This window comes from Dipodomys merriami, unplaced genomic scaffold, assembly GCF_024711535.1.
Source record: "Dipodomys merriami isolate MVZ:Mamm:240054 unplaced genomic scaffold, mDipMer1.0.p SCAF_4, whole genome shotgun sequence".
NCBI classification, from domain to species: Eukaryota; Metazoa; Chordata; class Mammalia; order Rodentia; family Heteromyidae; genus Dipodomys; species Dipodomys merriami.
The window spans coordinates 27,522,440-27,666,618 of NW_027205603.1; the positions used below are offsets into that span (position 1 = coordinate 27,522,440).

Here is a 144,179-nt window from a genome sequence, read left to right on the forward strand (position 1 = left end):
AGTGAGGACTTTATGACAAGGGCACGATCACTGAGGGCACTGTGACATGTGAAGGCATTATGACATGACATTGGCATTATGATAAAAGTGAGGCCACTATGAGTAGAGGGCATTAATAGATGCATGCGGTCATTACGAAATAGACAAGGATACTACAAAATTAGTGAATGTATTGTACATGAGTGAGGATACTCCAATATTAGAGTACTATGACAAGGGGTAGGACACTACAATATGAGTGAGGCCATTATATCTGTATGGAAACCATGGTTAGTGAGGACATTATGACATGGGGGAGGAACTGTGAATGAGGGGAATATGACATCAGTAAAGGTACTATGAAATGAGTGAGGTTAGTAGGACATTAATGAGAGAATTATGATGTTAATGAGGAAACAATGACATTATATTAGGGAGGGTACTATGTTATATTTTAGGACATTATGACATCATCGAGGGAATTATGCGAGGAATAAGGGCATTCTGACATTATTGAGGGAACTATGGCATGACTCAGAGTCCTGTAGCTTGAGTAAGGGGGTTATGGTATCTGCGGGGGTGCTGTTATGACTTTGGGCACTAGGACATAGGTGTGGGTACTATGACATAATTCAGGGCACTATGACATATAGGAAAGGACATATGACATCAGTGACTGAGTACAGGCATTAATAAATACAGTAAGGGCACTCTGACATTAGTGAGGAGCAAGAACGTTTTGACATGGATGAGGGCACTATAATTTGAGTAAGAACTTTATGACATCAATGAGGACATTACAGAACTGATGTCACTGTAACTTGAGTATTACAAGAGGTTATTATTACATGAATGAGGGTATTAAGATGTACAGTTGGGCAATATGACATTAGTGAAAGAATTATGTCTGGGGTGAGGGAACCATGACATGAGGTCACTAATACATGAATGTGGTCACTGTGACACAGATGAAGCTATTATCACATCAGTAAAAACACTATGACATGAGTGTGAGCACTATCAGAGTGAGGGTATCATGATATGAATAGTAGTATTATAGTACCTCTGAGGCCATTATGATATTGTGAGAGCATTATGACATGAAACACTATGACGTAAGTGGCAGCTCTCAGATCAGTGTATGATCATATTAGTTAGGACACTAGGATATGAGTAAGGGAGCTCTGATATCAGTGCAGTAACTAAGACATGTGTCAGGGCTCAATGACATGAGTTAGGGTATATAATCTGTGACATGTATTACGTGACAGGTACTATGAAACAGTGATATGAGTGTAGACACTATGACATGAATAAGGATACTATAACACCAGCAAAGCTATTATGACATCAGTGAGGGCACTGTGACATCAGTGCAGGCACTATGACATCAGTGAGGACAGTATGACCTAAGTAGGAATATTGTGGACTTCACTGGAAGCATTATGATGTGAGTTAGAGAAGGCAGTATGACATGAATGATAACACTAGGAAATGAGTGAGAGCATGATGACATCTGTGAAGGCATTACAAGATGGGCAAAGACATTCCCACACTGATGTGGGGATTATGACATAACTGTGGGGATTATGACATGAATGAGGAAACATCACCTGGGTGAGGGCAGCATGACATCAGGGAAAACAGAGATGTTAGTGAGAGCATTATGATATCAGTGAGGACTCTGGGACCTGAGTGTGGGTGCAATGACATGACATTTTATTGTGGACATTATGAAATGAGTGAGGACAGGATGACAACTGTGAATGCATTAAGGACACGAGTCAAGAAACTATGTCATGAGAAGTCACTGTGATATCAGAAGGGCACTATTATACCATAATATCATAATGAAGGCATTATGAAAAGTCATAAGGGCATTATAACATGAGCAAAAGCATTATAAGCTCAGTGAGGGCATTGCGATATGACTAAAAGAATTATGTTATCATTGAAAGCATAATGAAATCAGTATGGCCACGGATATGTGTGATGACTTCATGACTTTACTGCAGACTTTATAACATGATTGAAAGCGATATAATATGAATAAGGCATTAGTACTTGAGGACATTAGGACCTCAGTGAGGTCATCATGATGTGTCTAAGCGAATTTTGACATCTATGAGAGCATTATGACATCAGTTAGGGCACTCAGCCATGTGTAAGAGCATTGTGACAATAGTGACAACACTATGACATCAATGAAAGCTGATATCAGTGAGGACAATAGGACATGAGTAAGGACAAGAGGACTTCGGAGTGAGTACTCTAACATGAGAGACAACATGATGACAAGGGACCACACTATGATATCAACGGTAGCAGAATGGCATCAGATAAGGCACTATGATATCAGAGAGGGCACAAAGTCATGCCTGAGAGCAGTAGATATATGCGTGAGGGCTTTATGACAGTGCAGGTGTTCTGAAATTAAGTAAGGCACTATGACCTCAGTTATGGTGCTCTGATATTAATTGGGGCATTATGACAATTGGGGCATCTGACATGAGGGTGTTATGATGTGATTTAGAGAATCATGATATCAGGGAGGGCCTTAGGTCATTATTGAAGGCATGATGACATGAGTGTGGGCATTTTGACATTAGTGAGGGCCCTATGAACATGTGTCAGGGCACTGTGGCTTGAGTGACAACCACATTGAAAATTGTAAAAAGCTTTCAGTGGGAACATTGACATCAATGAGGCACAATGACATGAGTGAAAGGTAATTAGAATGGTGCATCCTGACCTCAGTTAGGGCACCACTATATTGTTTGCTCCATGACATGAGTGAGGACATTATGGCATAACTGAACATAGTATGATATCAATGAAGACAGTGTGACAGGGGTGGGAGAGCCCGAAAGGCTTAGAGTTTGGACTGCCTTCTCCCAACATACTCTCAGAACACAGTGTTTCCTGGAAAGGTCAGTCAGTCCTGGCTTAATGGGAATTCAGATTTCTATCCTGGGTGTGGGCTAACTCTACTTTAAGCCATGTGAGAGCCTGAGGGTAGACTTAGATTTAATCAAATTGTAGGCTATTTACTATTTAGCTGTCCTTCCCAGAATAAGAAAGTCACCTACCATTTGTATACAAAATATTGTCACGTGTGGAAGTTTGTACCTTACTTCCTTGCACAAAACTAATAAAAACTTCAGTTAATGGAATCTTGGGATCTGTTGCTGGCAGAAGGCTATAGGTCCCATGGTACCCCAAACCTCAGTTCCACAGTCTGGTCTCTATTACTGCCTTGCTCCCAGTCATGGCGGGTTAAGGGATACCTGATAATCATAATATATTCACAGAAATGAATATATTATGACCTGAGATGACTCCATGACATCATTGAAGCAGAAAGACATCAGTGACAACACTACAATATCACTCAGGGAATTATGACATGAGGGAGGTCATCATATGAGGAGGAAGGGATTATGACATCAGTAGGGCACAATGACATCAGTTAAGGCATTGTGATATTAGTGAAGCCATTATGACTTCAGTAAAGGCAATATGGCATGGCTAATGGCATTATGACATCAATGAAGGTAGTATGCATGTATGAAAGCAATATGATATGGGTGATAGGAGCAATATTATGACATAAGTGAGGGCAGTATGAATTCAGTGAGGTTATTATGGAAACACGACATATGAAATCACTGTGGGTGCTATGATATGGGTGATGGTTTCTTGACATCACTGCAGTAACATGAGTGACAGCATTATGACTTTCAGTGGGACACTATGACATGTGAAGGTACTATCACATGAATGATAACCCTATGACAACAATGAAGTCAGAATGACCTCAGTGACAACAGGTGACATCAATGAAGACAAGATGATGACTTTAGTGTGAGTACTAGGAAATGAGGACATTATGACGTGCAACCACACAATCATATCAGTAATAAAAAAATGATTTTGATGAAGATACTATGACATCAGTGAGGGTATTATGATCTCCATGACAGCAGTATGACAACTCACCAATTAACTCAAATCCAATATACTTAATAGCTATCTGATATTTTACAAGTGAGCCAAAAATGTATGTTGGGAGAAAGACTGCCTCATCAATAAATAGTGAATATTCAATATGCAGAAGACTGAAAGTGGATGGCTGTCACCTTGTACTAATATCAACTCAAAATGGATCAAAGACCTCAACACCAGACTTAAAAATTTATTTTTTGCCAGTCCTGGGGCTTGAACTCAGGTCCTGGGCACTGTCCATTGGCTTCTTTTGCTCAAGGCAAGCACTCTTCCACGAAGCCACATTCCCAGTCCCAGACTTGAAACTTTTAAATACAGGAGTAGTAGAACTTATTGGCACAGGCAGGAAATTTCTAGTAGAGTCTTAGGGGTTCAGCAAGTTAAAGGGAATCATCAAATGGGATTACATTAAACTAATAACTTCTTGCACATCTAAAGGACATAAGTTGCTAAGCTAAAAAGACTGCCTAAAGAGTGGAAGAAAATCTTAACAGCTATACATCTGACAAGGGCCTAATATCCAGAATATATAAGGAACTCAAGAAATTAAATTCTCCCCAAATCAGTAACCCAACTAATAGATGGGCAAATGAGCAAGAGACTTCTCAGAAGAATTGCCAATTAATATGTGATGAAAATTCTCAGCATTCCTGGCTAAAAAGGAAATGCAGATCAAAGCAACTCTGAGGTTCCATCCCACCCCAATAAGTTTGGCCATCATCGAGAATACAAACAATAACAAATGCTGGCAGTGATGTGGAGAAAAGGGAACCCTATCTCACTGTTGCTGGGAATATAAACTAGGGCAATCACTTTGGAATGCAATTTCAAGATTCCTCGTGAAACTAAACATGGAGCCTCCCTATGATGCATTGATAGCACACTTGGACACCTACCCAGATTCCTACAGGTCAGGATACAATAAAGATACTTGCACATCCAGGTTCATTGCTATAGTATTCATGATAGCCAGGTTACAGAAACAGCCCATATGTGCTACAACAGATGAGTGGATTAAGAAAATGTGGAGCCAGGTGCCAGTGGCTCACACCTGTAATCCTAGCTACTCAGGAGGCTGAGATCTGAGGATCGAAGTTCAAAGCCAGCCTGGGCAGGAAAGTCCATGAAACTCCAATAAACCGGAAGTGGCACTGTAGCTCAAGTAGTAGAGTGCTAGAAAAGAAAAAGAAAATGTGGTACATATATACAAGGGGATTTTATTTATTAGAAAGAATATTGTGCCATTTTCAGAAAAATGGATAGACATAGAAAAATTATGTTAAGTAATTCCGGCTCAGAGAAACAAATGGTACACATTTTTTCTCATATGTGGAAGTTAGATCTAAAATACAAACAGGGCTGGGAATGTAGTTTTGTAGTAGAGCGCTTGCCTAACATGCATGAAGCCCTGAGTTCGATTTCTCAGTACCACATAAACAGAAAAAGCTGAAAATGGCATTGTGGTTCAAGTGGTAGAGTGCTAGTCTTGAGCACAGAGTGCCCAGGCCCTGAGTTCAAGCCCCAGGACTGACAAAAGAATACAAACATACATGATGATAGGTTTTATGCATATAGACACAAACTGAGTAAAGTATGGTATACTTAGGAGTCCAAAGGCATAACTCCTCTAAACAACTAATAAACTGTTTATCAAAGTAAATGCCAGGAAGGGGACATGTTTGGGCTGCCATGAAGAGGTACATCTAATGGAGGAAGGAATGATGAAAAATGTAGTTGTTGGAGTTGGGAAGGTGGCTCAGTGGTAGAGTGCTTGCCTTGCATGCCTGAGGCCCTGGGTTCGATTCCTCAGCACCACAGCAAAAAGAAAAAAGCTGGAAGTGGTGCTGTGGCTCAAGTGGTAGAGCTGAAGAGCTGAGGGACAGCGCCCAGGCCCAGAGTTCAGGCCCCATGACTGGACCCCCCCCCAAAAAAAAAGAAAAAAAAAGAAAAATGTAGTTGTTATATTTAATGTACATTATGTAAAAATGAAATAAGTAATGAGGGTAGAGATGGGGGAATGGGGAAAAACGTTGCTATGATCAACATGCATCATACTCATAATGTGACTTATGCAATTGTAACCTCTTTGTACAGCTACTTAAAAAATTTAAAAAGTTTTGTTATTATGTGCATTATGATGTTCATGAAGAAGTTGTGAAGCGGGTGAAGGCGTTATGACAGTGAGGAAAGTGTTATGATGTGAATGAAGATGTTATTAAGTGATCATATTAGGACACGAGTGAGAGAGAGCATGATATGTAGTTGAAGTCTATGACATTAGTAAGGGTGTTATGATGTGAGGGTATGATAATATAAATAATGGCCTGGACATGTGAGTTGTTAGGATGTGAGGGCCTTGTGATATGAGGCTATTTTTTCTTATATTTTCATTAGCATCAATTAATTGTACAAAGAGGTCTCATTCTGATATATCCACATATACCCAAAGTGTACCTTGATCAGACTGGATCACTCTCTCTCTCATCCTCTCCTCTGTATTTTCATACTCACATTCATTCTAACACTATTCATGATAGCCACGCTATGGGAATACCTGAAATTCCCAAAACTGATCTATGGATCAAGAAAATATGGTTCATATACACAGTGAATTACTATTCAACCATAAGGAAGAATGCACTTACGTTTGTTCATTCGTCTGTTAGTTTGCAGTAAAATGTACGGATCTGGAGATCATCACACTAGGTTAAGTAACCCATATTCAGAAAAACAAAGTAAGGCCATTAATTTTAAGAGCATTATGAGGTGAGACGTGAGGGCATTAGAATATGAGTGAGGGTGTTATGATATGCATGAGGCTATTATGATCTAAGTGAAAGCATTGCATTGTCAGTGCTTTATGATGTGAGGGCATTACAAAATGACGGCATTAGCCTTTAGTGATGGCATTATGATGTGTGCAAGGGTGTTATGATGTCAAGGCACAAGACATGAATGTGGGTGTTGTGATGTGAGTACCTTAGGAAGTGAGGACATTATGACATGAAGGTTTTATTATGAGAATGATATTGATGAGTGGGAGAAATTATCCAAGTGAAGTTTTTTATGTGTTTTGATGTGAGTAAATATTATGATTAGAGGAGTTATCATGTGACTTATGATGGTAGGATGTGAGGGTGTTATGTGTGAGGCTGACACATTGTGGAGGGAGGGCATTAGGATGTGAGGACATGATATAAGTCCATGTGCGATGAGTAAACACATGATCTTATCATTTGAGTTGAGGGCACTGTGACTGATATTAGTATATGAGTGGGGCATTATGACTTGGAGTTATGATGTGAGGGTTAATTTGTATATGAAGATATGATTCTAGAGTGTTATGATGTGGAGGCATCATGATTTTTTTTTTTTTTTTGTCAGTTGTGGGGCTTGAACTCTGGGCTTGGGCGCTGTCCTTGCGCTCTTCAGCTCAAGGCGAGCTCTCTACCGTTTGAGCTACAGCGCCACTTCGGGTTTTCTAGTTGTTTATTGGAGATAAGAGTCTCACGGACTTTCCTGCCCAAGCTGGCTTTGAACCTCGATCCTCAGATCTCAGCCTCCTGAATAGCTAGGATTACAGGTGTGAGCCACTGGCACCCGGCTAGGCATAATGATTTGAGTAAGGGTATTAGAATGGGAATAAGGACCTTACAATGGGAATGAAGACATTATGATGTAAGTAAAGGTTTTATAATGTGAGGGCCTTAAGGCCTGATGTGGGCATGAGAATTGTGATGTTAAGGCAGTGTGGTATGGTTTAGGGGTCTGTGTGAGGGAGAGAATTATAATGTGAGGATGTAAGTTAGGGTTTTATAATGTGACACCAAGCACTGGTGTTAAGATGTGAGTCCAAGCTGGACCCTGGTGGCTGATGCTTGTAATCCTAGCTACTCAGAAGGCTGAGATCTGAGGATCATGATTCAAAGTCAGCCTGGGAAGGAAAGTCCATGAGACTTATCTCCAACTAGCTACCACAGCCCAAAGTGAAGGTTGGCTTAAGTGGTAGGCACTAGCCATGAGCACAAAAGCTCAGAGACAGCACTCAGGCCCTGAGTTCAAACCCTAGAACTGGCACCCCCCACAAAAAAGGTGAAGATATTAGTATTTGTGACAGGTTATGGCCTGAGTAAGGGTGTTAGGATTTGAATGACATAAGTAACAGTGCTAAGACAAGTGTTACAAAGGATGGCACTATGACTTGAGGATTTGATGTGAACTTTATGAGTGTTATGATTTGTGTGAAGGAGTTACAAAAACACTAGGATGCAAAGAAGAATGTTATGTTAAAGCACCAATACAAATGAGGTTATGTAAGCCACTATCACATGTCATGGTGTGAGTGCAGGTGATATGATATAGCAATGACTTAAGTGGAAGTCTTGATATGAGTTTGGGCATCATGATGTAAAGACATGTCAATGAGGCATCATGATATGAGTGAAAATATGATTTGATTATAAGTGTTATTATGTGAGGGCAATAGGACATTAGTGAAGTCTTTGAGAGCATTATAATGTGAGAAGTTATGATATAAAAGAAGGCTTTATGATGTAAGGGCACTATGACCCAAGTAATGACTTTATGTGAATGTAGTTTTTAAGCTATATGATTACAATGTGGTGAAGTGTTACAATGTGAAGGTACTATGTTGTAAGTGAAGATGTTTTGATGTGAGGGTGTTATGCAATTGAGGGTGTAATTAAGGCATTGTGTTTGAAGATTTTATGTGTGTATGCCTTTACTGAGGCTTGAACTCAGGACCTCTCATCGTTGTCTGAAGGCTGGCACTCTACCACCTGAGCCATACCTCCACTTCTGGCTTTTTGCTGGTTAACTGGAGATCTCATGGATTTTTTTTGCCCTAACCTGGTTTTGAACCATGATTTTCAGATCTCAGTTTGCTGAGTAACTAGGATTACAGGTGTCAGCCAATAGCAACAAACAAATTTTTGTGTACTGGTCTTGGCACTTAAATTCAAGGCCTTGTGCTCTCAGTTGGCTTTTTACAGTTAATTAGCTGGATATCTTCTACTTAAGCCACACTTCTGGTTCTTAAAGGGTATTGTCTTATGAAGGTGTTATCTTAACTGAGGATATTTTGATGTGAGAGCATTATGATTTGAGAGAAGATGCTAGGTAAAGGTGTCCTGATGTGCAGGAATTATGATGCAAAAATGTTGATGTGAGAACATTTTGAGCTTAATAAACAGATGAGAGTCAAATGATCCAATGAATAGTTTTAGGTCATTTAATGTTAAAATGTTATACTATATGCACCTGACAGAAAAGGTGTTATGCTCCAGTGAGATTCTGTTGTAACAAATACCCAGAACACACGACACTACCTGCTGAAGGTTGGAATATTGAGTTAACTCAGTACAAGTTGAGAAATTCAAGAAAATTCTATTGGAAGCTAGAAAGATGGAGACCTACATCTCATAGTAGCAAAAACAGTTAGGTAAACTAACCATCTTATGATTCTGGCTCAGGAAAATGCCAGGCTGTTCTAACCTGTCAGACTGTGAGAATGAGTAGACAAAGATAAAGAAAAGGGAAGTCCAGGAGCTGTTGAGTTGGATCCAGTTTTTCAAACTTCACATTTTCACAGTAACAAAGTTTCAGGTTATGATCAAATCAAGGCAATGGCTGACTTTTGTTAAGACTTCACTCTTAAAATAAAAATAAATAAAAACAAATAAAAATAAAAGCTCAAAAAAAAAGACCACTCAAGTCAGCACAGAGTAGACTCTGCTCAGCTAGTCACTTCTAAATATCTTTACCATGTTTTCCCAGAGCACTCTAGCATTCTAGAGATGTCTGTTAATTATGATTTAATGGTGACAAAAATCTTTTGATCATAAACAAGGATGTCCTCTTTCAGCACATCTACTGGACATGTAAAGAAATTGTAGTCAGAGAAACTTAAAAAAACATTAAAATTGGAAAGTAAGTAGTAGAACCCTATATTATCTACCTTTCTCCTCAGTGTGTTAAGAAAATAATTCTATTTCTCATCAGAAAGAACAACATAACTTTTAAGAACTTGATCAAGGTACAAAAATATGCATGCTGAAAACCATAAAAAATCTTGAAAAATTAAGACATAGATGGAAAAATGTACTTGTACTACATTAGAATATTAAGATAGCAATAGTCCCAAGTGCGCCAGATTCAATATAATCATTATCAAAATCCCAATGGCCTTTTTTTTCTAAAATGGAAAAAACAACCTTAAAATTTATATGGTACCTGACAGGACACTTAAAAACAATCATGGAAAAGATGGAAGATAGAAGACTAACATTTATAGATTTTAAAGTTTAGTAGCTGAGTGTCAGTGTAAATCCTACTCAGGAGACTGAAGCCTGGAATGGGGTATCACAATTCAAAGGCAGTCTGGACAGAAAATGCTGAGACTCTTCTCTAAAATAATCAATAATAGGTAGATCTGGAGGCATAGCTCAAGTGGAACAGTGCTAGCAGAGCAACAGGCAGACCAACTATAAGACTCTTGAGTTCAAATCTCAGTTTAACCAAAAAAGTAGGTTCAGTAGAGGACTAGCCCAGATGATTTCTAAGATTCCATTGTCTCAAAATGACAGTTCTACAATCAATATTTATTTATAAGTTAAAAGCACAATTAAAATAGTTATAAAGTTTAAAAGTTAGAATATATAAAGTCAAAATATAGTTCACAGAGTATTACTTTTGATATGAGAGAACAAAAAAGGGTTATATTTGACATTTAAGGAACACTTGATACATGAATAAAAAGGCCTTGAGAAATAATAAAGGAAATAAGACCTTTGAGAACAATGTGACTTCAGAGATCTGAAAAAAATTATTAAATTATAAGAAGTGTGAGCTAAATCAGCACTCTTGGAAATTAAAACTCTAACTGCCAACATGAAAAATTCAGTAAGGTGTTTAAAAAGGAGCAGTGAGGACACACTACCCTAAAGTAGCAATGAGAGCAAAACTAGAAGTTAGTATAAAGACAATATAAAAGCCTTAACATCCAAGATGAACTGGGATAAAGAAAACAAGAAATTTTACAAACTTCCTTAATGCTTTAGAATATGTACTACCACATTGAGGGGACAATGAATGCTTACAAAGAGGAGGAACGTTATCATGCCATTTTTTCATCTCAGGACTAAAAAGAAGTTCCTAGAAATTTCTAGTATCAGCCCAGTGTCAGTGGCTCATACCTGTAATCCTAGCTACTCAGGAGGCTGAGATCTGAGGATTGCAGTTCAAAGCCAGCCCGGGCATGAAAGTCCATGAGACTCTTACCTCCAATTAACCACCAGAAAACAACAGAAGTGGTGTTGTGCTCAAGTGGTAGAGCACTCTCCTTGAGCTGAAGAGCTCAGGGACAGCTATCAGGCCCAGAGTTCAAGCCCCACAACCGACAAAAAAAAAAAAAAAAAGAAATTTCTAGTATCTAGAGTAGGGTAGAAAGCATAGTCTACAAGAACACAACTGAAGTGTTCTCAGATTTTGAAAGATCTAATGGAGCAATGGCTGCATCTACTTCATCTACTTAAACTATGAATCAATCTGAAGCACATTCTGACAATTCCTTTTACTGACTCTTTCCTAGTCAAAAGCTCTAGAAAGAGGTGAAAGCCCACAAAGTGACTTTCTAACAAAAATACAGAGAAAAGGGTCCTAGAATATGAACTAGTCTTGAAGAGTAATTAGATGTTTGTAGCAGAGCTCATGATTATAAAATGAAATTCTGTGAAATGTGTCTTTATAGAATAAAATATGAAGCATTGGAAGAGTATAACTCTAATAATTAATTGCAAAATAATAGCACAAAACAGAAAAAGAAAAAACATTTTCAATATAAATTTACAGTTGTTTTAAGAAAGAAAATGTACTGGGTGCTAGTGGCTCATGCCTGTAATCCTAGCTAGTCAGGAGGCTGAGATCTGAAGATCACAGTTCAAAGCCAGCTGAGGCAGGAAAGGCTGTGAAACTCTTACCTCCAATAAACCAGCAGAAAACCAGAAGTGGTGTGGTGGCCCAAAGAGTGCTAGCTTTGAGCTGAAGAGTTGAGAGACAGTGCTCAGGCCTAGAGTTCAAGTACCATAACTGACCAAAAAAAGAAAATGCCATGTTAGTTGGTTAGCAGAGAAAAGTTATCATATGTAAATACTAGTGAACTGGAAAATAATGTTATACACAAAAGATGAGAATGAAGATAATGGAAGAACTCTATTTTCATTTAAGAAAATAGGCAAAAAATGTATATTAAATTGACTTGTCAAGACATACTGGTAATCATAGATACTTGGAGGCTGACAAAGAGGAGGATCTTGGTTCCAGGGCAGCCCAGGCAAAAAAGATAGCTTCAGAAAAGATTCCTTCTTGGGCTGGGAAGGTGGCTCAGTGGTAGAGTGCTTGCCTTGCATGCATGAGGCCCTGGGTTCTATTCCTCAGCACCACATAAGCAAAAAGAAAAAAAGCTGGAAGTGGCGCTGTGGCTCAAGTGGTAGAGTGCTAGCTTTGAGCTGAAGAGCTGAGGGACAGCACCCAGGCCCAGAGTTCAGGCCCCACGACCGGACCCCCCCCAAAAAAAGAAAAGATTCCTTCTCAACCTATAAGTAGGCATGGTGATGCATAACTAACATGGGCAGAAAAGTTTGAGATCCTGTATCAATCAGAGCAGATGGCCATGATAGTGCATGTCTGTTATTTAGCTATGAAGAGAAGACAAAATTCGACAGATCTTAGTCCAGGTTCATGCATGGAACCAGGACCAGTACCAAATAACCAGTGTTTAAAAAAAAAAAAAAAAAAAAAAAAGAATGAGTCCGGAGGAAGACTGCAGAGGAGAAGCTGGCTAAACAAGCTCTCACATAGAAAGCAGTTTCAGTGTTCCAGTGAACAGTCCTAGGGTAGAAAATCACACCAAGTGTTCCATCACAGTACAGAGTTTGGCCAGAGAGGAAAAATCTAGGCAGCTTGGTCAAGGAGACAAATGTGAGCACTTGCCAGTGTCTGCCATGCTGGCGGCAGCAGCAGCGACTGCTGCTGCAGCTGCCATATCAACACAGAGAAAGCTGGGACAAAGGCACCAGAGCATTGTGCGAGTGGATTCTACTCACCACAAGCAAGAACTGACAAGGAGCAGAAATCTTCATCCTGCTGATCACAGATCATGGACAGCCCAGAAACCAAGAGGCTAGTGTGAGGACCCCCAAGACATCCTCACTCCTTCTCAAGGAGCAGTGGTGGGAAGGTAGCCCCTCCCCCACCATCGGAGAACTCCATCTTTGATACTGACAAAGGCCTGGCTGGAGCAGCTAGCTCCAACTCAGGCCTTGGAAGAAAACAAAAGAAGCCATTCAACAGGTTACAGGAATCTGACTGACCTGCTGGGCTCAGCTCTACCCAGAGGAAAGTAGCCCTCCCCAGGCAGGGGCATCTCCTCCCCCAGAGGAGTGATTTTCTCCACTGGATAAACAGGGCCAGAGACTGCCCCTTCCCACTGCAGCCTAGACAGCATCCCCAGCAGCAGAAGGGGTAAAAGACAAAAGTTGAAACTCAGTAAACATAAATCCTGAGAATGGCTCCAGGCTGGGATCTGTGAGTGTCTCAGGAACTAGTCCCTCAAGGAAAAGCTAGTGATTGCTGATAGGCCTCAACCCTACCCAGACTCTAGCCTCATCATAGCAACTCCAAGCTAGAGGAAACAGCCATCTCCCTCTTTTGTGATACTCAAAGCGGATCTCCCTCCCACTGAAGTAGCCTGAGAGGAGGATCACAGGTCCTGGGTAAGGCAGAGGTTTTTTCTGGCTGCTTAAACAAACTGACTTAAGAAACCAATCAAGCCACAGGAAAGCCAAACACCACAAGGAAACCAGAGACTCCACCAAGAGACTGGTTACAGACACAGGAGAGATACCAGATGTCCCTCCCCACCTCCAAAAATAATCAAAGAACTCTTTTTCCTAATCTTTTTAATTAAAATTTTCTATTATTTTTTTCATAATTTTTATTTTAGGTGCGTGTGTGTGTGTTAATCTCTGCTCATCCCCAGATATATACCCGTTGTCAACTATTAGAACTTATCCTTCATTGTGGACATACTTAATTCAGAAATCAATTACTCAATTAACAATCTCTTAGGCTTAACTTCTTTAATAGTAGTATTATTTCTTTATACCAATGTAATTTTAAGTATTCCATTAATTTTTTTCACTTTTCCCTTTTATCTCTCTGCTCCTCTCATTCTATCCTTTCCTTCTATCAGTATTCATTATACTTACATAATTTTTAAGTTTTATTTTATAAATTTTTTTCATTTTTTTAAATTATTTATTTATTTTGGTTGGTTGTGAGGCTTGAACTCTGGGCTTTGGTGCTGTCCTTGCACTCTTTAGCTCAACGCCAATGCTCTACTGCTTGAGCCACAGCTCTACTTCCGGTTTTCTAGTGGTTTATGGGAGATAGGAGTCTCACGGACTTTCCTGCTGGGGCTGGCTTTGAACTTCGATCCTCAGATCTCAGCGTCCTGAGTAGCTAGGATTACAGGTGTGAGCCACTGGGTCTATCCATTTCCTTTCTGAGATTAGGACTCGGTTAAATTCTCTTTCCTTTTACCTCTGCACATCGCTCTAATCCTATTTTTCCCCACAATTCTCCCTAAACCTATTAATTTCTGGTTTGCTGAATCCCTCTTTGATGTTCTTAGCCCACATAATCCATAGTTGTTTGAGGTGGAATAGATTCTATCTGTTTAATTAGATTGTATCTGCAGCAATTTTGACTGTGCAACTTATAGGACTCTGGCTGATGCTTGCCTTAAAACAGTGTTCTAACACAAAATTAGTGTTACTTTCATACCAAATGGGCAGAAGAAAAAATGGCAAGTCCAGGTATCTCAACTCCCACTCATGATAATCAGGTGACAGAACAGTTAATGAATAATCCAGAGGAGAGTTCTCAAAAAGCTCTACAAACACTACTGGTAAACAGGGTGAATGAAAAGATTGAAAGCCTGCAAAAGACTCCGTGTAAGTGTGATAGGGAGCAAGGTTAGGATAAACAAAGATTAATACAGGAACTTCCCGAGCATGGAGAGGCTAACCAAAAATTAATACAGGAATCTCATGAGTGTGAGGAAGCTTATAAAAGATTAATACAGGAATTGCGTGAGCAGGCTGAGAACAGTCAAAGAGTAATACAGGAATTGCATGAGTGTGAGGAAGCTAATCAAAGAGTAATACAGGAATTGTGTGAGTGGGATGAGAAAAGACAAAGATTAATAGAGGCATTCATGGAATCCATGAACAGACAGCTGAAGGAATGCAGGGAGACTACAAAGGAATTGCTGAATGGAGCCCATCAGAAGGAAAGGGAGTCCAATGAAATCATAACCAATCAGCTAAGGGATTTGAGAATAAACACTGAACACCAAATTAAGGAATTAAAGAAGTCCATACAAGATCTAAAACAAAGCTCCAACAAAGAATTCAAAGCCATCAAAACTGACCAATTAGAAGGAAAGGAATAAAAAACAAAGTAGAAAGTCTAGACAGTAGGTTAGACCATGCAGAAGATCGAATCTCTGGGATTGAAGACAGCCTAGATATTATAGAGAAAGAACATAGAACTATCCAAGACAAATCCAAGAAATATGATAGATCTATTCAACATTTGGAAGACACCATCAGAAGGCCTAATCTTAGGATAATGGGTGGAGAGGAGCTCTTAGAGACAGAAGTTAATGGTCTAGGAAATTGATTTAACAGGATCCTAGCAGAGAATTTCCCAAACATGCAAAAAGATAGGCCTATTCAGATACAAGAATCTTTTAAAACCCCAAATAGACCAAACTAGAACAGGACATCCACTATCACATTATAATACACACAGGATCAATTCAGACTAAGAAAAGGATCCTTAAAACTGTCCAGCAGAAAAGATCAATCACCTATAAAGGGAAACCAATCAGAATAACCTCAGATTTCTCAGCAGGGAAAATTAAAGCCAGAAGAGCCTGGAATGATGTATGCCATGTGCTAAAGACTAACAACTATCAACCAAGAATACTGTACCCACCTAAACTCTCCTTCATAATGGAAGGTCAAATAAAAACCTTCCATAGCAAAGAAAAGCTGAAACAATATATCTCAACCAAACCAGCCCTACAAAAGATACTTAAAGATGTCCTACACATAGAAAACCAACAAGAAAACAATAAAGGCCAAGAAACCACTCTGAAACAGAGAACTCTTTCTATGAAGCCATCATAACCCTCATCCCCAAACTAGGCAGGGACCCATCAAAGAAAGAACTATAGTCCCATTTCTTTGATGAACATTGATGCAAAACTTCTCAACAAAATTTTGGCCAATCGACTTCAACAATTCATCAAAAAAAATCATACACCACAAACAGGATTCATTTCAGAGCTGCAAAGCTAGTTCAACATATGCAAATCAATTACTATAGTTCATGACATCAACTGGGTGATGGTGGCTGACCCCTGTAATCCTAGCTACTCAGAAGGCTGAGATCTGAGGATCACAGTTCAAAGCCAGCCCGGGCAGGAAAGTCCGTGAGACTTATCTCCAATAAACCACTCAGAAAACCAGAATGGCACAGTGGCTCAAGTGATAGAGCCTAGCGTTGAGCTACAGAGCTGAGAGGCAGTGTTCAGGCCCAGAGTTGAAGCCCTATGACCAAAAAAAAAAAAAAAAAAAAATCATCACATCAACAAGAGCAATGATAAGAACCACATGGTTATCTCAATAGATGCAGAAAAAGCATTTGACAAGATCCAACACCCCTTTATGATGAAGTCCCTGGAAAAACTAGGAATCCATGAAACATTCCTCAATACAATAAAGGCTGTATATGACAAACCTACAGCCAGCACTATACCTAACGATGAAAAACTAAAACCATTTCCTCTAAACTCAGGAATGAAACACGGATGTCTACTCTCTCCACTTCTTTTTGATCTAGTATTAGAACGCCTAACTACAGCAATAAGATACAAACATAAAGGGGATACAGACAGGGAATGATGAAGTAAAACTCCCTCTTTGCAGATGACATGATCTTGTATTTAAAGAATCCCACGGACTCCACTCCCAAATTACTAGAGCCGATTTGAAACTTTGGCAAAGTAGCAGGGTATAAAATGAACCCTCAAAAATCAATGGCTTTTCTGTATGCCAACAATGAGAAGAGTTGCTGCTGAAATCAGGAAAGCAACTCAACTCCTTTTGTAATAGCCCCACAAAAAAATAAAATACCTAGGAATTAACGAAAGAAGGACCTCTATGATGAAAACTTTAAAAACCTGAAAAAGGAAATCAAAGCAGAACTTAGTTAGTGGAAAAACCTCCCATGCTCCTGGATTGGAAGGATCAACATCGTGAAAATGGCAATACTTCCCAAGGCTATCTACAAATTCAATGCGATGCCTATCAATATTCCAACCTCATTCTTCAATGAAATAGAAGCGATCCAAAAATTCATATGGAACAATAAAAGACCCCGAATAGTAAAAACAATCCTTAACAGAACAGTGCTGGAGGAATATCAATACCAAATTTCAAACTCTACTACAAAGCCATAGTAATTAAAACAGCTTGCTACTGGCACAAAAACAGACCTGAGGCCCAATGGAACAGAATTGAAAACTCAGAAATGAACCCACAGACCTATAGCCACCCAATCTTTGATAAGGGAGCTAAAAAAAAATAGCATGGAAGAAAGATAGCCTCTTCAGTAAATGGTGCTGGCAAAATTGGTTAATCACCTGTAGAAAACTAAAGCTAGATCCTAATATATCACCCTGCACCAGAATCCACTCTGAATGGATCAAAGACCTCAGAGTCAAAGCAGATACTCTGAAAACATTACAGGATGGAATAGGAGAAACCCTAAGGTTCCTTGGCACAGGCTGAACTTTTCTTAATAAAGACCCAGAAACACAACAAATCAAAGAAAGGTTGGACAAATGGGATTGCATGAAGCCACAGAGCTTCTGGATGGCAAAGGACATAACTAGCAAGATCAATAGAAAGCCCATGGATTGGGAGATCTTCACTAGCCATACAACAGATAAGGATCTCATATCTAAAATATACCTGGAACTCAAAAAATTAAATCCCCCAACAACAAATCCTCAAACAACTGCCCAATAAATAAGTGGGCTAAAGACTTAAAAGAGAAACTTCTCTGAAAAGGAAAGAAGGCTGGCCAATAGACACGTGAAGAAATGCTCAATCTCCCTAGCCATAAAAAAAAGCAAATCAAAACAACATTGAAATACCACCTCAACCCCAGTTAGAATGGCTAAAATCAAGAACTCTAATAACAACACTTGCTGGAGGGGAGATGGACAGAAAGGAACCCTACTGTATTGTTGGTGGGAGTGTAAAATTGTTAAACCACTTTGGAAAGTAGTATGGAGTTTCCTCAAAAGTCTCCACATAGAGCTCCCCTATTACCCAGCAATCCCACTTTTGGGCATTTACCCGAATGATCACAAACAAGACCATACGAAAGCTACCAGCACAACTATGTTTATTGCAGCATTATTTACTATAGCTAAGATATGGAACCAACTTAGATGCCCCTCAGTAGATGAATGGATCGAGAAAATGTGGCATATATACACACAATGGGATTCTATGCCTCCATCAGAAAGAATGACATCGCCTCATTTGTTAAGAAATGGAAAGACTTGGAAAACATTGTATTAAGCAAGCCAGGCCCAAAGAAACATAGGTTCCCTGGTTTCCCTTATTTGCAGTAACTAGTGTATATCTGAGACAAGTAGTAAAGGTTAAAAGCTATGTACATATGACCAGATAAGACAATGATACGTGAAATGAAGCCCATAGGGACACAAGTGTTTTTCTTTCTTGCTATTGTTTCTAAGTATTTATAATGTACCATTGTCATGTTTTTGTTGCTTTGTATGTTCCTCACCCAGGGTATAACCCCTGTTTTCATTGTATTTAATGTTGGTGACCTGTATCTTGTATATACAATTCTCTAATTTGGGGAGGGGAAGTGAAAAAAGAAAATGTGTAAATAGGGATAAAGGTTAACCCATTGTAAAGAGATGTACAAGACATTATGTTGAAAACAAACTTTACAATTTAGGCTGGGGTGGGGATGGAAGGTGGGAGGGAATGTAGTTGTGGAAGTGGGAGGGAAGGGATGGTAGAGGAAAAACAAAGGAGGAGGCAACAATGCTTGATAGGAAACATACTCATTACCTTGCTCATGTCACTGTAACTCCCCCATACAGTATTTTTACAATAAAAAAAGTATTTTAAAATGAGCTGGAGATGTAGCTCAACAGCACAGTATCTGCCTAGCAAGCTATAGGACCTAAATTCAGAATCCCAATACTGAAAAAATAAAGAGTATTTATACCTATAGCTATATAATTTAGCTTACTACATAAAAATGGCTAAAACAATTACTTTTTGATGGTAAACTATGAAATAGGACATGGATTCTGTAAGTTACTTTTGAAAGACTTACACCTGATATTTTTAATAAAAATGTTTATGATTTTTGCATTAACTTTAGTGTATGAAATCTTTGCCTATGAAACCAATGTGTGCTTGCTTTAGCAACACATATACTAAAATTGGAATGAAAGAGAAGGTTAGCATGGCCTCTGCACAAGGATGACAAATTTGTGAAATGTTCTATACACTTTTTTGGTATCCTGTGTTTTGTATATATGATTATCTGGCTTAGAGAAGAATGAAATAAAAGACAATGGGTAAACCAATGCATCAACAATATAAGGCACTATGTTGGAAATGACCTTTACAATATGGGGGGAGAGGGGAGTGGGAGAAAATGGAGGGGGTATCAATGTTCCACAAGAAATGTACTCATTACCTTACTTATGTAACTGTGACCACTCTGTACATCACTCTTACAATAAAATTTAAAAAAAATCAATTGTATAAACCATGTCTGCTTAAAGCTCACTTGGAATGAAATGTAATTTAAATTTCCTATTAAACAGCTAACTTTGGCCAGTGGGCTCATGCCTGTAATCCTTGCTATTCAGGAAGGAGGCTGAGACCTGTTCGAAGCCAGCCTGGGCAGGAAAGTCCATGAGACTATCTCTAATAAACTACCCCCTTAAGAGCCACTGTGGCTCAAAGTGGTAGAGCACTAGGATTGAGCACAAAGAGATTCAGGAACAGTGCCTGGGTCCAAGGCCCATGACAGGCAAGCAAACAAACAAAAAAGAAACAAAACTACCTCTTTCCTCACCTCTTTTTTGAGACAAGTAGACAAGGTCTCCCAGGCTCACTTTAACTTCTCTAGTTGGCCCATTTCAGCCTTTTGTGTGCTGGGATAACAGATGTGTACAATGGTGCTTAGCTTCCTATAAAGCTACATTTCTGGAACCTCTTCTAGCTGACATGCTGAATGCTTATTTGTACATGCCAGACATTATTTCAAACCACTTAAAATTTGAGATCTCAGGGGCTGGGAAGGTGGCTCAGTGGTAGAGTGCCTTGCATGCTGAGGCCCTGGGTTCGATTCCTCAGCACCACATAAGCAGGGGGAAAAAAAGCTGGAAGTGGCATTGTGGCTCAAGTGGTAGAGCACTAGCCTTGAGCTGAAGAGCTGAGGGGCAGCGCCCAGGCCCAGCGGTTCAGGCCCCACGACCAGACCCAAAAAAAATTTTTTTTGAGATCTCAAACAACAACAAAAACAAAAAACAACCCAAGAACCCAAAAACCTGTAATCTTGGCTGGGAATGTGGCTTAGTGGTAGAATGCTTGCCTAGCATGAAAAAAACCCTGCGTTCAATTTCTCAGTACCACATAAACAGAAAAACCCGAAAGTGGCCTGTGTATCAAAAGCAGCAAAAGCAGCTCAGTTTCGCCGGGCGTGGCTCACGCCTGTAATCCTAGCTACTCAGGAGGCTGAGATCTGAGGATTGCGGTTCAAAGCCAGCCCCGGCAGGAAAGACCGTGAGACTCCTATCTCCAATAAACCACCAGAAAACCAGAAGTGGTGCTGTAGCTCAAGTGGTAGAGGGCTCGCCTTGAGCTGAAGAGCTGAGGGACAGCGCCCAGGCCCAGAGTTCAAGCCCCACGACCGACAAAAAAAAAAAAAAAAAAGCAGCTCAGTTTCAGTTACCAGGCCTTAGTTCAAGCCCCAGGACTGGCCAAAAAAACAAAAAACAAAACAAAAAAACAACAAAAAATTGTAATTCTCAGATTGTGTAAAAATAACCCCACTGAGGATGTCCTACCTACAATATTATGTTGTGTTACGAGACAATATAAAATTCATCTAAAGTTAGGACATTAACTATAAGCCAGGCATTTTGGTACCAAAACTTACAGTGAATTTCTTTACTGAAAGTTACAAACCCAAGTGATAGGAATTTAGATTTCCATATGACATTTCCTATTCTTTCAGACTAATAAAAATCACTTCAGCTATTTTGTTTGCTTATGAAAAATACAGGTGACCATTGGCATGATAAGATAAATATAAAGCAACGATGTCCATTATTAAAGATCATTAAGTTGTTAATGAGATGGTGGACTTGATAACACATACTATCACACTCAATGATTCCACAAACACAATGATCACATATAATGTGAACCCACCAATTAAGACAGTCTGCTTAACAGAGCCATTTAAACCCAGGCAAATCTACTTAACAAAACCACAATATTCAAAATCATTCATTTTCTATACTGGTATTCTTTGCATAAAGATGTCATGGAAGGATTCATTAGAAACATATGAAATCATTTATTCCTTTATTCATTAATCAAACTCAGTAATCTATACACTATGGTGTTTATTCCATTTTTATAGTATTAGATATACATATTTAAAAAAATATTCAACTTATTTATGAAGAAATTAAATATTTTTTGAAAAATCATTGTTACTGTTCTCCAGCAACAAATCTGAAACAACTCTTATATGACCTCACTTAAATACCCTTGCTCAATGACAAATTCTCTAAAGGCCTATTTTACATAACGCTATTCTACATAACACTGTTTTACTCCATTACATAGAATATAAACAACATTTTTGTAATAAACATGGTTCTCTGATATGATACAGAACAATTTTTTCACACTTCGCAGCAATCACTCAAATATATTAAAAATGTATCCTTTAAAAGGCACACACATTTACAGGTTCAAATCTTTATTGTTTTTAAAATTGTACAGGTCTTTTACAATACAATATTTTGTTATTTAAATGGTTAATGTACAGTGAGTATCTTTTTCTGAAACTCAACCATGAATTGAGATTTCACCAGTATGATTATTCTAAATAGAGTCATAAAGATGTGGAAAAGGTTTGAGTCTTGCATGTGAAAACATCAGTGCACAGACTCTTCCCTATAGAACCCAGGTGGCCTATTTGTTCAAAGTGCTTTTGAAGATTGCTGATCATTTATGGCTGATCTTAAATTCAGTCAGTCAAAAAATTATAGGTGTTTTTTCCCTTCATAACATCAAAAGGGCATTTAAAGAAATGAAAGAATTTGCTTTAGCAATCTATTGAGGCAAACTTAAATTATGATTATCGGCATGCAGTAACACTCCTTTAACTATTTTTGAAGAATTTATACATTTAATAAAGAACGTATTGAAGAGTGCAAGTATTCTGATACTGATTTTCACAAAAGGACAAATGCTGGTAATAGGTAACATTTACATCTAAACTTCAAGCTAATGAATATTTAACAGGCAATGAATATGGCTAACCATGAGCCACAATGCACAGGGTCTGCCCTTTGAGAAAATGAAATAATTTGGTCCGCATTTCTAGAGTTATCTGGGTAAAAGTAAAACAAAACAAACCAAAAAAAAAACCAAAGCCATTTTAATTCAGCCAAGGGTTTTGATGAATTTATTGTTCCTAATAATAGCCAGTTAAAAAGTAAGTGTTGTACACCAATGAAGTATACTATGTTGATTTCATATAAAAAGATGGACTGTTTTTGAAGTGATTCATGAGCACTGGAGGACAAATCAGAAAATGAAATAAAATGTAGTAACTTCTTCCAGATGCTATACTTTCTTATTCCATGACACAGCTTTCACTCTGTAAAATTTTGTCCCTAAAGGAACTTTAAATCTGTTTTGTGCCTAAGAGGGAGAGAAAAAAGGGAAAGAGTTGAAAGATCAAACCAAAGTAAGTTCTCATCTACCACAAACTACTAAAGAATTGGGGGATGGGAGGGAAAAAGTGAGTCTACATAAGACATACTTCTATTTTTTTGGGGGGTGGGGGGTCCAGTCGTAGGGCCTGAACCACTGGGCCTGGGCGCTCTACCACTTGAGCCACAGTGCCACTTCCGGCTTTTTTCTTTTTGCTTATGTGGTGCTGAGGAATCGAACCCAGGGCCTCAGGCATGCAAGGCAAGTGCTCTACCACTGAGCCATCTTCCCAGCCCCAAGACATACTTCTAATTAAATAAGATTATACTGAGTTATTAACACTGGTAGAAGTCAGTTTGTATCTACTTGTAAAGAGTATACTAAAGTGAGCCATCTATCACTGAATTAAGAAACTGAAAAGCATTCAGTTTAAGTTCTATTAGTGTTTTATAACCTTGAGGCCCAAAATTAGTCAGGAAGGAAAAAGTTTCACCAATTTTATAGCGTGGATAATGCTAACATTATAATCTGATCCATTTTTTTTTTTTTTGGGTCCAGTCGTGGGGCCTGAACTCTGGGCTTGGGCACTGTCCCTCAGCTCTTCAGCTCAAGGCTAGCTCTACCACTTGAGCGACAGCGCCACTTCAGGCTTTTTTTTCTTTTTGCTTATGTGGTGCTAAGAATCGAACCCAGGGCCTCATGCATGCAAGGCAAGTGTTCTACCACTGAGCCGCCTTCCCAGCCCAATCTGATCCACTTTTAAGCCACCAAATACCATGCACCATTTTATTTCATTTTATTTCAATAAACGTGAAATATAAAAATAAGTGAATATCGGGGCTGGGAAGGTGGCTCAGTGGTAGACCGCTTGCCTTGCATGCTCAAGGCCCTGGGTTCGATTCCTCAGCACCACATAAGCAAAAAGAAAAAAGCCGGAAGTGGCGCTGTGGCTCAAGTGGTAGAGCGCTAGCCTTGAGCTGAAGAGCTGAGGGACAGTGCCCAGGCCCAGAGTTCAGGCCCCATGACCGGACCCAAAAAAAAAGTAAATATCAATCCTATGTTTAAATATAATTCACTGCTGCTTCTAGTTATGGAGGGATGTTTTCTGCACACTAGTAACATTAGTAATTAGTAATAGCCATGAAAGAAAAATATTACAGTAACTTTTTTTTTTTTTTGCCAGTCCTGGGGCTCAAACTCAGGGTCTGGGCACTGTCCCTGAGCTTCTTTTTGCTCAAGGCTAGCACTCTACCACTTGAGCCATAGCTCCACTTCTGGATTTTTCTGTGTATGTGGTACTGAGGAATCCAACCCAGGGCTTCATGCATGCTAGGAAGCACTCTACCACTAAGCTATATTCACAGCTCTCTTTGAATTCCTTTTGATGAGACTCCCTTGAGAATGTTCTTTTTCCTCTTGCCCTTCCTCATCACTACTGAGGATCCCACTTTTGATTTTAGATATATATGGCCCCAGCTTCTGCTTATGTGGTGCTGAGGAATTGAACCCAGGGCCTCATGCATGTGAGGCAAGCACTCTACCACTGAGCCACCTTCCCAGCCCTACGGTAACTTTTTTTATAGGTTGACAGACTGCTGCTTATGTACCTTTACAATCTAAAGGCAAATAATATGAACGTATATAAAACTGGTGGTTTAAACTTTTTTACTTCAAAGTCAAACTCAAGTGGGCTAAAGTGACCTGACAATTTCTATAATTTGTAGGCTTAAATTACAGGGTATAATTTTTACCTTTTTAGCTTGACAATATTCCTTTTCCATTACTTTTCCAAGTACCCAAGGTCTTCTAGATGTACCTGAAGCTATGAAATCAAATTGTTAGTTTCCTTTGTAATTACTCAGGAAAACAGAACTGTCAGATTTAAAACATTCAAAGGTTCGATAAAAGCTTATTAATTTATGTAAGAAAACTGAATTCAGGTTGTTTTTGAACAAATATGTACATATGATTTTTTACTCATTTACTAAGTATGCATATATCAGGAAATTCTAGGTTAACTCAACAATGCCACCTACTGGAAGAACTTTCACATTTCTAAAAGTAGCAAAGCACTTCAGGATAGGCAGCTCATACCTGCAAGCCACAGTGCCTGTCATGGACGTGTGAACAGTTAAGTAATAAATAAACAAGTAATAATTGTTAAAAATCAAATTTAGTGTAGAAGGAGAGTTCTTGTATAAGGAAGATTAAAATGAGTTATCAGCTTAAGAAAACTAAACTAAGAGATAAATATGTACTGTCTTTAGTTTCTTTCAAACAGCTATGTGAATTTATCTGTAAAATGTGACATATCTAGAGAATGCAAATAGGGAAAACGTTAATAAGTAAAATCGTGGTTAACTATTAATTTTAACTTGGTATATTTCTTTCCACAACCATTTGCAAATAAAAAGTTTGAAGAACTGGGCAGTAGAGTAGTGCTATACAGTAAGTAGAGCATTTGTATGCATTGCCTAGCTAGTATGTGCCAGTGGTCCTGAATTCCATCCCAACACCACACACTGAGATACACAAATTTAAATAAGCCAGGTGGGTAGAAACGAGTGGAAAAGGGGGAGAAATCAAGTTCCTTGACCTAATTTATTTTTTTAGGAAATTAAGTTATAAATGTATATTCTCATTTTTCCTAGTTACCTAAGACTATTGTACCACAAACACGATTAACAATTCACTACCAAAGGCCTTAATAGAGCACTCATGACACAAGTCCAATCCAAGACAGAAACACTGGATAATGAGACAGAAAAAACAGCTTTGGGGGGCTGGGAAGATGGCTCAGTGGTAGAGCACTTGCCTTGCATGCATGAGGCCCCGGTTCAGTTCCCCATTCCCCAGCACCACATAAGAAAAAAAGCTGGAAGTGGCGCTATAGCTCAAGTGGTAGAGCGCTAACTTTGAGCTGAAGAGCTGAGGGACAGTGCCCAGGCCCAGAGTTCAGGCCTCACGACCGGACCCCCCCCCCCAAAAAAAAGACAGCTTTGGGGTGGGGGTGGGGTGTAATTTCTTCATAAACAAATGAATATAAGCTTAAATAAGATGAGCATTCTGGCAATATAACTTTAATTATTAATACATGGGATGTTTGGCTGCTATAATAGTCCGGCCAAGTGATCCATTACATATATCAACACAGTTAATTTTGAATTGTCAATAAAATTCAAGAAAACCTGCATGGGGATTTTATTTTTTTTGGGGGGGGGGGACCAGTCGTGGGACCTGAACTCTGGGCCTGGGTGCTGTCCCTCACCTCTTCAGCTCAAGGCTAGCGCTCTTCCACTTGAGCCACAGCGCCACTTCCAGCTTTTTTCTGTTTGCTTATGTGGTGCTGAGGAATTGAACCCAGGGCCTTGAGCATGCAAGGCAAGCGCTCTACCACTGAGCCACCTTCGCAGCCCCTGCACGTGGATTTTATTTTTAAAAAATAGTTTAAGAAGAGCTCCCATCTAATGGCTTGATTTTTATGTAATGGTGAAGGAGAATATAGTTCCTCCAATTATGTTAATATTTTAGTCCTGGATTTGACACTTACCTCCCTCACCTGGTTTGAGATCGAGAGCGGGCAGAGACTCTGAATGCAGAAAATACAAAGTAGGGCTAACAGTAAACAAAACATAATTGTCGTGGCGCTCGTCTAGGATAATGAGCACCAAATCTCCCACCTGAAAACTAAGAAAAGGAAAGCAATGTTACTGACGTACAGTTACTATCATCACCCTGTCCGGAAACACATACACCCAACTAGCCCTCTGTTTCTTTGGACTTTGTGTCCACTGGATTCAACTGAACATGGATCAATACCATGTGTACTGAGTATGTGTGGACTTTTCTTATCCTTATCCTATAAATAGTTTGACAAAATTACAACATATTTATATTTTATATTATAGGCAATCTACAGATAATTGAATTGTATTCAGGAGGATGTGAGTATGTGATATACAAACAATATGTGACATTAAGGGATGAGTATATATGGATTTTGCTATTTGCATGCAGTACTGGAACCAATTTCCAAGGATACCCCAAGGGATAACTGTACTCCAAAAAGCTTTACAATATTATGGTAATATTTGACCTGACATATACATATTGGTCTTTTTATCTTCTGCCCAACTCCAATTCATCATATGCATGTCTTCAAAACATAAAGACAGGTTTCACTGTATACTGTAGGCCGGCCTGAAACTATCAATGTATAATTAATTAATTAATTTAGTACCAGTTCTGAGGCTCAAATTCAAGGCCTGGGTATTGTCCCTGAGCTTTTTTTACTCAAGGCTAGTGCTCTACCACTTGAATCACAACTCCACATCTAGTTTTTTATGGGAGGGGTGGGAGGAGGTGCTTATTTGGAGGTAAGAGTCTCACAAACTTTCCTACCCAGGCTGGCTTCCTGCAGATCTCAGTCTCTGGAGTACCTAGGTTCAAAAGCATGAGCCACTAGTGCCTGGCTTGCTTAGATGAGTGTAGAAAAAGAACAAATAAACAAAAAAAAACCCACGCACTCATTATATTTCAACCTTTCTCAGAAAGATTTTTTTCTTTTTGCCAGATTCTCAGCCTCCTGAGTAGCTAGTATTGTATAAGTGTGAGCCATCAGCCTGGCTCCACATTTCTTATCCTTAAGGATGATCATTTAATTCATCCCCTCGGATAAATCGTCAGCTAGTGGTCTTTTATTCATTAATTGATTATTCTACAAATACTTGTTGCCACAACCATGCTGCAAGTACTGTTTTGGCTAAACACCTATAGCTAAACCACAAAGGTGGGAATGAGGCTCTTTGAGGCAATGATTTTATGGCTCATTTCTCTGTAATCTTCAGAAGATCATAAATGAATTACCCAATGATTTGACATGTGGTTGGAAAAGACAAGATACAATACTGTTCTTTCAAATCACCCAGAGAAGATAAAACTTTAAAACAAAGAGATCTTAAAAACATTTGTAAAAATGATAAAGCTAAAACAAGGATTTGGAAGGTAAGCTGAACCGTTCCATGATAGCAATTTAGAATAACCGTGGTTTCCAATATATTTTTTATTACCACTAAGTACAAAGTACTCAGCTGCCTGAACAATTTCTGAGACTAAAAACACATTTTCTGGAACTATTCAAGTATCCAAGGAATAAAAGAGATACTTACTCTCTAATAGCTATCTTTTCAGAATGCCTTGAAGATACTGAAGACATGCTCTGAGACATCTAGGACAAAAAAAGAACACTGTGTGAACCTTATACATAAACAACATTATGTGCACTTTGTACAATCACTTCTTCAATGTCACACATCCAAGTCTCTGTTCCAAACTAACAAAAGTCCACACTACTGTATTATATATGTTCACTAGCATAATTATTTTAACAACTAGTTAGGGTAAAGAAATTTATGTACCTTTTTTGTAGAATTTCTTTGGATTAAAACCTGATGTTATAATCACATTTACGTTATCCAAAAAAAAAAAAAAAAAAAAAAGATAAATAGCCAGGCAACAGTGGCTCACTGGGTAACATCTGTAATCCAAGCTACTCAAGAGGCTAGAGCTGAGAACTGTGGTTTAAAACCAGCAGGGCAGTGAAGTCTGTGAGACTCTTTTCTCCAATAAACTACTCAGAAAAAGCCAAAAGTGGCACTGTGGCTCAAGTGGTAAAGGTAGCCTTGAGTACAAAGATGCTCAGGGAGACAGATAGCCTTTTCAGTAAATGGTGCTGGCAAAATGGTGCTGTAGAAAACTAACACTAGATCCTAATATATCACCCTGCACCAGAATCCACTCCAAATGGATCAAAGACCTTGTTTTCAGACACCCTGAAAACATTACAGGATGGAATAGGAGAAACCCTAGGGCTCCTTGGCACAGTCCCAAATTTTCTTAATAGAGACTCAGAAACACAACAGATCAAAGAAAGGTTGGACAAGCTTCTGCATGGCAAAGGACATAGCTAGCAAAATCTATAGAAAGCCCACGGATTGGGAGGTCTTCACTAGCAATATAACAGATAAGGGTCTCATATCTAAAATATACTTGGGATTCAAAAAATTAAATTCCCCAACAACAAATCCTCAAACAAACAACTGCCCGATAAGTAAGTGGGCTAAAGACTTACAGAAAAACTTTTCTGAAGAGGAAATAAGAATGGCTAATAGACACATGAAGAAATGTTCAACTTCTCTAGCCATAAAAAAAAATGCAAATCAAACCAACATTGAGATTCTACCTCACCCCAGTTAGAATGGCTATAATCAAGAACTCTAATAATAACAGATGCTGGAGGGGATGTGGACAGAAGGGAACCCTACTGCATTGTTGGTGGGAGTGTAAACTTGTTCAACCACTTTGGAAAGTAGTATGGAGATTCCTCAAAAGACTTTATAGAGCTCCCCTATGACCCAGCAATCACACTTTTGGGCATTTACCCAAATGATCACAAATAAGACCACACTAAAGCTACCAGCACACCTATGTTTACTGCAGCATTATTTACTATAGCTAAGGTATAGAACCAACCCAGATGCCCCTCAGTAGATGAATGGATCAAGAAAATGTGCTATACATATACAATGAAATTCTATGCCTCCATCAGGAAGAATAACACTGCTCTATTCGTTAAAAACAGAAGGACGAAAAAAATATTAAGTAAGCCAGGCCCAAGGAAACAAGTTCCACGGCTTTCCTTATTTGCTGTAACTAGTATATGTCTGGGACAAGTAGAAAAGCTCAAAAGCTATGTACACATGACCACATAAGATGATGTTAAGTGAAATGAAGCCCAAGGTAGGGACACAAGTGTTTTTTTTTTCTTGCTTGCTATTGTTTCTTTTTTTTCTTTTCATTTTATTTTATTTATTTTATTTGTGAACATACTGTACAGAGGGGTTACAATTACATGAGCAGTATAATGCATACATTTCTTATCAAGCATTGCAGCCTCCTCCTTTGTTTACTCTTCACATCCCTTCCCAGCCTCCCCACACCAAGGTTGTAAAGCTCGTTTTTCGACCTGACAACTTGTACTTCTCATTGTTGCAACAGGTCCACCTGTATCCTTAAGTGACTTGTTTTTCCCCATCTCCTCCACAAGTTATACTGAAATCAAATATAGTGAAAGCAGGGGTTATACTGTGGGGGAGGGTCTTGCTATTGTTTCTAACATATCTAAAATGTTCCATGTGATTTTTTGTTGCTTTGTATGTTCCTCCCCCAGGGTAAAACCCCTATTTTCACTGTATTTGATGTCAGTATAATTTAGGGAGGGGAAGTGAAAAAACAAAATGTTTAAATAGGGATACAGGTTGACCCATTGTAAGAATGAGATGTACAAGACACTATGTTGAAAAACGAACTTTACAATTTAGGTGGGGGGGGGGGGCAAAAAAGGGGGGAGGGAGTGTAGTTGTGGAGGTGGGAGGTAAGGGATGGTAGGGGAAAAATAAAGGAGGGGACAACAATGCTTGATAGGAAATGTACTCATTACCTTGCTCATGTAACTGTAACCCTTCTGTACAGAGTTTTCACAACAAAAAACATTAAAAAAGAAAAGATGATGGGGCTGGGAAGGTGGCTCAGTGGTAGAGCGCTTGCCTTGCATGCATGAGGCCCTGGGTTCGATTCCTAGCACCACGTAAGCAAAAAGAAAAAAGCCGGAAGTGGTGCTGTGGCTCAAGTGGTAGAGCGCTAGCCTTGAGCTGAAGAGCTGAGGGACAGCGCCCAGGCCCAGAGTTCAGGCCCCACGACCGGACCCAAAAAAAAAAGAAAAGATGCTCAGGGATAATGCCCAGGCCATGAGCTCAAGTTCCAGGACTGGCAGAAAAAAAAAAAAAAAGACAAAAAAATGGTTTCTTTTAGGAACACTAAAAATCAAATATCTTAATATACTTAAAAATATCTTCATGGACCTTAAGCCAGGCATGGTAACACACATCAGAAATCCTACCTACTTGTGAGGCAGACATTGGAATGATGACTGTGAGGTTGCTCAAAGGCAAAAACTTAGCAAGACTCTATCTCATCAAATAAGCAAGGCATGACCTTGAGAGTCTGTAATTCCAGTTGTGTAGGAGGCATAAATAGGAAGAAAATGGTCTCAGGCAAAAAGTAATAGTCTGTTTTAAAAAATGATCTAAGTCAAAAAGGAGATTGAGAATGACTTCTCTCATCTTAAAGGAACTTTCTTTGATGCCTCAGTTTATTAAAACATCAACATAAGCATTCGTTGTGTTGTCAGTCCTAGAGCTTGAACTCAGGGCCTGGGAATTATTGCTGAGCTTTCTTTTGCTCAAGGCTAGCACTCTACACTTGAGCCACAGCACCATTTCTGCTTTTTCTGTGTATGTGGTACTGAGTAATGGAACCCAGGGCTTCATGCATGCTACACAAGCACTCTACCACTAAGCCACATTCCCAGCCCTAACCATTCTTTCTTGATGACCAACAGAATAGTATTAAGGTTTTCAATCTACCTGTTACATCTTTCTCTGACACCTCGAGTGAGTTCATTCATAGGGCCATAATAGGTAGCAAGAATAACCACCTTACCTAAGCAAAGTTGACCTAACACAGACCTGCACAAACTAAGGACTTCTCTGTGTTTATACATCTGATTTTGTTCCTTTTCTCTTTTTTATGGGGAGGAAGAGGTTTGAGACATGTCTATGTAGTCCAAGCAGGCCTTGAATTCATGGTTATCTTACCTCGCCTGAGGGACAGTATTATAGCCATGCTGTTATAAATATGCTTTCCAAAGACCATTGGAGTCACAATGATAGACATAAAAATAATAAAAAATTGTCTCAGCGATGCAAAATTTACTTCTGCAGATATGGGTACCATCAGCCAAAAAATCTGGCAAACACAGAACAGGAAGGCTGCTCCCCAATTTAACCTTAATGCAGCAGACCTTATCCCTCTGTTCAGATTTATAAGCTCAGGTTCTCATTCTGCTCATGATTGGCTTGTTTGAATAAAATATTGACATAAAGTGACTGAAATAAAATTAACAGTACGCCACAAATCTCAAAATAAACTGAACTATTTTAGCTTTTTCTGGAATAATAGGTATGTCTTTATTCCATCTTGAAAAGAAACCAATTTAAGACAAAACCTTACATTTAAAATTTCCTTCCTGGTGGTTGGGAATGTGGCTCAGAGATAAGAGTGCTTGCCTTGCATGCATGAAGCCTGGGTTCGATTCCTCAGCACCACATAAGCACAAAAAGCTGGAAGTGGTGTTGTGGCTCAGGTTGTAGAGTTGTAGAGCACTAGCCTTGAGCTGAAGAGCTGAGAAACAGTGCCCAGGCCGAGATCAGGCCCCATGACGGACCAAAAAAAAAAAAAAAAAAGAGTATATTCAAGGCTGCTAGGAATGAGGCTTAGTGTTAGAGTACTTGCTTAGCATACATGAAGTCCTGGATTCAATTCCTCAGTACCACATACACAGTAAAAGCCAGAAGTGGTGCTGTGGCTCAAGTGGCAGAGTGCCAGCCTTGAGCAAAAGCAGCTGCTCAGGGACATTGTCCAGGCCCTGAATTCAAGCCCCAGGACTCACAAAAAATAAAAAGTATATTCAATCCAAATCAGAAGACCACAAAGGGTCTTTTTCTTTCAGACATCACTTAAGGAGAAGACCAGACTTATAAGATTTATGAGAGGATATGATATATTGAATATGTACACCTTTAAGTGAACATGTGTCTTCAAACAGCTTATGAAGGGTAACTCTAATTTGAACTTAGTTTGATTTTGATTTAAATTCAACACTAAGATTGCAAACCCTAATTATGGACTCCCAAGGCAGTTTTCTTAAGAATCAAACATTATATAAGCATGAATCTAAAGTCACACGTGACAACTCTGACATAACTTCACTTTTGAGAATCAATACCAGTAAGTGAACAATATGGCTTAACAAGCAACACTAGAATTACATAGCACACATCCTTCAGATGGTAGATTTCTGTAATGAAATAAAATGTAAATAATTATAAAATGTTAACTACTGCCCAAAAAAACAACTTACCAGTCTTTGGTTTAACCGCTTATTTTCTTCTTCTTTCAACTGTAATGTCTATAGGTAGAAAAAAAAAAAAAAAGAGACCTGTAGTTTATCCTTGTACCTACACAAATAAATCTAAACAGAATAACTGTTCATCAACATAATGTACAGTTCTGAAATGAAATGTTAATGAGATTATTTTTTACTTGCTTCCAAGTGCTTTAGCTATTACTTTCATGAAAATGAGAACAATTTTAGATATATTTATCTAAGTTAATGGTTGTTACATTTTACTATGCACTGCCTGTTAAATTTGTAAATAAGCATTAAATATGTGAGATCTATCCCAATTGACTTACCTAGTAGATCTCATGTAAAAGAAGGAATGTACATTTACAAAACATGTCACAGGTGATTCTGAGGGAATAATCACTTAACTTTTTAATAACCAAAGAACAGTTGCCATACTTGTAGAATTTTGACTTTGGAATTTTTTTTCAAGGCATGTGTACCGTCCCTGAGTTTTTGTGCTCAAGGGTAGTGTGCTTAATCACTTGAGCCACAGCACCCTGTACAGCATTTTTGGTGATTAATTGGAGACAAGAGTCTCACAGGCTTCCTGTGTAAGCAAGCTTTGAAATAGGATCTCCAGCTCTCAACCTCCTGAGTAGCTAGGATTGATTATAAGTGTGAGCTACTGGAACCTAACTTGACTTTGGATTTTTAAATCATAAGCTTTTAAAGCACAAAGATGCTGCTGAAATCTCAGTAGGCTAAGAGATGAAACTGGTTATTGAGGAGCTAGCGAATTCAATGGCTTTAGCCATGCTAGGCAAGTGCTCTACCACTGAACTTTATGACTAGCCCTTGAAACTGGATACTAAATAAAGATTTGCCAAATGTATACAACTTTGTACCAACTGGAAGGAGGCTCATTACTACAAAATTTTTCTCCACTCATTTCAATATTCTTTTTTAAAAATTTTATTTTTATTGTAAAGATGATGTACAGAGGGGTTATAGTCAAACGAGGTAATGAAAACATTTGTTTTTGAACAGTATTACCCCTCCCTCCTTTTCTCCCATTATCCCTCCCCTACAAGTTGTAAAGCTCATTTACAACATACTGTCTAGTAAGTATTGCTGTTGATTGGTTCACCCTTTATCCCCACTGTTCCTGTGATTTCCCTTCCCTAAATCAGATAAAACTAATATACTTATATACAAGACCAAGGGTACCAAAATCAGAAAGTGACTATGGGGAATAAACCAAGAGGAGAAAAAATTAAAAACAAAGGAAATAACTGTAAGCAGTACACTTTAAAAAAAAAAAGAGAAACGGAGCTGGGAAGGTGGCTCAGTGGTAGAGTGCTTGCCTTGCATGCATGAGGCCCTGGGTTCGATTCCTCAGCACTTATCACATAAGAAGAAAAAGAAAAAAGCCAGAAGTGGCACTGTGGCTCAAGTGGTAGCCAGTGCTAGCCTTGAGCTGAAGAGCTGAGGGACAGCACCCAGGCCCAGAGTTCAGGCCCCACGACTGGACCCCCCCCCCAAAAAAAAGAGAAAGTTTCTATATCGTGGTAATTATTTCCACTAGCATAATTTTAAATGGTCATATGTATATAGCTATTGAATATTGTGAACCTCTGCTAGGACTATTCTAGGCATACACTAATGAGAAATGAGGAAAACATGGTGCCTATGTTTCTTTGGATATGGCTTACTTCACTAAATATGATGTTTTCCAGGTCTTTGAATTTCCTTATGAATGGGGCAATGCCATTCTTTCTGAAGGAAGCATAGATTTCCTGTGTGTGTGTGTGTATACATATATGTGTGTGTGTGTGTGTGTGTGTGTGTGTGTGTGTGTATATATATATATATATGTATATACACACACATATAGAGAGAGAGAGAGTAAGAGCGAGAGCGACCGAGTGTACTTTCTTGATCCATTCATCTACTGAGGGGCATCTGGGTCAATTCCATATCTTAGCTATAGTAAATAATGCTGCAATGAACATAGTTGTGCTGGTAGCTATTGTGTGGACTTATCTGTGATCATTTGGGTAAATATGCATAGATTTCTGGGACATAGGGGAGCTCTATGTTTAGTCTTTTGAGGAATCTCCATACTGCTTTTCATAGTGGTTGAACAACTTTACATTCCCACAGTGTTCTATTACTCTTTATCACAATCATATCTCGTTTCTTTTTCAGCTTGTCTTATATTTTTGCTCACTTCTAACATATAATTTGTTTTTAAAATAAACATGCAGGGGCTGGGAATGTGGCTCAGTGGTAGAGTGCTTGCCTTGCATGCCTGAGGCCCTGGGTTCGATTCCTCAGCACCACATAAACAAAAAAGCCAGAAGCGACTATGGCTCAAGTGGTAGAGCGCTAGCCTTGAGCTGAAGAGCTGAGGGACAGCGCCCAGGCCCAGACTTAGGTCCCACTACCGGACCCCCCCCCAAAAAAAATTTTTTTTAAATTAAAAGGAACAAAACCTCTACGAAAATGTGTAAAAATTATTAATTTTTCTGAACTGTCATTAAATAAAACCATTATTTCATAAAAATTTATTCATTTTCTACTTTATGAGTGTACATCAGGGGCTTTTAACACAGGGCCTCACTCTATCTTAATTTTTTCACTCAAGCCTGACATTTTAACAGTTGAGCCACACTCTCCACTTCCTTATCCATTATGCACTGGTTAATTGAATAGTAGAGTCTTGAAATTTTCTGGGTCCCTTTGAACCTTGATCTGTCTCACCCTCCAGAATAGATAAGATTACAGGTGTTAGCTACCAAAGTCTAACAAACAAAACGTTTTCTCTTATTTAGATGCCAATCATTGGAAAGTTATGAGAAGCCTAATACTACTGCCAGCTGTTAAAGTCATAAGAACTAAACTCAAAACATTATAAAAATAAATTTACCAAAAAAAAAGATGTAACTCGGGCTGGAAGGTGGCTCAGTGGTAGAGCGCTTACCTTTAGGCCCTGGGTTCGATTCCTCAGCACCACATAAGCAAAAAAAGAAAAAAGCCGGAAGTGGTACTGTGGCTCAAGTGGTAGAGCGCTAGCCTTGAGCTGAAGAGCTGAGGGACAGCGCCCAGGCCCAGAGTTCAGGCCCCATGACCGGACCCCAAAAAAACAAAAGATGTAACTCACAATGCAAAAAGTCTATTATATATTACCAGAATAAGGCTCATTTAAATACTTTCCCAAAGTGAAAATATTAAGAAGAGAATGTACTTACCCGTTCTAAGAGCATTATTCTCTGCTTTTCTTCAGATAGCATATGGAGATTTTCTCTAAAAGAAAATTATTTTTATTAAAGTTTCAGTCTTTTTAAATTCTAAAATATATGCAAATTATATATAGATACATATCTATATCCTTTTTGAGGGTGGGAGTCAGTTGTGAGCTTTATAAAACCTTTTGGTTTTTAATTGCTTTTCTCCTTTATAGTATTTTGCTCTAACTGCCTCTTTTATATGTAGAATATAGTAGGATGTCCCTTTCTTCCCAAGGTTCTGTTTTGATTGAATGATACACTATATATAAGCTCTCGATAATCAGTCATGTAAGGAGCATCTCCTTTCTTGAGAATTCTTTAACTTGTAGAACTGTTCTGGTGGTCTAAACATAGATACTTACTGCACAGACATCATGCTTGTCTCCATTGCTGAATCCACTCTTCCTTCCTCTGCTGTTTCCATGGCTTGTCTTTCTGTTTCACCTGGGAGTTCAGGTGCACAAGCTCCATAAAGCTCTGGGGCAGTAGTTATATGTGGAAGAGGGATAAAACTGCTACTACGTAACTTACTGACTTCTTCTTCAAGCTTCTTCTTTTCCTCAAGCAACCGAGCTCTATCTTCAGAAAGAGACTCTATCAAATCTAAAGGACACCACATTGAAATAGACATTATTACTGAAAAGTGTTTTTACATTCATAAAAGGGATTAAAAACCTTATCAAAATAGTACTGACCTTTATCTCTCTCTTGTTGCTGCATTGTACTTTTCAATTTATCACTAAGATCATTGATTATATTTTCTTTCCTCATTTTCTCCCTTGTTAAAACAGTGTTGAAATTGGTCTGAAACAAAGAATAACTAAATTATCTGAATACAACTAACAGCTAATTCTAAGAATAAACTTACACTTCTGTGGTACATTTCTGCATGGAGAAACAGTGTGATTCAAAATATTATACACTCAAAAAAGGTTGTATTTTCTTGATTTTGATTTACTATCTTAAAAACAAATACTACTTCCAGATTATCAACCATATATTATCAAAGAAAAAACATTAGCAAATGATTTTGAAATTTCCGGGAAACTACAGCAATAAACAATCCAAACACAATTGTTACACACTTGTTCTTTTCCTGCCTCTAAAAACTTTTGTCCTTAAGCCTGGATTACTACAATAACAGGAATTAACTCTGTTCTATTTCTAGACACTATATTTCTATTAGTTACAGGTTTACTCTCCGACTTACATACTTTCTTCCTATAAAGCTCATATATCTAATTCCCAGCAGAGATATCATTAGATTCAGAGATATCAATCAGAAATTTTAACTACACAAAGCTGCTTTCATAGAGACTGAATTATTAAAAATGTCACTGAATCTTCTTGAAGCATAATAATCAACGAATGGTGAAATGATCAAAATGGTCACTTGAACATGATTTCTTTCTATCTGCCTAGCGTTTCTTTTCTTTTTGGATACTGTTATTATGGCTTGAACTTAAGATCTGGGCACTGTCCCTTAGCTTTTTCACTCTAGGCTGGTGGTCTACAACAGTTCTACTTCTGGGTTCTTGGTGGTTAATTGGAGATGTTTCATGGCTTTCTTGAAGGCTGGCATCAAATCTCCATCCTCAGTCTCCTGAGTAGTTAGGATCACAGGTGTAAGCCACTTGTGCCAGGCTTCTGGCTGTTTGAATCCCAAGAGTTCACTGATTCTTGTACCAATTAATAACAGAAATAATGCTAGCAGCAACAGGATAGTTTAAGAATAAAATAATTGCTTTTACATAAAAGTTTTAATTCATTAAATGTTAAGTATACTTTAGCTAATAGGCATACAGAAAGAACCTTCAAAAGAGAGCTATAATTTATAACCTGCTTTGTACTAAATTGTTTCTGTATTATTTATACAGAAAAAATTAAAGTATTTGTCAAGGCACTCTTTTTTTTTTGCCAGTCCTGGAATTGAAATAAGGGTCTGGACACTGCTCCTGAGCTTCTTTTGTTCAAGGCTAGCATTCTACCAGGTGAGCCACAGTGCCACTTTCAGCTACTTCTGTTTATGTGGTACTGAGGAATTGAACACAAGGCTTCATGCATGCTAGGCAAGCATTCTACCACTGAGCAACATTTCTAGCCCCATCAAGGCACATTTTTAATCATTTGGTTCTTTTCATGATGTTTGCTGTTTATATAATGAGATGAATTTTTTGACATGCTTATCACAATTGATAAGTATATTAGAAAGACTAGGTTGTTTCTAGTAATTTCATTATATAACTATTAACAGAGGTTTTAAAACTACAAAGACCTTAATTAGATAGCTATCAGTTTAAAACTCGGTGTTAGTCTGGCTCATTTTGGAAATTAAAAACTATTATTTGTGCTTACAAAAGAGCACACACAGAGAAAGCAAGAAAAAGAGATTAATTAATGTAGAATAAATCATGTAATGAATTGTCATTTCTTCATTAACTGACAAATCTTGCTCAAGAGTTACTGTACTTGGTTAACACTTTTGTGGCTGTCATTTTTTAATACATAACTATTATGAATACATATTAACAGAATCAGGGAAATCAAGAAATCTTCAGCAGATTTCATTTGTATTAACCTTTCTCAAGCAAGGATAGGGTCATACCTGTTGCTCAGCAATCAAAGATGTTCGAACATTTTGCATTTCTTCATTCTTCCTTTTTTCTTGCTCTTCAAGTTGTTCTAGAAACTTAGCTTTTTCTTCCTGAAGTTTTTCTTGAAGCTCGGCAACTAAACTTGAAGAATCTTCTCTGGTGGATTCAATGGTAGGACTTAAAACCAGAATATCATATTAAATTTAATAATTACAGAAGCAATTACAAATGCACCAAGTATTACATTTAGGCTATTTGTCTTTCATTAACCTAATATAGTGAGAAAGCTGTTTGTACTTGAACCCTTTTGCCTTTTATCACTTAAGGAAAAGTTTAGTAACAATGATATACTGGTTGACTGTATCAGGTAAACTTACCACAAGATGCTACTTTTACTGATATGTATAACAATCAGTACACCTCTCCATCAGCTTTAAATTTCAGTTTTGCTATCCCTATAAGCAGTTTACATGACTGGTAAAAAAACAAAAATATCCAAAGATTTCTTATGCTAAAAGGTCTTAATTTTCATAAAATAGATTTCGGCTAATTTTGCCAGGTAATAAATATGAAGCTAAAAAGGAACTTAACACTTCAAATTATAAAAATTTACATATTTCTAAACTAGTATTCCTTGTCAAAAACTTGTCTCATTTCTTTTTTTTTTTCTTTTTTTCTTTTTTTTTCTAGTCGAGGAGCTTGAACTCTGGGCCTGGGCACTGTACTGAGCTCTTCAGCTCAAGGCTAGCACTCTACCACTTGAGCCATAGCACCACTTCCAGCTTTTTCTGTGTATGTGGTGCTGAGGAATTGAACCCAGGGCCTCATGCATGCAAGGCAAGCACTCTACCACTGAGCCACCTTCCCAGCCCATGACTCATTTCTTAAAGATTGCTCACCTGCATTAAATATGAGAAGACAAGAGAAGAACAAATAAAAATGAAGAAACACCAAGCAATGCTTATTTTTACTTTTTGTACACACTAATTATTAATCTTATTTACTTTCAATCTTTAGCTAATTCTAAAAATAAATCTATGCATGAAAAGTTTGAAAAGTGAATAAATCCCTTTAAAAGTATTAAAACACACTGCCAAAAGAGGCTGTAGTGTGGCTAAATTTTTTCAGTCTACCTTCATTACCAAGTAGCTTATATTTTTAATATGCATTTACTTGATTTTTAAATACTTTGTTTTTAGAATCAGTATGCACTTCAATGTTAAGTTAAAATGTTTGCCCTTCTCCTATGTAATTGCCTAATTACATGACAAGGATGTATAATACTAACAAGTGATAATCATTCATTAGTCAAATTTCTAAAATTACAGACAAAAATCTACTAAGTTCACCAGGTGCCAGTGGCTCACTACTGTAATCCTAGCTACTTGGGAAGCTGAGATCTGAGGATCACAGTTCCAAGTCAGCCTGGACAAGAAAGCACAGGAAACACTTATTTCCAATTAACCATCAAAAAGTCCAAAACAGAGCTGTGGCTCAAGCCCTAGAGTACTTGTTTTGAGCAATAAAGCTTATGGACAGCAAATGGGCCCTGAGTGTAAGCCCCAGGACTCGTACAAAAACAAAAAAGCAACAATAAACAAAACAAACTCCTAATTAAAGCATGATGATGAGACAAATCTTCCTTGAAGGAGATAAACAGCTTTTAAGAGCCAAGTCTGAGATTTTTTCTTAATTACAGGATGGGTGGGAGTCAGACTCCCTCTTCTGTAACAAAATTAATCTAAAAGTTAAGGCAAATTGTTTTCCAAATTTCCTGTGTAGTGTTGGGAGAGAGGGAATGTATAAGTGAAACACAACAGTAGGTATAAAAATCTGACAGAGTGGGCTGGGAATGTGGCTTAGTGGTAGAGTGATTGTCTAGCAGGCATGAAGCCCTGGGTTTGATTCCTCAGTACCACATACACAGAAAAAGCTGGAAGTGGCACTGTGACTTAAGTGGTAGAGTGCTAGCCTTGAGCACAGAGAGGCTCAAGGACAAAGCCCAAGACCTGAATTCAAGCCCCAGGACCAGCCAAAATAATAAATAAATAAATAAATAAATAAATAAATAAATAAATAAATAAATAAATAAATAAATAAATCTTACAGGCTGCAGAAATGAAAGTGTTAACAAAAAAGAGACTTAACAAAGGGCATACTATTATCATTGAAACTTGCAGGGTAAAACTAGATAGTCAAGGATTAAACAATCAATTAACAAAAAAAAAATCAATTACAGCTATGAATGATGTCTATAATTCAAAGTAAATGACCTACCATGAACAAAATTCAATGCCAGATTCAGTTAAACAAAGAATTATTGGAATTACATAGGAAATGCAGGGCAAGACAGATCTTGAATAACAGTAATAGCAAGCTTATCTATAAACACAATGTAAAGTCAATGAAATTTAATCTAGACAGTGACAAAGTACAAATTTCGGCTTGTTTTAAAAAGCCTATCGTGAAAAGGAATTCCATTAGGAAATCAGAACATAGTAAACAAGGCTGAAGTTTATATTAATGAGAACAGAACAGTAATTTAAGGAGTAAACAGTAATTTAAGTAGTAAATGAATATAAGGATGGAATGTAGGGGGTGGAAGTACCTATAATTTCTAAGTATCTTGCCTCTTCAGATTGCCTGGTAGACAATATTGCAGGATTAATGTGCTGAAAAGACAGCTGAGAGATGGTTCCAGGAGCATAAATGCATACAGACACCATTGTCACTTTGAAGACTTAAGATAGTACTACCATTATGGCAGTATCATTAAGAAAATAAAAGAAGCCAGGCACCGATGGCTCAGGCCTATAAGCCTTGCTACTGAGAAGGCCGAGATCTGAGGATCACAGTTCAAATCCAGCCTAGGCAGGAAAGTCTGTGACACTTTTATCTCCAATAAACTACCAGAAAACCGGAAGTGGTGCTGTGGCACAAATGGTAGAGCTCTTGTCTTGAGCTGAAGAGCTGAGGGACAGTGCCCAGGCCCAGAGTTTAAGCCCCACATGGACAGAGGAGAGGAGAGAGGAAAGGGGAGGAGAGAGGGGAGAGGGGAAAGGGGACAGGGGCGAGGGGAGAGAAGAGAGAGGAGAGAGGAGAGGGGAGAGGAGGAGAGGGGAGGGGAAGGGAGGGGAGAGGACAGGAGAGGTGAGGAGAGGAGAGGTGAGGAGAAGAGAGGAGAAGAGAGGGGAGGAGAGGGGAGAGGGGAGAGAGGATGGACAAAAGGAGGAAAATGAATAAGAACTCAAGGTAAGACAATAATTACCCTTGGGCAACAGGAATTTCTTATTTGGTTATATCAATATGGCCAAGAGTATATTTTATGACACACTGAAGCTCTCATTAGAAAATGGAGTGGGGCATCACACGTGGCTCACACGTGTAATCCTAGCTACTCAGTCGGCTGAGGTCTGAGGACCACCTGGGCAGGAATGTTCATGAGACCCTTATCTCCAATAAACCACTAGGGAAAAATAAAAGAAGAAGAAGAAGTAGCACTGTGATTCAAGGGGGAGAGAGCTCACCCCGAGCTGAAGAGCTCTGGGACAGCACCAAGGCCCAGAGTTCAAGCCCCATGAGAGACTGGGGAAAAAAAAAAAAAGAAGAGAAAAAAAGGAAAAGGAGTTTAGGAGTTCTAAATAGATGCCAAGTATATAATCTGTTCTATTTTAAATAACCATAGACTTGAAATGACCCTATCATGAGGATTAACCTTAGTGATGAGGCCATAACAGTTGAAATAGGTTTTATTTTTCTAATACCACTGCTTGGCTCTGTAAAAATGCAAGGAGCTGTATATATTTTGTGGGTAAGGAAGGATAGGCAGAAAAGATTACACAGTATATTATACAATCCAATTAAAATTTTAACCCAACAAAACCACCACAAAAATCTAAGAAAAAAATTATCTATGAAAATTGTGCTGTTCTTATAGTCAACCAAAACTCATATAAAACTATCTTTGCACACATGAACAGCACAGACTTTGAAATCAGAGTTCAAGTAAGCAGATAAATTTACTAAGTTAGAATCTGTAATATCACAATCTAAAACTTGACAGTGAGTAGGATACTCCCTCATCTCACTAAGAAAGTAGTTCCACCAAAAATTTCTCACACTGGGCACTGGTGGCTCATGCCTATAATTCTAGCTACTTAAGAGGCTGAGATCTGAGAATCAAGGTTCAAAGCCAGCCTAGGCAGGAAAGTGAGACTCATCTCCAATTAACCACCGGAAAACCAAAAGTGGCTCTGTAGCTCAGTGGCAGAACTCTCTCTTGAGCTGAAGAGGTCAGGGAGAGCACCCAGGATCAGAGTTCAATCCTCATGACCAACAACAACAACAACCAATCTTTCATTTAATGTATTTCTATAAACAGAAAATTTGCACTCAATTATAAACCAAATTGTCTGGATACACAGTAACTCTTCCCTAATATTTACAATATTAAATTTAGGCTTAATAATTAATTACACCAGAACCAAGAAACAATCCACAGAAAAAAGAAAGAAAGAAAGAAAGAAAGAAAGAAAGAAAGAAAGAAAGAAAGAAAGAAAGAAAGAAAGAAAGAAGAAAAAGAAAACACCTTTCACTGGAAGTTCAAGAGATGATAAAACACTAAAAAAAAAAACTGAACAGCAAAAGAATAATCTAATTAATGGCAAGAAAATTGAAGAGACTGTTCTCAGAAAAAAAAAAAAAACCCACAAAGGGCTGATACATAAGATGCTCAACAACCTTACCCATAAAAGAAATACATATCAAACCATAGTAAGATCTCATCTCAGTCAGCATAGTAATCATAAAACAAATGCCAGGATTCGCAGGTGGGTGAAGGAACCCTCACAACATTACTGCTCAGAATGTAAACTAGTCCAAGTACAATGGAAATCAGTATGGAAATTCCTCAAAAAAATCTAAAAATGGACATGCTTTATGACATTAGTGTATATATTTCTAAAAAAATGTAACTTACTATGCAAAAAAGGTATAATATGCAATAAAGAAAAGATGCAATGATTTTTGCAGTTTATTCAGGAGGACCAAATAATCAGCAGAGGTGCCTTAGCAACCAATAAGTGGATAAACTATGGCATGAGTGTACCAAGAATATTACTCAAGAAAAAGAGAAATCACATTATTTATAGGAAAATGGACAGAACTAGAGATCATCACATTAAGCAAGATAAGCCAAACACAAAAAGCGAATACTTTTGTTTCACTCATGTATGGAAGCTAGACCTAAAAGACATAAATGATTATGTATATTATATATAATATATATGGTATGTAATGTACATCATATACTGTACATAAATATATATATATATATATATATATAAAATGTTGGTGGAAAAAGAAGCAATAGTGAGGGTATTTCTTAAAATATAACGTATGAGCATTTGAATTACATGATGAAAAACAATGGTGCAAAAAAAGAAAAAAGAAAGGAATGCCAGGAAAGTAAGAGAGCGTCTGTTGAGGAGCACCGAGGCACTAGAAGGAGTGGGAGGGCTGTGGGAGACAGAGCCTGTAGAGGTGGTTTTGGGAGAAAGACTGTGGGGTTGATCAGGATATACGAATAAGCATGTATGGAAATGTCACAATGAAACCCTGCTTGTACAACTAGTGTATGCTAATTTTAAAACTCTGAGATTAAAAGGAGATTGAAATTTTAAAAATATCCTCACCCATAGTCATCAAAAGACACAACATTACTTGCTAAAAGCAAGGCAATGAACTATATAGTAGGCAGACTTCACTGAACCTGAGTATACCAACTTCATGCACATTTACACTCATTTGTCTGCACACAGGTATGTAAGATATCACTTCACCCTACATTCTCAAAAACAATGTAAACTATGTAAAAATATAAACTACTATATCAACAATTGATTTAGCAGTTCTTTATTTTTTTTTAACCTTTCCTTAATCCCAAACAGAATGATTAGCCATCTTCAATTTCTTTTTTCAAACCCTCTTCCCATTTTCCTGTGTGCATTTCCTTTCTGACTGACGGTTTTTGACACTACAGATAAGAGTTAATAGTCTTTTATTTACATCTTGCAAATGTACCTCCATGTTTGTTGTGCACTCAATGTTAATTCTGGTGTAAGAGTAATCAATCAAGTTTCGAAAGATTGACAAAAGTAGACTGTCCTTAAATCACACAATTTCATTTCAAAGATGGTTTCTTTTGCATGGCAGAGAATCTGAGCTTATCCAAAATCCCCTTTTCAGGAATGTTGTGGTTCAAATTATCCAGTGAGAAATACACATACATAATATGGAATGGTCTAGTATTATCCACAGATGGTTGTTGCTAGATGTGTGAGCAATGTGACATTCATGGCATTTCCAAATAAGCTACCTGCTTGAGGAGAAAACTGGCATATGAAATTAAAGAGCCACTGTGCACCAGTGGCTCACCCCTGGAATCCTAACTACTCAGAAGGCTTAGTAAGATCTGATGACAGTTCAAAGGCAGCCAGAAGCCAGGGCAGGAAAGTCTTTGAGACTCTTGTCTCCAAATAAGCTGCAAAAAAAGCTGAAAGGGGAGGTATAGCTTGTTAAAATAAATCCATTAACTCTAGTATCTATTTCAGATTAAATCTAAATCCAAAAGGAAATATTAAGTCAAAAGAATCATATTCTGTACCCAGATCCAAGATCTGAACCAGTAATCAACCACATTGTCAAAGAATCTATGGCCTCCAGAAGTCTGAAAGACTATGATGCATTGCTTCATCTTGAACACTTGGTGGCCTACTAGGGTAGCATTTTTATTATTTGAATATTAAGAATCCACTGAGTCTCTCCATTAAGACCTGTTAGAAAGGTCCAAAATCAGTACTGGAACAGCTTATACTACAAGGTAAGTTCTCTTACTCATGGAATGACAACTGTTAGGGCAGAAAAGGAAAGGTGAAATTTCCCATCTCATTACACAGCAGATTTTTAATATATGCTTAATCTACAAATATGTCCTATATAGAATACAGAGATTAGCAATCAATTATCATAAAATCAGGGGCTATCTAACAACCACTGGTGATGGATCAAATCAGTAAGGCCTTCACTATTTGACATGTAGTTATTAGCCTGGTGACATTCCTTCCCCACCCAAATTCCTATTAGTTGAAAGCAGGAGTTGAAAATTTCTGTTGCAAATGAGTAGCAATATGTATCTAATGATCTCCATTGAAACTAGTCAACTCTTGACAAAGAGGGTTACAGGCAACATATAAATGAATGGGGATGGCAGTGTTGTATTAAAGTTGTAACACAGCTTGCCTTGTCTGTAGGATATGAATTTCAAATTCCTCCAAGAAATACCTGAAATTAGCACAAACCTTTAATATACTATGTATTTTCCTATACATAGTTTCAAAATCTTTATAACTAATTAAAATTAGGCATAGTAAAATGACAATAAAACAGAACATTTAAAATATACTCAAGTTATATGTGATCTCTGAAAATATCCTAATTTACTATACTCACCCTTCTTGTGATGATGAGAGATGATAATGTCTACATGTTGAGATGAAGAGAGGTAAATGTGGTAGCCTCTTTTACATAGCAACAGGCTACCACTGACCTACATCAAAAGGATGATCAAAGCATAATGGTGCTGGCTGACTACAGGTAAATGAAACCATAGATAAGGGCTAGTTAAAGGGGGACATGGGAGAGTAATGATACTCCATTGTATTCATAAAATTTAAGTGATAGATCTCACAAACTCAGTTTGTTAATCTTTGATTCAGATTACAGGCAAGTTTGCTTGTATCTACATTGATAGCAGTGCATTTTTACTGTCAGAATTAATTGAGATATTAACTCTCCAGTCCTAATAAAAACTGGTTGGTTGGATTTTGTTTTAAAAGAAAACCTGGCTCAAGTGGCACTGTGGCTCAAAGTAGTAGAGCCTTGAGCAAATGAGCTCAGGGATAGTGCCCAGACTTGGAGTTCAAGCTCCATAACTGAGGAAGGAAGGAAGGAAGGAAGGAAGGAAGGAAGGAAGGAAGGAAGGAAGGAAGGAAGGAAGGGAGGGAGGGAGGGAGGGAGGGAGGGAGGGAGGGAGGGAGGGAGGGAGGGAGGGAGGGAGGGAGGGAGGGAGGGAGGGAGGGAGGGAGGGAGGGAGGGGGAGGGAGGGGGAGGGAGGGAAGGAGAGAGAAAGAAAAAGAGACAGAAAGAGGGAGATAAAGAGAGGAGACAGAGAGGAGAGGGAGGGAGGCAAGGAGGCAGGCAGGCAGGCAGGCAGGCAGGCAGGCAGGCAGGCAGGCAGGCAAGAAAGGATTAAGTTAGAAATGCAACCCCAATGACCAATAAATAAGTATTTATTTTGGAGCCAACGCCACCTCATTTGGACATACCTTCCTGAGCCAAAAAGTTGGAAGTCTGTGTAGGGCTGAGTAAAACTGTTCTCTGATAGATCTATACTGATACACATGCTGTTTTTACCAATTGGGTCATATTTTCTAGTAGATGCTTAGTGTCTGTAGCAGAAATGGACGGTGCATGGAACCTGTGACAGGTTCTAATTTAGGGTAATCACAATTAAGACCCTTAGGAATATGGGGTAGAAAACTATTAGCCTTTTGCAAACTAGCTTTGGCTCAGTACCTGGTCCCTATATAGAGAGTGAAATATTGATAATGCCCCCCTAAGATACTGAGAAAAGTGGCTTCCTGTTATAAAACTAAATCCTGTATAACCTATTAAATCACAGTGAAATGTGTGCATACAATACTTTCATCAAGTGGCATATATAGCATTGAGCTCAAACACTAAAGGTACAAGGAAGGTACAGCAGCTTCAGTTTCCTGCTGCACTGTCTCTTTCCTGCAGAACTGGCATGCACACTGTGTAGAAAAAAACCTGGCAAGGCTGGAACCTAGTGATTCTACACAATATGCTAACATTCTTCAAAAGCATAGGTGAAGCATCAGAGCCACACTAATGGAACCTAGAAGAATGTTAGTGAAATCTTCACATTGGCAATATATCACACAGTGCACTTCAAAAGAAATAATGGTGGCCAGGTCCCAGTGGCTCACACCTATAATATTACTCACAAGGCTTAGATATAATGATTGTAGTTCAAAGCCATCTTGGGAAGTAAAGTCCTGTGACACTCTTATCTCCAATTTAACCACCAAAAAGCCAGAAGTGGAACTGTGATTCAAATGGCACTAGCTTTGAGTAGAAAAGCAAAGAGACAAAGCACAGAGACAGCACTTATGCCCTAACTTCAAGCCCTAGGACTGGCACAAAGAGAGAGAGAAAGAGAGAGAGAGACAGAGAGACAGAGAGACAGAGACAGAGAGAGACAGAGAGAGAGAAATGGCAAAGGGTAAACAGCTACAATGACCCATGTTATGACTTATGGAGACTGCATAAACAGTGTTGCCCACCTGGTGAAGGAGTTGAAAGTTTGTGATAAATGTGTGTAATTTTAAGTTATAGATCTTAAAATAGGAATGGAATGAGGACCCTGAGAATATTAAAGTCCTATGTCTACCTGTAAGGAACCTGATTTCAAGTAACAAGTTCAATTCTTCAATGGATATCAATAATTTTTCTGTGTTCCAGTTTCAAGTTTCCCTGGCAGCAGAAGTAAGGTCATAAGTGGGCTTAGTAACATGGACATCTACACAACAAGCCTGAGCACCTCCCTTCACCCCTGGTGCTTCAGTGTTCCCGAAGGAGTCCAGCAGGCATCTGATGGCAGGCTGATGACACTAGATCACAACCATCATGAAAGGAATACCAATCTGTCTTCACAAGATTAGATGTTCTCCATATAGTCAAGCCTTCCATGCTCACAATATTTCTGCCAAAACCATTATTTCTTTTAAAAACACTGTAGTCACTAAAATCACTTCTAAACAAGGATACTTAGTGAACACTGTGTAGCCATGACCTCAGGTTCATGTAAGTCACTGGTCTTGCTATATGAAACAGTTCTGATAAAAAGATTGACCAATCAATGTAATATTTTATATGGCCAAGGTAATATCTAAATGTAATATGGGCTCTGAACCAGAAAGCACACATTATGTGATAATTCTCCAATAGTCAGGATACACTGGGAAAAAATAGAACTGATAACTGAAATATTACTCCAAGAAGTATAAGTAAAAATTCACAAGTTGGGATAGTACTGACTTAGAGAAGTAATTTTATTCCATAAAAATCAATTCTACAATAAAAAAAACCATACCCAATGTCTCCCTAACTTAAAGGAACCTTTATTCTGCCACTGGGACAATAAGGGCTCCTTGATAATATTAAACCAAGAATCTATCATTGAAGCTGCTATGTATAGATGTTCCACTGAGAAATAGGTTGCTTCTATACAATAAGTATAGACAGGAATGTCAATGAAATCCAGGGGTTTTTGGGGGGCAACGCTTTATAATTATATTACTATGTCTGATGATGAAAAATATAATGAAAAACTACAGCAACTGTATTAAAGTAAGTATCACGAGTGGTGCTCTCTTTAGAAACACATTTGAGAGGCTGGGAAGGTGGCTCAGTGGTAGAGTGCTTGCCTTGCATACATGAGGCTCTGGGTTTGATTCTTCAGCACCACATAAACAGAAAAAGCAGGAAGTGGCTCTGTGGCTCAAGTAGTAGAGTGCTAGCCTTGAGCTGAAGAGCTGAGGGACAGTGCCCAGGCTCAGAGTTCAGGCCCCATGACCGAACAAAAACAAACAAACAAACAACAAAAAAAAACCCACCACATTTGATCAGGAAAAGAACTAAAATCAGTTGAAACACTTGCTATGCCAGTGGTATAAGGCTGGCTACACAAATTAACATTAGTACTTAAGCCTACATGTATCAATTTTTTTTAGCCTTTCTCCAAGTACCTAAGTTATAAAATACGGTATAGTAATGGTAGTTACCCCTTATTTCAGCTATTAACCTCCCAAAGAAATTATGATAGCAGAAAGGAAAATGAAAATCAACTATTTACCTTTGAAGAGCTAGAGTGACCTGAGTTTGGGAGAACATAAGTTGCATCACATCAAACAAATAGGATATTGAAGTGTCTTTATTAAAATTTCAATATGGGAAAAAAGACTGCTGAGTTTAAAATATAGTTTACAGTGTTGGACAGTCTGCTTTCACCTCAGCATTGCCCTTACGCTTTCACACTTCAATGCAAATATGCTACATTGCCCAGAATCCTTTGTTCATTTTCAAGTTTAACAATGAAAAGTACACCTGCAAGGTTTGGAAGGTAGAAGAGAAGCACAGGCTGATCCTCCCAAGCTGCTTGGAGCCAAATGCAGTTTCACAGGAGCTTCTTGGAAAGCCAACTGAGAGCTACCTATTTTATGCTGCAGGTTAAATCAGAACATTGCTGCTTTGAAGAGATTCTTGAATGTTGCAGCAGCGTGCCCATGAGACAGAAAACATTCGGCTTCCATAAGTGCTTCAGTGTGTCTGTCTTCCTGATAGATCACTTTTAGATGAACAGACTCTCTGGCTAAATATTAGTTGGATTTTCTAGGTGCTCTAGGCTCCAATGTTGGCATCTGTTCTTGTTGGATCTGTATTACCCAGTTGTAGCAAGAAGCTCTGTAAGTCAATCTGGAGAGAACTGACTCTGGCCCTCAATATCTGATCAAATGCACTCTCTCTTCTCTTGGGTATCACACTTCAGCATACTTTCAGCAAGAATCTATAAATGGGGCAATGTGGCTACAATTCCCTTTATCTTAGTATTCATTCACTAACCTCCTCCCTTTTTCCTGAAGTAAACTTCTAATAGTCCATGTTATGAACAGATTTGAGACCAGTTCTATACAGTTGTCTCTTTTTTTCCTATTGCAATAGTTCTCACCCTTTTAACTACCATTCAGTTATGGTTCTTTGATATGCTTTTCTTAGCAATGACTTTAGGGACCATTGTTTGCTCAGGTTTGTAAACATGCATTCAAGTACATTCTCCTACTAAATTGTGCCCTTTAGAATACAGATTAGGAGGGGAGAGTATAGTAAATAAATGTTCACTTTTACAAATAATGATACAATTAATTGATACCAATTATATGCTGTAAACTATTTATTGGGTCACAAAATCTCATGACAAATTTTAAAAAGCATAAGCACTAAAAACTATCCTCTGTGACCAAATAACATGACACATATTTTTTTAAACAACAAAAACCCCACAAACTACTACCACAAGAGCACACCTGGATTTTAAAAATTCTTTCTAACCACACAAAAAATTAATGAAATTATACTATCAGGAAATAACAAAAACACCCTGTATGGTCCCCATTTATGATTTAGCGGTTCCTAAACAATGTTCAGGTTTTAATACATACATACATACTAATAATAAAACCAAATACTTTAGTAAAAACTGAAAAAAATGGATTGAAGAGCTTAAAAAGATCCTCAAAACATTTCAAAATTTCAAAACAGCATTTTCTAAATTATCTAAAAATATTCATTTTTAAAGCCCCTAAATGATTTACAGTCTATTACTTTTAAGAAATAATGACAAGTGGCCGAGTGCCAGCTAAGCAAATGCGAGTTCAAATCCCAGTACCACCAAAAAAAGAAAAAATTGAAAATATTACTAAAAAGTAAAACTTTTTATTTATAAAAAATATTCCAATTAGCAGTTCCCCTAAAGAATAGAGGTACTGTGATTATTCACACATTTGAATCATCAGTATTTAATTTTGCATCACAGACTAAATTCTTACCTTTTTGCTATTTGATTCTCAAGATGTTTAATTTTTTCTAATAATTCTTTCTCCACAACTTCTCTCTCCAATTTAAATTCTTTCAGTGCAGTCTGAATAGCTTCATCTTTTTCACAATTAAGCTTTTGGATTAACTGTTCTTTGTCTTGTTCATGGCTTGTGAGCAATGTCTCTTTGTCTTTCTCAAGGCTCTGGATAACAGCTTTGTATTTCTCTTCTTGTTGGGTGAATTTTTCATCTTTTTGTTTCTCAAGAATGCTCAATTCTGAGTTCAATTTAATCTGTAATTCAACTATTTGTTCTTTTAAGTTTTTTTCTATTTCAAATGCTTGGTTATGCAAAGATGTTACTTTGTCTAATTCAGTTTTAAGTAGATTAGATTCTTCTTCATGTCTACTAATTAACTCTGAAATGCACTGATCTTTTTCAATAGTCATTAAAGCTCTTAGCTCTGCTAGACCCACCTGATAATTTTCATTATTATCTTGAATTTTTTTGTTTAGTTTATTTATTTCTATTCTCAAAGCCTCTGTTTCTTGTTCAAGAAGTGATTTTAAAGTCTCTTTCTGCTGTGTTTTGCTTTCTTCCAACAAAATTTTTATTTCATCAGTTTCTGCTTCCTTCAATGCAAGTTCAACCTCTAACTTGCATCTCAAGTCTGACAAATTAGAAACCTTGAGTTTCAACTCCTGTAGCTGTTGCTCTTTTTCATGCACAGTTGTGGCATGAAACTCTTGTATTTGATCAATTCTTTCTTGATTTTCCTGTTTCAATTTTTCCAAGGAAACTTGGTGGTCTGTCATAACTTTCTCAAACTCTTTTGTGTGCCTGACATGCAGTGTGTCTTCCAATTCCTTTAGGTGGCTTTGCTCTAAGCACTGAAGTTCTGCCCTCAATAATTCTATTTTCTCATCATTTTCAGCATGGAGCTTTTTCAAGTCTTCTAACACTATCTCTTTTGACTGTTTCAGTTCTTTAATTTCACAATCTTGAGTGTGCATAATATTTTCCATCTCCAACAGTTTCTGATCCTTCTCATTCTGCATACAAATGACAGCTTCTTTTTCATGCTTAATCAGAGCAAATTCATTATCTTTATTTTGTAATACCTCCTCAAGGCATATTAAGTCTCCTTTCAGTTTTTTAATTTTCTTTTCATTTTCTTCGCTCTCCTTTACTAGTGCTTCAAGTTTCCCTTCATATTCACTTTTTAGAGTCTGTAGTTCTTTTTGATGCTTTTCTTTTAGTGTTATTTCCAAGGAGCATTTTACTTTGTCAATAATGTTTTTTATTTCAATTGCTGTACATTTTAAAGAATTTGAGAAGTCACACTGCTCTTTTTGTACAAATGTTCTGAAGTGGCAAAGATCTTCCTTGATAGTCTGTATAGTGAAGTGAGATTCTTGGGCAACAACTCTACATTTTTCCAATTGTACATTCAGAGAAGAATGATCTCCAAAGTCCTCTGTACCACATGTATTTGTATCCTGCATTCGTCTACTATCTATTGCATTGATGACTGATGAATAAAGTGATTCCACCATCATTTCTGGACTCTGTGGATCACTTATAGGATTAGGAGATGATAAGTTTTCTTCTATCACAAACTCATTCACAGCAGACATAAAATCTGACTCAGGACTCTCTGCTAATGAATCCAAGTCTAAAGAAGCCTGGTGAATAGTTTGTTCTATGTTTGGATGGGGGATAGTTTCAAAATCAAATGTATGTGCATCAATGCTATCTGGAGATAATTCTTCTAAGGGGCATACTGCAGGACATAAGGGATCCTGAACAGTGAGTGGAGGAGGAGTTCTTGGTGAGGTAGTAGTTGTAATTCCTGTTGCACTTTCTATCCTTGGGGAAGAAGCCGATTGTGGGGATGACTGACTGACAGACACCTAGAAGACAGAGGAAAAAGGCTTAAAGAGCTGTACCAATAAAACACCATACACTAATGAAGTAAATTGTCTGAAAAAAAACTTTGTTTGCCTTTTGTTCATTCAGCAGATCTGTAATGGTCTGTGACATTTCATCTAAACTTTGTGCTGCTTTTACCAAATTGTGTAGGGCAAGTACATGCTGGTGAAGAGGTTCAAAGTCACAAAGTAAAGGAATCCTGGAGGAAAAAAAAAAAAACACAAAAGTAAATTAATTTCTGGTTTCGTAAGCAGAAGATAGACAACTACAAATTATTCATTACATCGAAAATAATCATAGCATAAGCAGTCCTTTCTAATCATTATTAGGAAAACTTGAAGAAGTCCCAGTCATAATCAGTAAGGTGTTAAGAAAGATGTTTTCCATCAGTATGCCACATCACAGTAACTGTTAGTAAAGAGTATATTGTTCAGGGTGCTGATGGCTCAAGCCTGTAATCCTAGCTACTCAGAAGGCTGAGATCTGAGGGTCAAGGCTCAAAGCCAGCCTGGGCAGTAAACTCTGTAAGATTCTTATTTCCAATAAACCACTAGAAAACCGGAAGTGGCCTTGTGGCTCAAGCACTAGCCTTGAGCTGAAGAGCACAGGGACAGTGCCCAAGCCCAGACTTCAAGCCCCATAATGGGGGGCGGGGGGGGGGGCGCACGACCATGGGCAGGAAAGTCTGTGAGACTCTTATCTCCAATTAACCACCAGAAAACAGGAAGTGGTGGTGTGGGTCAAGTGGTAGAACTCTGGCCTTAAGCTGCAGAGCTCACAGAAAGGGCCAGGACCAGAGTTTAAGCCCAAGATCACCAAAAATAAAGAATAAATAGCATTATCATTTTCTGAATGTCAACATTACCCCAAAACTTCCCAAACCAGTCACATCACAAGAGCCAGGTCATTGTAAAATATTTGTCAATTCTCATACCTCTTAATACTAGTGCTACTTTCTATACAATGAAAAAATTAAAATTTTATAAATGAAGTTAAAAATACTAAGGGCATTTACCTGAGGAATGGCTGAACTTCTGAAGGACAAAATGATTGCAGAAACTGTAAATCTTTTAACGAAATATCCGGAAGTTCACAATCAAACTTTCTAGGCTTCTGAGTCTGTATAGACCAAAAAATATATAAAAGACTTATTTATTATATATAGTTAAATACAAAGAACTGGGAAAATGTGTTAAATTATCTAATCATGATTACAAGAGAAAATAACTAGAAAATAAAATTATTTTAAAAAGACATTTAACAGACTGGAATGAGTTTTTGGTGGCCAATTAACATGCGTGGTCCTCCCTGTTTTATAGTAAAGAAAGTGATCAAAATATTTCCTCTCAATTAATTTTAAAAAACAATGGAATCAGATAAAGCTAGTTTATAAATACATTAAACTCATTTTCCACTATTTAATTCCAATGAAGACTTATTGAAGAGTCATCCCATTCTGATTTGCCAAGCCAGTAAGGTACAGGAGACAAAATGGTATAGAAGAGGTAAAGCTTGGGAAGAAAGAATGAGGAAAGAGAAAATGGAAAGTAGGTAGGCAAAAAAGGTCAACTAATCCTACCAATCTTAATAGTACATACAATAGGAGCTATTAATATAAAACTGTGATTGAAAAAAATTAGAAATACATCTTAAAACTCATTCCTGCTAACTTCTGAAGTCAAAAAACATCTCTCCACTGATTTAATAAAGTTGCAAGTAATTCTGTTTCTGATATGTGCCTCTACTTTTTTTTTTGGCCAATCCTGGGACTTGAACTCAGGGCATGAGCACTGTCCCTGAGCTTCTTTTGCTCAAGGCTAGCACTCTACCACTTGAGCCATAGCACCACTTCACGCTTTTCCTTTTTATATGGTACAGAGGAATCATACCGAGGGCTTCATGCATGCTAGGCAAGCCCTCTACCACTAAGCCACATTCCCCACCTATGCCTCTACTTCTAAAAAAAAAAAAATTATACAAATTTAGCCACAGATAGAATATACATACACAAAAGGAAGGGGGCCAGGAGTCCAGTCCCCTAAACAGACGGTTTCTTAAAAAAGACTTCCCTGTGTAAAGAAATTAACAACAGTTATTTTAGAACTTGAAAATAAAAAATTTTCTCAGGTTTGACAAACTACTACAAAACACGACACATTCCATAATTAAAACTGAACATCTCTACAGGTTTTAAAACAAATGTTTCTCTAAATTTCAATGCTAGTTACTATCGCATACATATAGTACAATTCTGTAAGTAATTCACATTTATGCAATAAAAATTGTTTCATTAAAAATTGTAAACAAAGTCTGGTGTTGGTGGCTCTCACATGTAATCCTATTCAGAAGGATTAGATGTTAAGGATCATGGTTCAAAGTCAATCCAGGCAGGTATACAAAGCTCTTATTTCAATTAACCACTTAAAAAGTAGACTGTACCTCAAAGTGGTAGAGTTCTAGCCATGAGTAAAAAAGCCCAGGGGCAGCACCCATACCTCAAGTTCAAGCCCCACAACAAATAAATAAATAGATAAATAATGAATAGATATTACTGGAAAAAACTTACTAAATAATTTCCCAAAGGATTCTCTTTTGGACTTTTCGGCTTCATACAACTGCTTTCCATCTTTAACTAAAGCACCAGCCCACTAAGAGCAGAAAACTTTATATTAATAGCAATACAAATCATTAATGTACATAGTGAGTTAAAACAATTCATACTGCATACCTCTCTGTAGTGTTTAATGAACATTTTTCTCCTTACAACTTCAACAACAGCTAGGCAATACATTTGAGGAACTGTACTAAGAGCTTCAACAATTTTGACTCTTTCTAACAGTTCTATTACAAGGCGGAGCAATGCTTGCAATTTCTCTCCATCCTGATCAGCATGAAGCATCACAAAGCAACACCACCTACAGAACAAAATTCATTATTTTCAGCAGACTCAAAAGTTTGTGAAAAATAATTTAAGCTATGGAAAGTAAGATGTAAAAGTTCTATGGCTTTTTACCCCCAGGTAATCAAAATTTCAATACTGCAGTAGGGAAAAAATAATACTACTGAAAAATAAGCAGTAACTATAAAGATCCTAAATTATATGACAGGATCACTTACTTTAGTCTGACATGCAGATTATTTGCTAGTTCTTGTTTGGCAGTAGTACACTTCTGTTTAATGTCCAACAATTTTCTATGATTCTGCAACATAATCATCAACTGATTTGCATGACTCAGGCACAAATCAGGTAATACAGATGCATCCTTCAAATTTTCAGCTCTCATCTGATTAGCTAAAAATCCCTTCAGAAAAAAATTTTAACATGTAATTGTCTTTTATGAATGACATGGACATACAGTTATGAGAAAATTATTGGTTAAACGAATTATTATACTTTCAAATAAGATTTTTAAATTCCCCTTATAACTAAACATGTAGTTCAGTGGTAGAACACTTATCTATCATGATTCCTAACAATGCCAAACAAACAAAAAAATTCCTTGAACCCACAATAGTGAAGTTATGAAAACAACACAGTAGACCTACAATAGATTAGGGGGTACATAAAAATGTGGAACCTATACACAATGGAATTTTACACAGCCAGTAAAAAGAATATTATGTCAATCAATTGCAGGGAAATGATAGACCTAGAAGAACTAAGTGAGGTAAGCCTAGCTCAGAGACAAATGGCATGTGTTTTCTCTCATATTCAGAAGCTAAAATACACAGGGACAAGATAAATTATACTGAACTATAAGCATTCAAAGAACCAAAACAGGATACTTTAGAGGGGGGGAATACAAATGTGAAATGCCGCCTCTGTCCCTCTGTCCCTCTAACCATATAAAATTAACATTTATCAAAATGAATTTCAGAAGCCTGGCACTGGTGGCTCATGAGTGTAATCCTATCTACTCAGGAGACTGAGATCTTAGAATCACGGTTCAAAGCTAGCCTGGGCAGGAAAGTCCCTGAGACTCTCTCTCTCTCTCTCTCTCTCTCTCTCTCTCTCTCTCTCTCTTTTTTTTTTTTTGGTCAGTCGTGGGGCTTGAACTCTGGGCTTGGGTGCTATCCCTCAGCTCTTCAGTTCAAGGTGAGTGCGCTACCGCTTGAGCCACTGCGCCACTTCTGCTTCTCTAGTGGTTTATTGGAGATAAGAGTCTCATAGACTTTCCTGCCCGGGCTGGCTTTGAACTGTGATGCTCAGATCTCAGCTTCCTGAGTAGCTAGGACTACAGGTGTGAGCCACCAGCACCCGGATCTGAGACCCTTATCTCCAATTAAGCACCAGAAAATTAGAAGTTGCACTTTGCCTCAAGTGGTAGAGCGCTAGCCTTAAGCTGAAGAGCTGAGGGACAGTGCCAAGACCCAGAGTTCAAACACTACAACCAATTAAAAAAAAAAATTGAACAACAAAAAAATCAGGTGTATGACAAGCCAGGGAAAGTATATTACAATAAAGAGAAAATTGTTCTTCTCACTATTTACTAGTGTTCCTAATGAAATACTGGTCTACATATGTAAACAAAGATGCATCAACCCAAATAACGACCAAAAGAAATATAGTTATTTACATAAACATGTTTAATTCACTCCATTTAAGGTTAGGAGGATTCCCAGTAAACACATTCATGATTTATATTTCAACGTTTATCTAAAATATTCTTAGCTAACTATATACCTCATCAAATTCAACCAGGAAGAACAAGTATTTTGGGGCTGGGAAGTTGGCTCAGGGCAGAGTGCTTGCCTCGCATGCATGAGGCCCAAGGCTTGATTCCTCAGTACCACATAAACAGAAAAAAGCCAGAAGTGGTACTGTAGCTTAAGTGGTAGGGCACTAGCCTTGAGCTGAAGGGCTGAGGGACAGACAGCATCCAAGCCCAGAGTTCAGCCCCCACAACTAACTCCCACCCCCCCCAAAAAAAGAGAGAGAGAAAAGAACAAGTATTTATTCATTACAACATGGAATGTAACAAATGGCCATAGTAAATTCAGTACTTATAAAGGCAAACACAAGTTTTTATATTTTTATTCAAAGAGGTCAGAAATAGGTACCTGAGCAAGCTCTTTCTGTTCATTCACCAGCCGGCCACAGCTAGCAATCATCTGGTCCAAGGCATACAGTCTATCTTCAAGCCCTTTAATAGCTTTCATACTCTGATTATCAAGTTTGACAATAGTTTGACGGCATTCCTTTATAAAAGGTTGAATAATCTTTGGATCAAGCTAAATGACAAGCAAATACATATAAACAAAAATTTCAGGAAAGAGTTTAAGTTATATTTCATATTATTTTGATATGAAGAATCAGATACAGAAGTGATAAAGACCTAAAAGAAAAATACATGAAATATCTAAGTTATACTTTAAAGGAAAAATCAAGAGTATGGTAAATATGCTAATAAAGAAAACACTAGAGAATTGTACAAAATTTAAGAATATACATTGGGTGCTCACAGTTCAAAACCAGCTCATCGCCAGACGCTGGTGGCTCACACCTGTAATCCTAGCTACTCAGAAGGCTAAGGTCTGAGGATCCTGGTTCAAAGCCAACCCTGGCAGGAAAGTCCTTGAGACTCTTTTTTTGTTTTGTTTTTGTGTTTTGGTTGGCCATGGGGTTTGAACTCTAGGCCTGGGAACTGTCCCTCAGCTCTTCAGCTCAAGGCTAGTGCTCTACTGCTTGAGCCACAGTGCCACTTCTGGATTCCTGGTGGTTTATTGGAGATAAGAGTCTCTTGGACTTTCCTGCCTGGGCTGGCTTTGAACTGTGATCCTCAGATCTCAGCCTCTTGAGTAGCTAGGATTACAGGTGTGAGCCACCAGCATCTGGCGATGAGCTGGTTTTGAACTGTGAGCCATCTCAAATTAGATATAAAACTCATGTCCAGTTCCATTTTTGAAAAGTCACTATTAATACCAAGAAAAAAATACTTAGTTGAAATAGTTTAGCTAACTTTTGTTTTCAATAGGTATAATTGGTTTTAAATATGCATCATGAAACCAATAGAGGATTATTTTTTTTTCCCATCCCCCTGTCATACAAAAGCAAAGAAGTAAGGGCTGGGAAGGTGGCTCAGTGGTAGAGCGCTTGCCTTGCATGCATGAGGCCCTGGGTTTGATTCCTCAGTACCACATAAGCAGAAAAAAAAGCCGGAAGTGGTGCTAGCCTTGAGCTGAAGAGCTAAGGGACAGTGCCCAGGCCCAGAGTTCAGGCCCCACAACCGGAACACCCCTCCCCCCCCCCCAAAAAAAAATAAGCAAAGTAAAACCAATGATTTTGCTAGATTTTCACTTTAAATATGAAAACTCAAAGCCAACTTCATGTTTGGAGTGAAGGAGGTGTCTGAACTCAGGGCCACTTCCTTGCTTGGTAGCAGGAACTCTTCCTACCACTTGAGCCATACCACAGTTATGCTGGTCTCACTGATACAGTTGATTATCCAGAACCAGAAATGGAATATTTAGTTTATTCAAGTGGTAATATTAGCCTACCTTTCACCAATTTGACAATAATATTTCTCTAATAAATTCCATGTAATACAATGAAATACCTTCCCTTTTTTGGATGTCATCAGGAAGTAGATACTAAAAAGAAACTTTTATCTTGCCCATGTAAGTGTAACCCCTCTGTATAGTATTTTCACAATTAAAAAAATAAATAAAAAGAAACATTTTTAAAGATTTTACATCTATGTCTTATAAACTTAATCAAGTATGTGCTTTTTCCAGCTATTCTAGACAATGAGTTTGCTTTCTCTAAATAATGATTAAGAATAAAGAATTAAAGATAAACCTCTTATCTATCACTCAATAAAAGTAAAAATATTTTAGCCATTATATTCTGACAAGAGAAATCTTCAAGATATTAATATTACATAGCACTAAAACATGTACCGTCATCAATTTCCTTTCTGACTTCATTTTGGACCTACTTATGGAGCGGATTTAATTATAAAATTGAATAAGATCAAAGTGCCTTACCTTTTAAATAATATGGAATATTTAAAAGTACTTCACTGCAATTTACTAAGTAAATCCTCATTGCAATAAAAATTAGGCTTATATCTCAAATAATCTTCAGTAATTTTAGTTACTTCATGATTTGGGTTAATAGTTACATAAATCTAATTCAACCTATGAAGTTCCAATGCAAAGAACAGTTTTCATAAAATAAATGCTAGCATTAATATATTAGTATTACTTACCCTGCTCATGGAATCAAAGCATTTCCTAACCAAAGATTCTACATCATTAGGTCTATCTTGAACATTTATCCAATCTAACAAAGAAACATTAAAAAAGGGCAAATCACTGTCTTTAGCAGCTACTGAAGGTTCATCTTGCTGGATCGTACTTTGACAAGATTCCTTAATTTCTCTATCACTTTCAGCATCTGTGGCATCTGAAGCTACATGTTCCAATGACTTGTGAAATGAGGTTAACAAGGATGTGTTAGTTGTTCTAGGCATATCAGGAGAGAGCACCAATTCAGCAGATCTTTTCATCTCAGCCTTTTCTGAGCCTTCATGTTCATTTAAAGAATCCAGTCTTCCCAAACATTCCCTGTAACTATGTCTGGTTAGACACTCCAACAGTGGAATCTTGGCCATTACTGAAACCGCAGTTCCTAAACTTAAAATATAAAAGATCTGTCAGTAAAATAGTAAGACCTCTCTGGTCATCTTTGAATGAACTCTCATTACACACACAAACCTTAGCACATTTATTATCATACTTAAACCAATTCATGAGCTAGCTGCTAAGTGGACAGGTTATCACTACCAAATTGAAACACTCATTAATAATAAACTAGCTATTTTATGCCAGACTAGGATAATATGCATTAATCAAACATTTACAGGATGGAATTGTGGGCTTAATGGTAAAGGACTTGCCAATCATGCATGAAGCCCTAGGATTCCTCAGTACCATATTAACAGAAAAGGCTGAAGTGGTGCTATGGCTCAATTGGTAGAGTGATAAACTTGAGTAAAATCAGTTCAAAGGACAGTGCCAAAGCTAGGCCCTACATTCAAGCCCCAAGACTAGCAAAAACCAAACAAGCCAGCAACAACAACAACAACAAAAAAAAAACACTGCAGAAAAAACCCTTTAGTGGGGGCTGGGTTCAATTCCTCAGCACCACATAAGCAAAAAGAAAAAAAAGCTGGAAAGTGGTGCTGTGGGTCGTGTGTGTGTGTGTGTGTGTGTGTGTGTGTGTGTGTGTGTGTGTGTGTGTGTGTGTGTGTGTGTGTGTGTGTGTGTGTGTGTGTGTGTGTGTGTGTGTGTGTGTGTGTGTGTGTGTGTGTGTGTGTGTGTGTGTGTGTGTGTGTGTGTGTGTGTGTGTGTGTGTGTGTGTGTGTGTGTGTGTGTGTGTGTGTGTGTAGAGAGAGTGTGTCCTAGTGCTTAAACCCTCGGTAATGTACCTGAGCTTTTGTGCTTAAGGATAACGTGCTCTATCACTTGAGCTACAGCTCTACTTCCAGCTTTTTTGGTAGTTATTAACAGTCTCATATTTACAATTAAAAAAAAAAGTCTCATAGACCTTTCTGAACACACTGGCTTCAAACCACAATACGCAGTGCTTAGCCTCTAAGGAGACAGAATTATAGGTATAAGCCCCTAGCACCCAGCTTATAAAATATCTTATCAAAATAAATTCAAGCTGGGTACCAGGGGCTCATGGCTGCAATCCTAGGTACTCAGAAGGCTAATACCTCAGGATTCTGGTTTGAAACCAGACTGGGCAGGAAGGTCTATAAGACTTTCATATCAAATTAACCACTAAAGAACCAGAAGTGGAGGTGTGGTTTAAGTGTCAGGGTTAGACTTGAGCAAGAAAGTTCAGGGACAGCACTTAGTCCCTAAATTTTGTGCCTCAGAATGAGCACAAAAATACAGAAAAATTCAAATTTAGCCAAGCACTAATGGCTCATGCCTGTAATCCGAGCTACTCAGGAGGCTCAGATGTGAGAATCAAGGTTCAAAGCCAGCCCTGGCAGGAAAGTCCATGAGATTCTTATCTCTAATAAACCACTCAGAAATCCAGAAGTGGTGCTGTGGCTCAAGTGGTAGAGCGCTAGCCTTGAGCTGAAGAGCTAAGGGACAGTGTCCAGGCCCAGAGTTCAAGCCCCACGAACGAAGGGCGGGGGGGGGGGGGGGGGGGGAAGTAAGAAAAAAAGAAAAATTCACATTTATAAACATTTACCATAGTAGTCACTCAGATAAGATTTTTTTTCAAAGTTTAAGCTATACCAATTATTGTTTAGGATTTCATGCTTGGTACCATTTAAACTACAACAGATCCCCAAAATTAGTGATTATTATGTTAAGGTAATTCTTAGATTCATTACATCTCAAACATAGTTTTAAAAAAAGACATAGGACTATTATGAAATCATACATAAAACAGTACAAATTAGCATAATTAGTAACTACAAAAAACCACTACTTGAAAAGGTTATTATAATAAACTTAAAAAGATCCTTCTAGTCTTAATTATTCATTATCTTTTCTCTCAATTATCTTTTCTCTCTTAAGGCCAAAATCTATCTAAATAGTTACGTGACAAAGGAGAGATAATTCAAAGGGAGGGAAGAACAAAATGAAGAGAAGGAGAGGGAGAGGGAAGTGGAGAGAGAGGTACTGAGAGAAGGAGTATAGTTCAGAGGTTCAGTGCTTGCCTAGTAGCATGCATGAAATCCCAGGTTTGACCTTTAGCAGTACAAATAATAACAATACCAAAAATGGAAAAATTTTAATAAAACCTAGGGAAGGATATTATTGCTGTATTTTTACATTACAAGCCTTTTCTCTACAAATATGACATTACATTTACTACTATATAATAAATTCTGAGCTTGAAAAACAGCTCTGCTATAGTGTCTGCCTAGCAATCCATAAGGCTTTCTCTTCAAACCTTAATACCACAAAAACAAACAAACAAACAAAAACAAAAACAGAAAGCTACCATAAGGGAAGGCTAAAGTCATTCCATTTTCTTTACTAGATTGACAATATTTTAAAAATCACTTTCTTTTGGGAAGTGGGGAAGAAGGAAAGAGAGAAAGATATATAGGGTAAGACTGATTGGAATATACTGTAAACCTATATGCGAATGTAAAAATGAAGTGCCATTCTGTGTAACTAATGTAAGCTAATAAAAAAATTACATCTTTGTTTTGCTTGCTGTCTAATAATTTTGCCACTCTGATTAGATGTCTTATTTTTATGTTTACCTTTTCTATATTAAGTGAGAAACAAAAAATTTTATAAATGAGTTCAGGGCTAGGTAGATAGCTCAGTGATCCAGTATTTTGCCTAGCAATGTACTAAGTTTGATTCTCTAAAAATACGATGAATATTGTTCATAAAATAACTCAAATATAGGAATGTAGACATAATATATGTTAAAATAAAGCTAAATATAATCATGCATAAATTATAAATTTACAAACATGTATTTTTTTTTTTGTCATTCCTGGGGCTTGAACTCAGGCCCTGGGCACTGTCCCTGAGCTTCTTTTTCTCAAGGCTAGCACTCTACCACTTGAGCCACAATGGTATTTCTGACTTTCTGTGTACATGATACTGAAGAATTGAACCCAGGGTTTCAAGCATGCTAGGCAAGCACCCTACCACTAAGCCACATTTCTAGCCCAACAATCATGTACTTTTAATAACTACAACCAATAAAGAATGATGCTAACACTCATAAAAGGTGACTTAAACAAATATATAATCTCTAAGAAACTTAACATATAAGGACCAAAACTATTTCAAAGAAAGATTATCAATTTAATGAGAAACATACTGAGTAAGTTTTAACTTGATGTCTTCTATGGATTGCAAATAATCTGAATAAATACTCTCAAACTTGAAAAGTAGCTTCTGGTATGAATTTGAGCAGTCTTCCAGATTGGCCATGATTGCTGCCCAGCCTTGATGTTGAAGATGTTCATCATGGACAAGACCTTCACAAAAAGAACAAAGTTTCTTGGCAACTTCATACATTTCCTATATTGAAAAAAGAAAAACAAAAGCAATGGCTTTTATGCACATGTGCATAAGTATACATAAAATCTATTGTCAGCATGAATTCTAAGCACATTTTAAATAAAGTGTTGCTTTTGGTATTTTTGCAGTACTGGAGAGCAATGCATGCTAATCAAGCAAGCACTCTACTCCTAAGTTATAGCTCAGTAAGTGTTTCATTTTTATTGTTAAAAAAAGCCTACAGATAGCCAGTGTCAGTGGCTCACACATAAATCCTAATTACTCATGAGGCTGAGATCTGAGGATCACAATTGGAAGCCATCCCAGGCAAGAAAGCCTATGAGACTATAATCTCCAATTAAGCACAAAATAAAATGTCAAAGTAGAGTTGTTGCTCTTGTGCTAGAGTGCTAGCCTTGAGCACTAAAACGCCAGGATAGCACCCAAGCCCTTAGTTCAAGTCCCATGACCAACTTTAAAAAAAAAGAAAAGCCTAAAATATAAATGTAACAGATTTAAACACTGATAAGTCCGGAACAGTTATCTTATGGAAAGATCAATAGAAGGATACTAGCTGTTACTTGTTGAAAACAGTAGATGATGTCAATAATTTGAATAATAACTATTATATGCTGTACTAAAGGCTACCATCCTTTACAGAAATACCTTAAGGTAGACATAGTTATTAAAAACAATCTTACACGCACGCGCGCGCACGCACACACACTCTCTCTCTCTCTCTCTCTCTCTCTCTCTCTCTCTCTCTCTCTCTCTCTCGAGATGGGCTTCAGTGAATCACACCTGTAATGCCAGCACAAAGAAGGCGAAGACAAGAGGATTCTGAGTCAGAAGATAGCCTAAGACCCTGTCTCACAAAAAACAATGAACACCAAGAGCAACAAAAACGTATTTTAACAAGAGGTGACCCCCATGTAATTGTAACCTCCCTGGTACAGTATTTTTACAATAAAAATTAAAATTAAAAAAATAAAAAATAAAAAACAAGAGGTGAAAACTAAGAACTTAAAACATATTATCAATTATTAAAACATATTATCCTAGAAACTATGAATTCCTAGAAACTATCAAATTCTTGAAAATATTTTATGTAAACTGCAATATCTTCAGAACAGATGTCTGAAATTCACTCCAAAGAATAAAGTATTTATGAAGCATAAACTATTAGAAAGCAATGTAGACACTATTTGAAAACACATACATGAAAAAAGAAACACAATAGATAAGGCTGATGAGGTACATTATATGCTTGTATGGAAATATCTTAAAATCCCCTAATATAATTAATGTATGCTAATTTTTAAAAAATTAAATATTCAAATGACAGGAAATTTAAATGGTAATATTATTAACTAACTTGAGATTTTTAACTCCATTCTATGAAAAATAAGAATTAAACCACTGACAAATTTGCTTATTAAAGGGAAGTTACTAAGATTGTTACAGAGTTTCTAACATTACAATAATCCTTCTTTAAACCGGGGCAGGGAGAGAGAAGATCTAGCCTGTTTTGGCCACAAACTCAAGAATCTCCTTGAGTGCTAAGATTGCAGACCTGTGCCACCAAATGCAGTCTAACTTCAATATTACAGCATCTCCCTCCGCTAAAAGCACAACAGGCCCCAAACAATCAAGAGGTTTCAAAAGAAAAACTCTAGCCTAAATAAGAATACTAGGTGAGCAGGACAAGATGGTAGTAGACATATTCTTATAAGTCTTCCATGCAAAAACCCACATAAAATTTCCCTTGACTATTTAGCCCATTTTACATCATTTGTCCCCTAAAACAAGCCCAATTCTTCTTTCCAGAGCAGCAACGCTGAACCTGAAATTTTCATGCTACCAAAACTTTACCAAAAAATAATTATAGATAATGCAAAGGTTCAGAACATGCACTTTTCATTTAAAAAAGCAAAAATTAGGCCAGGTGAACAGTGGCCTGTAACCATAGCTATTTATGATGCTGAGATCTGAGGGTCACAATTGGAAGCCAGCCCAGGCAGCAAAGTCCAGGAGACTATTTTCCAATAAACCACAAAAAAGCCACAGTGGAGGTGTGACTCAAGTGACAGAATGATAATAGCCTTGAGCTTTTAAAGCCACTCAGCCCTGAATTTGAGGCCCAGGTCTGGTTAAAATAAAAAAGAATGAGTATATATATGTATAAATGTACAAGTCAACAGCCTTCCTATATATAAAGTTAAAAACACAAGAATGGGCTGGGAATGTAGCTTAGTGGTAGAGTGCTTGCATGAAGTCCTGGGTTCAATACCTCAGTACCACATAAACAGAAAAGGCTGAAAATGGTCCTGTGGCTCAAGTGCTAGAGTGCTAGGCAGCTCACACATGTAATCCTTCTTATTCAAGAAGCTGAGATCTGAGGATTCAAACCTGTGGTTCAAAGCTAGTCTGGGAAACAAAGTCTCTGACTACTCTTTATCTCCCAGAAGCCAATAAAAAGCTGGAAGTGGAGGTGTGGCTCAAATGGGAAAAGCCAGCCTGAAGCAGAAAAGGCCTAGCAAGAGCTGGAGGCCCTGAGTTCAAGTCCCTGTACCAATACATTAAACAAACAAACAAAAATAACAGCTTCAATTTAAAAAAGTAATTTCAGATGGAGGAGAATGATAGAAGATGTAACACTGATCAAACTGCATTAACCTGACTTCTAGAATTGAAACCCCTTTGTTATTAACAAAATTTGGTTAATGACAAAATTTTGAAAACTTAAAAAAATGAAGTGTCATACTTTTAAATGGAAAAATAAATGTAGAGAACCTAAAATGTCAAAATACCATAAAATGAAGAAAAATTGTTTTAACAGCACCACAAACACTGAAGTGGCAATATAGTGTGCTACTGAAGACACAAATATGATACTATTTACATACTGAAATTTACTACAGGATATGTTAGTATTTTGGGTAGAGAAAAGATACATTATTTAATAAGTGGTTATCAATTAAGTGGTAAATATAAGATTATGGCAAGCTGAATAAAAATAGAGGTATCAAAATTTAAGTTATATAAAAACTATAACAACAGTGCATAAATGAAGGGGGACATTTTTGATTTTTAAGAAGTCTAAGTTTGAGATAAAACATAAGGAGGGAAAAAATGGGTTAATGAGCTGCAGGGGTGGGGGTGGGGGGCCTGGTGGCTTACACCTGTAATCCCAGCTACACAGGAGACTGAGATCTGAGAATTGATTAGAAAACAGGTCAGGCAGAAGCCTGTGAGACTCATCTCCAAGAAAACACCAAAAAGCTGCAAGTAGAGGTGTGCCTCAAGTGGTAAAGAGCTAGCTTTGAGTAAAAAAGCTAAGAGACAGTGACTAGGAGATGAATGCAACCCCTAGAACTACCACAAAAAAGAGGCAGGGGAGGAGGGAGCTGCATATACTAGAATATTTGAATCATTTTAAGAGGTCCTTAGTTCAATCTTTGGCACCACAAGAAAAGAAGTTTGAGAAATAGAAAATAAAAAATATATTCCCACATGAACAAAACACAACACAAATGGAAATGGTCAAGGAAATTGATGAATACAGGGTCTTAGCTTTCTCCTGAATATGAAATTTCTACAAATCAGACAGGGAAAATGCAGAACACTTTTAATAAAAGAGGACTAAGAGTAGGAAAAGACATACTGACAACAACTAGAAATATAATGTGAATAAGCCTCTGAGAAGATATTCAAGCAAAAATAAATTACAATAAACTATCACTGAGTTTGTTAGTATCCTCTGTGGGAGAGTAGGAAGACAAATATTTATTCATTGCATGTGGGAAGTATATGATGGTAGAACTATTTGTAGAGGGCAACTCAGAATTAACTACCTTTATCATCATTTGGTATAATGATTCCTCTTTTAGGAATTTATCGTAAGTATGCTTAAAACAAATAAAACATACTAGAAATGAAGCAGTGGTACTCAAGAAAATGAACTACACAACTTGAGGGTAGGGATGTGAGAAAGACTGGGAGAGCCCAAGGGATGGGGCAATACTGTCTAAAGGGAATGTGCCTAGCCAGGTGGCTGGTGGCTCATCCCTGTAATCCTAGCTACTCAGGAGGCTGAGGTCTCAGGATCGTGGTTCAAAGCGAGGCACTGCAGAAAATTCCCTGAGATTCTTATCTACAATTAAAAACCACAAAACCAGAAGCTGCACTGTGTCAAGTGGTTTGCCTTGAGCTGAAATGCTCAGGGACAGACAGTAACCGGGGCCAGAGTTCAACAACAACAACAAAAAAGAAATGTACCTAACTTATCTGAATTATGTAAACGCAACCCTTTTGTACATCACTTTTATAATAACAATAAATATAAATACATTTTTAAATAGCAAAAAAAAAAAAAAAAACCACTAGAAGGTTCTTGTATAAAACAAAGTAGAGGGCTGGGAAGGTGGCTCAGTGGTAAAGCACTTGCCTTGCATGCCTGAGGCCCTGGGTTCGATTCCTCAGCACCACATAAGCAGAAAAAAAAAAAAAAGCCGGAAGTGGCGCTGTGGCTCAAGTGGTAGAGCATTAGCCTTGAGCTGAAGAGCTGAGGGACAACACCCAGGCCCAGAGTTAAGGCCTGAGACTGGACCCAAAAAACAAAAACAAAAACAAAGTAGAAATAACCAAGGATTATTTAAGTGTATATAAAAGTTAGAAAATGATTAATCCAAATGATAAGTTGAGACACCTGACAATAAGCTCACAAAAAGGATATCCAAAGGATTCATATATTAAAAAAAATTCTCATGCTCAGTAACCTAGAAATGAACTAGTGGCTCAGTGGTAGAGTGGTAGAAGTGGGGTTGAGGTTCAAGTGGTAGAGCACTAGCCTTCAGCTGAAGAGCTAAGGGACAGTGCCCAGGCCTAGAGTTCAGGCCCCGGGACCAACACACAAACACAAAAAGAAATGAACTAGACTAAAATAATAGATCACTCCCTACATATCCAGCACAATAGCTAAAATTAAAAGTATCAAATAAACCAATTATCAGTGAGTCTGCTGAGCAAGTAGAAAACACATTGTTGCTGGAAGTAGAATTAAATACAACCACATTAAAACTACAACAAAAACAGAAGCAGAAGGCAAAGTTAAAACAGAGGCACAAGCCTGGCTTTTTCCCTTGTCACCTTGCACCACCAGATGTCAGGATATTTCTTTATTATTTCTTAGAATTTGCAATGCCACTTCTTACAAAGTATCATGTTATCCACATTATAGTATATAGTGTATCCGTGGAGCATGAATTTATTAGACAATTGATATTTTCATCATTTTGGGGTACAAGAAATTTTGCAGGCAGACAGATGGCTCTTTTAAAATTTTGTCATCTCAAAACTTTAGGGCTAGATGCAGTTGCTCAAACCTCTAATGCTAGCTAGCTGGGCAGCAGAGACTCCAGAACCGTGGTTTCAGGACTGACGGGGAAGAAAAGTTCAAGAGACTCCATCTCAACCAACCATGGGCACAACAGTGTATAACTGTTAAGCCAGCTATTTATGGGGAAGCACACAGATGAGCTCATTTGAAAAAGCAAAAGTAGAAAAAATACAGCCGAGGACTGCCTGGGCATAAATCAAGACCCTACCTTGAAAATAATGTAAATGGGGCCCTAAATTCAATCCCTAGGACTTCAAAAAAAATACCAAAACTACCAACAAAAAGGCACTTTAAGATTGTTTTTAAGGTTTATTAAATGCATTTTTAGGAAGTTATTTACCTTCCATGTTGTTTGATTAACAGGACTTTCACAAATAACTCTCATAAACTCAAGCACTGAGTATCAGTTTTTAGTCCTCATCCTAAGGCCCAGACTAAATGATGAGAAAAGATTTAAGATGATAATGTCAGCAACAGGAGGAACTCAACAGTTTTTGGCTAGAGCCTTAAAATAAGTTCGTTATCTAGGATTATGATATCAGCAACAGGATCAATTTATGGGTTAAGTCACTACCTTCTATTTGACCAACAAGGCCAAAATACTTAACACATAGGAAAGAAAACATCTTCTGAAAGTATGCCCATGATTGGTAGACAATTACCAAACTTTGGCCCATCACAAGAAAGTCAAACAAAAGCCTACTGCTTCCTCAGTTAAGCTAAGGTGCCTGATCACCTCTTGCATCCATGTTAATACCCTCTTCTGCTCACAACAAAGAACATCTTTTTCATCCTGTTCCAATTAAGTAATGTGATCTCATTTCCATTATTTGAATGCATAGATCCATCATATACATAAAACAAAGTCCTAAGGATTTTACTAATCAAAACCAGTGTTTATTAAGTTACGTTTTTATTTAATATAAATACTATTAATTCACTGGTTTCTAGGACATTTTTTACATAGATATGCAAATGAAGGCTTACTACTATTAAAAGACTTAGAATTAATAATATTAAAGGTAAATGGCAATTCAAGAATCTGGGTGTGGTGACCCCCAACAGGTAATCCATCTCTACAGAGGGGAACAAAGGAATACAGCAAATTTGAAGCCAGCCTACTCTGTTAAGACCCTGTCTCAAAAAAGTTTCCTATTGGGCTAGGAATGTGGCTTAGTGGTAAAGTAATTGCCTAGCATTCATGAAGCCCTAGGTTCAATTCCTCAGTACTGCATAAACAGAAAAAAGTGGTAGAGTTTTAGCCTTGAGCAAAAGAAGCCCAAGGACCTTGATTTCAAGCCCCAGGACTGGCCAAAAAAATTCAAGTTTGATATGGAGGTCAGTCTGGAATGTATATGAGAAACCTTATCAAAAACAGTAAGAAGCGGGGGCTGGAAAGGCTCAGTGGTAGAGTGCTTGCCTTGCATGCCTGAGGCCCTGGGTTCGATTCCTCAGCACCACATAAGCAAAAAGAAAAAATCTGGAAGTGGTGCTGTAGCTCAAGTGGTAGAGCACTAGCCTTCAGCTGAAGAGCTGAGGGACAGTGCCCAGGCCCAGAGTTCAGGCCCCATGACCGGACCCCCCAAAAAAACAACAAAACAAAACAAAACAGTAAGAAGCAAACAACAAAAAAAGACCAAATAAACTGAACAGCAGATAATCTGTGGAGACAAGTGTCAGTGTATAATATATATAGTAGGAAAAATATTCATTCCTTCTCTGGAAACTAAACACAGATAAGGGGAGAAGATTATGTCTACAGTAATGTGAGAACTATATCAACCAAAACCTTTTTAGGGCTGGGCACCAGTGGCTCACATCTGTAATCCTAGCTATTCGGGAGACTGAGATTTGGGGAATGCTGATTCTTCAATACCACATAAATAGAAAAGGCCACAAGTGGCACTGTGGCTCAACTGGTAGAGTGCTAGCCTTGAGCAAAAAAGCTCAGGGATAGCACCCAGACTCTTGAGTTCAAACCTTATAAGAGGCTTTAAAAAAATAAAAGAGGGCTAGGAATATGGCTGCGTGGTAGAGTATTTGCCTAGCATGCATGAAGCCCTGAGTTTGATTCCTCAATACCACATAAACAGAAAAGGCCAGCTCTGTGGCTCAAGTGGTAGATTGCTAGCCTTGAGTAAGCAAGCAAGCAAGCAAGACTATGTAATTATTTGTATTATTATCCTTTCCCAAAATGCAGTAATGGTTATAAGTATGGGCCTGAAATTTAAAAGATATATATTTAAAAAAATAATATTTTTCTCATTTGAACCCTATTGGTACAACTACATAGAGATATTTTTAAAAACAAAAATATTTTTTTCCCGTGAAGTTTAACTGGGGGGAGGGGATGGATGGATGGAGAGAGACAGAAGGGACAAGTTTGATGAAACTGTTTTGTATATACCTTTGGAAATGTCACAATAACCCCCATCCTGTACAAAAAATGTTTTTAAAAATAGGTTTAGGCCATGCACTGGTGGCTCATGCCTGTAATCCTAGCTACTCAGGAACATAAGATCTGAGAATCATGGCTCAAAGGCACAGGAAGGCTCAAGACTCAGGCCTTGAGTTCAAGGCCCGCCCCTCCCCCGGGGGTGGGGGGGGGTGGGAGGGAGGAAGAGGAGGAGGCCTAGTCTTTAAAAACAAATGACCATAAAAGAAATGCAAATCAAAACATTGAGATTCCACCTCACCCCAGTTAGAATGGCTAGAATCAAGAAATCTAGTAATGACAGATGCTATAGGAGATGTGGTCAAAAAAGAAATCCTACTGCACTGTTGGTGGGAGTATAAACTTGTTCAACCACTGTGGAAAGCAGTATGGAGCTTCCTCAAAAGACTTCACATAGAGCTCCCCTATGACCCCACAATCCTACTTCTGGGCATTTACCCAAATGACCACAAACAAGGCCATACTAAAGGACAAGCACAACTATCTTATCACAGCACTATTCACTATAGCTAAGATATAGAACCAACTCACATGGCCCCTCAGTAGATGAATGGATCAAGAAAATGTGGTAAATACATACAATGGAATTCTATGCTTCCATCAGAAAGAATGACAGTGCCCATTTTGAAATGGAATAACTTCGAAAAAATCATATTAAGTGAAGCAATCAGACCCAAAGAAATACAAGTCTCATGGTTTCCCTCATTCGCAACAATCAGTATATGTCTAGGATAATTTTATCAGATGAGAAAAGCCCAAAAGGTATGTACATAGACCACATAAGATGATGTTAAGTGAAATGAACCCCAAGATATGGACATGAGGTCTTTCTTTGTTGTGTTGTTTTTAAATCTACTATGTAATTTTATTTTGTTTTCTTTGTATGATCTTCCCTCTATGGTATATCCCCTGTTGTGCCTGTACTTGTTTTTGGTACCCTGCATCTTGTATATACATTTGTCTGATTTGGATAGGCAGAATTAATATACTGAAAATGGCCATACTGCCAAAAATGATATACAAATTCAATACAATTCCCATCAAAATCCCAAAGACATACTTTACTAAAACAGAGAAAACAATACAAAAATGAGTATGGAACAACAAAAGATCTAGAACAGCCAAAGTAACTCTAGGCAAAAGAAAGAACACAGGAGGGATCACGAATCCAGATTTCAAGCTCTACTATAGAGCCATAATAACAAAGACAGCTTGGTATTGGCACAAAAACAGAAACAAAGACCAATGGAAAAGATTAGAAGATCCAGAAATAAAATCCCATACCTATAGTCAGCTAATATTTGACAAAGGAGCCAAAGACATACAGTTGAAGAAGTATAAAGCCTCTTCAACTGTTGGTATTAGGAAAACTGGGTGGCCACATGCAGAAAACTAAAAGTGGACCCCAACCTGTCACCATGCACTAACACCAACTCAAAATCAATTAAAGACCTTAACATCAAACCTGAAACTCTGAAACTACTGAAGGACAGAGTAAGAGAGACACTTGAACTTATAGGCACAGGCAGGAACTTCCTGAACACAATTCCAGGGTCACAAAAAATTGGAGAGAGAGTCCACAAATGAGACTACCTTAAAATAAAAAGTTTCTGCACAGCTAAAGAAATAGCCGCCCAATTAGAAAGACAGCCAACTAGTTGGGAAAACATATTTACTGCAATATATCAGACAAAGGCCTAATATCCATTATATACAGGAAACTCAAAAAACTAATCCCTCCCAAATCTAACAACCCAATCATTAAATGGACAAGGGAACTAAAGAGAGACTTCTCAGAACAGATAAAAATGGCAAAGAAACACATGAGGAAATGTTCATCATCCCTGGCCATAAAGGAAATGCAAATAAAAATAACCCTGAGATCTTACCTTATCCCATTCAGAATGACCCACATCCTAAATTCAGCCAATGACAAATGCGCATTTGGTGTGGATGTGGCAGGAATGTATATTCCTGCTGGCAGGAATGTACACTAATACAACCACTTTGGAAAACAGTCTGGAGATGCCTCAGAAAGTTAAATACAGACCTCCCCTATGACCCATCCATACCACTCCTGGGCATCTACCCTGAGCAACAGGAATCAGGATACAATGACACATGCACCTCCAAGTTCATTGCAGCACTGTTCACAATAGCCAAGATATGGAAACAACCCAGATGCCCCACTGCACATGAATGGATCCAAAAATTGTGGTACCTATATACAATACAATATTATACAGCCATTAGAAAGGACAAAATAATGGCATTCACAAGGAAATGGATGGAGGTGGAACATTCTGAGTGAGGTAAGCCAAGAGCAGAGATAAACAGCACATGGTCTCCCTGATATGTGGATGTTAAATCCAAAATGCAAGGAGATATGACAAAGTAAACAGGATATGAGAAACAAAGTATCTCCACTCAATTTGTATTATTTCTAAATGACTCCATGTTCTTGACCAGATATATGGTATATACATGTGCTCATCTGAGGGAAGCTTGGAGGAGGGTACACAATCAGAGGGAAATGGGAAAATATACATCAGAAGGGCCCATCAGCTGCACTGGACATTGATGAAAATGAACTAAGCAACTCAAGGGCAGTGATGGAAGGAGGGAATGAGAGGGATAAAGGGAACCGCTAACACTAAGCAAAAGGAAAGAAATGTACATATCTCCTAATGTGGAAGTAATAATTGTATTTTCAAAGTTCATAGAATTCACAAACTTTACAGACCATGATAATGACAATTTGCCTGTTAAGATTAAAATGTGTTTGTGACCTTTAACTTTCACTATCTCATAGTACTGTGTAATTTGTGAAATTTATGTAATCACTTAATCTCAATTTTTTTTTAAAAAAAAGGTTTAACTTGAATGAACATAATTGTGCTTTGTAGAAAATCTTATTCTCACTGGGCACCAGTGGCTCATACCTGTAATCCTAACTACTCAGGAGGCTCAGATCTGAAGATTTTTTACATGTTTCCTATGTAATTTTTAGATTATTGTGTTATTTAGACTTGAATCCTTTCCAGAAGAGTTAATTAGTAAATTAAGGAAAGTTTCTATCTTACCACTGCAAGTTGTGTTCTTGAAGCAACAGTGTGAAAAACTGCAGGCATCATAAGAGACTCTTCAACTTTTATTTCCATGTCATTTTCTGTTGAAAACGTAGTTTTAGGAATAGCAGGTGCACGTTCACATAAGATCATTTCTTTGTTAAAAAGAAAAATTGGATTTGTGTCCTATATAAAAAAATGCAGAATATAAATAGAAATGTTACAAAATACTGAACATGCACATTTCCCTCAATATATGAAGTAGATTAAGGTAACTTTTGAATATGTACATTGCCCTCAATACATGAAACAAATAAAAATAACTTTTTAATATTTACTCCCAGCTCCCTCTTTGAGGTAAAGTGGAAAATAGGGTTAAAAAAAAAAAGTATGCCCATTGGGCACCAGTGGCTCATGCCTATAATCCTAGCTACTCAGGAGGCTGAGAGCTGAGGATCATGGTTCAAAGCCAACCCAGCCAGGAACATCCATGAGACTCCTATCTCCAATAAACCACCAGAAAACCAGAAGTGGCCCTGTGGCTCAAGTGGTAGAGTACTTGCCTTGAGCTGAAGAGCTCAGGGACAGCACCCAGGCCCAGAGTTCAAGGACTACAACTGCCAAAAAAAAAAAAAAGTAGGCCTTTGATACTTACTGTCCCAGCGCTGTAGGTACATACTCTTCGATCTGCAGCCATGCACTCTCCTCCATTGACCACCAGCACCTGGTGCTGAATAGCAATCTTGTATTTGCTTTGAATAGCATACTTAAGGTCTGCCACACTTTTCATGAATTAAAAAAAAAAGGTTGTTTACAATTGCCACTGATTAGAAAGAGGTACTTTGTATATTCATGCATTCATTCATTTTTGCCTTCCTCTAAAAGTTAAAAACTAAGTATAGGAAGGCATTAGTTAAATATTTGAAATCCCTGAAAAGTTAGAATATGGTTAGACATATGAAACTCACTAATCATTTTCCCATTAACAGGCTGAAGACTTTAATCAAATAAGCAAATAAAAACAAATGACCAAAAAGCAGAATGGATATGTATGTTGAGATAAAAGATTTAAAATTTGCCATATTATAGAAATGTTTTTTCAAATTTCTTTAATTCTTCCCATATACACAGATCTAAAAAGTGAAAGTAAATGGAATACAACTCACGTCTGCACTGTAAGTTCAGTATCAAATGTCAGAGTTGTTCCAGTGTTGACCAAAAACACATATAACTTCATGATGGTTTCTCTGGATTCTGTGAGTTTATACCTCACCCTCTGCTCAGATACAGCTCTTAAATGAAACATGAGAAGTAGTCAATATTACAAACAATTTCAAAAAGGGTCATTAAGGCATAGCAGGCTGGGCATCAATGGCTCATGCCTGTAATCCTAGCATATCAGGAGGCTGAGAACTGAGGATTGTGGTTCAAAGCCAGCCTAGGCAGGAAAGACAATGAGACTCTTTTCTCCAATAAACCACCAGAAAACCCAGTGGCGCTGTGGCTCAAGTGGTAGAACTCTACCCTTGAGCTGAAGAGCTGAGGAACAGGGCCCAGGGCCCAGAGTTCAAGCTTCATGACTTGCAAAAAAAAAAAAAAAAAAAAAAAAAAAAAACCACAACAAAAAAAAAAACAGGTAAATAACAACAGGTTCCAATGTTTAAGATAATTAGCCAGGAAATTTTGTAAACTTTATGCTAAAAAAGTAAATAGTAATGAGATAAGTAAAAGGGGAAAAACTTGAAAAAATTGTTTGTTTTCAGGCAGGTGTTTGCCTAGCATAAGTGAGGCTGGATTCCATATTTAGCATCCATCAATTAAATAAATAAGTATTTTCTTATTCCTAAAAGCACCCCCCCAAAAAAAAACCACATTTTCCCTAACAACTAAAAACAGATTTGTGTTTCAGTTAAACTAAACAGCAAATAAGTCATCACTTTCAAATTGTGTGAAATAATTAATGGCAATTCTTTCCATTCAGGGTCCTGGTTTAACCTGTGTTTCTACCTCCACATGGAGCTAGAATCCTTTCCAAGAATCGCTGAAACTTGGGGCTGGGAAGGTTGCTCAGTGGTAGAGCGCTTGCCTTGCATGCCTGAGGCCCTGGGTTCCATTCCTCAGCACCACATAAGCAAAAAGAAAAAAGCCGGAAGTGGCGCTGTGGCTCAAGTGGTAGAGTGCTAGCCTTGAGCTGAAGAGCTAAGGGACAGCGTCCAGGCCCAGAGTACAGGCCCCACGACAGGACCCAAAAAAAAAAAAAAAAGAAGAATCGCTGAAACTTGTGCCTTCTAAAAGCAACCTCTAGTCCTAATAGAAATATTACTTTATTTAAATAGATAAAAGTGGACAAGTCTAGAGCTGAAAACATTTTAAATACTTTAATTTAAACTCTCGTTTATAAAATTACACTTCAGCTATAAAAGACATGGGAACATTTAAAAGGAATGAATTTAAATGTTTAGAATTTTTAACCAATACGTAAAAATGCCAGAGACAAATGAAAATTATAACACCAATCTGAGAAACTGCTACTTATGTTTCCTTATGTTCTTTCCATATGACTATTAGAGAATAAGTTAACAGAAGGAAAGGACAAAAGAGGAAGGTTGAACTGTGACTTACCGTCAGGCACTATGAAAAGCACTACCACTTTTCTTAAAAGATTAAAACTGGCTTATGTTTGCTGTGCTTGATATTGGCAACTGGATGGCATTATTGGTTAAAATCAGAGAACTAGAAAAGAAAAATTTCTGAATTATTATACAAAGAAATAATAACATGCAGTAATAGTAGTCATTTTCATTATCTTTCCCCATTTTTGGTCACTGGTACCAGGATTTGGGCTTAGTGCCTTGCTCTTGCTCAGATGATACTATCCCTGGTACTTAAGCCATCTTCCAGCACAGATTTTTGCTATTTTAAAGATGGAGTCTTGGAGACTTTTCTGTCTGAGCTGGCTTCAAGCCTCAATCATCCAAATCTTAGCTTTTTCAGTAGCTAGGATTAAAGGCATGAGAAACTGCCTCTGGGTGCCAAGCCATTTTCTCTTTTTCCCTCTAAAATTATCATCTTTAAATGATGACTATGAATGTGAAGATTGAAAGGTGTTTGTGACCTTAAAAATTAAAATTATCGCCGGGTGCTGGTGGCTCACGCCTGTAATCCTAGCTACTCAGGAGGCTGAGATCTGAGGATCGCGGTTCAAAGCCAACCCGGGCAGGAGAGACCGTGAGACTCCGATCTCCAATAAACCACCAGAAAACCGGAAGTGGCTCTGTAGCTCAAGTGGTAGAGCGCTCTCCTTGAGCTGAAGAGCTGAGGGACAGCGCCCAGGCCCAGAGTTCAAGCCCCACGGCCGACAAAAAAAAAAAAAAAAAAATTAAAATTATCATCTCTTAAGAATAGTTTTTCCTTTTCCTACCTGTACATACACTCACAGCACTCAGGCCTACTCTACTAAAAGACCAAAAGGGCTGTTTCTAAGTCCTTAAAATGTAACTTTTGGTGATACAACAATCTGTAATCCCAACAGTTAGGAGGCTGAGGCAGAAGGATAGCAAGTTCTAGGCCAACCTGAACTATAGCCCAGGGTATAATAGTCAGACCATCTGGGGGGTGGCCTGGCCTCATTAACTATATAATCTTTGACAAGTTATTCATTGATTTTAGTTTACTCTCCTAATAAACAGGAATAAAAACTGTACCTTATATGTGATACCAGATATCTGTACTATCTCTACTTTAAATGTGAAATGTGCTTACCACTTCTACCCACAGTATACTTAAGGCTGGAAATGTATCTAATCAATAAAATACAGCAAAAGTGATGGGATGTTATATGATTGTTATTCAGTATTATATAACTTCCATTTTGACAGCTGATTCTGTCCTTGCCTATATTTGACAAGTAAGTAGCCATCTCAAGTTATACTTAATAAGAAATTTAAGATGGTCCCTAACCAAATCCAGTAAGATAAAAAAAAAAACTCATTACTGATGAAGTATTATTATCTCACATCTTGTGGCAACTCCTAAACAATTACATGCTCGCTATCTACCCCAAGATTTTCCAACATCATCTCCATGATGGTATGGCTCTAGCTCACCCAACTCCAACCCACTCACCTCAACCATTTACAGGGGATGCAACAGAGCCTCTATAGTATAGCCCAAAATAAACAGCTCTCTATTCACCTAACAAAAACTAAAATATTTCCTGTTATGTTACAGTACCAAGTCTATAAATAGATGACAGAATAGATTAAAGTGATAAACAAGCAGGAAAAAAACTACACAGTTAATTTTTTACTAAGAAGTAAAAAAACTTTTCATACAATGGGAAAAAAGCCTCTTCAACCAAAGTGCTGAGAAACTGGCCATCTCTCAGACAAAGACTGAAAGAACTTTAACTCAGGCTGGGAAGGTGGCTCAGTGGTAGAGTGCTTGCCTTACATGCATGAGGCCTTAGGTTTGATTCCTCAGCACCACATAAGGAGAAAAAGCCAGAAGTGGCGCTGTGGTTCAAGTGGTAGAGCACTAGCCTTGAGCTGAAGAACTGGGGGACATCGCCCAGGCCAAGAGTTCAGGCACCACCACTGACAACAAACAAACAAAACTATTCCATTTGGATCAAAATCTCAAAGATCCGAAAGTTTAAATGTACTATAGCACAACATACAAAAACTTTTAAGATATACACACAGGTATTATTTTTCTGAATAATTCTCCAAATGCTCAGAGGGTAGAAGCAAGAATTGACAAATGAGACTACATCAAATAAAAAAGGAGAACAGACATCAAGAACATGCCAGACACATTTCTTTTGGTGGTAACCTCATTGCCTTTTCTTCTCTGAGGCCACTTAGTGGAGAATAACCAGGAAAATCAGTCCAATCTTTTCCTTCCTGATATTGATGCAGTGACACATTCTTAGACTATGTATTAGTTCATCTTATTCAGTCCATTTGCATAATGTCAGTGTTTTAATATTCAGTGTTCATCAAAGTGTGTTTTAGATATTATACTATTTCTCAGGGGAAGTAGGGATATTTTTTATTTTAACCATATAAAATAAAAAGGTGTACTTTGTCTTGGGAAAAAAAGGCTTTCTGCATCTTGTATATACACTTCTACTAATTCGGGGAAGGGAAGGGAAAAAAAACAAAATGCTTAAATAAGGATACAGGTTGACCCATTGTAACACTGAGATGTACAAAACACTATTGAAAATGAACTTTACAACCTTGGGGGGGGTGGTAGGGATGGTAGGGGGGAAACAAAGGAGGAGGCAACAAAGCTCAATAGGAAATGTACTCATTAACTTGCTCATGTAACTGTAACTCCTCTGAACATTTTCACAATAAAAAACATACAAAAAATAAGGTTATACACAGCAAAAACAAAAAACAAAAGAACCAAGAGACAACTCAAAGAATGGGAGAAAATCTCTGTAAGCATTCAACAGATAAAGAACTAATATACAGAATATGGAAAGAACTTGCTCCAGGAAAAAGTAAGTAACAATCCAATTAATAAATAGGTAAGTGAACCAGACATGTTCTCACAAGAAATACAAATGGCTGATATATGTTCAACATTCTTAGTCATAAAGGAAATGAAAATAAAAACTACACTAAGGTTTCATTTCACCCTGGTCAGACTAGCAATGTCAGACATCAAGAATACAACAACAGGGCTGGGAAGGGGGCTCACTGTGCTTGCCTTGCATGTATGAGGCCCTAGGTTCGATTACTCGGCACTACATAAGTAGACACACAGACACAGACACACAGACACAGACACAGACACAGACACAGACACACACACACACACACACACACACACACACACACACACAGAAAACACAAATGCTTAAAGGGGAGGGGAACATCATACAATATTGGTGAGAATGTAAACTAGCATAACCATTGCAGAAACCAGTATGGAGATTCCTCAAAGACTAAAACTAGACATTCCTTGTAACTCTCCACACCACTATTAGGCATATATCTGAGGAGAGTAAAGCAATATACCAGAAAGATACCTGCAAAACTGTGTTTATTGCTTCACTGTTCACAATAGCCAAAGGATGGAAATGACCGGAGGTATTCAACACCAAATGAGCAGATAAAGAAAATGTGGGGATAGGAATGTGGCTTAATGGTAGAGTGACGGCCTAGCATGTATGATTCAATTCCTCAGTACCACATAAACAGAAAAGGCCAGATGTGCTGCTGGGGCTCAAGTGGTAGAATGCTAGTCTGGAGCAAAAGAAACTCAGAGGCAGTGCCCATGCCCTTAGTTCAAGCCCCAGGACTGACAAAAAAAAGAGGGGGTGTGTGGGGGAGATGGGAAGGGGAAACAAAGGAGGAAGCAACAATGCTTGATAAGAAATGTACTCATTACCTTGCCCATGTAATTGTAACCCCTCTGTACGGTATTTTCACAATAAAAAGAAAAAAAAAGGGGGGGGGGCTGGGAAGTTAGCTCAAGTGCTTGCATAGCATGTATGAAGCCCCGGGCTCAATTCCTCAGCACCACATAAACAGAAAAATTCAGAGGTGGCACTGTGGCTCAAGTGGTAGAATGCTAGCCTTGTGCATAAGAAGCTCAGGGACAGTGACAAGGCCAAAAAAAAAAAAAGAAAAGGTATATACGATAATGGCTTGACCTATTATATTTTCCTATATCTTAAATGTTATCATTTCTGTAATTTAAAAATATTCCATTTAGAAAAATGAATGTATGTAAAAAACTGTATGTATACAGTTAAACATACACTGTGGCATATTACACAGCAATAAAGAAAAAAATGAAATCACATCATTTACAGGTAAATGAATGTAATTTTAGACCATTACACTAAGCAAGACAAGCTAAACTAAAAAAATGAAATATGTCTTCAACTATATAAGGAAGCTACACCTAAAAGGTATAAATATCCAGATATACACACATATACATTCATATGCCTAACTACATATATGGATAAACACAGAAAATGAAACTATAGACTACTTAGGAGATGGGAAGGGTGAATGGAAAAACAATTAATAGTGAATAATTTTAAATTACATTTTGAAAGAAAATAAATATAATCAAGATAAAATACAACTATGCAAACAGGAAATGTTGAAATACTTTTGGGAGGGACAGTGAGACTGACTGGACATTTTATAAACATATATGGAAATATAACAAGAAAATCACCTCTATGTAATTAATGTAAACTACATTTTTAATAAATGATAAACAGCTAACAGAACTGTGAATTAGAAAAATGTGTTCCTAAGTTAACAATAAGCAAGGTCCTCTAATAACTCCTATAAGCCAGGCCATCACATGAAAGAGAAGACATTAAAAGGTTAAAATATGGGGGAGTTTATACCATAGTACTATTAAGTCTACTATATAATTACTTTCCCTACACTACAAATTTTCATATCACGTGTCATAATCACTGTTAGTGGATAAAAAAGCATCCCAACTTGTGAATTTAATGTAATTTGTTTGCTTATTAACTCCCAGGCTTTAATCTCACAAGTATACATTTATTTAATGTGTTTGGGAGTTTTTATCTTTCTTTTGTGGTACTGAGGTCTGAACTTGGCTTGTGCCTACTAGGCAAGTGCTCTACCATTAAAGCCACACCCCAATGCTTTTTTGCTTCAGTTATATCCCAGAAAAAGTCTTACATTTTTTTTTTTTTGAAGCATCAACTTTGGACCACAATCCTCATACCTATACCTCCCAAATAACTGGATCCCACAAGCACGTGTTACCATGTCTGGCTTTTGATTGAGAGAGGGTCTGTCTTTTAGGCTGAGCTCACTTCAAACCACAATTCTCTCAATCCCATTGATTATAGAAATGCATAGTCACTCTTGGCTTGAACCTGGATTGTTTTTCCTAAGAGATTCTCCGAAGTACAAACTGCTAGGCCAATATTCCTATTTTGGGGGTCTTTCCATGCAGTCATGCAAGCATGCTGGCTTTGAATTCCAGATCCTCCTGCTTCACTACCTTAGTATGGGAGGGTGCAATCATGCAACATCATACCTCCCTCAAAACATTCAAACATTTTAAAATAAGTATACTACAAAATTGTTTCTTTGTAAGTCCTTAGGCAATATACCATGTCAGCAAGAACACCATACTCATGTAAGTGTAATGTTTTTACTTGCCAGTAGTATTTCACTATTTTGTATTTACATGTCATCTTTACTTACTAATGAGTTTGATTTTCATTCATAGATTGCCTATTAATGCCTCAGGCACTATGCTACAAATTGTAACCATGAATAAAATAAATAGCCCAATCACTATATTCAAAAAAGAAAGAAAAGAGCTGGGTGCTGGTGGCTCACACCTGTAATCCTAGCTACTAGAGCTGTTGAGATCAGAGATCAACATTCAAAGACAGCTGGGGCAGGAAAGGCCATGAGACTCTTATCTCCAATAAACCACCAGAAAACCAGAAGTGACACTGTGGCTTAAGTGGTAGAGCACTTGCCTTAAGGTGAAGAGCTGTAGGACAGTGCCCAGGTCCAGAGTTCAAGCCCCATGACCAACAAAAAACAACAGGGGGGAGGAGGGGAAACAAGCTTACTTTGCATAATTAGCTTTAAGATTAGGCAGGTAAAGGTGTGTGTACACTCACACACAATGCCTAGGAAAAAAGACTTGCAGCTTTAGTCAGGAGCTCCCTTCTGAATCTTCATTCTCTACATCCTCATTAATTGCTAGCTACCACTTAAAATTTACCCAAGAATATCATAAAGAAAAATCAGACTACACAGTACAATCAGGCATCATACCCTGTGGGTCTATGAACATTGGTAATCTGTAACTAAATGTCAGGTACATGGCTTTTATGGTCACAAATTTATTTATACTTCATATATCCAAACCTACCACACATAAAATTTATAATCATTGCTAACATATATTAAGTGATTCATTATAGAGCTAAACAGCTTTATGTATTACTTCATTTATCACATGTAACACAACATTACTGCTGCTTGCATTCAGAAGTTATATAACCTGACTAAAGGAAGATACTTTATAAAATAAAAAAATTAGGGATTTTCAGTTTGCAACATTGGGGGGGGGGGGAAGCACCTGGGGGCTGGGCATCATGGTGTATCTCCGTAATCCTAGCACTTACAAGGCTATGTATCCCACTGTGGGATACATAAGGTCCAAGCTCAACCTAGACTACAAAGCAAGACTTGGTCTCAAAAAGAGTAGAATTTAGGAACCTAGCATGCAGTAGGCATGTTCTTAGATTTATTAATAAAGCAGAAAGAAAAGCTGCCTGCTCTTGTGAAGTCTGTCTGAGTATATTGAAAGGTTCGTATATATTTACATAAATGATACCTACTCAAGAAAAGGTTATTTAGAAGTATTTAGCCAGATATATGGTACACAAGACTGTAATCGTGTGTAATCATAGCACACAGGATTCAGAGGCAAGAAGACAGATATTTTAGGTGATGTAGCACAATGATAGTTATACAGCAAAAACCTGTCTCAAAAAAAAAAAAAAAAAAGCAAATATTCAATCTGAAATAATCTCACTCACCCCCCCCCAAAAATAAAAAACCCAAAGCTTTTATTTTTTTTTTTTGTCAGTCGTGGGGCTTGAACTCTGGGCCTGGGTGCTGTCCCTCAGCTCTTCAGCTCAAAGCGAGCACTCTACCATTTGAGCTACAGTGCCACTTCCGGTTTTCTAGTGGTTTATTGGAGATAGAGTCTCACAGACTTTCTTGCCCGGGCTGGCTTTGAACCGCAATCCTCAGATCTCAGCCTCCTGAGTAGCTAGGATTACAGGCATGAGCCACCAGCGCCCGGCAAAACCCAAAGCTTTACATTAAAAAAATCAGATTCAGCCAGTTGCTGATGGCTCACTCATAAATAACTATCTATCATCATTTGGTACAGTGATTCCTCTTTTAGGAATTTATCCTAAGTATGCTTAAACAAATAAAACACACTAAAAATGAAGCAGTGGTACTCACCAGACACTACGTTGAAAAAAATGTATATATATATATTGGGCTGGGAAAGTGGCTCAGTGGTAGAGCGCTTGCCTTGCATGCCTGAGGCCCTGGGTTCGATTCCTCAGCACCACATAAGCAGAAAAAAAAAGGCCAGAAGTGGCGCTGTGGCTCAAGTGGCAGAGCACTAGCCTTCAGCTGAATAGCTGAGAGACAGTGCTCAGGCCCAGAGTTCAGGCCCCACGACCGGACCCAAAAAATAAATTAAAAAAAAAAAAAAACTAGAAAGAGGGAAAATATTAATCACCTGCCTTTCTTATAAAAAATGTACTTCAAGACATGCAAATAGTTGGTGAGGCACAGTGCATTCTATTGAAAAACTTTTGCTAAGAAAACTGATGAAATACAAATTGGTCTGAACTGAAATAATGAAACTAAACACAAACTAAGTTAAGAAAACCAAAACCTTGATCACTGTCACTCCCTCTAAGCAGGCAATAGTAAGTATCTCCTTCTGTGATTCAACTAGACACAGTCCAATTGTAATGCTTTCTTGCCAGTGTTCCAAAATTAATCAAGATGCATGCAACTTGCAGTTTAAAGGAAAATTGGAGTACAGAGGAAAAACTAATAATTGTAAGAAAAAAAAAAAAAAACACTGCTAAATACAGAATGGCCCACTCCACAGAACTACACCTACTTTCTTTAACAAATAATGACTTCGAAAAGAAAAGGGAATATTATTACCAAAGAAATATAAAAGAGGGGCTGGGAAGGTGGCTCAGTGGTAGAGCGCTTGCCTTGCATGCATGAGGCCCTGGGTTCGATTCCCCAGCACCACATAAGCAAAAAAGAAAAAAAAGCCGGAAGTGGCTCTGTGGCAAAAGTGGTAGAGTGCTAGCCTTGAGCTGAAGAGCTGAGGGACAGCGCCCAGGCCCAGAGTTCAGGCCCCACGACCAGACCCCTCCCCCCAAAAAAAAAGAAATATAAAAGATATAATAAGCAAATGCATATATGTACCTATATGGTAAAAACTCAAAACAACTATATTTTTAAAAAACACTTTTCAGATAAAAGTGGAAATTCACAAATGAACTGAGTGGTAGGTTATATAGAGAAATGACATGCTGTGAAGTGTGCTCCATCATATAGAGGACTTAGCATTATAGCACGCACACGGGTATATCAGGCACCACCAACAACAAAAATAATCTCTTTAGTCGGGTGCTGGTGGCTCACAGCTGTAATCCTAGCTATTCAGATGAGGCTGAGATCTGAGGAGCACAGTTTAAAGCCAGCCCGGGCAGGAAAGGGGCCATGAAACTCTTATCTCAAATAAGCCACCAGAAAACTGGTGGTAGAGTGGCTCAAGTGGTAGAGTGCTAGCCTTGAGCTGTAGAGCAGAGGGACAATGCTCAGACCCAGAGTTCAAGCCCCATGACCAATCAAAAAACAAAATTCCTGGGGCTGGGAAGGTGACTCAGTGGTAGAGCGCTTGCCTTGCATGCATGAGGCCCTGGGTTCGATTCCCCAGCACCACATAAGCAAAAAGACAAAAGCCAGAAGTGGCGCTGTGGCTCAAGTGGTATAGCACTAGCCTTGAGCTGAAGAGCTGAGGGACAACGCCCAGGCCCAGAGTTCAGGCCCCAGGACCGGAGCCAAAAAAAAAAAAAAAATCCTTATTTGAATCATAATCATATTGTAGTTATGACCAAATGAACTTTAAAAAACTAATGTATAAAATGATACTTGTTTTAAATTGGTCCAATGAAGACAAGCAAAAACACTGGAATAGCAAATTTGGCTGGGCAGTTGCTATATTCATCAAAATGTGAACCCTACAAGTAGGAAGAATAAATTAGGCTCACTACTGTTTCCAATTTTCCATAAAAGGCATAATAAAAATTATCCCATTATTTTAATGATATTCAACTTCTCTATTATAGGTGGGAATGTACTCTAGTATGAACTCTCTGGAAAGCAACTAGTAGTATTTGTTACGACAGGTAAACAATTTATAAACTCTCCTCTCTTAATCTAGTAGCTATACAAAAATGTCTTAACAGTATAAAGCACATACAAGATATTTTATTACTTTTATGAATAATAACTTTTGACCATTCTTTTTTTTTTTTTTTTTTTTGGTCCGGTCGTGGGGCCTGAACTCTGGGCCTGGGCGCTGTCCCTCAGCTCTTCAGCTCAAGGCTAGTGCTCTACCACTTGAGCCACAGCGCCACTTCCGGCTTTTTTCTTTTTTGCTTATGTGGTGCTGAGGAATCGAACCCAGGGCCTTGAGCATGCAAGGCAAGCGCTCTACCGCTGAGCCACCTTCCCAGCCCCTTTTTTTTTTTTTTTTTTTGGTCGGTCGTGGGGCTTGAACTCTGGGCCTGGGCGCTGTCCCTCAGCTCTTCAGCTCAAGGCTAGCACTCTACCACTTGAGCTACAGCGCCACTTCCGGTTTTCTGGTGGTTTATTGGAGATAGGAGTCTCACGGTCTTTCCTGCCCGGGCTGGCTTTGAACCGCGATCCTCAGATCTCAGCCTCCTGAGTAGCTAGGATTACAGGCGTGAGCCACCAGCGCCCGGCTTGACCATTCTTTTATTCACATTGTTAAGACAATTCGATCCATTATGGAACAATCTATAGTAAAGTTAACAATGTCACAGAAAAGCAATACATACTATATGATGACAAATGTGTAGAAAGATGCAGACAACAAAAAAAGGTTGGGGGGGGATACAGAAATGACAAGTACATACAGATATCTGATTAGTAATATTCAGAAAAACATAGAGGTGCTGCTAGACCACCTCCCTGCTCATAATCTGACTTACACAGAAAGGAAAACAATTAATCATAAAGAAAAAGATTAAAAGTTGCGATTAAAATTCTCATCCTGCCACTTACAAACTGAATGATTTGAGAAGAGCTGATCTAAGAACCTTTTCATCTCAAAAGTAGAAATAACATCATCCCTGAAGAACCAAAGAAAGTAATGAGATAATGGGAGGTTGAGAAAATGTAGTTAAAACAAAGCAATTGGGCTGGAAAGATGGCTCAGTGGTAGAGTGCTTGCCTTGCATGCATGAGCACCACATAAGCAGAAAAAGCCAGAAGTGGCGCTGTGGCTCCAGTGGTAGAGCGTTAGCCTTGAGCTGAAGAGCTGAGGGACAGCGCCCAGGCCCAAAGATCAGGCCCCATGACTGGCCAAAAAAAAATAAAAAATTAAAAAGGAAAAAAAAAAAGCAATTGAGATAAAATTTATAAGACCCATGACTCATTCTATTAACTATTTTGTTTCAATTTCTGTAAGAAATAATTATAAAAATACAAAAACAGGGCTGGGAAGGTGGCTCAGTGGTAAAGTGTTTGCCTTGCATGCATGAGGCTGTGGGTTCAATTCCTCAGCAGAAAAAGATGGAAGTGGCACTGTGGCTCAAGCGATAGAGCACTAGCCATGAGCTGAAGAGCTAAGGTACAGCGCCCAGGCCCAGAGTTCAGGCCAACAACCAACAAAAATTATTTTTAAAAAAATACAAAAACAAAACTTATAGAACAATTCCAGAGGTTCTCTACTACCTAGAATGAGACATAAATGATATAGGCAGGCTTAATTCTTTAGTGTTTGAATGTCAATAGTTCACAAAAGCAAGTCCATTTTACAAAAAAAAAAAAAGACTGCTAGAAAGAACTGTGTCTACTCTGATACTACTTACTGGCACAGTGCCTAAACATGAGCTGAATAGAAACTAAATATTGTCTGTATAATCCCTTCCCATAATTTATACTAGATTTAAAAAAAGTAATTAATTTTGCCCTGTAGCTACTGGATATCCTTTTTCATCGTGACATAAATAGACTAAAAGCAATCTTTCTCATCTCTAAAGCCTAAGCTAAGAAATTTTCTTTCCCAGTATCTCAAAAGTGAAACAAAGATTTTCATATCTGGACTAAGCATATCATGTCAGTTCCTAGAATATTATCTGCACCAAACCATATATGTAATATACAAATAGCTCAGAGAAGTAACTGTCTACTACATAGGGGCTTTATGACTACCTTGTATTCATGGCAAGATATAAGCAATAAATTCTTCACTAAATAACAAACAGCAACAAGTGAAAATAAATTGAAAAAAAAAATCAGTTTCACATAAGTACATACATAAGCAACCAGAATAAACTTCTTTTGTAAAACCAATCTCTAATCAACAAAGAAAAGATATTCAAGGTTTTGTTGACTACACACTATTGTTCAACAAAAACCACCATAGGCATGAAGAAAATAAAATGTTTACCATGTTTTCCTGGGTCTATTATTACACCAAGAGGACAACTAGCCTAAATGACATGTTGTTGTTGGTTGTGGGGCTTGAACTCTGGGCCTGGGCACTGTCCTTGAGCTCTTCAGCTCTCAATGCCAGTGCTCTACCACTTGAGCCACAGTGCCACTTCTGGTTTTCTGGTGGTTAATTGGAGATTAGTCTCACAGACTTTACTGGCCAGGGCTGGCTTTGAATGGCAACCCTAAGATCTCAGCCTCCTACATAGCTAGGATTACAGGCATGAGCCACTGGCGCCCAGCTCTCCTTGAGATTTTATAAGGTAAATTTTACTAACAAGGCTCCTAAGATAGTTATTTAGGAAAATAGACAAAACTGGACCTGTATTTGCTTAAATTTTCATTCTGTGCCAGGCATGGTAGCGCAGATTTGCAATTCTAACTGAAGAGACTGAAATAAACCGGGTACTTGTGGCTCATGCCCGTAATCCTACCTACTCAGAAGGCTGTTCCTAGCCAGCTCAGGCTATGAGACTCTTATCTTCAATTAACCTCAGAAAACCAAAAATGGCATGGTGGCTCAAAGTGATAGAACACTACTAGCCTTGAGCAAAAGAGCTCAGGGACAGCACCCAGGCTCTGAGTTCAAGCCTCACAACTGACAGAGAGACTTGAGATAAAAGGATCCTAATGTCAAGACTAGTCTAGCCTACATTTGGGGTCCTAGACCATTTGGTGCTACATAGCCCAGACTCTCAATCAATCTATCAATGCATCAGTAGATCGAAAGATAGATATAGTAAAAGCAAAAGGATAAATTTCCATTCCTTCATCTATAAATGGAGATGTATTAAAATACCCACTTCATTTGGGTGTTGCAGAAAACAAGTACAGGAATCCATGTCAAAGAGCTTTTTTAGCACAACACCAGCTTCAAAGTGAATATTCCAAAAATGTTATGCAAGGGCAGGAAGTAACTGTGACATAACACAAAGTGCTCAAAAGCATCTGTTGAGGAACAGGCAACTGTAACACTCCAGAGGATACAACTAGCAGTCTCTACAAGGAGGAAAGTAGAGCTCAAAAATAAGAGACTTGGTGAAAAATTGTGATAAGAACATTTGTCTTGCCCAGTATACACTCGGCCCTGGTTTCAATGCCTAGCATCATTTAAAAAAAAAAGAGAGAGAAAAAAATCAAATCCCAGTAGCTAATTGTAGGCAGGTTTTGTCAGGATTTTCCCCCTAATGTATTTGAAACTATCATGTGATTAAATACACTGAAATCCCACATCTTATAGTCACTAAGTCTGTGAACCATTCCTTCCACTTTATTACCAGGAAGCTATCTAATCTGCATTTACTACAACCTTATGCTCTAACAATTCAAAATAACACTGGAGGACAATTCCCACGAACCAATCTTAGGACCTTTTGTGTTGTAATGGCCTGTATTGGGGAATTGAACTCAGCACTAGGAAACTTTCTGAAGCTTTTTCACTTAAGACTTGAGCCACAACTCCCTTTCCTTAGGCCTGCCTTTTACTGTGTCTTTACTTCTTCCAGAACTAAGAGCATTTTATATCATCTTTCCATTTCAAACTCCTTAGATTGACATTTCAGCCTCGTCCTATTATGGTTTCCTACATGACAGTCAATGACAGCTGAACTGATACCTTGACATGAGATAAATAAGCTTTGGTTCCTCAGGCCTTTTACTCATGTCACTTCAGGCCTTCCATTTGATAGACAAGAATTCACATATTTTCTGATAGTCATATCCAATCTATTGGCTGTCAATGATTTCTTAAACACAGTCCATTCTTTAATTCCATTTGTAGCCATAAAATATTAAACCAATTCTATATCTTTTTTCCACTTGCCAAATACCTTACAGTGCACAAATTGTACTGTAAATGACCAGAGAAACACTACAGTACCTAACATAGTACCAAGAGATAAGGAACAGTCAAGAAATCTCAGAGGGCTGGGTGCAAGTGGCTCACGCCTTTAATCCTAGCTACTCAGGAGGCTGGGATCTGAGGATCATGGTTCAAAGCCAGCTAGGGCAGGAAAGTCCATGAGACTCTTATCTCCAATAAACCACTAGAAAACCGGAAGTGGCACTGTGGCTCAAGTGGTAGAGTGCTCCCCTTGAGCTGAAGAGCGCAGGGACAGTGCCCAGGCCCAGAGTTCAAGCCCCATGACCGACCAAAAAAAAAAAAAAAAAATCTCAGGGGCCAACACAACACGAACAAGGAAATACTGCTTTGTGTGTTAAAAAGAAATTAAAAACCTGAATGAGGTACTAAAGTTTGAATGCAGAGCCTTGTGCTTGATAGGTAAGTGCTTAATCACTTGAGCCATGTCCTTACTCCCTCAGAACCATCATTATTTTGCCATAGAAGAGTGAGTATGGGGCTGGGAATGTGGCTTGGCGGTAGAGAGTACTTGCCTAGCACACATGAAGCCCTGGGTTTAATTCCTCAGTACCATAAACAGAAAAAGCAGAAAAAGCCATAAGTACCTCTGTGGTACTTGAGCACAGAGAAGCTCAAGGACAGTGCTCAGGCCCTGAGTTCAAGCTACAGGACCAGCAAATAAAAAATAAAAGAGTGGGTATGATCAAGAGACCAAGACAAAAATCCCCACCTCTGTAGAGTTCTGCCCCATACCATTCTAAACAGTTTTCCCTATATAGAAAGAGGTGAAAGGACAGAAAAAGGAGAGAGGGGAGGTGGGGAAAAAGAAAAAGAGAAAGAGAGAAAAAGAGACAGAGTCTTGAACTCAGGGACAGAGCACTGTCCCTTACCTTTTCGTTCAAGGTTACTGTTCTACCACTTGAGCCATAGCTTTACTTCTGGAGTTTTGCTGATTAACTTCAGGTAAGAGTCTCATGGATTTTCCTGCCCAGCCTGGCATCAAACTGTGATCCTAAGATCCCAGCCTCCTGAGTAGCTAGGACTACAGGTGTGAGCCTCTAGTACATGCTGGTCACTTCGTTCATATATTGCTCCAATTGTTACCTTCAGGTAAGAGGTAGAATGGAACTGTGAAATAACTGAAATGTATAATCAGAAGGCTTATATTAAAAGCCATATTCCTACTGACTCTGTAACTTAGACTGACTTCTTCTAACAATGTTTGTTTCATTTGATTACAAAATGTTCTGGGTGCGGAAGTGGCGCTGTAGCTCAAGTAGGTAGAGCGCTAGCCTTGAGCTGAAGAGCTGAGGGACAGCGCCCAAGCCCAGATTTCAAGCCCCACAACCGACAAAAAAAAAAAAAATGTACTGGGTGCCGATAAGCCTGTAATCCTAACTCCTCAGGAGGCTGAGATCTGAGGTTCTTAGTTCTAAGTCCTTCAGGCACAGAAGTCTAGTGAGACTCCTATAATCAATTAACTATTCAAAAACCAGAAGTGGGGACTAGGAATGTGGCTTAGTGGTAGAGTGCTTGCCTAGGATGCACAAAGCCCTGGGGATTCAATTCCTCACAACCACATAAACAGAAAAAGCCAGAAGTGGCACTGTGGCTCAAGTGGTAAGAAACAAACAAAAAAGCAGGAAGTGGAATTGTGGCCTAAAGTGTAAAGTGCAAACCTTGATCAAAAGAACTCAGGGACACTGCCCAAGTCCTTAGTTCAAAAGTCCCATAACTGCCCCCCCCACACACACACACACATTAAAGGAAAGAAATGACCTAAGTCCTAGAGTGGTTTTAAGGATTTAAAGAATAATCATATATGAAAGAATTTTTCAGTTAATGTTATGAACCAACTCTGCCCTAAGTTGAGAACACTAGCTGATAACCGAATATTACTAATTCAAAATGTCACCTGTGGGGTGGAGGCTTGCGGATTTAAATAGAGAGGGTCTCAAAGTTTCTACCCAAGGAAAACCGTACACTGTGACCCTCCATACTTGACCTTCCACACAGTGGGAATTAAAACAGTTAGTTTGCTTTTAGGAAAGGGTCTCACCTGACTTTTCTAGGATGGCCAAGAACTGTGGCCCTCCTGAGTAGCTGTGATTATAGACATGTGCCACCACTATTATCCTAGTTATTTTCTTAGTGCCAACCTAGGTGGACTAAGCCAGGAATGGTGGTGTAAAAGTACAATTCCTGCATGAAAAGGATTACACATAATTGCAACTTGGAAGTCAACCTGAGCTAGATAACAAGACTGTCTGACAAGAGAACTACCACTGAGCTACACAATAGTGATTTTCCTTTTAAAACTGTTCCCTAAATTCACTGTAGCAAAACTATCATTCTCCTACTAGTCAAAACTTGTGTCTGTCCAAATCCTACTCATAGTATAACCCTTACTTTAGACCTTACAATTTCTGCTTTTTAAATATATCCCTCTCCCTTCCCATCCCATCCTTTCCCTCTCTTCCCTTATTTCTCTTCCACTTCCACCTTCTCCTTTTCTGCAATACCCCAGTCTAAAGCTACATCCCAGCAATGCCTTTGCAATCTCTATTCTCATCCTCCATGAATTCTTCATAGGGCCCAGGCACTGTCCCAGAGCTTTTTTTTTTTTCTTTTTTTTTGCTTATGTGGTGCTGAGGAATCGAACCCAGGGCCTCAGGCATGCAAGGCATGCGCTCTACCACTGAGCCACCTTCTCAGCCCTCCCAGAGCTCTTTTGCTCTAGGCTAGTGCTCTACCACTTTGAGCCACAGCAATATTTCTGGTTTTTGAGTGGTTAACTGTAGATTAGTCTGCTGAGGACTTTTCTGCCCAAGCTGGCTTCAAACCCTGATCCTCAGATGTCAACCTACTGCATAGACAGGATTGTAGGCATGACCCACTAGCGCCCAGCCTCCACAAACACTTTTACAAAAAATAATTGAGGGCTGGGAAGGTGGTTCAGTGGTGGAATACTTGCCTTGCATGCATGAGGCCCTGAGTTCGATTCCTCAGTACCACATAAGCAGAAAAAGCCAGAAGTGGTGCTGTGGCTCAAGTGGTAGAGTGCTAGCCTTGAACTGAAGAGCTGAGGGACAGCGCCCAGGCTCAAGAGTTCAGGCCCCAAAACAAAACAAAACAAAATGAATATTTTACAAAAAATACCTGAACTTAGAGAGCTTTCCTCCTCAACTATCTTTGCTAGAGCCTACTGACTGAAAGGAATAAACCAATAGTCCAACATTTTGTTGTTTCTTCACAGCTAGCTTTCACTTCTTTTGGTTAGCTGCCAACCCTCTTCAGTATATGAACCTGCCAAATCTAATTAACGTAAGTATAATTAATATAAAATTGGTAGCCTTTGGAACAAGATTTGCCTATATTTGAATCCCATCTATCTCACAAAGGCTCAGATAAATCCAACACAGTATATATGACCTGTAAACTGAAAGGATACCTTTTACAGAGAAGATGAGAAGCAAAGCAATAATGTACTTCAGATTTCTTTACAAGGGTTTTAGTAAAACAAAAAAAAGATGGCTATCATGTATGACTAAACTTCAGCAGTCAAAGCTTCCTAATTAACTCTGGTTTACCCTCCTACAAGTTACAAGTATCACCAACTGATCCTCTACATGAAACCTATACCAACATTTTACATATCCTTACCATGACAACTTCCTCCCACCTCTGCTTATCTGAATTTGAAAATCTAAATGTGGTCTTCTTGGAAATCTTCTCTAGCCACAGGCATCTCAAGTATTGTCAATAAGGTAATATAGACCATTTTACAGGTCAATTTGTTATTGATAGGTCTTTCTCACATATATAGACAGCTATAAATATGGAGAAAAGGGAATGTGTGTAAGGAGGAAAAGAAAAAGCTCTGTACACACGTACAGTTAACAATTGGATTTCCAGGACTATGCATAAAGGAACAGGAAAGAATCTAATTTTTAAAAAAAGGTGTGTGGGGGGGGGGGGCTGGGAAGGTAGCTCAGTGGTAGAGCACTTGCGTGAAGCCCTAGGTTCGATTCCTTGGCTCCACATAAGCAGAAAAAGCCAGAAGTGGTGCTGAGGCTCAAGTGGTAGAGCACTATTCTTGAGCTGAAGAGCTTAGGGACAGTGCCCAGCCCAGAATTCAAAACCCACAACCAAAACAAACAAACAAACAAAAAACAACAAAAACTGGATATTTAAGTTTACTAACCGGATATTAAGTTCTCCCCTGAAGAGATTACCATCAGAATGACTCAGACAGGTATTCCAACTTTACAGTTAACGATTCTAATATACTGAATATTAGCTCAGAATTAGCTTCATTATATAAGAGAAACTCAACAAAGGCAAGCTCTAAAACTATGCCTACTAATTCACTATTCCCCCCCAAAATTTACGAGACATCTAATAAGCTAGATTCTATGTACTTGGCACTAGGAATATAAATCCTTTCAAGTTGCTTTCAAAGTTGATAGAACACATAAGATCTGGATAAGACTTGGTAAGACAAACTACTAGATGTTTCATGGAGAAAATATAGTTATGGATATTTTTTTCCTGACCTCTACATAGTAAGTATAATTCTAATTCTACCTTATTGAGAACTGAATGGTTCCTGCAAAGAAAATTATTTCTGCCACAAATAATGTGTCACAGTTCACAGAGTGTGAATGTGAATGTTAGCTTCTACCAGTTGACAAAATCCTTATTCTACCCAGAAGAAAAAAAAGGCAAGAGGAAGCCAGGCACTGGTGGCTCACGCCTATAATCCTACTTACTCAGAAGGCTGAGATCTCAGCACAGCCATTGAAAGCCAGTCCCAGGTGGAACGTCAGTGACACTCATCTCTAATTAACCTCCAGGAAACCAGAAGTAGTGCTGTTGCTCAGTTGGGCATCATCCTCACACACTCCAGAAGAAAACCTTTTACAGAGGTCCAGAGTCTCTTGTTTGCAACTAGACAAGCAGTTTCATTTTTTTTTTCCCCAAGGCTGAGGACCGAACCCAGGGCCTTGCGCACGCCAGGCGGGCACCCTTCCGCTGGGCTAAACCCCCAGCCCCACAAGCAGTTTCATGTAAGGCCAGCATCCAAACAATAGTAATAACATCTGAAAAACTAGTGCCCAAACACAGTGAACAAGGTAAGAACAAAAAAAATAAATAAATAAACAAGTCTGAAATAGACCCTACAGATCTATTCTATAGTTATAAGAGATATATGTATATGTATAATCTTATTTTATAAAAATGAGGAGATATGCATACTACTATGTACCTTGATTAGATGATATAATGTAGATTTTCTTTAGTACATATAAACACATTAACCATTTATGTTGTAAACCTTAATAAAAAGAAAATCCATGAGCTTAAGGAATATATTCTAGCTTCATGTTTTAGTTTATAATGTATACTAATAAAAATACAAATGTCCTTTGTCCTTAGAGCACCTCATCTTGTTTCTTAATGTTGTGACCTGATGATGCTAGGACAAGCAACATACCGAATCCACAAAAAGCTTTTGCATTTATATAGAAAGAACCCCCAAATAGGAAAGCACTTTCATCAGGAATACTCGAATTTCAGTACTAAGATTATTGCATACCTATAGATTTTCCCCCACATCCAATTTTCTGGCTATTGTACCCTTCAATCATATCAGTCCATCTTCAGTAATCTTTTCTCTGATATACTATGAATCTCCAGAGTTACTGCTTCCTCTGCCAAAAATGTCCTTTTGTCAAACAGACAAGCTACACACTCCTTTATTCAAAAATCACTTATTCATGCTACACTAAAACCCCTTTTTGTATCTACTTAAAAAATTAATTTTTTAATAAAAATGAAAGTCAAAGTACTCTTTGTCAGGTAGCATAGTCTACTTTCCTCAGGTAGCATAGTCTACTTTCCACTGATTTTTTGTGGGGGGGGGGGGGGGGGGACAACGACGAACAACAAGACAGTACATACAAACGTCTACATAGTTAGCTTTGGTTTAAAAAATGCATTCAACTCAACATGACTGAAATGTGATTCTGTAAATAACATGTTTTTGTAATGTAACATATTTAGGTAAACTTGGATGAGAAGGATTGAGATACAAGGGGAGTGATGGTAGAAGGACTAACATTGATCAAGATGCAGTACGTTCATGCTAAATTGGAACCCCTCTGTACAACTATTTAAAGATAATAGAAAATTAAAAATGTAAAATCAATTTAGTTCATAAAATTAAACCAGACCATGTGCATAACACATATCAAATCAGCTTTATTCTATTAAAACAATATGAAGAATTTTAAACTATGCACAAATCTAACAGCTGCAATAAAACAACCACCAAAGGCCATGGATATGGCCACAACAGTATGGTACTGAATAGTTCAACATATACTGAACAGTAACTGACCAATAAGTGCAACAGGAAGGAAAAACTGATAGTAAGGGACCAGAAGACACTGTAGGAAAGGAAATGTACTTATTAGCTGCACATGTAAATGTAACGCCTCTGTATATCACCTCTATAATAAATTTTTAAAAACTGTTACACATAACTCCAAAACAGTTTTAAAAAAAGAAAATATAAAGTAAAACAAAATCCCTTATTTCCATGCCACTCAGCATAATTACAAGCAGATAAGGTTGAGAATTCAAAAGAGCAATAGAGCAATGTCATAAGTGTTCTTCCAGAATCTTTGGGGCACGTATAAACTACTATGAAAGCAAAACCAAGTCCAACAGCAATAACAGTGCTTATACACACTGAAGTCCTACTTGTAAGTGCAAAATTAATTAGGACCTTAACTTTACAGAGAGATTAAAAGAAATGCCAGGAGCCTCAGTAGCTCACATCTATAATCCCTAGCTATTACTCAGGAGGTGGGGATCTGAGAATCCCTGTTTGAAGCCAACCCAGGGAAGACAAATCCAATGGACTTTTATTCTTATCTCCACTTACCGAGCAGAAAGCCAGAAAGGTATGGTTCAAGTGGCAGAGTAACAACAGCTTTTTGGGGGGTACTAAGCAAGAGAAAAAGAGCAACTAATCTCAAGCCCTAATATTGGTGCATGTACCCCTGTGCATGCACGCACACACACACACACACACACACACACACACACACACACACACACACACACACACACACACACACACACACACACACACACACACACACACACACACACACACACACACACACCCCAATACCATATATTCAGGGCACTAAGAAAAAAGTGATTATTCCTTTTACCTAAGAAAACAAATTCATCAATCTAGAATTCCACAGCTGACTTCTCTAACCTACCTGTTCTTTTCAATTTAGTGTTCACTAGCACACTACTGAAGTTAACTGCACTGCAGGCCATTGGGGTGTGACTTCAACTAACATTTCAGAAAATTAATAAATTTTGCTCCAATTGCTTCTCAGATTTGCTAGATGAACTCTGACAAAAATGTCCTTTTCAAGCCGGGCGCTGGTGGCTCACGCCTGTAATCTTAGCTATTCAGGATGCTGAGATCTGAGGATAGCGGTTCAAAGCCAGCCAGGGCAAGAAAGTCTGTGAGACTATCTCCAATAAACCACTAGAAAACCGGAAGTGGTGCTGTGGCTCAAGTGGTAGAGCGTTCGCCTTGAGCTGAAGAGTGCAGGGACAGAGCCCAAGTCCAGAGTTCAAGCCCCACCACTGACCCCCCCCCCCCAAAAAAAATTTCCTTTTGTCAGACAAGCCCAAGCTCTTTTCTTTCTCTTGGAACTTTATCCACAGTCATTCAAGTTCTGGGCCCAGGTGGCTCACACTTGAATTCCTGGCTATTCAGGAGGCTGGGATCTCAGGATGTGGTCCAAAGCCAGCGTGGGCAGAAAAGCCTTGAGACTCTTATCTACACTTAACCACCAGAAAACCAGAAGTGTCTGAGGCTCAAGTTATAGAGGACTGGCCTTTAGCTCATAGACAGTACCCAGGCCCACAGTTCAAGCCCCAATGACTAAAGACAACAACAATGACAACAACAAAAGTCAATTGTGTTCATAAAAGCTAAGTTTTATATTTTCCTTAATTTTTTTCCTTAGCAATTAAGTTCTTCCTTTTTTTTCCTACTAGCTTGCTCACTCCTAAATTCCTAACTTATGGTATCTGGTAAGTACACAATAAATACCTATCAGAGGGCATTTTTACACAAGCAGTAACTTTTTCTTCTCCACAAATTACCTTTTACATCCTGTAAAGATGCAAACCCTTCACATCAACTTGTGATAATGCCCACTTTGTTTGCATGACTCCAATTTTCCTTTGAACCAACTTCATAAGGATCATTAATAAATATGGAAAGGGAATGCTAGATTTTCACTTGAGTTCCTTGGGCCATTAATTACTACAAGTGCAAAATGGGTTAGAGAATATCATTATCTGAATGAAGTAATTTTGGTTGCATTTCTTTAAAATAAAATAAAGCCAAGCCAGGCGTTGGTGGATCATGCCTGTAGTCCTAGCTACTCAGGAGGCTGAGAGCTGAGGATCTTGGTTCAAAATCAGCCAGGGCAGGAACGTCCGTGAGACTCTTATCTCCAATTAACCATCAGAAAACCCAAGTGGAACTGTGGCTCAAGTAATAGAGAGCTAGCTTTGAGCTGAAGAGCTCAGGGACAGCGCCCAGGTCCAGAGTTCAAGCCTCATGACTGACAAATTTTAAAAATGCAACTCCTGAGCTGATACCAGTGGCTTACACCTGTAACCCTACCTACACAGGAGGCTGAGATCTGGGGGTTATAGTTTGAAGCCAGCCCAGATTTCAGTTCAGACTCTGGGCCTGGGCGCTGTCCCTCAGCTCTTAAGCTTAAAGGCTAGCCACTTCCGGCTTTTTCTGCTTATGTGGTGCTGAGGAATCGAACCCAGGGCCTCATGCATGCAAGGCAAGCACTCTACCACTGAGCCACCTTCCCAACCCATGAGACTCTTATCTGGAAATGGAGCTGTGGCTAAAAGTGGTAGAAAATGTGCATTCACTCACACACTTGTGACACACATCTCAAAGTGAAGCATATGGGCCCTTCTGTTGAACTGTTTAGGAAAAGGAAAGGAACAACAAACAATGATGAAAGGAGTGAGATATACTGGGATACATTATATACATGCACACAAATATCACTAAGAAACCCTCACCCCTTGGACAGCTACAACATATAGGTCCCTGAATATTAACTAAATATGAATAACAACAATTTAAAGATAATCTCAAATTAAGGACAAATAAATTAAAATAAAATTTTAATTTAACAGTGTGTCTTTCAGAAACAGATCCTTGGGCTGAAAGGTGGCTCAGCAGTAGAGTGCTTGCCTCCCATGCATGAGGCCCTGGGTTCAATTCTTCAGCACCACATAAACAGAAAAGGCCAAAGTGGCATTGTGGCTCAAGTGGTAGAGCACTAGCCTTGAGCTAAAGAGCTCAGGAACAGCGCCCAGGCCTAGAGTTCAAGCACCACGACCAACCAAAAACTTAAAAAACAAAAAGTAGATCCTTACACAAAGGCACAATGCCTATGTGCCTCTAATCATCTAAAGTAATATTTATTGAAATGAATTCCTGGATATGGAAACAAGAGCTTTTTTCTTTGCCGTTGTTTGTTGTTTTTCTTTTCTGTCTTGTTTGTTCATTTTGTGTGTCTTTGTTCAGGCAAGGGTGAGCACAGAAATGGAGGGACAAAGGGGTGACCAAATACAGCAGTCGTAATCACCCAAAACTAGGCTGAAAATGAACTACATAACCTGTGGGTGCACACAGGAGGGCAAAACTGGGAGAGCAGGAAGGGGTGACATCGTCCAAACAGAAACCACTCTACCCGAGTTATGTAACTGTAACCCTTCTGTACATCACCTTTATAATAACAATTTTAAAACAAGTTTTTAAAAATATACTTGCCCAGCATGTGCAAAGCTCTTGCTTTGATCCCCAGCACTGGAAAAACAAACAAACAAACAAACAAAAACCAGGTCTTGTGTTCTCTGCCTTTTTGGCCTTAGTAACTAGTACTGAGGACCAGTGGTTAATGCCTGTAGTCCTACCTATTCAGGAGGCTATATTCTAAAGATTGTGGTTCCAAGGCAGAACAGGCAGGAAAAATTCTATCTTGCAAATTCAATCTGTTATGTATCCTGGTCCAGTAGTGTCAGGAAGGGCCAGATAGAACTTCTCATGGCCAAAACTACTCTTCATTATCTTTTCTGAAGTCCAGTAACAGCATAGAAAGAACTAGGCCCATAGATATATTATAATTTGATTCAAATTACTTTTAAAACATGACATGAATTCATATACAACTTCCATCAACGGAGATTTACTGATTTAACTATTAAGCGCCAAAAACATCCATGACTTATCTTTTAGGTTTTGAACACAACCATAAAGACAAGGAACAAGATAGGATTGTTAGTGAGGAAAATGTTAATTTAGGCCATATTTTAGAAAAAGTTTTCAATTAGCAATAATCGCACCTTGTATAAACCTCACTGGCTATGATACTTAGGCCATACTTTGTTACAAATACAAAAAGAAAACTTTCTCACAATCCTAGTAACTACTCACAGACGCAAAAATCCAAAATTAAATCACGCATTTCCTTCAGAAGTCACCTTCATTCTCACAGTAGTAGCTGATCTGAGATGTTATTATCTGTTGAAATACAATGACAACATTCTTGAGCCCCGTTTTCCAAATTGCCAATTTTCCAAACCTTCATGATACAAGTTTCATCTAACCCTTACACAGAAACGATTAGCAAACCAGCAGTATCTTTATGGTTATAGGGACGAGTTTGGCATCTACCTAAATATCTTGTACTAACTTTAAAAGCAATGCACACAATCATGTTCCTTAGCACCCAGGCTATGACCACGGTTTCAAGTCATCACGGAAAAGCCTCGATTACGAAACCATCAACAGTAAACAGAGCACACATCCACTAGGATGTGGACAGAGATAGTCCTCTCAGAAGCTGCCATTTCTTCTGCTGGTTAATGAATTTTTGTTCCTACCAAGTTAGTTGTGAAATCCGCGTGCACACCCCATACCAAATCTGTGGGGCGGTGGAGGCTGAGTCATTCCTCGGAGTAACTTTACACCGATTCTCGATTCTCGCCGTCTGGGGTCGGGACAAAGACATCATCTCTCTGTCCCTCCCACTCGGTAGGCGTTCGTCCGGCCTTGGCCCAATCCCTCTCTCCGGTTTCGGGAGCCCGACACTCCATAAGGGCTGAACCCTGGCAGCCGTGACAGCCGGTGAGGACGCGTCCCGGTGGGCACGGGCGTCTCCCAAGCCCGGCCGCTCCCGCAATTCTGTCAGGTGCGGATCAGAGGCGAGCTCGGGGAAGAACCGCCGGGGCCGACCGCAGCAAGGAAGCCGCAGGCAGCGCCACCCGTACCCCCCCCACCCCCCCAGCCCAGTGGGCCAAATACTCGAACCGCTTTTGTTCCCACCGGAGGCTGATGCTCAGGGAAAGCGGGCGCTGGCTAACACCTGCGGCGGGAGCAGCCACCTGCGCGCGGGCGGCCCGGGCCCCCGGGGCGCACGGACAGGTCGCGCCGGGCCGCGCGGCCGCCGAGCCCGAATGGGGGAAGGGGATGCGGGCGGCGGCTGCACTTACCCGGCAGCGCCTCCTCCTCCGCCGGCGGCAGCAGCAGAGCCGGCGACCCCCAGCACCATCTTCTGCCGCCGCCTCGTCCTCGGCGGCGGCTACCAACTGCCCATTCGGCACCGCCAACCGACACAACCGTCGGCGTCCCGGGCGCCCGTCCGCCCGCGGCTGCCCCGAACTCCGAGCGCAAGGGAGGGGTCAAGGGAGAGAAGGACGCGGCCAGGCCCCTCGGCTCTGTCGGAGGGCCGGGAATCGGAGACTGCGGTGAGGACGGGGATCACGGGCGGGCAGAGCCGAGGGGCCCGGGCGGCCGGAGGACCCCAAAGCACCTCCGAGGGCCGGGAGGGCCGGGAGCACGGCCGCGGCTGGGTTTGTTATTGTCGACTCCGGCTCTCCCGCCGCGAAGCACGCCGGGAAGCTACCGGCGGGAGGGGGAAGGGCAGTGGAGAGACTGGCGCGCAGGTCCGGAAGTCGGGGGGCCGCCGGGAAAGGGGCGGCTCCTCTTCTTGTGGCGCTGGGCCTGGCGGGTGACCGGGGTACCCTCCTCTGACCCAGCTACCTTCCGCTAGTGCTGGGGCTAGTCGCGTGCCCGGCGCGGACCTCCCAAAGGTGAGTTTGACCTTCCCAGCTACAGCTAGTCTGGCCCGCCTTAAGCTGACCCTGCCGGATGTTGACTGCTGCCCTCGGGCCGACATCTCTCCCCTCTCAGCCCATCGCCGAAGAACTCGGGCCCACCGAGAATTGAGCCCTCCTCGCCGGTGTCTGGGGTCGACCGCCGGACAGACGGAGATCTGTGACGGGAGGAGACTGGAAGGCCGTGCCGGAGACCGCAGCCGTGCCGGCCGGGCCGCGCATGCACAGGCTGCTAGGACTGCTGGCCCTGGTGGTGGTTTTCAGGGGTGCCACGGCGGCACAGGTAGTCAGTCAGACCAGGTAAAGCAAAGAAAGCATCCCAAAGAGGAGAACTCAAGCAGCCCTGTTGCATTGTTATGCGATCGTCGCCATTTAAAAACTTGAATTCCCTAGCGGGTTAACCGCGTGAACACTCATAAATAGGAGAGGGGTTGGGGGGGGGGAGGAATCCGGCATTTATGAAGCCATCAGTCTCTGGCAGTGACTGGAAGCTAAAGTTCAGAGATACGTGAGGTTTTTGTTTTGGGGTTGTTTATTTTGTTTTTTGCAAAAGAGCAAAAGGACACCAAACTGAACCAAGTTTGCCATCGCTTCTTTGTTTCAGTGAGGACTGATAAACGTTTGACTAGTAAGCAACGATTTTCAGCTTCCATTTAGATCTTGTTTATGCCATTTTGTTTTCAAAACAGTATTAGGATACTGCATCTTGTCTGTTACTTTTGACTTGTCTTGTTCTGTATTTTTAACCAGTTTTGTTACAGGAAAAAAGCACTGTTTAATCCGACTTAAAAGGTATGAATTGGAAAGACTGGAGAAATAAGTGGGTTAGAAAACGCCCTCAGAATATACACTGTAAGGAGAGGTTTGCCTAGAAACTGACTATGAAAGACCACAGTATGAAATCTTTAAAGAACATAATAATGGCCAGGTGTTGTGGCTCGATCCTGTAATCCTTGCTACTCTATAGAGTTTGAGATCTGAGGATCAGGGTTCATAAGCCAGACAGCCCAGGAAAGTCCCTGAGACTGTTATCTCTACCCATTAAAAACAGCTGCAGCTGGACCCCGATGTCTCACACCTGTAAATCCCAGCTTCAGGAGGCTGAGATCTAAGTATCAATGTTGGAAGCTGCAGTTCAGGCAGGAAGCTCCATGAAATGTTCCAATAATTCTCCAATAAACTCAAAAAAGCTGGAAGGGACGCTGGGCATAAGTGGTAGTGCACTCACCTTGAGCAAAAGCACAGGGACAGTGCCCAGGCCCAGAGTTACAGACGCAGGAGGTGGGCAGGGCCTGCAAGTGGAGCTTTGGCCCAAGTGGTAGAGCACCAGGCTTGAGTGAAGAAGCTAGGGTACAGGGCCCAGGCCTTGATTCAAACCCCAATATTGGCACACACACAATATTGCTATCTGTCTTTACAGTTTAATGCCATGCAACATTATAAATACATTCCAGTTTAGAATTAAAACATCTCATTTATGTGTGATGTATCTACTAAATAAAATGTTTTACTGGTCTCTAACTTTAAAAAAAATTCAGTCCTAGCCAGGCGCCAGTGACTTATGCCTCTAATCCTGGCTACTCAGGAAGCTAAGATCTGAGGATCGTGGTTCAAGGCCAGCCCAGGCAAGGAAAGTCGATGAGTCTTATCTCCAATTAACCACCAGAAAACCAGAAGTGATGCTGTGGCTCAAGTGGTTGAGCACTCCCCTTGTGCTAAAGAGGTCAGGGATAGCGTCCAGACCCCAGAGTTCAAGCTCCACGACCACATTAAATAAAAATAAAAATTAAGTCCTAATCTCTCTCAGAAATCATAGGCTGGGAAAAAAAAAAAAGGATTGATTCCCACCTTACATTCCAATGTAAATATTTGAGGTCTGCATCAATCTGAAATTCTTTCCTTAGAGCACTAAGTGAAAATGTTAACAGTTCTGTCAGATACATGCAAATATCTGGTAGAAATAAAAGTTAAATTTGTACAAGTATCCATAGTAATAAATTTGTTGCAAGTTATTTTCTTTCATACCATTTGTATTGAATATCTTTTGTACCCTCCATAGTAAAAACAAGTACAGTATCACCTCACCAAAATTGCTTCCTGATTACAGGTTCTTAATTCAATCTCATTTTTAGCCTTCTAGCCTTTTCTTACTGAAACTAAATAGATTAACAAAGCCTTCCAAATCATTGTTAAGTGGGCAGTGCTGACACTTTCACTTTCTTTGAATTTTCAAAAGCCTTTGGGTGTATTTTTTCCCTTCTAATTGTCACTATATATATATGTATAGTCCAGACTGGTCTGGAACTCACTGTGTCCTGCAGCTCGCCTAGAACCAAGATCCTCCGCAAGCCCTTGACATTTTAATATTTGTCTTTTTTTCCATTCTCCTTTCTGTTTTTTTGTTTTTTTTTTTTTGCCCTTTTAGATGTTTTCGTAGATTTCCATGACAGAAGAAGCAGAACAGTTACACAGGAAACTACTGACAGTACTTTAAATCAGTAAAGGTCTGTAAAAGTGCTTTTCCTCTCAAGTTTCAACTTTACTGTCTCTTGAGAGTCCCTGACAATTCCCTGTATTTCTTCCAAATCTTCATGTTACTTATTTTTCTGTTTGTTTTTTAGCATTTCATCTAACCTTCCCTCTTTGTTCTACAGTATGCATTCAGAAAACATTTGTTGTTGGTACCCTCAATTTTGGCTTGGATGAATTTCCTGCAAGTCGCATTATTTACTCTATCAAAGGCCAGTTTGGTCATGTTTCCTTCCCTTTAGTGGTTTTGTTTTAGTATACTAGATAAAATTTAAATATCAAGATAGAACAACAGCAGCAACAACAACCAAAAAACCCTCTATGATTAGATGTCAAGCCATCTCTCACTTTTTTTGGGGGGGGGGTTGGGTTGTGGGGCCTGAACTCTGGGCCTGGGCGCTGTCCCTCAGCTCTTCAGTTCAAGGCTAGCGCTCTACCACTTGCCACAGAGCCACTTCCAGCTTTTTTCTTTTTGCTTATGTGGTGCTGAGGAATCGAAACCAGGGCCTCATACATGCAAGGCAAGCGTTCTACCACTGAGCCACCTTCCCAGCCCCCCATCTCTCACTTTCTGAGGTGACACTTCCCTTTACCCCAACACTGTGTGCATTGTGTGTGTGTGAGACAGAGACATAGAGTGTGACTCCTGGCTTGATCTCAAAGCCAGGGAGCTGTCCTTTGCTGAAAGCTAGCTCTCTACCACTTGAACTATAGTCCCACCCCCAGCATATTGGTGGTTAATTGGAGATGAGTCTCATAGATATTCCTGCCCAGGCTTGCTTCAAACCAAGATCCTCAAACTTCAGCCTCCTGAGTAGCTAGGTAGGCATGATCCTTTGGTGCCTGAGTTATTTTTGTTTTTGGTTTTGAGACAAGATCTCATGTAACCCAGAGAATGCACCCAATTCAACTGTTTCTAAAACTTTTAAAAGAAGTTTGGATGTTAGCAGTTTCCAGCTTAGAAACAGCCTGGAGGTCATAAACCCTTTGATCACTCACTGCTCCATATGACAACTGTAAATTTATATCTAAGTCTATGAAATGAGTTTGAATAGCATGAATCATCCACAAAAATGTACTTGAGATATTGGGAAATCATATCATCTTAGTTTTGCCCACTTTACCTGATGGGTCTTCATTCAGGACATATACTAGATACTTCTCAAGCAACTTAGTTTAATTAGCCTACATTTTTATTGTTTTTTGTTCTTGTTGGTCATGGGGCTTGAACTCTGGGCCTGGGCACTGTCCCTCGGCTCTTCAGCTGAAGGCTAGTGCTCTACCACTTCAGCCACAGCACCACTTCCAGTTTTCTGGTAGTTAATTGTAGATAAGAGTCTCACAGACTTTTCTGCCTGGGCTGACTTTGAACCAGATCCTCAGATCTTAGCCTCCTGAGTAGCTAGGATTACAGGTGTGAGCCACCAGCACCCAGCTTTGCCTAATTTTTTAAACTTAAATTTTTTTTTTTTTTTTAATTGTCGGCTGTGGGGCTTGAACTCTGGGCCTGGGCGCTGTCCCTCAGCTCTTCAGCTCAAGGCGAGCGCTCTACCACTTGAGCTACAACGCCACTTCCGGTTTTCTGGTGGTTTATTGGAGATAGGAGTCTCACGGTCTCTCCTGCCCGGGCTGGCTTTGAACCGGGATCCTCAGATCTCAGCCTCCTAAGTAGCTAGGATTACAGGCGTGAGCCACCAGCGCCCTGCTAAACTTAAATGTTTAAGTAGCCAGCAATCATAGCATATATAAATGTGGGCTTTCACTTCCTGTGCAAAGTCTATTGCATGGAGAACACAAGCTTCTTCCTGTAAAGGCACCTGCCACCGATTCGTCATTGGAAGAATTAGGCAAGAAAGCCTCTCTCTGGAACATAGCCTCTGAGGGTGGGATTAGGCTTTGCTTTTCCTGCAGAGTACACTGGGGCCATACACAATGCTTGCCTTACTTAAAAGTATTTACCACAGGGCTGGGAAGGTGGCTCAGTGGTAGAGCACTTGCCTTGCATACATGAGGCCTTGGGTTCGATTCCTCAGCACCACATAAGCAAAAAGAAAAAAGTTGGAAGTGGCGCTGTGTCTCAAGTGGTAGTCTTGAGCTGAAGAGCTGAGGGACAGCATCCAGGCCCAGAGTTCAGGCCCCATGACCGGACCCAAAAAAAAAAAAAGTATTTGCCACAGTCTTGTTAAATAGTGTGGAAGTCTTTTTGCAGTCTGGTGTGCATGCCATATGATCAGGACAGCTTTTCCACCTCCCCTGATTTCCTACAAGCAAGTAGGAAAATATAGAGAATTTCCCCTGAAATGTCCAATCTGTATTAATGTACCTTGTCAGTGTTTTGCTGTTGGTTTTCTAAAACAATCAGATCAATAAACTTCATCCAAATCTTAAAAAAAGAAAGTGGGCTTTTTTAAAAAATGAATTAGAATTGTCCATTTTTTTACAGGGTTATAAAATGCACTGTTTGGAACTGTTTGGTTTTCTAAAACAATCAGTTCAATAAACTTCATCCAAATCTTAAAAAAAAAGTAGGCTTTTTTAAAAAATGAATTAGAATTGTCCATTTTTTACAGGGTTATAAAATGCACTGTTTGGAACTTTGTTTTTAAGATCTTCACTAATTTGACATGTGTGGTCATACATTCTTTAGAGAATATAGGCACTGTGATTAATGTTCTCAGTACTATTAACATACCTAAAAGCTGTCCTGCAGTTAATGTGTTGGTACTCAGTATTAATGATAATGATGATAGTTAACTTATAAATGGCTGTCTGCAAAGCTAATGAACTTGAAGAGCTCATGAACAATGTTTCTAATGCTACAAAATGCGTGCAAAGAAGTGTTAGGCTGGTGCTGGTAGCTAAACAACAAAAAAGCCAAAAGTGGAGCTGTGGCTTAAGTACTAGAGCAAAAAAGATCAAAGATAGTAAGTACCCAGTCACTGAGTTTAAGTGCTAGAAAAAAAATAATACTGTCTGCACACTTTTTAATAAAATGAAATAAACATTTGTGATCAATTTTCATAATGAATGAGATAATAACTCTTTAGTATATTAGGTTCTTGTATTTAATTGTTTTGAAGATATCACCAAAATGTCCAAAAGTAGAGCTGAAACTATCCCTGGCATGCCCTAATTCATATAGATAGATGTAGTATTGACTCATGTCCAGTGGTAGTGGTCATTAAACTTCTTTAGTCCCCATTAAAATACACTTAAAAAAGAAAAAAAAAAGAATATGAAGAAAGGTGCAGGTGATTAAAGCTATACTAGGTACAGTGGAAGCTGAGATCTGAGGATCACAGTTCTAAATCAGCACAGGCAGGAAACTCCATGAAACTCTTTATCTCCAATTAGCTACCAAAAAAGCCACAAGTGCAGCTGTGGTACAAGTGATAAGAGTTCTAGCCCTGAGCACAAAAGCTTATGGACAGTGTCTAGGCCCGGAGTTCAAGCCACAAGAGTATTATTAAAAGTCCGTGAGCTCACGCCTGTAATGCTAACTACTCAGGAGGCTGAGATCTGAGGATTGTGGCTCAAAGCCTGACAGGGCAGGAAAGTCCATGAGACTTATCTCCAATAAACTACTCAGAAAACCGGAAGTGTGAAGTGGTAGAGCACTAGCCTTGAGCTGAAGAGCTGAGAGGCAAAGTAACTCACTTATATGGCTCAAGCAGTAACCTGCCTACCAACTTCAGTCCCTGTGTTCAAACTCCAGTACTCCAAAGGAGATTTGAAACACACACACACACACACACACACACACACACACACACACACACACACACACACACACACACACACACACACACACACACACACACACACACACACACACACACACACACACACACACACACACACACACACACACACACACACACGGTTGGGAATATCGGTTAGTGGTAGAGTGCTTGCCTAACATGCATGAAGTCCTGGGTTTGATTCCTCAGTACCACATAAAACAGAAAAATCCACGTGGCATGTTGGCTTACGTGGTAGAATGCTACCCTTGAGAAGAAGCTCAGGGACAGTTCCCAGGCTTTGAGTTCACGCCCCAGGAATGGCAAACATGCAAACACACACACACACACACACACACAAACTGGGGCACTTGTCTGAAAGGACTACCATTGGAGTACCACAAATAAATAATAAATACACCAGAGAGAGGTACTTCACACCTGTTATCCCAGCATATTTTCTTTCCTTTCTTCCTCAGTACTGACTTACTAATGATTTGATGGTTTTAAAGATATTTGATTCAATAACAGAATCCCATATCTTGGGATACTTTTCTTTGAATTTTGCTAGTAGTGTCTTGCTGTATCAATAGTAAGTTTGAGCCGGGCGCTGGTGGCTCATGCCTATGATCTTAGCTACTCAGGAGGCTGAGATCTGAGGATCGCAGTTCAAAGCCAGCCTGGGCAGGAAAGACCGTGAGACTCCTATCTCCAATAAACCACTACAAAACTGAAAGTGGCACTGTAGCTCAAGTGGTAGAGCACTAGCCTTGAGCTAAAGAGCTAAGGGACAGCGCCCAGGCCCAGAGTTCAAGCCCCATGACCGACAAAAAAAAAAAAAATAGTAAGTTTGAGATATTTTTTTAAATAACCAAGTTTGAGATCACAGAATGTGATCTCAGCTACTCAGGGTCTGAGATCTGATCATCACAGTTGGAAAACAGCCTGGGCCGTGAAGTCCTTGTGACTCTTCAGCTACCTACCACAAAGCCAGACATGAAGCTGTGGCTAAAATGGTAGAATACTAGCTTTGAGCACAAAAGCTCAGGGATAGTGCCCCTCACCCTGAGTTCATGCCCTTGAACAAGCTCAAAAATGAACCTGCCAGGTACTAGTGACTCACACCTAAAATACTGGCTATTCAGAAAGCTAAGATCTAAGGAGAAGTTCCTAGGGCTCTTTAATCAACCACAGAAATATGAAGTGGGTGGGGGGAAGAGAATAGAAATATGGCTCAAGTGGTAGTACACAAGGTCTTGAGTTCAAGCTCCAGTACTGGGACAAAATAACCTGATTTTGGGACTGTCTTACATGCCAGAAGTAAAATTTACATTTATAAAACTATTTAGTTGCCTTACCAATCCTGTTTTTCAAAATTTTGTTTTAGAGGTAAGGAACTGATTTCTGAAGTATTTACACTGCTAAGTCAGTGTACTTTACTTCTGGAAATGTTCCTTAAATACTGTCAGGGCCAGATGTTATAGGGGATAATCTAATTCCTTAAACACTATGCTGGCCCTTAACTTAGTATCGGTTCAATTGAAATGGGTGAAAAAGTGAAGGCCTAAAGTTTAGCAAGTTTACAAAGTTTCTCAGTCTCTACACATTTGGCTTTGGGGCCGGTTAATTCTTGGGGTCTGCTCTAAGATTCTGGTTTCTATTCACAGGATGCCAGTTGCATCCCTAGTTACGACAACCAAAGCCATCTCTGAACATGTAATATCTCCAAAGAGACAAAGCTAATTCCTTTTCTAGAGTCACAACACTCATGTGTGGCACATCTGTATAGTTAAATATATCCACTAAAATTCTGCTTTAAAAAAGCATCTATAAAGGAATTAAGCCCACTTGATTTAACAGTTTTTCACATTTTAATGCCACTGGAATCTGAGCATGTTTTACCAGTGGTTCAGGAATATACCATCTTGTACAATTGGCATTCATTTCTTTTACATGCAAGACATCAAAAGTGTAGCTTAGGGGGAACGGTCTAGAGATAATGATGAGGCATTCTTTGCCATCTAAAATGCCAAAGTTTGTGGAGAGCAGTGGGAGAATTGAATCATGAGTGAACACCATTCCCAATAGGAGACCAGCACCAAGCACCAAGGTTAGTTCTTTTTTTTGGGGGGGAGGGGGGGTCCAGTCGTGGGGCTGAATTCTGGGCCTGGGTGCTGTCCCTCAGCTCTTCAGCTCAAGGCTAGCGCTCTACCACTTGAGCCACAGTGCCACTTCCAGCTTTTTTCTTTTTGCTTATGTGGTGCTGAGGAATCGAACCCAGGGCCTTAAGCATGCAAGGCAAGCACTCCACCACTGAGCCACCTTCCCAGCCCCGATGACAGTGTTTTTTAATGGTGCAATTTATAAGAAGAAACCCAGGCAACTTCTGAATCAAAACTTACTGAGGGAGTTGGGAATGTCGCTTACTGTGTGCTCCTGGCCTGCATGAAACCCTCTGTTAGATTCCTTAGTACCACATAAACAGAAAAAGCCTGAAGTGCTGCTGTGGCTCAAGTCGTGGTAGGGTGCTAGCCTTGAGCAAAAGCTCAGGGACAGTGCCCAGGCCCTGAGTTCAAACCCCAAGACTGGGAGGAAGAATTTAGGAATCCCTGCACCAGTGACTCATGCCTGTAATAAGTTTGAAGCCAGCCCAGGTAGGAAAACCTGTGAGACTTATCTCCAGTTAACCACCAAAAAGCTGTAAATGGAACTGTAGCTCAAATGATTCAGCATTGAGCAAAAAAACTCAAGCAGCACCCAAGCCCTGAGTTTAAGCCCCAGAACCAGCACACATGCACAAAATGCTAACCCAGAGCCTAGATACCCATAATTCCAGCACTAAGGAGACTGAATAGGAGGACAAACTCTTTTTTCTTTTGTTGGTCCTGGGGCTTTAACTCTAGGCCTGGGCCCTGTCCCTGAGCTCTTCAGCTCACGGTTAGCACTCTACAGTGCACTTGAGCCACAATACCACTTGTGGCTTTTTCTGCTTATGTGGTGCTAAGGAATCGAACCCAGGGCCTCATGCATGTGAGGCAAGCACTCTACTGCTGAGACACCTTCCCAGCCCCTGGAGGATGGATTATAAAGCAAAGCCCTGCCTTAAAAAAAAGGGGAGGGGGGCTGGGAATGTGGCTCAGTGGTAGAGCGCTTGCCTTGCATGCATGAGGCCCTGGGTTCGATTCCTCAGCACCATATAAACAAAAAGAAGAAAGCCGGAAGTGGCTCTGTGGCTCAAGTGGTAGAGCGCTAGCCTTGAGCTGAAGAGCTGAGGGACAGTGTCCAGGCCCAAAGTTCAAGCCCCACGACCGGACCCAAAAAAGAAAAAAAAAAGAAAATGGAAGGGGGTAGGGGGAATGTAGCTTACTGTGGAGTGCTTGCTTCACATGCATGAAGCTCTGGGTCCTCAATACCACATAAACAGAAAAAGTGGGAAGTAACACTGTGGCTCAATTGGTAGAGTGCTAGCCCTAAACAAAAGAAGCTCAGAGACAGTGCCCAAGCCAAAAAGCCCCAGGACTGGCAGGAAAAAGAAAAGAAGGTGTACCAAAGGTTACAATTCCATTATCAGGAAATGAGTAAGATGTTTCTTGGACAATTTACCCTTTCTTTCTTTCTCCTATGTTCTCCTCTTATCCCTGCCCACAAGTTGTGTAGTTCATTTTTTACATAGGATATACAATGTATACAAAATACATGACTGTGTTTTGCTCACCTTTCCCTCCATTCCTTTGCCAAATCCCACAAAAACAAACAAACAAAAACATGTAGAAAAACATGTTGCCCCAGGGCACCAGTAGCTAAAGCCTGTAATCCTAGATACTCAGGAGGCTGAGAGCTGAGGTTTAATGTACAAAGCCAGCCTGGGCAGTAAAGTCCTCAAGACTCTTACCTCCACTTAACCACCAGAAAACTGGAAGTGGCACTGTGGCTCAAGTGGTAGAGGCACTAACTACCTTGAGCTCCAGAGCTTAGGGACAGTGCGCAGGCCCAGAATTAAAGCCCCATGACTTAGGGAGAGTGCACATGCCCAGAGTTAAAGCTCCATGACGCCGCCCCATGTTTCCATTTCCTGGAATTCATTTTAATAATGTTCAGGAGTTGCCACTCTAGGTTCCTCCCCTAAGGGTATTCTCCTTTAGTCAGTTTGTTTGTATATAAACAGCCCAGTTGTATTTAGATAGAGCTTCCAGCCCTAATTTTTAAAATTCCTAAATCTATTTTATGTTCTAACCCAAGGGAAAAAAGATTTTTAAAAAGATCCATTCCCCAGCCCACTTTCGTTTTCCCAGAAGGGTCAGGCTTATGCCAAACTAGGCTGGGCTGAGCTGGGCTGAGCTGGGCTGAGCTGGGCTGAGCTGGGCTAAGCTGGCCTGGGATGCTCCTATTTGTACTTTCTGAGTATCAAACGAAACTTTTTTTTTTTTTTCTTGGCCAGTCCTGGGGCTTGAACTCAGGGCCTGAGAACTGTCCCTGAGCTTCTTTTGCTCAAGGCTAGCACTCTACCACTTGAGACACAACAACACTTCTGGCTTTTTCTGTTTATGTGGGACTGAGAAATCAAACCCAGGGCTTCATGCATGCTAGGCAAGCACTCTACCTCTAAGCCACATTCCCAGCCAGGCCCAACTTTTTATTGTCATTTTGTGCTTGTCCTAGAAGTTGAACTCAGGATCTGAGAACATTCTTTGAGCTTCTTTTGCTCAAGGTCAGTGGTCTACCACTTGTGCCATACCACCATATCCAGCTTTTTCTGAGCAGTTTATTTAAGATAAGAGTCTCAGAGTTATCTGTTGGCTGGCTTCAAACATGATTCTTAGATCATGGTTTACAGCTAGGATTACAGGAATCAGCCACCAGCAAGGCATGCCAAACTTTTTATTGATTAAATGGGCTCTTGCTAACTTTTCCCTACAACCATAATCTTTCCAGTCTCCACTTCCCAAGCAGTGGGATTACAGGTATGAGTCACAATACCCAATACCCAATATAAAGTTATACACCTATTTTCTCTGCATGTATGAAAAATGAATACTAAACCTGTTGAAATTCTTTCAAGAAGTAGGGAAGAAAGGAAAAATGATTTAGGGGTTGAAAATGCAGGAACAGAAATGTCACATTGAAACTTGTGTAACTAATGTGTGCTAATGATAAAAATTACTAATCCCTCTTACAACAATTTAATGATAATAAAATTATTTGAAAAGAAAAGTTGTGCACTTCTGGTAGTTTTCCATTAAGAATTCCTAGACAGATGTGGTGGTATACATTTGCAGTCCTAGCACACAGGAGGCTAAGCCAGGAGGATCTCAGTTTCAGGCCATACTAGGCCACAGGTAAAGACCCTGTAGAAGTGGCACTGTAGCTCAAGTGGTAGAGTGCTCACCTTGAGCTGAAGAAAGCAGGGACAGTGCCGAAGCCAAGAGTTCAAGCCCCACAACCAACAACAACAACAAAAAAAGACCCTGTAGAAAGGATAAAGTATATGTGCACATATATATAGATAGATATGTATATAAATTTTTATTTTATTTTTGCCAGTCATGAGGCTTGAATTCAAGGCCTGAGAACTATCCCTGAGCTGCTTTTTGCCCAAGGCTAGGACTCTACCACTTTGAGCCACAGCACCATTTCTGGCTATTTCTGTTTGTGAGGTACTAAGGTATTGAACTCGGGGCTTCATATACTAGGAAAGCACTCTACAACTGAGTCACATTACTTCCTAGCCCATACGTGCACATAGGTTTTAAAGGATTCTCTTAGGACATAAGTATTTCCTCTCTCATAGTTTTTGTATATATACATCAGTAATATTTAATCTTATTGAATGCACAAAGTATTAAGTTTGTAGCTTACCTTGTCAATATGGTGTGTTGTCTAAGAATAATTGTCTTGAAATAGCTCTATCAAATATAACTTAATAGCCAGGCGCCAGTGGCTTATGCCTATAATCCTAGCTACTGAGGAGGCTGAGATCTGAGGATCACAGTTCAAGGCCAACCAGAGCAGGAAAGTCTGTGAGGCTCTTATCTCTAATAAACCACTAGAAAACTGGAAGTGGCATTGTGGCTCAAGTGGTAGTGTGCTCACCTTGAGCTGAAATGTGCAGGGACAGTGTCCAAGCCCAGCGTTCAAGCCCCAGGACCACCATCACCACCACCAACAACAAAAAAGATTTATTATACTATTTTACTTTGAAAGACTGATAGCAAGAGGAGATAAAGGCCTAATCAAAAATCGCAAGATGAGGGCTAAGAATGTGACTCAGTGATAGAGTGATTATTGCCTAGCATGCATGAATCCCTGGGTTCCATTCCTCAGTACCACATAAACAGAAAAGGCTATGTACACTATCCAAGGAAAATCCAGCCTTCATGCAGACTGAGTAAGTGGAGTTTGATTGAAGCTGTTTCTTGGTGTTTTTTGTTCTTTTTTTTGTTTGTTTACAAAAACAAAGAAAAAAGTTTAAGAGAAATGAAAATTTTTTTCTTCTCCACCCATATCATTTTACTCTTAGGTTTTGAATACAACCACAGATGAGTTGACTTTCTCCTTGAACATTACCAAATCTTCCCTTAGTACAGTAAGGTATCAACCATAGTCTCTATAAAAGAGAGTCCTACCCCAGGGCTGAGAAGGTGGCTCAGTGGTAGAGTGCTTGCCTTGTATGCATGAGGCCCTGGATTCAATTCTTCAGCACCACATAAGCAGAAAAACCCGAAAGTGGTGCGTTGGCTCAAGTGCTAGAGCACTAGCCTTGAGCTGAAGAGCTCAAGGGACAGCACCCAGGCCCAGAGTTCAGGCCCCACGACCAACAAAAAAAAAAAAAAAAGAGCCCTACCCTGGACATTTATCATATCTCACAGCTTCTTACCCACTAATTCATTAGTTTATTGATACATTTAACAAACATCTAGCATAGAATATGTATGCAGACAAGACACTTTGCATAGTTTCCTTCATGTAATCCTACCTACTCAAGAGGCTGAGATCTGAGGATCATGGTTCAAAGCCAGTCTGAGCAAAAAAGTCCATGAGACTCCTATCTCCAATAAACTGGAAGTGATGCTTCCAGAAACTTCCAGAAAACTGGAAGTGATGTGTCTCAAGTGATAGAGTGCTAGCCTTGAGCTGAAGAGCTGAGGGACAGTGCCCAGGCCGAGTTCAAGCCCCATGACTGACCAAAAAAAAAAAAAGATCTATAGCTTGATTCTGATATGCCAACTCCTAAACACCAGCTACACATATAAACAAACAATAATGACAATAAAATACGAAGGCTGGGCACTTGGTGGCTCACACCTGTAATACTAGCTACTCAGGAGGTTGAGATCTAAGGATCATGGTTCAAAGCCAGCTTCAAAAGCTGGCGCAGGCAGGAGTCCATGAGACTCTTTATCTCCAATTATCCACCAGAAAACGAAGTGGTGCTGTGGCTCCAGTGGTAGAGCACTTACCTGGAGCTGAAGAGCTCAGGGACAGCGCCCAGGCCGAGTTCAAGTCCCACAACCAACAAAAAATAAATTTAAAAAAAAAAGATCCTGGCATTGGGGATTTAGCTTAGTCGAAGAGCACTTGCCTGGCAAGTACAAGGTTCTGAGTTTGTCCTCAGCTCAACACAATCATGTTTATTTCAGCACCATTAACCAAAGCCAAGGTATAGAATCAGTTCAGATGATAGATCAAGAAAATGTGGTGTGGGCTAGGAAGGTGGCTCAGTGGTAGAGCGCTTGCCTTGCATGCATGAGGCCCTGGGTTCCATTCCTCAGCACCACATGAGCAGAAAAAAAAAAAAAAAAGCCGGAAGTGGCTCTGTGGCTCAAGTGGTAGAGCTCTAGCCTTGAGCTGAAGAGCTGAGGGACAGTGCCCCGGCCCAGAGTTCAGGCCCACGACCGGACCCAAAAAAATATATATATATTAAGTGAAGAAAGCTAGACCTAGAGAAATATGAGTTACATGGTTTCCCTCATTTGTGGGAATGTGCCTGTAAATCTATGAGCAAAACATTGTGTGGTATGTAAGTGGTTATAAGTGAATTGACTGAAGTATGACAGATTCTATGGATAGTGCAAATAGTATAATTCTTCAGAAAGACTAAGTCAAACCCAACAAAGTTAAGTACCAGGAAGTGGATGGATGGGGAAACAAGGGAACAGGAGTAGAAGAATGAATGCAAGAAGGGAGTAGAATGCAGGCAAAAATGCATTGTATATACCGTAGAACTGAGAAAAATAAGGGGAAAAATGAGTGGGGGGGGGTGAAGATATTGAGGAGATGACACAGATCAAAATGCATTGTACACATAAGTTACTTTATTAATTGGCAAAAATGTCAATACATAACCTAAAAATTAAGAAAAGGGAGTGAAGGGGTGAGTGAGAATGTTGGAAGAGGTGACACTGGCACTATATTCATAAACTGCATTGTCGAATGGCAGTTCCTTTGTATAACTACTTAAATTTTTAAAAAACAAAAAAATTTAAGACCCCAACATAAAAAAACAAAAATGATTGCCAACTATTAATCTAAGTAAGTCAAATTCATTGGCCCAGCCAATAATTCCTAGCTATTTAAGAGACTGAAATTGTGAGGTCACTGGGTCATAGTTCCAGGCCCACCCATGCAAAAGCTTTGAGACTCCTTTCTCAATCAGTAAAAAGCTGGGCATGGTGATATGTATGCCTGTCACCCTAGCAACATAGGAAGCATAAATATGCCCCAAAATAAAAAGGCCTGGGACATAGCTCAAGTGATACTGCACTTGACTGGCAATCACAAGACCAAATTCAAACCTCTGTACAGCTAGGAAAGGGAAGTATTAGGATGATTGTTCATTAGTGAGTATGCAGATAAGAATATATACACATATTATATAATACATATAATAAATGTATAGTATACGTACACATGCACAATATAATAGCAACTAGTAATTTTTTTGTGTGTGCCTGTCTTGGGGCTTGAACTTAGGGACTGGGTGCTCTCCCATAGCTTTTCTGCTCAATTCATTCTTGAGTCACAGATCCGCTTCTGGCTTCTTGGTGGTTAATTGAAGGTAAGTCTCACAGATTTTTCTGCCCAGCATGGCTTTGAACTTTGATCCTTACCTCTCAGCCTCCTGAATAGTTAAGATTAGCAGTGTGAGCCACTGGTGCAGGGCAATACCTAATAAGTTTTTTGGTTTTTTGTTGTTTTTGTTTGGTCATGGGGCCTGAACTCTGGGCCTGGGCACTGTCCCTTAGCTCTTTAGCTCAAGGCTAGTGCTCCACCACTTGAGCCACAGCACCACTTCAGGCTTTTTCTGCTTATGTGGTTCTGAAGAATCAAACCCAGGGAATCATGCATGCAAAGCACTCTACCACCAACCCACCTTCTCAGCCCCAACACCTAATAGTTTTAACAAAGCATAACTAGTGCCATGTGCATCAATGTAGATATCCCAAAAAGAAAGTAATCAAAAATTGAAAACATTGTAACGTTTGATAATGTACAGTATTAGGAAGCTGTGACCAAATAGGCACTCTATTTGTAAATATGCTATATGTAACCAAGGGAGAGTAATTTGATCATTGCTTAAATTATAATTAAAAGTATAGGTTTCCTGGGCAGTGGCTCACTCCTATAATCCTAGCTACTCAGGAGGCTAAGATGTGAGGATCACAATTCAAAGCCAGCCTGAACAGAAAAATCCTGGGTTGGTTCCATCCCTCTTCAGCACCAACCAGAAAGGGAGGGCTTAAAACAAGCTGCATGCATGCTTTACACAGTAACACCAGAGGTCACTGTAAGCTAGAAATCTTCAACCACGTTTGAAAATGATGACATATTTAAGTCAAGAATTATGGGAGGAAGTGGCGCTGTAGCTCAAGTGGTAGAGCGCTCGCCTTGAGCTGAAGAGCTGAGGGACAACGCCCAGGCCCAGAGTTCAAGCCCCACGACCGACAAAAAAAAAAAAAAAAAAAAAGAATTATGGGAATACTTGTTTATTAATGAAATTTCTTGAAATGCTTGGTTTTGTAATTTCCCATATTGCCTTTAAGTGTCTTTAGTGAGGATTGTCTAATTAATTCCTGAAAAGGAAAACAAAGAATAAAAACCTTTTTAAATCAAACTGGTTTCTTTTCAGTCTGGTGAATCTTCGCTTCCAGCAAAAATTAGACACACCAGCCAACTCTACTATATCAAGCCATACTTGAAAGATGAATTGCTACATTTGCTACATGTAATATAATCTTTCAGCCTGAATTTTTTTATTAGGAAGACTAGATTAGATTATCTATGGTCCTGTTCTACCCAGGTCTTTGTGTCACACAATTTCTACTCCACCCCTATACCTCTTGGTATTAGGGTTTGAATTCAACACCTAGTGCTCCTTGCTGTTAGCATTATCCCCACCTCTGGTCCTCAGTTCCACCCAGACCTGAGCTCCTCCCTGCCCTAGAGTTCCAGCCATATAGCTGTCCACTCCCTCTCTTCCCCCCAGACCTACCTGGGAATGCCACTTGCCCCACAGCTATCCACCTGGATGGGGACAGATACTATATTGTTCCCTCTCCAGGGGGATACATGGCCTCTCTAATAAACCTTGTAATAACCTTTCTCCTGTGCCTGCCAGCCTCTGCGTGGTCCCCTGGGATGGTCATTATGGATCCTAACAGTTACACAAGACCTCTACTTTTGTTGTTGTTGTTAGTCATGGACTTGAATTCTGGGCATGGATACTGTCCCTGAGCATTTCAGCTCAAGGCTAGTGCTCTGCCACTTGAGCCACAGTGCCACTTCCAGTTTTTGGGTGATTAATTGGAAGTAAGAGTCTCATGGACTTCCTGGCTTTGAACCGAGATCCTCAGATCTCAGCCTCCTGAGTAGCTAAGATTACAGACATGAGCCACCAGTGCCCGGCTGACCTCTACTTCGCAAGCCACATCTTCAACACTTGTTTGTAGTTATATTTTAGATAAGGTCTTGCAGGGTATCTTGGGGAAAGGGCTAGCCTTGGACTAGAAAACTTACTACCCTTACTTCTCTAGTACCTAGAATTACAGCTGTGAACCACCAAGCCTGGTTTCTTAGTAGAGATAAGGTCTCATTAACTTTTTGCTCAAGCTGGCCTCAAACAATGATCTGATTTTTGTCTCCTGAGTAGCTAGGATTGCAATGTGCCACTGTACCAGTTCTATTTTTAAGTACTGCATGTAATGCTACACAGAAGGATCTTTTCCTCATATTCTGAGATGGTCATTTGGTTTAGGATGAGCCTTAGAAAAACTTAAGTATATAGGACTTTCTGAGATGTAATTCTCATAAAGAGAGATAATTCTGGCTAGTGGCTCAACCTGCATTCATGAACTAAATCTTTAGACAGCTAATCTTTAACACTTTCTCTCAGGCATCTTCCCACAACCTTAATTCTACTCCACAGAACTCCTTCCCCACCCTACAAAAGGCCCACTGTCCTGTCAGCACTTCTTTAGATACCCCAAAGCCTGTCACCCAAAACAGTAGACCATTCTTCTCTAGCAAGGTTTTAGGGACTTTAGGGGCTACCTCTGTTTTCTTTCAGCCTTCAGCCTTTTCCAACCTTAAACAGTGTTTCAACATGTCCCACTCCCCAGGAAACTAGCTCCCCTAAACCCCTAAGACCTTTCTACTTACCTTCTGGCCATCTCCTTACTAGCTCTTCCCAACTTCTCCAGATATTTCAGGTTCAATGAAAGCAATTGAAAGTAAAGGGCTGGGGATATGGCTTTGAGGTAGAGTGCTTGCCTAGCATGAATGAAGCCTTGGGTTCAGTTCCCCAGTACCACATATACATACAGCGCTAGAAGTGGCGCTGTGGCTCAAGTGGTAGAGCACTAGCCTTGAGCAAAAGAAGCTCAGAGACAGTGCCCAGGCCCTGAGTTCAAGTCCTAGAACTGACACCAAAAAAAAAAAAAAGTAGAGTAAAAAACCTGGCATTCATACCTTCATTTTGCATCTGTTTCTTTTTTTCTGTTAAAACTTGGAGTCATAGCCAGGTACTGGTGGCTTATGCCTGTAATCTTAGCTACTTAGGAGGCTGGAATCTGAGGACTGAGGTTGGAGGCCACCCAAGCAGGAAAATCCTTAACTCTTATTTTCAAATAATCAGCAAAAGGTGGAACTTTGGCTCAAGTGGTAGAGACCTCCAGCCTAGAGTGGAACAAATCTAAGGGACAATGCCTAGGCCCTGAATTTAACCCCTAGATATAAGTGCGTGCGCACACGCACGCACACACACACTCATGCACACACACACACACACACACACACACACAAAACATAGAGAACTGTGGGTCATGGGCTAGCTATGTGGTCAATTAGTAGGGCTCTTGCTTAGTATAAGACTGAAATCAAATTCCAGTATCCAAAAAAAACCAAAAAAACAAAAAACCAACGTTGGGTCAGATGTTTCCTTAATTCTGCAGATTTACATGCTAATTCTTCTTTTAAAAAATCATCTTCCTTCAAGGCTGAAGGTACAGAGAGAGTCACAAGTAAACTAAGACATCCTATTCAGCAACTTTTATAATACCCAGCTCCAGACCCCTAATTTGGCACTCGAAAGTTTCCAGTCATCATCCTAAACCTGGAATTACCTTATCTAATAACACCAGAGCCTCCCAGACTGATCACCTCATGAATAGATCACACACAAATACAATTTTCCTTGAGAGCCTGATTTTCCCCTCAGTTGATAAAGACTTCAAGTCACTTTGCAGCACCAGAACTAAGAACCATTAACCAGGCTAGATTTGGACCAGGACTACTTAATTATGCAAGATCCCTTGCCCCAATTCTGGCTTATGCCTATCATACTAGCTACTCAGGAGGTTGGAGTTTGTTGTTTGAAGCGAGCCTAGGCAGGGAAGTCCATGAGTGAGACTCTTATCTCCAATTCATCACCATAAATCAAGAAGTAGAGCTGCGGCTCAAGAGACAAGAGTGGTAGCTCGGAGCAAAAACAGCTCAAGGACAGTACCCAGTGAAGGATTGACTCCTGCCTTATTTCCCAGAGTCAAGCAAAGCACCAAGTGTGTGTGTGCTCATGTGCTTGTCCCAGGCAGGTCATTCAAACCTTGGCCACCAGGAGACAATTGCCCCTCACCCCAGGTACAGCATTCCATTCTTGGCCCCAAAGAAGCCATAGCCCATTCTTTATTTTGTTTCCTTGTTAACACCTAACTCCAAATCCAGTCCCTCAGACAACCTCCAAACCTTTAGGAAGGTCTGTGCCCCTCACTGGCAATAAACAGTCCTCCCCTGTTGATGATTGAGTCCAGTCTATTTTTTTTTCCCATTCTATTCCATTTTCCTAACACCTGGGCTATGAATTCAAGCTCTAGGACTGACTGGAGTGCACGTACAAACAAACTTTATGAGACTCCATATCCAACTAACCATAAAACTGCCACACTAAAGATGTGAGTGCCAGCTGTGAGCAAAAAAACAAAAAGAAGTATGAGCTCAAGATCCTGAGTTCAAGCCTCCGTACAGGCACACCAAAATTCAAAATATATGTCAATAGATCTGACATATCACTGGAGCAACAACAGCCTTAGCTAATAATGCAGAAGCATCTCAAAAGCATTAAGCTGAATAGAAACCAGACAGAAAAGTGCTCCCCTTCCCTATACCCTGAATAAAAGATTGGATATTGTATAATTCTACTCATCAGGTTCTACAAAGGCAAAAATTAAAACATGCAGACCAATGGTTTTCAGGAACAGAGGGATGATACTGACTTCAAGGGTGTACCTCAGGACATTCTGGAATAATAATAGTGTTTATTTATTTCTAGGGCTAACGCTCAAGTCCTTGAGCAGGAGAGGCAAGTGTTGTCCCATCAAACTACATCACCATGGGCTGGGAAGGTGGCTCAGTGGTAGAGCGCTTGCCTTGCATGCCTGAGGCCCTGGGTTCGAATCCTCAGCACCACATAAGCAAAAGAAAAAAGAAAAAAAAGCCAGAAGTGGCGCTGTGGCTCAAGGGGTAGACTGCTAGCCTTGAGCTGAAGAGCTGAGGGACAGCGCCCAGGCCCAGAGTTCAGGCCCCATGACCGGACCCCCAAACTACATCACCAACCTGTGGGTAATACTTTATATCATATATAAATGGTGACCATGTGGCTATATACAAAACATTATATAAAGTATACATTAAGAGTTACTTGCTTAAACATTTCTCTTTCAAAATGATGGCCCTGCCAGGCACTAGTGACTCATGCCTATAATCTTTGGCTAATTAGTGTAAGGTCTGCACAGGGATACCTCACTCCCTTTTGACTAAGTTTCCACCCAAATTCTGTTACCTAGGTAAATGGCAGACCTGGAAGCAGTCACCTTCCCCTCCTGCTAGGTCACATCCTGGGCCACCTCTGGTCACATGCCTCCCTTCTGACCCTAGGAGGGTCCTAGACCCCGAGGTCACATCCAGATCCAGTGTGGCCACATCTCTTCCTGTCCCTGGCCTAGATAAGTCCTGGCCCAGAGGTGTCTCCCCCTCCCCCCCCCCCCCACCCTTTTTCCTTTTCAGCCTGGCTTCTCCACCATTCATGGCTGGGGGCAGCAGTTCGGTAAATAAACTTCTTTTCCTGCCTGAATAGCGCATGGTGTTCTCTTCATTGGCTAGCTAATGAAACCTACTTAGTTAATATACCTTACATAGAGGATCACAGTTCAAAGCCATCCCAGACAGGAAAGTCCAGGAGACTCTTATCTCTAATTAACTACCAGAAAACCAGATGTTGCGTGGCATTATAGCTTAAGTGGTAGAGCACTGGCTTTGAGCTGAAGAACTCAGGGACAGGGCCCAGACCCAGAGTTCAAGCCCCAGAACTGACAACAAACAAACAAAAAGACTGTTCTTTTTTTTTTTTTTTTTTTTTGCGGGGGAGGGGGGGTCCAGTCTGGGACCTGAACTCTGGGCCTGAGTGCTGTCCCTCAGCTCTTCAGCTCAAGGCTAGCGCTCTACCACTTGAGCCACAGCACTTCTGGCTTTTTTCTTTTTGCTTATGTGGTTCTGAGGAATTGAACCCAGGGCCTCAGGCATGCAAGGCAAGCACTCTACCACTGAGCCACCTTCCCAGCCCAAAAAGACTATTCTTATCTGTGGTCTTTAGACATCCTGAGCTGAGAGAACACACCCTAATCCTAACACACCCAAATATTTAAACACCAGTTCTGGGTTGGAGGTTTAGAACAGGTGGGGTATTTAGATAGCTAATACCAGTATAGCTAAGATGAAAAGGGGACCCTGGATGTACCACTGTGACCAAGCTACCACAATAACTGCAAATGGACATAATAGCCACATGTTTATCTTGCAGAACAGCTCAGAGAGCTGAAGGTGGGGGAGAAAAGGAAAAGCAGACCCAAACGGGAACAACCAATCAGAATGTCATGAACCCCACCAATGAGCAATGCAATTGTGGTGGTTAATAGCCAAACTACTCTTTCCCTTTCCCTTTTCCTTTCCCTTTTCCTTTCCCTTTTTTTCCTTTCCCTTTCCCTTTTCCTTTCCCTTCTCCCCTTCCCTCTCCTGCTTCCTCTCTTCCTTTACCTCTCCCACTACTCTTCCTCTTTTCTCCCTCCTCTCCCTTCCCTTCTTCCACTCTTCCTATCCTCTCCCTCCCCATCTGTCTCTTCCTCTTTCCCTCACCCTCTTTTCCTTTCCTTCTCCCCCGCACTGTCCTTGAGCTTTTGTGTTGAAGGCTCTACCACTGGACCTTGATTTCCAGCTTTTTGTGGTTAATTGGAGATAAGAGACTTAACAGCTGTTTCCCCCCCAGGCTTGCTGTGAACTGTGATCCTCAGATCTCAGCCTCTTGAGTAGCATGGAGTAAGCATGGATCCACCAGCACACAGCCTGTTTCTCTTTTGGCTTGAATGAATGTCATACTTCCATGCTCATAAATTTCATTCTTGGAAGACAAAAAAGGAATGGGTGGTAACTTTGATCTAAGGATCAAAGTTTAAAGCCATCCTAGGCAGAAAAATCTGAGACTCTTATTTCCAAGTAACCACAAAAACCCCAAAGTGGAACTGTAGCTCAAATGCTAGAGTGTCAGTCTTCAGCAAGAAAAGGCTAAGAAACAGCATCTGAGCTCTGAGTTCAAATCCCAATACCTGCACAAACTAAAGACAATTAGACAAAGGACTTCTAATGATAACCACCTCTTGACCCTGCTGTGGGAACTTTTTTTTCCTTCCTAAATAAGTTTCAGTACTCATCTCACCTTCCATTCCAGGAGTTTAATTCTTCATAGTCCTTGAGACAAATGGCCCCACCTACAGGACTGACCAAGACTAAGATCAGGAATGTTCACAATCATTGGAACCAAAACATTGGGATTAACCATGTATATAATTTGAGCCTTTCTTAAAATACTAGAGAATTAATCTTAATAATAACAATACAATTATAAAATAAATATTAGGGCTGGGAAGTTGGCTCAGTGGTAGAGTTCTTGCCTCGCATGCATAAGGCCCTGGGTTCAATTCCCCAGCACCACATACTCAGAAAAAGACGGAGGTGGCGTTGTGGCTCAAGTGGTAGGGCGCTAGCCTTGAGCTGAATTGCTGAAGGACAGGGCCCAGGCCCAGAGTTCAGCCCCCACAACTGACAATAAAATAAAATAAATACCAGTAAATTGGAGATTACATGACTCATCTAGCCTGTCACCTTTCACTTCAGTCAAAACCACCTGAGATTACTTCCAAAATAGCCAAGAGTTGCTAAGAACAACTCTTAAGGTAATAGCCACTCAGTGTGTGAATTCAAGACCTCTTGCCTTTTCTCTCAAGGCTGATGTTATTACCACTTGAGCCTCATTTCCACTTTCAGCTTTTTGCTAGGTAATTACAAAGTGTCTTGGACTTGTGCGTGGGTTGGCTTCAAACCTTGATCCCAGACCTGGGTCTCAGCCTCCAGTGCTGCTGGAATTACATATGTGAGTTGCTAGTACCTGGTCAGGTTAACTGCTTTTTGACAAATTGGAAATGCGATTCACAACAGATTATCTTAGAACAATTTCACTTCCTAGAACTCTCCTAAGAATTGATTTTGCCAAGAACTTTTCAAGAACTTTCCTTATGCTTATGTCAGTCTTAAAATACAAAGAAATCATATAGGCCTGAACATCCAAAGTAAATTGAACTAATTGAGTAGTATTATAAAAGTATGAATTTGGGGGCTGGGAAAGTGGCCTAGTGGTAGAGTGCTTGCCTAGCATGCATGAAGCCCTGGGTTCAATTCCTCAACACCATATACACAGAAAAACATGGAGATGGAACTGTGGCTCAAGTTGTAGAGTGCTAGCCTTGAGCAAATGAAGCCCAGGAACAGTGCCCAGGTCCTGAGTTCAAGCCCCAGGACTGGTCAAAAGAAAAAAGAATCAATTTCAATCACAGAAAATATACTCCAGAAAGTGGCATTCTGGCTCAAGTGGTAGAGCACTCACCTTGAGCTTAAGAACTCAGGGAAATCACCCAGGCTTAGAGTTCAAGCCCCATGACCAACAACAACAAAAAAAAAAAAAAAAGGGAAAAGAAAAGAAAATGTACTCCAACTGTCAGAATTCTTCCTTTGTTGGCTGGGAGTGTATCTCAATGGTAGAGCAGTTGTGTAGCATAATGAAGCTCCGGGTTGAATTCCCCCAGGACTAGGGCAGATAGCAAAAAAAACTGATTCCCCCTTCATTTCTCAAGTCAAAAAATGAGGGGCTGGGAAGGTGGCTCAGTGGTAGAGCACTTGCCTTGCATGCTCGAGGCCCTGGGTTCGATTCCTCAGCACCACATAAGAAAAAAGCCGGAAGTGGTGCTGTAGCTCAAGTGGTAGAGTGCTAGCCTTGAGCTGAAGAGCTGAGGGACAGTGCCCAGGCCCAGAGTTCAGGCCTCACGACCGGACCCAAAAAATAAAAAATAAAAAATAAATGAACATTTAAATTGCTCACCTACTAGGAGGAAATCTTAATTTTTCTCTACTTCAGGGTCTGTAAAAGATCATCCACAAATTAATTTGATTTTGAAAACATTTTGTAAGTACACTTTGGTTGAAGGCTTAATGGAAGGTTAGAAAGGTTTAGCTGTCACAATAGATTATTTCATTGATCTAATTATCAGGTAAGTAATGCACAAAGAAAAAAAAGTTTAATACTTAATATTTTTCAGACTCAGTTGATAAGTAGCAAATATTTAAATTTGGTCACTCAAAAAAGTGACCAAATAAAAACTTTAAGCCATGGGGCTGGGAAGGTGGCTCAGTGGTAGAGCGCTTGCCTTGCATACCTGAGGCCCTGGGTTCTATTCCTCAGCACCACATAAAGAAAAAAGCCGGAAGTGGCACTGTGGCTCAAGTGGAAGAGCGTTAGCCTTGAGCTGAAGAGCTGAGGGGCAGCGCCCAGGCCCAGAGTTCAGGCCCCATGACCGGACCCCCCCCCAAAAAAAAACCTTTAAGCCAGTATCTCCTTATATATGCCAATTTGGCCCCCAGTTCTTGATCCTCCTGCCTCAGCCTCCCAAGGGCTGGGATTAAAGGAGTGTGTTAGGTTAAAAAAAAACCAAGTGAAGCCCAGTGTGGGTAGCTCACAGCTGTAATCCTAGCTACTCAGGAGACTGAGATCTGAGGATCATAGTTCAAAGCCAGCCCAAGCAGGAAAGTCCGTGTGACTCTATCTCCCATTTCCAGAAACCCAGAAGTAGTGCTATGGCTCAAGTGGTAGAGCATTAGCCTTGAGCTTCCCAGCCCCAGAGTTCAAGCTCCATAACTGACCAAAAAAAAAAAAAAAAAAGAAGTGAGAGAATAGACAAATACCAGCTCAGGTTGTTTGGGTAGAGGTATGTGAAGAAGACACAGTCAGGATCCTCCAGCCAAGGCTAAAGAGTTGTTCATTCCTTGCTTATAGGTGTTTATAGTAGGTCACAAAGGAATGGTAGAGTTGACTGGTGGGAGTTGGTATGAAAGTAACTAAGGATAGGACATGGAAAAGTGGGGAAAAGGTGATAGCCAGAGGCAGGAAGCACCAAAAATTGATCAGAGGGGAAGGCAGGAGTGTTAATAAATCAATCAAGGCACTGGTCAATCAAGGCACAAGGACAATCTGACCTAACAGTATGTACCACCACACTCAGATCCACCTGCAGTTTTCTATGCTGACAAATAATAAACTCAGAATATTCCTTTTTTCTGTTTGAAATATAATGTACTAGATCCAATTCGCCCTCACAATTACATTTTTTTATAGCAATACTGAGTTTTGAACTCAGGGTCTATCTCAAGAGAAAAGCTCCACTACTTGAACCATCTTTTTAACCATCCCTATTTCCCCCACAAAAGGTGAAATTCTTACTCACTCTTTCTTGAAGTGTTAGATCAAACTTCATGGAGCTTATTCAAATTTTCTTGTTTGTCGTTTTTTAAAATTTTCTTCCAGTGCCGGAAATGGGGCTTGAACTCAGCTTCTAGTACTTGGCTGTGCTCTTACCCACTTGAACACACTTCGAATTTTTTTTTAATTCCTGTATTGTATTTATATACATACCACACTCCTCTTCATCAAATTTAAATTTTAAAGAAGACAAAAATAGCTGTTCCAGAAGCAATTGTATGAGTCAATTCAGTCCTTAAAGAGACTGGAGAAAGTTTTATCTACGGAGTTTCCTGGAAATTTAAGTGGAGATTGGTTTGTTAAGCCCCTCCTGTGCTTCAGGCAGTGCTAGTAAAGTAAACAAAAAAAAAATCCATCAGGGTTTGTTCTTTTTTTTTTGGGGGGGGGGGGCGGTCCGGTCGTGGGGCCTGAACTCTGGGCCTGGGCACTGTCCCTCAGCTCTTCAGCTCAAGGCTAGTGCTCTACCACTTGAGCCACAGTGCCACTTCCAGCTTTTTTTCTTTTTGCTTATGTGGTGCTGGGGAATCGAACCCAGGGCCTTATGCATGCAAGGCAAGCACTCTACCACTGAGCCACCTTCCCAGCCCCCATTAGAGTTTGTTCTGAAACATAGGTAAGAGGTAGGCATTATACAATCAATTTTATACTAGTAAGAATAAGTTAAAGGGCTGGGAATGTAGCTTAATGGTAGAGTGCTAGCCTAACAGGCATGGAGCCCAGTGCTCAGTTTCTCAATAACACATAAACAAACAAAAAAATAACACATAAACAGAAAAAGCTGAAGTGGCACTGTGGCTTAAATGATAGAGTGCTAGCCTTGAGCAAAAGGAATGTCAGGGACAGTGCCCAGACCCTGAGTACAAGCCCTAATTTTGGCAATAAATAAATAAATTTTAAAAAGAATAAACACAAAATAAGTAAGGGAGTTGGACCATGATTAGAATTCAGTTTGAGCCCTTGGTGGCTATCTCAACAAGGGCATCCATCCATTCAGAGATGCAAGAAGCAGAAGGGGTTTGGAAAGGTGTGGAACCAGAGCACCCCTTTACATAAGTTGGCTAGAGGGCCAGAGACTTTGAGTTTCATTAAAATACAGATTAGATATTTCTCCTCAATATTACTTGGGGATTATTCTTTACATTTGGAGTGTGTGTATGTGTGTGTGTGTGTGTGTGTGCCTGCCAGTCCTGGGGTTTCAATTTAGGGCCTGGGTTTCTTTTGCCCAAGGCTAGTGCTCAACATTTTAGGAAGTTCATCTTTTCCCCTCTGATACCTAGCTCTTCCCTAGATAACCAAAATTAGACACAAGATTAGGACTGTGTGGAGAAATTCCTACATAATGCCATACAAAGAGACTTGGAGTGAATAAACTGTCCATTTCTTCAATGAGATTACCCAGAATTATGGCAGCAATTGGGAAAGGAATGAAGACTATGGGATCTCAGTTTAAAATGACTAATAACAGTTAATAAAATTGATAGGCTCACATCTGTAATCCTAGCTACTCAGGTGGCTGGAATCTGAGGATCCTGGATTGAAGCCAGCCTGGCAGCAAAGTCCATGCCATTCCTATCTCCTAGTAATCAACAAAAAAGCCAAAAGTGGAGCAGTGACTCAAGTGGAAGAGCACAGGAGCACTAGCCTTGAGCACAAAAGTTCAGGGACAGTGCCCATGCAGAACAGCTACAAAAAATACAAAGAGAGAGAGAGGGGGGGGGAGGGAGAGAGGGAGATAGGGAAAGGAGGGAGAGAAAGGGGCTGGGAAGGTGGCTCAGTGGTAGAGTGCTTGCCTTGCATGCATGAGGCCCTGGGTTCAATTCTTCAGCACCACATACGCAGAAAAAGCCAGAAGTGGTGCTGTGGCTCAAGTGGTCAAGTGCTAGCCTTGAGCTGAAGAGCTGAGGGACAGGGCCCAGGCCCAGAGTTCAGGCCCATGACTGACCCCCCCAAAAAAAAGAAAAAACAGAAAAAGCTGGAAGTGGCACTGTGGCTCAACTGGTAGAGGGCTAGCCTTGACCTGAAGAGATGAGGGACAGTGCCTAGGCCGAGTTAGGCCCCACAGCAAAAATATAAATAAATTAATTAATTAATCATTTACTTGTTGCATTTACAGAGCTGAAGTTTTGTCTTCTGAAGACCAAGGGGAATTTTACTGCAGGCAATTGAACAAAGGTCAGATGGCTTCCAGTCAGTTCAGTTCTTGGGGATGTGAGCAGCCCTGGACAGACAAGAAGGGTTATTAAAATAATTTCCCAGTCTGGGAAGGTGGCTCAGTGGTAGAGTTCTTGCCTTGCATGCATGAGGCCCTGAGTTTGATTCCTCAGCGCCACATAAGCAGGAAAAAAAAATCCGGGGGCTGGGAAGGTGGCTCAGTGGTAGAGCGCTTGCCTTGCATGCATGAGGCCCTGGGTTCGATTCCCCAGCACCACATAAGCAAAAAAGAAAAAAACCGGAAGTGGCGCTGTGGCTCAAGTGGTAGAGTGCTAGCCTTGAGCTGAAGAGCTGAGGGACAGTGCTTAGGCCCAGAGTTCAGGCCCCACGACCGGACCCCCCACCCCCAAAAAAATTAAAAATAAAATAATTTCCCAATATGCAAGTATTTTCTTCTACCATAACCACCTAATTCATTGTCTAACTTCGTTAGTTACATGTAGCTTTTTTTTTTTTTTGGGTCCGGTCGAGGGGCCTGAACTCTGGGCCTGGGCGCTGTCTCTCAGCTCTTCAGCTCAAGGCTAGCACTCTACCACTTGAGCCACAGCGCCACTTCCGGCTTTTTTCGTTTTTGCTTATGTGATGCTGGGGAATCGAACCCAGGGCCTCAGGCATGCAAGGCAAGTGCTCTACCATTGAGTCACCTTCCCAGACCCTTACATGTAGCTTTTTAACCCAGTCAGAAAAAACAAAAGGCTAATATATAAGTAATACATTAACAAATGTAAGAACCAGCCATATGTCAATGGCTCATGCCTATAATCCTAGGTACTCAACAGGCTGAAATTTGAGGATTAAAGTTTGAAGCCAGCCCTAGCAAGAAAGTCCATGAGACCCTTATTCCATTTAAACACCCCCAAAAAAGCCAAAAATAGAGCTGTGGCTTAAGTGGTTGAGTGTTAGTTTTGAGCAACAAAGCTCAGGGTTAGCGCCCAAGAGCCAAGTTCAAGCCCCAGGACCACTACCAAAAACAAAACAACCTCCCCCCAAATCCAAACAAACCCCCAAACAGCACCTGGCAAGAAGATCATCTTTAATGGGAGAGAGTGAGGGAAGGGGTGACATTGTCCAAAAAGAAATGTACTCATTATCTGACTTACATAACTGTACATCACTTTTATAATAACAATAAAACATTTTTTTAAAAGAGGGTAACCTTCATAGAATGATAGAAAAATGAATGACTGAGTTGGAAGGATTGGAACAGGGATTTAGTCTTTATCTTCACTATTCATTTCCCTCTCCTCTTCTGTCTGAATTGTTTTTATCCAAGTATCATGGCAGTTTTGGCTGGCTGTTGGCCTCTTAATTATTCCATGCCTTCTAATGATATTGGGCTGATGGACACCCAGCCTTCAACCCACACTCTGGTCATGCTGTGCTTTGCAAAAGTGGTAGAGTAAGTGTATCCTGGTATCTGTCAAACATTACTTCCCCAAATACTATGTTTTTGTGATACTTTGTGTGTGGTGGTAGTGGTGGTGGATGTGTGTGTGTGTGTGTGTGTGTGTGTGTGTGTGTGTGTGTGTGTGTGTGTGTGTGTGTGTGTGTGTGTGTGTGTGTGTGTGTGTGTGTGTGTGTGTGTGTGTATGAATTCAAAGTCTCATGCTCTCATTTGATTTCCCCAGCTCAAGTCTCATGCTCTCATTTGATTTCCCCAGCTCAACGTTGTGTCTTTTTTTTTTTTCTTTTGGTCAATCATGGGGCTTGAACTCTGGGCCTGGGCATTGTCCGTGAGCAATTCAGCTCATGGCTAGTACTTTACCACTTGTGCCACTTCTGGTAGTTAATTGGAGATAAGAATCTCATGGAGGGGCTGGGAATGTGGCTTAGTGGGAGAGTACTTTCCTCACATGCATGAAACCCTGAGTTTGATTCCTCAGTACCACATATACAGATAAAGCCAGAAGTGGTTCTGTGGCTCCAATGATAGAGTTCTAGCCTTGAACAAAAGAAGTTGAGGGACAGTGCCCAGGCCCAGAGTTCAAGCCCCAGGACTGGTTTCCCCCCACCCCACCCCCCAAAAAAAGAGTCACATGGACTTTCCTGCCCAAGCTGGCTTTGAACTGCAATCCTCAGATCTCAACCTCCTGAGTGGCTAGGATTACAGGCATGAGCCACTAGCACTCCGCAAGGCTGGTTCTTGAGCCACAGTTGCACTTCCAGCTTTTTGGTAGTTAATTGAAGATAAGTGTCTCTTTAATTTACCTAGCAGGGTTGGCTTTGAACTTTGATCTTTAGATCTCAACTTCCTGAGTAGTTAGGAATACAGTCAGGAGTCACTGGAACACAATGAAATGTGATATTTTAAGGTAAACTTTGATGTTACCCTGTTCTCTTTTTCTTTCTGTAAAAGGGATTAAACTAATTGAGATCATGGACATTAACTAGAAAGGCTTTTGTAAAAATCAGAAGTCCTGCATTTCTCTCATTTTCCTCTGACTAATTGTAATGCCATAAATAAGCCATTTACTAGTCTCCCCAGAGGGAGACAGCAAGGTGCCTGCTGGTTGAAAAAGTTACAATGATAAAAATAACTCTATATGCTGATACTGTTGAAATCAGACACCTGGACAAATAAGATACTTATTGACCAACCTGCAAGGCTGTCATTTTTCCTATCTGTCCAGAAATTAGATAAAAATAGCCTTGGAAAACTAGCTTTGGAAAACCACAGTTCTGTTCTGGGGTACAGGTGAGGGTTGGAGATAGATGAACAGATAAACATGTGGCTTATGTATAAAGTAAACCATAAGGGAGTGAAAAGGCTTAGGAATAGCACTCAGGCCCTGAGTTCAAGCTCCAGTTCCAACATACACACACACACACACACACACACACACCCCACAAAACAAAAAACGATATGGCAGAGGACACACACACACACACACACACACACACACACCACACACCACACACACACACACACACACACACACACACACACACACACACACACACACACACACACACACACACACACACACCCCAAAACAAAAAACGATATGGCAGAGGCAAAATCAGTAACTACCAGATGTCTCTCCGCAGGTTTGACTAGAACAAACTATGCATGTATTAAGAGGTATGATTGATTCACTGATTGGCTGAGAACCGGAGTAGCAAACCAAATATGAGCAAGAATTTGGACACAGTCATTAGGATGTAGACAATCTCAAACAAATGCTAATAATACACTGCTATTTCTAGACTTAAAGACATATACAAGCCAGGCACCAATGGCTCATGCCTGTAATCCTAGGTACTCAGGAGGGTAACATCTGAATTGTGGTTCAAGGCCAGACCAGGCAGGAAAAAGTCTGGGAGATTTTCATCTTCAGTTAACCACCAAAAAAGCCAGAAGTAAAGCTGTAGCTCAAGTGTTGAGTGCTAGTCTTGAGCTCAAAAGATCAGGGACAGTGCCTAGGCTTTGAGTTCAAGCCCTAGTATTAGCATGCGTGTGCACACACATGTACACGTTTATCATTTTTTCATTATCATTTTTTTTTTGTTGGTTGCGGGGCCTGAACTCTGGGCCTGGGCACTGTCCCTCAGCTCTTCAGCTCAAGGTTAACACTCTACCACTTGAGCCATAGCACCACTTCCGGCTTTTTCTGAGGAATTGAACCCAGGGCTTCATACATGCAAGGCAAGCATTGTACCACTGAGCCACCTTCCCAGCCCTTTTTTGCATTTTTATTATGTAAAATTTCAAACATATTGAAAATGTGGAAATCTTACTTTCATAATTTTATCACTAACATCTTACTATAATTGCTTCATTTTATATTGTTTTCTTATTGCTTTATTTCATATTAATTTCATATCATACCAATCTATCTATCCCTTTATCATCTATTAAGCATTTTTTTCCAGTTGTAGGGCTTGAACTCTGGGCCTGAGCGCTATTCCTGAGCTTTTCAATTCAAGGCAAGGCTCTAATACTTAAGCCACAGCACCACTTCCAGTTTAGTTTTGGTGGTTAATTGGGGATAAGAGACTCATGGACCTTCCTTCGCAGGCTGGCTTTGAACTTTCATCCTCAGATCTCAGCCTCCTGAGTAGCTAGGATTATAGGTGTGGGCCACCAGCACCTGGCTCATGAAGCCATTTTTAATACATTTCAAAATAGGATGAAGACATCAGTATACTTTCCCCTAAGCTTAATACTAGTTATAATTTTTTAGGGTTTTTTTTTTTGGGGGGGGTCCGGTCGTGGGGCCTGAACTCTGGGCCTAGGTGCTGTCCCTCAGCTCTTCAGCTCAAGGCTAGCGCTCTACCACTTGAGCCACAGCGCCACTTCCGGTTTTTTCTTTTTGTTTATGTGGTGCTGAGGAATCAAACCCAGGGCCTCATGCATGCAAGGTAAGCGCTCTACCACTGAGCCACCCAGCCCAGTTTTTAGGGTTTTTTTGTGGTGCTTGGATTTGAACTCAGAGCCTCATGCTTGCTGGGTTTTGCTTTCTGTGCTCAGTTTCTACTACTTGAGCCATTCCTCTAGTCCTGCTTTTTGCAGGAGTCTAGCAGATGTTTCTGCCCTTGCTTAGCTTCCAATTTTGATCCTTTTTTTGGTCAGTGTCCTGAGTAGCTATAGGTATGAGTCACCAGCACCAGGATCCACTGTTTTTTTTTTTGTTGTTGTTGTTTGTTTGTTTTGCTTGTCGGTTATGGGGCCTGGGGTCTGTGCCTGGGCACTGTCCCTCAGCTCTTCAGCTCAAGACAAGTACTCTACTACTTGAGCCACAGTGCCACTTCCATTTTTCTGGTGGTTTTATTGGAGATAAGAGTCTCACTGACTTTCCTTCCCTGACTGGCGTTGAACCATGATCCTCAGGTCTCAGACTCTTAAGTTGCTAAGATTACAGGCGTGAGCCACTGGCATCTGGTTCCCATATTTTCAAATTCTTTTTTTCTTCATTTCTTAAAAATATTTCTTAGTTTCCAGTGTAGATTAGTGTTCTATTTTGTGAACATACTTTAGCTTGTGTGTTCATTTCATTGATTGCTGGCTGGATGTTTCCAGTATTATGCTGAATAAAGCTACCTTGAACCTTCTTAGAAGAATATGTTGTGGGCATGTGTTTCCATTACTCAAAGGAGTAGAATGCTACGGTAGATATAAACACTTACTTTAAGAGAAATTATGAGATTGTTTTATGCAGTGGTTGTTCATTTCACATATTCTCATTAATAAGCTATGAGCCTTCCTTCCCTCCTTCTTTCCTTCCTCCCTTCTCTCCTTCTTTCCCTCCCTTCTTCCTTCCCACTTTTATTTTTTGGAGACAGGGACTCACTATGTCACTGGAGCTCATGATTCTCCTGCCTTTGCCTCTAACATGCTTGGAATATACGCTTGTATCATCACTCCTAGTGATTATATATAATTTTGATTATTATTATTTTTTGTCTGTCGTGGGGCTTGAACCCTGGACCTGGGAGCTGTCCCTAAGCTCTTTAGCTCATGGCGTGTACTGTACCACTTGAGCAACAGTGCCACTCCCAGTTTTCTGGTGGTTTATTGGAGATAAGAGTCTCTCGAGGAGCCAGGCACTGGTGGCTCACCAGCCGGGCGCTGATGGCTCATGCCTATAATCCTAGCTACCCAGGAGGCTGAGATCTGAAAATCATGGTTCAAAGCCAGCCCAGGCAGGAAAGTCCGGGAGACTCTTATCTCCAATAAACCACCAGAAAACCAGAGTGGTGCTGTAGCTCAAGTGGTAGAGCGCTAACCTTGAGCTGAAGAGCTGAGGGACAGTGCCCAGGCCCAAGAGTCTCAGACTTTCCTTTCCAGGCTGGCTTTGAACCATGATCCTCAAATCTCAGCCTCTTGAGTAGCTAGGATTATAGGCGTGAGCCATTGGCACCAGCTAATATTTTAACACTGAGGAAATTTTAGTATAGTCGCAGCCTGTCACTACTCTCATGCAAGGGATGGAGACAAAGTGATAGAGGAGAGGGAAGGAAGATGACTAATCTAATTGAATAAGAGGTTTTCATATATTCAATATTTCATATGTCAAATATTTATTTCACACACATTTGAAACCAAGAATTTGATACCCCAGGCTCAAACTCTAGGAGTTCCACATTTTAAGTCTGGCCACCTGCCCCCATATGCCAAATAAAGAGACATGATGAAAAACAGAGAAAGGAAATTATTACATGCCAGCCATGAAAAGACAACACAGCAGTACATTTCCAGCCATCTTCAGGGGCACAAATGTTGACCTTAGGGTAAATAGGGAGACTTGGGGATAGGGGATGAGAAGGTATGCATAGTTAAAGTGTTCTCAAGCCACAGGTGGGTTGGGAAGAAGCATCAAGTGTACTCTGATAGTCCACTGTATGAGGACTGGTCAGGTGGGGCCCTGTTAAATATGAGTCATTGAGGTCTGGCTGTTGGTTTGGTTCTTCCTGGATTTCTAGATGGCTGCCACGAGACTGCTGGAAGGAATAACCAGGAGAAAGGACACAGATACAAATGAGGACTCAGCCTTTACCGTGTGCCTTGTTAATTCATAGGCTGAAATCAGGAGTCAATGTTTTTTGGCCAAAAAAAGCTATTCTTAAGCACTTCTTACAATTATGCAGCAATAATTTCATACATTATATATTTTGCCTTTATTTGATCTGAACAGGAACATTTTGGAGTCTTTTGTGATTTTGATAACTACTTCAAAGAAAATGATTTGCCCCTGGGATGGAAGAAAAAAAATTTTTTTTTGCTGGTCCTAGGGCTTGAACTCGGGGCCTGGGTACTATCCCTGAGCTTTTTGTACTCTAGGCCAGTGTTCTACTACTTGAGCCACAGCTCCACTTGTGACTTTTGTTTTAGTAGATTATTGGAGATAAGTCTCATGAACTTTCTTATCCAGACTGTCTTTGAACCCAGATCCTCAGATTTCAGCCTCCTAGTAGCTAGGGTTATAGGCCTGAGCCACTGGCACCCAGCTTATTTTTAATATTTGGAGCTCTGTAGCCCAGAATAGTCTCTAACAATTCTCTTGCCTCAATCTCTCAAGTAATAGAATCACAGGTTGCTGAGATTATAGTTATCCACCACTATGCTAGCTGCCCTTGGAAACTGAATCTCAACCTGTTTTACTTCAAAGCTTGAACAGTCTTCAGTTTGTTGCCTGACTCAAAGGAATTCTGTTAACAGGGAGTGCAACTCATAATCTTTTAAGAAGGGCTCTCAATCTCATTTCTTCCTGCTTTACAGAACTCCAGATTTACTTCCAGCACACATAGTATTGCTGAGAGGGACCACTTTCTTCAGGGATTTTTTTTTAATGGTATTCAATGATGACTTCCACTTTTCTTGGCATTCTCTTTGCTTCACAGCTGCCCCTTGCCTCCATTGGGGTTGGGCACAGAGGACCTGGATAAGGGACAAGGAAAAAAAATCTATGTCTCCATGCAGTGGTTGCTCTTGACCTAAGTCACTGGGCTAGGACAGGAGCTGTCAGGGGTCCCCATTGTCTTCATCCTGGGTCTTGGCAGCCTTGAGTAGTCCCCATCCCTGTGCTGTGGTATCCTGATTAGGCTTTCTGAATGTGGCTGCCTCTCATTATCCAAAATTATTCCTTTCTGTTCAGCTACCAAATTGTCATTACTATTTCCAGCTGGCAAACAGCTTGTCATCCATCTGAGCTAGATTTCCATCTAAACAGAGCTCATACATGAGACTTTCGCACAAAATTTTTCAGTGTTTTCTGAGTGACATTAGGATAAAATCTAAACAGTTGCCCTGGCCTCTGAGGTCCTCTGTGACCTCCTATGTCTTCCTTTTTATTTGTGAGGTACAGACAAATATCATGCTTGTTCACAAATTCTACAGATGTATTTTCATTTACATTAGCTGGGTCCTGCTTTCTGCTCTTCTTGTGGGACTCAGCTCCTCTAGAGCTCAGGCTTTGTTCATTCTTCCAACCCAAACCTTACTGGCCTCTCATTTATCACATTAGCTTTTTAAGTTTTTTCTTTTTCTGTTTGGTCATTCAGGGATTTGAACTCAGAGCCTGGTCTTTGTGAGGTATATGCTCTACTACTTGAGTCATGTCCCTATGCATTTTTTGCTTTACTTATTTTTTTTGTCGGCTGTGGGGTCTAAACTCTGGGCCTGGGCACTATCCCTCAGCTCTTCAGCTCAAGGCTAGCACTCTACCATTTGAGCCACAGCACCACTTCCAGCTTTTTCTGCTTATGTGGTACTGAGGAATCGAACCCAGGGACTCATGCATGCAAGGCAAGCATTCACCACTGAGCCACCTTCCCAACCCCTTTACTTATTTTTTCAGGTAGGGTCTCATGCTTTTGTGCACTCAGACTAAGGACCTTTTCTCTGTATTCTTCCCACAGCTGGGATTACAGACATAAAATATCATGCCTGGCTTTCTTTGAGATAGTGTCTGCTAAATTTTTGCTCTGGCTAGACTTGAACAGTAATCCTTCTGATCTCTGCCTTCTTAGTAGTTGGGATTGCAGATGTGAAGTATCATACCTGGCTCCACACTCTCAGGGTATTTTTCTAAAGAAAATTTGAGTTAGGGGCTAGGAATATGGCTTAGTGCTAGAGTGCTTGCCTAGCATGCATGAAGCCCTGGGTTTGATTCCTCAGTACCACATAAACAGAAAAAGCCAGAAGTGGCACCATGGTTCAAGTGGTAGAGTGCTAGCCTTGAGCAAACAAAGCTCAGGACAGTTCTCAGGCCCTGAGTTAAAGCCCCAGGAAAAACAAAGAAAAGAAATTTGAGTTAGAAATCATGCTTTAGACTTAGTTGTTAAGTTTAATTTTTGATCCACTCCATTGAGATTATATTTTAAAATACTATTATTCAGAGAACATTTTTCTCTGCTTTCTACTATATTCCTCATTATAGAAAATGTGTACTTGTTAAATATTGACCAAATGAGAGCAATATATTATCTTTCAGTAATAACTGACTACTGATGAAATGCTAGCTACTAAGGTAAAAAAGGAAAGGGAAGATTTTCTTTTTGCCAGTCCTAGAAGGGCTTGAACTTAGGGCCTGGTTACTGTCCTTGAGCTTCTTCTTCTTCTTCTTCTTTTTTTTTTTTTTTTGCTTTGTTTTGTTTTGATTTGATTTTTTTCCTTTTGCTCAAGGCTAGCACTCTATTACCTGAGCCACAGTGCCACTTCTGGCCTTCTCTGATTATGTGGTACTGAGGAATTGAACCCAGGGCTTCATGCATGTTAAGTGTCAGAAGTAGCCAGGGACATTTCTACCAACTCCAGGACAGCCTGAAATACAGGAGATAAGAACTAGACATTCTAGCCAAGTCATCCAATTTTTAATTTTCAACTCTAAGCCCTTCTTTTTGCTATTTGTTTGCTCTCTAGTTGTTGTTGTTGTTGTTGTTGTTGTTTTGGTCCAGCCCCTCAATGCATCAAGAGACTTTTCCAAACTTCATCCAGGAGACTTGCCTCTTCCAGAAATTCATCTAAGGACTCACGCCTACCAAGGGACAGCTGCTGCTTGCCGCCTTCTCTGGGAGGGGACCACATTCTGGCTTTTTGTTTGTTTATTTGTTTTGGGAGGGGCCAGTCGTGGGGCCTGAACTCTGGGCCTGGACACTGTCCTTCAGCTCTTCAGCTCAAGGCTAGCGCTCTACCACTTGAGCCACAGCGCCACTTCAGTTTTTTTCTTTTTTTGCTTATGTGCTGCTGAGGAATTGAACCCAGGGCCTCATGCATGCAAGGCAAGTGCTCTACTACTGGGCAACCTTCCCAACCCCACATTCTGGCTTTTTACCCTGAATGTCTATGCCACTTGTCAGCAGGAAGTAGCCAGAGAGAATCTGCACCCTACTTCATGAGGTCACATCTGGATTCCATGTGGCCACACCTTTCTCCCACCTGATCCCACCTCTCTTTACCTGGCCACACCTTCCCCCCCCCCCCCCCTACATAAGGCCTAGCCCAGGGCCAGATGCTTTCTTTTCCAGCCGCGTGGAATGCCACCTTGTCTGGTGCCAGCCGGTCTACTTAATAAACCTACCCCTTACCTAAATACCATGTGCATGGTGCTGTTCTTACTAGCAGCTTCTTTAAAAACCTAACACTAGGCAAATACTCTACTACTAAGCCACATTCCCAGCCTGGAAAGGAAAGGTTTTGCATAGAAAATGGGGTAATACCAAATGCCAGTGCCTCATGCTTGTACTCCTAGCTACTCAAGAGGCTGAAATCAGAAGATAGTGGTTCAAAGTTAGCCTTTGCAGGGAAGTTGAGGAGACACATCACTGATTAATCAGTGAAGAGCTAGAAGTGGAGCTGTGGTTCAAATGGTAGAATGTTAGCCTTGAGCAGAGACAGTGCCCAGGCCCTGAATTCAAGCACCAGTACTGGCACACACACACACACACACACACACACACACACACACACACACACACACACACACACACACACAGTTCCACTCTCTCCCAATTCTTCCAAATTATTATTATTATTTTTTTTTTTTGGGTCTGGTCGTGGGGCCTGAACTCTGGGCCTGGGCGCTGTCCCTCAGCTCTTCAGCTCAAGGCTAGCGCTCTACCACTTGAGCCACAGCACTTCTGGCTTTTTTCTTTTTTGCTTATGTGGTGCTGAGGAATCGAACCCAGGGCCTCATGCATGCAAGGCAAGTGCTCTACCACTGAGCCACCTTCCCAGCCCCCAAATTATTGATCTATGCAAATAAAACAGTTCAGGAAGTCCTTAATTGGCTTTATATCAATGTGCATTAATTTTAGTTACCACAGTTTAACTTAATAAACCAGTTCCATGACACAGTTGTGCAGGCCTGTAATCCTAGCATTTGGGAGTTGAAGCAAAATGATTCAAATTTGAGGCCAGCCTTGGCTATATTATGAGACTTCCATCTCTCTATTGAAAGAGAAAAATGACTGCCAACCATTATGTGAGTAACTGATGCACACCTTAATTAGGGACCAGTCACATTACTTCTTTCAATATCTGTTTGTGATAGGCTTGCTCACATCTGTTACCAGTTTTACACAGATGGTGAAATGTGCAACTGGAGTGCTTTGTCTCTCCGTAACAAACACCTTTGCTATTTTCCAAAATGGAAGAGGGATTTTGGCCACAAGAGGCAAGCACATAGCAAATGCTGGGTCTTGATGTATAGCTCCCAAATAGGACAAGTTCTAGGTACATGAGGCTTGGTTCAACACTCAGCATCAAAAAAGGAAAAAGCAAGAAACACAGGAACAAAATTGAAATCAAATACAAATAGATTGGCACCACAGGCTCAGATCTCAGCTTTCTGAGTAGCTAAGATTCTTTTTTTTTTTTTGGGGTCAGTCGTGGGACTTGAACTCGGGGCCTGGGTGCTGTCCCTCAGCTCTTCAGCTCAAGGAGAGCGCTCTACCACTTGAGCTACAGCACCACTTCCGGTTTTCTGGTGGTTTATTGGAGATAGGAGTCTCACGGTCTCTCCCGCCCGGGCTGGCTTTGAACCGCGATCCTCAGATCTCAGCCTCCAGATTAGCTAGGATTACAGGTGTGAGCCACCAGCGCCCGGCTGTAGCTAAGATTCTTACTTTTTGGTTATTCCATGAATGTGAGAATGAGAACCACTAAGAGTCCATTAGTTTCATTTCCCTCCCTCAGCTCCCTCAGGATATCCTGTTTTCCATCTGTTCCAGGTCACTTCTCCGGTTTTCCTTCCCTTTTGGAGGCGGAGAGGTGGGCGTGGCAGGGCAGCAGTGGCAATATTTGGGCTTATTCTCAGGCCCTTGAGCTTTTAAAAGCTTGGAGATTTTTGCTCAAAGCTAGTACTCTATCACTTGAACCATACCTCCACTTTTGGCCTTTTGCTGGTTAATTGGAGATAAGAGTCTCATGAATTTCTACCCTGGTTGGCTTTGAACCTCAATCTTCAGATCATAGCTTCCTGAGTAGTTCAGACTATAGGTATGAGCCGTAGGGACTGGCTTCCTTTGAATGTTTATATTATGATTTGCTACCAAGGAGATCAATACAGACCCCTGGGCAGCTGGCTTCTAGAATGAGTTGAGATGCTAAGAATCCAAATTTCCCTGTTTTTTCTGGGAGCTTGTGTTAGAACATACCCTGATGCAATTGTCCGATACTCCCAGCTCCAAGCTTTCTTCTGGAAAAGGTTGTTTTAGGTGAATTGCATAGAGAATATGCAGT

General features: G+C 39.8%; 1 protein-coding gene and 1 non-coding gene across 6 annotated transcripts; one reads left to right on the plus strand and one right to left on the minus strand.

Moving 5' to 3' along the window:
- Nucleotides 1–19,597: 19,597 nt before the first annotated feature.
- LOC138806449 (U6 spliceosomal RNA) lies at nt 19,598–19,702 on the plus strand. The gene has a single exon (XR_011365890.1). It is a non-coding gene; the product is annotated as a U6 spliceosomal RNA (small nuclear RNA).
- Nucleotides 19,703–22,174: 2,472 nt separating this feature from the next.
- Nucleotides 22,175–103,578, minus strand: Rb1cc1 (RB1 inducible coiled-coil 1). Of its 5 annotated transcripts, none has more exons than XM_069990709.1 (24): nt 103,490–103,578; nt 78,275–78,385; nt 76,819–76,944; nt 76,308–76,434; nt 75,668–75,838; nt 64,550–64,752; nt 60,942–61,368; nt 58,792–58,962; nt 56,848–57,032; nt 56,459–56,645; nt 56,297–56,378; nt 55,738–55,799; nt 54,746–54,849; nt 53,803–53,929; nt 51,811–53,711; nt 39,076–39,220; nt 37,166–37,274; nt 36,833–37,073; nt 36,432–36,486; nt 33,193–33,240; nt 28,322–28,380; nt 26,704–26,840; nt 24,905–24,975; nt 22,175–23,141 (listed from the first exon to the last, which is right to left on the minus strand). In XM_069990709.1, the coding sequence occupies exons 3-24, from the start codon at nt 76,887–76,889 to the stop codon at nt 23,064–23,066; spliced, it is 4,761 nt and encodes a 1,586-aa protein (XP_069846810.1). In that variant the 5' UTR covers nt 76,890–76,944; nt 78,275–78,385; nt 103,490–103,578; the 3' UTR covers nt 22,175–23,063. The 5 variants fall into 5 exon arrangements, with proteins under 5 accessions (XP_069846810.1, XP_069846809.1, XP_069846808.1 ...); XM_069990708.1 differs by having other exon boundaries at nt 26,713–26,840; nt 39,076–39,241; XM_069990707.1 differs by having other exon boundaries at nt 39,076–39,241.
- Nucleotides 103,579–144,179: the final 40,601 nt, after the last annotated feature.

Coding starts and splice junctions, on each gene's coding strand:
- Rb1cc1 (XM_069990707.1), bottom strand. CDS start 76,889: ATGAAGTTATATGTGTTTTTGGTCAACACTGGAACAACTCTGACATTT. Junction 76,435..76,818: donor ACTGAACTTACAGTGCAGAC/GTGAGTTGTATT, acceptor ATTCATGAAAAG/TGTGGCAGACCTTAAGTATG. Junction 54,850..55,737: donor CCTGGCCCCCTTCCTTTTGT/GTATGTATATTC, acceptor TGGTCTATACAG/ACTCAGAAGCCTAGAAAGTT.